This window comes from Grampus griseus (genome assembly GCF_964374135.1).
Source record: "Grampus griseus genome assembly, chromosome: 4".
NCBI lineage: Eukaryota > Metazoa > Chordata > Mammalia > Artiodactyla > Delphinidae > Grampus > Grampus griseus.
In genome coordinates this window covers 516,611-660,789 of record NC_138997.1, presented here as the reverse complement: position 1 = coordinate 660,789, position 144,179 = coordinate 516,611, and the positions used below count along the sequence as shown (strand labels likewise).

Genomic DNA, 144,179 nt, shown 5'->3' with positions numbered 1-144,179 from the left:
CTCCCCCTCCAGAGGCTTCCCAGCACTAAACACCCTCTGACGCTGTCCTAGGTCCAGCAGCAGTGGCGTGAAGCCAGCGATGAGGTGTTGTGAAAGCTTGTCACGACAGCGCTCCCCAAGCTCCAGGGCCCCCCTCTTACTCATTTGCTGTGTTTTGAGTCACCGCACACCGGACGCTGATGCTCTGTACATGTTATGGGCAGCAGTGGGTAGAGCGTGTGCCCGTGCTCGCATAAGCCCCGCTCTCCGAAAGGGAGGGTTCGGTCCCGAAAACTGTACGGGTGTGTGGCATTTGCCAAGTGAATGGCAGCGAGAGAAGTGGATGGAAGGATGCTTGTGAGCACAACGCAGGACCACTGCCCTGCCTGAGCCTCAAAGGCTTGGCCACCCAGAGCCAGAGCCGTGGAAGGAGAGCGGTTTACACGCCTGTACCCTCGGGAGAAGGAGAGCCAGACTTTATCATCAGATCACCGGAGGTCCCGGGAAACGGAACACAGGAAACACAGGAGCCAAAGACAAAGAAAGACATTGAGTTTAAGTACCTAGGGTGTCCTTATAAAACACCTAAAGCGTTCATTTAAGATTTTCATAACTCAAAGAATACCCACACGATGAAGGTGTGGCCCAGGCTAATCTTATGTTGACACATGGTAATAAGTTCTGTTTGATTTCTGACACAACCCCGTGACAGAGATAACTTTGGGCGTGCATTTTCTTTTAGATGCAAGTGAAGCTGGTGAGAGATTCAGAATACCCGTTTAAAGCCCAGAACGGTCTGTGCCGTTACTTTTCTGACTCACATTCTGGATTTTCAATCAAAGGTTATTCTGCCTATGACTTCCGGTAAGTGTCTCCCTCTGTTGTGGTTCCCTCTGTATCTCTTAATTTATTATCTATTGATTATTTGGAATGAATAAGCATCACTGCCTACTCTTGTCTTACAATGGCCTTTTTACTGAAAATTGGTAATCAACGTGGAGGTCTATGTACGTTGTTTCTTAAATACGATCTGCTTGCTCCCACGTCATTACAAATAGAAACAACACACTTAAATTAACACGTGTCAATCCAGTTTCAAGTGTAATCGACACTCACCACCTCTTACCAAGTGCAAGTGCCACGCTTCCCTTTAGCGTATTTCAGTCCTACTCATGGATCAATGCAAGATTGCTCGGTGTAGACTCCAGCTAACGTCAAGCCGTCTACTTACCAAGAAGCATTTTTGAACGCACTCTGTGTTCCTTGCGTTTCTCAAGTGATCAGCTGTAAGAAAAACATGAAGTGCGGTTTTCATGTGAGAGGCAAGAAGGCAGAGCACGTGAAGAGCAGGTGACGTAGCACATCTGTAGGCGCGATGGGGAGGCCGGAGAAGAGGACTTGTGTTGGGACTGGAAGGGTACAGTGACTTTGGACAGATTCAGGAGAAAATAATCATTTAAAAATTCTTTAAAAACTCAGAGCCGGCTAGAGAACCATTATGACCATTTGATTTCGTGCAAAACAGGTGCTTAGGGATGAGGAGAGCCACGCAGCTCCTGGCTTCATTTTTTAAAAATATGAAGGGAGCTTGTCACAGTGTTTCGAAACAGAGAAAACAGAAGGATTAAAATCAGTTCAGCGAAGGTGACAGATTGCCCTACTACTTAGTAAATATAAAAGGATCTCTGGGTGCACGTGGAGTCTCCCCATGGGATCTCAAAGAAATCACGGGCGAATCTGGATCCTTGAGCAAAATGGAACCCTACGACGCCAGCATCCTTGCGTCCGAGGACGGCCAACCGTCCCCGGCTCCCGTCTGCGGGAGGGGCTCTCACCAGGCGGCCTCAGGGCCCGAGGGAGGATGCACAGAACCCACGATAAACGGGCAGGGTCGCTGAGCACATCGGCCCCCACCTCCCTTGAGGGTGAAGCTCACGCACTTTCTAAACAAGCAAGTGCGTCTCTAAGCTGTCAGCTCCTGGAGAGTCTAAGGGAAGTGTCTGCACATGAAGGAACTGCATCTTCAACGTGTCATTAGAAAGGACTCAGGGCATCCCTTGTCACGAGTAGCAGACTGAAAAAGTTAGGAAGAAACAAAAGAATAATAGGCACTAGTCTGAGTCAGAGAGAGAGGGAGAGGGAGAGAATGCAAAGGTGACTGCTTGGGGTCCGAAGCAGAATTCCTCCAGCCCTTGGATTAGAAGGCAGAGGACCTTGTGAAATCCCTCACGTTACAGCGAACGGTTAACTCTGAGAACACAGCGCCAAGCTCACTGCGTTAGACTCTGCAAGAAGAGCTTCCTTTGATTTATCCATTTATTCAAGTATTTACTGAACCCTGTTTTAGGTTCTGGGGATTTGGCAGTGAACAAAACAGACAAAAATCCTGTCCTCAGGACTATATTTTAGTGATAGAGACAAGAAATAAATGAAAGAAATAAACATATGCCTGGTCTGTTAGATGAAATAGCTTTAAAGAGAACAAAGCAGCCGTGGGGTGAAGAGGAGACACGGGAGGGGTGCACAGTCTCGGGACGGGAGCCCAGGGAGAGGGTCCCTGAGGAGGTGGCCTTTGAGTGAAGACGTAACCCTGCAGATACCTGGGGAAACAGTGCTCCCAGCAGAAGGAACTGTACATGCAAAGGCCCTGAGGCAGACAAGGGTCTGGCATAGTTAAAGAGCAGTAAGGACGCCAGTGTGACCGCCACGGAGAGAAGAGCAAGATGGGCAAGTGATGAGGTGACAGGTCGTCAGTGATAACCTGAGCAGTGTTACGAGAATGGCCTTAGACCTGGTGGAGACTAAAGCCCCACAGGGTATACGGAGGGATGTTTCTGAGTTTGTACAGAAGAGCATCACAGGGGACTCCGGGATTTTTGCCCTGAAAGACTGAAAGGATGGAGTTGCCATGAATAGACCTGGGAGAGTCTACGACAGAACAGAGAACATCAGATTTGTAGGAAGTGACCCCAGGAAGCGCCGGGAGGGGACTAGGGCATGAGACAGAGTGGGGAGAGCCGTGTGTCCTTGGGACGCAAATTAGGTCTGAGGGTAACTCGGCCCTCAGTCTTACTGGGGGCCTCTGGGATGCAGGGCAGGATGTGTGTGTCAGGGACGATGTCCCGCCGCAGTTGGCGCACATCACCTCCCAGGATTCAGTAGCTGAGGGCTCAGCGGAGGTAGCAGTGGGACATGGGCTTGCTTTCCAGGATCTTGAGGGGAGAAGGGCTTCAGGCAAGAGCTGCAGGGTCTCCTAGTGGGACCCTGGCTTCCTGGCCACACCGCAGGGTGTGGGAAGGTCCCCAGGCATCTGCTGTGACCCGGCGCTGGGCAAGCCCCTGCCCTGGAATGTTACCGCTTCCATAGGAGGACCTGAGCCGCAGGGCCCGGTTAGGGCTCATGTCAGGCCAACTCTGAAGCTCATGCTTTTTCCCCGACCTCTATTTGTACAGTCATGCTCTCTTAGTTTTTGAGTAGTCTCAGAAACATCAGCCCAGGGCACAGCTACCAGCCAAACACTTCATAAAATCTTGTGGTGACTCTAAAAAGATCTAAAAGAAAAAACCACACTGAGTCATAAAAGCAAAATGATCGTTCGTACTCAGGCTGCGTTCTGCATTTTTGCTCATCACACCTCAGGAGAAGCATCTCAGGAGTCAAACTAGGATATGAGCATCACTATTTAAATAAACGGAAGGGACAAACATCACATGATATCACTTAGATGTGGGTTCTAATAAAGCATACAAAGGAACTTATTTACAAAACAGGAACACTCACAGACACAGAAAACAAATTTATGGTTACCAGGGGACAGGTGGCAGGGGGATAAATTAGGAGTTTGGGATTAACATGCACACAATACTGTATATAAAATGGATAACCAACAAGGACCTACTGTAGAGCACAGGGAACTCTACTCAGTATTCTGTAATAACCTAAAAGGGAAAAGAATCTGAAAAAGAGTGGATACTTGTATAGGTATAACTGAACCACTTTGCTGTACACCTGAAACTAACACAACGTGTATCAACTACGCTCCAATATAAAATAAAAAATTTTTTTAATAAAATTAAATATTTATGGGTGAAACAAACAAAAAGGGAAAGAACCTACTACATATAACAAGAGACTGAAACACTAGGAAGCAGTATACCACACTGAATTCTAGGGAGGTTGAGGTGCAAACCTACACACTCACCCAGGGTCTGCAACAGGTAAGACTCGCCTTAATCACCAAATCTGGATGACAGTAAAGATTAGGAGAATTCTCTGAAGACTGCGAGATTTGTATCTTACTGATGTGTAAAATTGTTAGTAAGCTCATGCAACAAGGTTTGATAATTTGATAGTCGTTCCATATTGGGCTAAAAATGGAAATAAAGATACTGTTCGGAGCATATTTTCACTTGTTTCCAGCCCACACTGCTCTGAAAGACAAGTGACCGCAGTTCTGGGGCTAAATGGAGCCTTTCCCTGCTGGTCTAGACCGTGGCGTGCACGCCTATTTCCTATTTTCCAACAGCTGTGAAACCTCCCTCGTCCTGCCTCAAGCAGAGATGATAACTAAATCGTTTCCATCAGCCCACAGCGCTCATTGCCCTCCACGTTCTGGACAGCTTCTGTCCCCCCCGCCCTTCTCCTTTCCTCACACCGTCCCTGTAAGGTGTCGTTGATGTCCTGTATTTACTGTATAGCTTTTGTTACCTTTAAAAGGTGGCGGGACTCCCCTGGCGGTCCAGTGGTTAGGACTCCGCTTCCACTGCAGGGGGCACGGGTTCAATCCCTGGTCCAGGAAGATCCCGTGGGCCGCACGGTGCAGCAAAATAAATAAATAAATAAAATGGAAAAAATAAAAGGTGGAGGCGGACTTCCCTGGTGGCGCAGTGGTTGAGAGTCCGCCTGCCAATGCAGGGGACACGGGTTCGTGCCCTGGTCTGGGAGGATCCCACATGCCGCGGAGCGGCTGGGCCCGTGAGCCATGGCCGCTGAGCCTGCGCGTCCGGGGCCTGGTGTCCCACAGCCCTCCTGGACGGCCAGTCTTCCAGACTTCTTTTAGCCTCCATCGATTAGGGCTTGATAATTGCAACCAAACCTACTCCTACCCATATACAGATTAAATAGATCACTTTTATAAAGTATTTGTACCTGAAAAACTAAACTTCTTAACCAAACATCTCCTCTTTTGGTAGTGACCAAGAAGACGAAATGGCAAAAGCACTGTTTACCTTGGGCCCTCTGATAGTGGTAGTAGATGCCGTGAGCTGGCAAGATTACCTGGGAGGCATCATACAGCATCATTGCTCTAGCGGAGAAGCAAATCACGCCGTTCTGGTAACCGGCTTTGATAAAACAGGTGAGTGCTGGTGAGATGCGACCAATTGCTTTGCAGCTTGAACTCCAGCTTGACAAGTGATTGCCATCCTTTAAGACGCTGAAACCTGGTCCTATTACGTCTAAGTCCTCATGAGCTTTACAACTTTTCACTAAACTTCCAGGTATACATGCCCTGCGGGTCCCACTGTCAATCTGGTAGATGCCTCGTTGAAATGACACTAAATTCCTGATCTAAATAATGGGCATTCTCCATCTGGAATGTTTAGGGTAACTGCTGGGAAAGAGAAGTACTTATAGTTATCTAAGGATCCTTTTTTTTCTTTCTTTTCCTTTTTCTAAGTCTCTGGAAAAGGATGTGTGTTTTCATTTTCTGCAGAAACTGCATTAAGTGAAATGAATTCAAACACATTTTCCATTGATGGGCGTGTGACACTAGTACTGATCAAGTTTACTTGGCTGGTTTGTTAGCAGTTCATTACATTTTTTATCTTTTTCTTAGAACCACTGTACTTTTCAATAACTGAACTTTAAATAAACATTCTTTCACCACAAATATGTTCTCCAGGGTTTGTTTCATGTTTTTTAGGAAGTACCCCGTACTGGATCGTGAGGAACTCCTGGGGAACTTCCTGGGGCATAGACGGCTGTGTCCACATAAAAATGGGAGGAAACATTTGTGGTGAGTCGTGAGTTGATATTCAAAACTCCAGGCTAAATGTCAAGGGAGAGACTGTGAATAGATTAAAATTATAGCCCATACAGTCCATAGTGTGCGTCCAGGATACTTAGATCACTTTTACAGTAAGAATTGTCATCCTTTAACTAATTGATAAAAATACAACAGTGTTTTTTAAAAAAGACACTACTGTACACATTCATGTTTTTAAAAGGAAGAGGGACTGTAGTAAAAACCAGTGTAATGAGCAAAACATTGTAAGACATGGTGAAAATTTACCAAAGTTAACTACTTCCAAAACCAGAAAAAACTCCACTTAGGAGGCTGAGCTTTTCCAGAAATGTCTCCAATTCCAAATTTACTTTTTATAATTGTATTACTTTCCATTATTTTATGTATTATAATACCTTCTCTAGGATCATCAAGAATCACTTTTTCTTTGTATCAAAATGGGTGAAAATCTGAATATTAGGGTTGTTTCTGATTTAATATGCCCCTTGTCACTTAGAAAATTCTAGCAAAAAATTCTACTCACTGGAATTGAGAGGCTTAAAAGAATGCCAAACATGCCCTTTTGTTGAATAACACTTTTTATTAATTAACAACAAACCAAATTAAGATAGCTATTTAAGTATGTTAAACGTATTCTAAAATCCATATTCAAATTCTGTTCTAAAATTTTTGATCTAGAAAATCAGCATATTTTCTGAATCAAGTTGGACCCAAACTATGCTGTGTGTACAACTTTTTAAAAATTGTAGAACACCCCAGGTTGTGATATTTATGATAAAAGAGAGTTATGGATGGGCTTCCCTGGTGGCACAGTGGTTGAGAGTCCGCCTGCCGATGCAGGGCACACGGGTTCGTGCCCCGGTCCGGGAGGATCCCACATGCCGCGGAGCGGCTGGGCCCGTGAGCCATGGCCGCTGAGCCTGCGCGTCCGGAGCCTGTGCTCCGCAACGGGAGAGGCCACAACAGTGAGAGGCCTGTGTACCGAAAAAAAAAAAGAGAGAGTTATGGAAAAGTTTGAGAGCTTATATTTTGATTCAGTCTAGCGACGACAGCTCAGTCGTTCCACAGAGCCGCATCCGTGTACTTTAGTAAATGGCCTGTTCAATCACCCCAGTAAACAATTTTTCATAAATTATTTATTAACGAGAGTCAGCCTCACAGAAGCTTTTCATCCAGAGCGCGAGCACCCCGCCAGGCCTCTGCGTTCAGCTTCACTGGGGCTCTGCAGATATAGGGCCGCTGCCACTCCTGGAAGCCCTGCTGCCCCCACAGTTCATCCCCAGCTGCGGAGTGAGGGGCCTGCATCTGGGCCGAGGGGCGGCTGCTTTCACAGCGCTGGCAGGGTTGCTGCCAGGACGTGATCCGGATGCTGGTTCAGCATCACTGCATCCCCACCTCTTCCCAGCCCCCAGCTACAAAGGGTGAGTCAGGATCATCTTTGCCCTGTACCCGTTTCCCAGTTTGTCTCCAAGGCCTGCCTGGTTCGTCATTATACAGGAATCCAGATCCTTTCTGAAAGGGAGTATTTCCTAAAAGTTACATCCCTGGGATGGTCACATTACTCTCACGACCAGCTGCGGAAGGCGGGTAGCATTCCGTGGCCCCAAGAGATTTCAAAGGCGCAGCTAATCACAGAGGAATCCAGTCTTCAAATAGGATGTTTGATCACTTCCGCCACGACATTCTGATCTGCGTCCGCAGAGCACGCTGGTGATTTATTGAAATGTTGTTGAAGTTCAAGTCTTAGAATTTAAATTTTCAAATTGTGTTTAAAATAATCCTATAAATTTTCGTATTGCCTCTAAGCAATATGTATGAGTGCCATACAGATTTCAGATACATTCACCTGTTTAGTTCATAAATCGTTTGGGGATTTTTAACAGTTTCTTGAAATAAAAATATTAGGTATCTCTTCTAATATCCGCGTGTGAGGTTGCCGTGTCGCTATGGACAGGTAGCTATCACCAGTGAGTGATTTTCTTAGTAGATATTAACTCTTTCCGAACCCAAATGAAAATTGTTTTAATTTGCTATTTAAAAGGCATATAAGGAGGAAATAGAGTAGTACTGATCGTTTCCTTTTTCTCAGGTATCGCAGAATCTGTTTCTGCTGTATTCGTGTGATACGTTCGCCAGATCAAGAGACAGATACAAAACCGAAGGCTCGTGATGAGATGTGATACTTCATTCTTGGCATTTTCATCTTTAGGCTTTTGCAACTACCCACAAAAGACAGGCTCTAGGGCCTGGTCCTGCTGAAACTATTGATAAGTTGTAGAATATTCTCTTCTTAGAGAGAGATGGACAAGGTCAGAAGGAAGAAAACCAGCACCATGGCCTGGGAGGAAGTCTGTGGGACAGTTTCCTACTGGGAGGACGGTCAGATTAGGAGGTATTTTAGGTCTCTTCACTCTGAAAAGGCTATTGTCTGGTTTGTTTGATCATTGTTTCTGTTTGCTGTTTCTTTAATTTTTTTTATTTTTTTTTTTCCGTTTCTTTATTTTTAATGACGTATTTCCAATCGGATTAAAGAGGTGATAAGAATCCCTTTTCCTTTATGGGATAAAATCACCAGCCCAAGCTGTCCTGCGTACAGGAATAGCCAGCCTAGAACTAGGTGTGCCCCTGCCAGTTGTATTCCCAGCCCTCCAGGATGGAATTTCAAAGGAATGTTGAAGGGCCAGTTGCTCTTCCCCAGCACATGGTGCCGACCCGTGACCTGCACAGATCACATAGAAAGAAGCAAAGAGACAAAGTTACTTTTTAAGGCAGACAGTTAGCCTGATTGAAACTAAATGACCAATATGGCAACCAAGTGATAGGAAAATCTCAAGTAGCCTTGCCTGGAAGACAAATTATTTGGGGGTTTCACGGCCCGGAGGGTTCCAGTACGTTTTATTTCCTCCTTTGTTCTTGCGGATTGAGGAGCGGTGTGTCTTCTCACATTTTCTCACTCTTTCCCTCACTCTTGGCCGTGAAACTTCTAAATCCTCCTGGTGGTGCGGCTTCCCTGGCGAAAGAAGTCTCGTTGTTTACTTTCCGTTTCAATTTAGGGCCGTTTATTTGGCTCCAGTTGTCTCTAAGCCTTGATCAGCATCAGGACCTCACCTGTCTGTCCGCCCATCATTTGGACGCACCACCTCTTTCAAAGTTCAAGCTCATTAATCTGGGGTATCAGCCAAAATGTGTTTCCCAGCCTCTGTTGTCCCAGTTTTCTGCTTATTTTTCCCAGACTCCATCCTAACTACTTTTTCGTGCGTCCCTTTGGCTTTCCACGTGGTCCCTGGTCCTCGAGGTCCAACTCCTCTTTCGCAGGGTCATTATTCTTGGTCGTGTAAGAACCTCAGACCATGAAAGCTGCTCTTCTGATTGAATACAAGTACAATCGTACTGTGTGAGTTAAATGACAAAGTTGTATCAAGTACTACGTATGTAAGTATCTCCTCTCTCAAATTCTCGGTTGCGGTCCAGTGTAGACTATCTTAAAAGCGTAATTGTAGAGGTGGCAATAACCACTGAAAAAAATTGAGACATCCCATTTTTCCTCTCACGGTTGGCCTTTATTTATCACTCTCCTTATTAGAAGAAAATCAAAAACAAGACACTATTTCTTTTCCCTACACCAACAAGAAGCAATTTCAAAAGAGTATGTGTTGACTCAGGTTTAGAAATGACAAGTTGATATTCTGTTTGACTAATATTCTAAATACCCAGCTATGCCACAAAGGACTTGTGTCTTGATTGTTCCAGTTCACGTTCATGTACTAATTCCTGTAACGTGTGAACGCTTTTCTGATACTCTTTTACAAAGATCAATATCCTTCTGAATTACAAAGTGATGAATACCTCTCGGCTCTTCTGGATTTTGATAACATTTTTAATAAAATGACCTGTATCTGACTCTGGGTTAAGAAGACTCTGTCCATGTGTATGGCTTACATTTTGTGAACACAGTGTTAATGCGGTTCACATTCACACAAGAGTTTTCTCAGCTCCAAACCCATATGTTTAATTTTTGGTTTTCTCCATAGACATCTTAACTTCCATGTCTACAAACTATCTCCTTCCCCCCGTCAAAACAACAAAACAAAACAACAGAACGAAAAACCTAAAAAACAACAACAAACGCCCACACCTCCTGGAGTCTCTGTTTCGGGTGACAGCATTAGTATCATGTAATAACCCAATCAGTAAAATTGAGGGAAATCTTAGATGTTCCATCAGGTCAGCCACACCTGAGGACCAGCACCTAATCACCCACCTGCTCTCCATTTCCTTCCTCCATCCTTCACTCGCTGCATGTTCTTTAGCATCTCTGACCCCCACTGCTCAGGAGTCGACCCACCAGACCCCTTGTCCCTCAGTCTGGGGCTTCTCGAGTACAGCCCCCAGACCAGGAGCCACCCGAGGACTTGGAAACTGTTTCGTCAGCCCCCCGGGTGTTTGTGATGGACGGATTGATGATGCATCTGCTCTGTGTCCCCGGGGTTTACATTTCTAAAAGACACCATTTTCATGTTATCCCTCTGGTTTAGCCCATTCAGGGGCTCCCGGTGCCTAAAAGATAACATATCAACTTTTCTAAATGAGCTTTTCCCAAAGAGGCCCCTTCCTGCCTTCTCAGCCTCACCATCTGCTGTTCCACGTGGGCGTGTGCTGTGCTCCCGCGCTGACCAGCTGCTGAACGTTCGCCCGTGAGGCCGAGAGGAGAGCAATGAAATCTTCACATAATAATTAGGAGTCATAATGAAAATAACCAAGATGTTCCTGGATGTGATTTCACTGGGATCTCAGAGTAAATACTAAATTAGCCCTACAGGGATTCATGATTCATTTAAGAATTATTGAAAGTGGGTCGTAGGCACTAGAAGCAAGTTTAAATGGGGCAAGGGTACTAACTGGCATTATGAGTGGTTTCGACATTTACATAAGAATTAGTGATACATCATTTGAAAAAAACTACACCTATATAACCTAGTCACACCAAGAAACACAGATAAAAATAACTAAATCAGATCATTCATTTAGTCTGTTAAAAGAATGTGCCTTGACAAATAGCATTTATTCCAGGATTCCAAGGCATCTTGATGGACGGAATATCCAGTAACATATTTCTTCATTACTTCCTGAGAAAAAGCCAAGATTATAAGTATTTTATCCCAATACATAGAGAGGAAACTGGGGATTAAACTGGTGGTTTGGACCAACGTAGATAATTAATAGATGCATTTGATCTCAAACTTGCTGACTTATTTCAAAGGGAGTGTCATTGGCCTCGCTACTTGTCTCTGGATTTTTCAGCTTAACCACCATCTGGTACCATGTACCTGTCCCTGCGCGCACACACACACACACACACACACACACATACACCATGGAGGCAAAAGCAAGTATATGTAAGTAATGTAGAGACAAACTAGACAATATGATCCTTATAAGAAAATTGTAATTGAGACCAAAGAATAGCTCACTTCCATCAAGAACCTACTGCTTGCCGCAGATGAGCACCCTCGGTCAAGGTGGCTGCGCATTCCAGAGTTCTTTGATAATATTTTGTACTCCCCTCATAACAGGAATTTCACTAGGTATTGACAGACTGAGCTAGAAAAAGAAGAAAGGAACTCCTGTGTGATCTAAACTCTTGATCTAACCCATTTTATGCCAAACGAACCAGGTCATTGCTTCCTCTGTTCACCTCTCCTTTCCTCTGGAAAGAACACTCCCCACTACCTCAATTCTGCGGTGCGCTAGGGTGGGCTCTGGCTGCCAGACACGTGCCTTGGGGCTGGGGGGAGTCCAGAGGTGCAGGAAGAGGGACACAGCCTGAGGATGGAGCCGGTGCCCACAGGGCAGAGCGAGGCCAGCGCCGACAGAGAAGAAGAGGTGAGACAGAGGTCCTCCAAGGTTTGGGGAATGGCGTTCTCCAGGAGCTGGATCCATCCCAGTGCCTCCAGGCTCCCCAAGCCTCTCTCACTTCTGGGAGCTACGGGAGAAACTGCCCAATAAACCCCCTGCCGGTAAGTTTCCGATAGATTTCTGTCCTTGGTCACCAAGAGTCCTAACAAATACAATGTTTCCAAAACAGTATATGTCAAAAGACTAAAGTTTATTTACAAAACTTTTTGACTGAACACATCTTTGTACAGAATGACACATTTTATTGCATAAAATATTTGAAATAGCTGAAGTTTACAAGCTTATAAGGTATGAAACTGAGAAAATTATTACATTAAATGGTTACATTAAGGTAAACACAGGGACATTGTCTCTAATACGAAAACACTGGGTACAACGTTACAATGTAACTGAATTTCTTACTGTTGAGTCTGATATCATCACAAACATGAGGTAATAAAATTATTTTTAGGACTGAATCAGTGCTACAGTGCTATATGTGCTATATATATGTATAAACATATATTACATTAGGAGTCTGCATAGTCATGAAAATTCATAGACAATAAAGACCACAGACTGAGAAATCAATGTTCTTCATAAATTTTTGCAGATGATTTCAATCTGATTCATCACTGCTGAAGTAAGAGCTGTCACAATATTCAGCTGTATAAAGGAACTTATGGATAACTGGGTTCATCTTCGGTATCCAGTGTCGGGGAACCAGATATGTTGAGAGATTAAATAAATCTACAAACACCTTGTACCTGTCACTGGAGAAGCACATATATACAGATGTTTTAGACTTACTGACATGAAAGATTTTTAAATTTCTCAAATAATGATATTTTGCCGTAAATAATTAGTATTCATTATTATATGTTCCATGTTGTGTATATCAAAGAGTATTAGTATTAAGATTGCTTCCTTTTTATTCCACATCCAAGGTTCATGCCCATAAAACCATATTACGTGTTTCGGTGATCCGGACCAGGCTGGTCCACATTAAAACCTAGAGCTTTATTATTGTCATGCTACCTTCATAAAGATAAGGGTGTGTCCTAGTTTCTGACTTTTAAAGGACAGGATGCAAAATTATAAATTGAAAGCATACAGAATTCCTAGTTGTTCATCAGAAAATATTTCCCACCCATTAAGTTGTTGCCGGATAAGTGACATGAGTGCATTAATAAATTGAAATGCCATCTTAGATTTATAATAAATGTCTATGAGAGTGATTTTCACATTTAAAATTGCCATGTGTTTGTTAGTCAACTATTTTAACTTGCAGTTTTATAGCAGAAGAACATTTGTCTTTGAAGTCAAATTTGGGTTCAAATTTTGCTCTTTCACTTGCAACTCATGTGACCCTGGGCAAGTTGTCTAAAGCTCAGTGTTTTGGTTTCTAACTCTGTAAGGTAAAAACTACAATCCCATCCTCTAACCAGGCCTTTGTGAAGATTTAATGAGAAAATGACACACCAGGAAGGCTGTTTGTGTTCACTGTTCCCACCACCCCTGATGGCTGTGCTCGTTTCGTACAATCATTTACAGTTTCATGCTGCTTACAGAATTTACTCCCAGGAAAAGAGAAAATGTGTAATGACTGTGAAAATTCAAACCAATAACTTTTGTGACTCATTCAGCCTAGCATTTATTCCCGGGGAAACTGAAAATCTCTACAAATGATGAAAATAGAAACACTGTGTTTTATAACTTAGTCCATCAGGTAGTAAGAGTAGGGATGAAAATAGTGAATTATAAAGAATTTTGGAGTCACTTTGCTGTACAGCAGGAATTAACACAACATTGGAAATCAACTATACTGCAATAAAATTTAAAAAAAAGAATTTTGAAGACTAAATCTAATTTATTCTCAATTCTCCTTTCCCACGGGGCTCTGTAAGTTTCCCAGTTTTCAGATGTGTCTGTCTATCTGTATATCCATCTGTCTATAATACTGTGAATACTAAATAAAGTAAGAACATGAATGTCCTAGAAATCTCTCTAGCATGTTTGAAGTGCTCAGTAAATGTTGCTTTCTTTCCTTGTAAACAATGTAAAAAGGCAGCCTCTGGAGCACATGGGAGTAGTTTTTATCCTATACAAGAGAGTCATCTCAGCAAACAAGAACCTATTTTCAGCTGTGTCATTCATCTGGCCAGGAGGACTTTGGCAGAATCAATGATACCCATTTTAGTCTAGCCCAGACCTGAGCCAGAATAAGTTGAGAACGCTTCTTGGGTTACCTGGTTCCTGCCCTCCCAGGTCATGCAGACATCGGTACCCGCCCCCTCGCACCCCAGGATGCAATGATGAATTTCCAGAACTAAGGATGTTTTCAGTGACCTCCAAAGGCAGAGGAGTCCCTTAATCTAAGGATACATGGGTTGCCGGCAGTCCAGACAGGACGGAGTATAAGTGACTTTTCCTGGATAAGGCGCATCTCCGTGGGGAAAAAGGCGCTGGTGGGTCCCCGAGATGAGGAGGGATGCCCGGCTTACCTCACTGTGGAGCGCAGGTACTGGTACCCCGAGGACCCGCCGGTGCCCGCCTTGCTGCCCAGCATCCTGTGCACCACGCACACATGGTTGTCTAGACAGACACAGGCGTTAGCTCCACGTGCGCCAAGGACAAGGGGTCGGTAACGATTATCACCTCCCCTTATCCCTCAGCCGTGTGGAAGGCTCAGGTGTGAGCTGATGAGGGTGCGGGGCGGTTGCCCGGCGCCCTGCCTGGTCCAGTCTGCGCGGGGCGTCCGTCCATCCTTACGCACGCTCAGCCCTCGGACGCCGTGGGCGGAGGCCCTGCGACTTACATGAGCCCTCGCTACTCGTGTCCTCATGGGGCCCTTACTCCATGAACTTGAACTATTGAAATTATATTTTCAAGTTGTACTGACGCCAAGAGGAGTGCATTGCTATTACAAGCGAAATCTGCTTCGACCCTAAGCCAGCTTGTTTCTTCTGTTTATCAAACACAGCGTCTTCCTGGGCCCACAGAGGAGCCGTGAGCACTGGGCACTGCACCTGCCGCGCCCTGGATGGGTCGGCCCTGAGAGCCGCTGCTCGGCTGCTTTTACGACGGAGCCCCACCCCGACCCACAGCTATGGGGGAGGGGAGGGTGCCAGGGAGGGAGCAGCTCTGGGGGGTCCGGGGGGACTTACATCTCCACTTGGTCATGAGCGAGTCCATGTCCATGAGGGAGGTCAGCAGCTGGAAAGGGACCTGGAACCTGGGCTCTTCCCTGGGGCAGAAAAAGAATAATAATAATAATAGTAAATAATAGTAATAATAATAATAAAAAGTGTTCGGGCAAGTCCAGTGTGTCAGGAAGAACACACGTTCTACCATCTGTTGGGCCTGAAACAAACATCCCCTTTGCCTCTTAGGAGCTGTGACAGCTCTGATCTCTCTCCCAGGCTTAGTTTCCTCATCTCATAAAAGGGCTTAACACCACTCATGTTTCAGAATGTGTGTAAGAGTCTAGAACATTCCTCGATAGACGTGAAGTGACCCGCCAGAGTCGCACCTCACACCCCTTCTCATTAAAGGCAGACACGGACACCATCTCGGATTTTCTAGCCAATAACAGTCAGAAACTTCTTCCAGGCAAAGATGTTAAAACGTGAAAACAAAGACTGCTTGTTACAGCTCCCTCTGATATATTTGTTTCCTTTTTCATCTAATCCCCCAGCTCTCTCAGTGCATTTTCTGCCGAGGATACATAAGCCTGAATAGCATATGCTTACTAACATTTGAGGAAAACAGAAGGGTTTTTTATGCTGCCATTCTGAAAAATAGATGGGACAGGATTAAAAAATAAACCCAAGTAAGTAAGACATGCAGTAAACACAGATTTTTTAATTTTTTTTTTTTTTTTTTTTTTTGCTTTTTACTAGTGTGCTATCTATTGCTCTGACACATTTAATCTATGAAACACAAAGATGGGCCGTTCACCCACGTGGCTAGGAGGACAGGACGTGGATGCCTCAGACACTGTGGATGGTGGAGACAGACTTGAAATTGCTGAACAAGCAGAACAACAGTTTATAAGGTGTTTTCACTTCATTTTTTTCATCTTACAAAACAGGAATAACAACATCATTAAGTGACAGAACCCATCTCATGGCTGAGTTTCTGAGACAGATTAAACTTTGGGTCCCTAGGACACTTAATGTACCTACACTCTGCAGAATTTAATGAAAAGGATATCGATTAATTTGTGTGTGTTTTTATGTTTTTTTACCCACCACAGGTATAAAATTGGACTCTTACTATTTAAAATAAAGAAAAACCTCATGAAACTTCACGATTATTTTCTAAGCTTCCCCCCCGCCAAATCTAAATGATTTTTTTAAAACTATGATTGCAATGTATAAGCTTTATACTGGATTTATTATCTGTATCCACTCCTCCATTTTTACTTCTAATTCACCTCTTTTGAGAATTCCCTGGCGGTCCAGTGGTTAGGACTCAGTGCTTTCACTACCAGGGGTACAGGTTCCATCCCTGGTCGGGGAACTAAGATCCCACAAGCCGTGCGGCACAGCCAAAGAAAACCAAAAATAAATAACTAAAACAATCATGCTGTATGCCTTAATTCTCCTCTTTTAATTTGCTTTTACCTGTAAAAGTATATCATCAAGGCCCCCTGAAGTGCTTTGTATGATAGCCGTCTCTCTCCTGCAAGACACATAGCAAGTTTTAATTTAATAGGTAATTTAAGGCACTCATGTTCACTTGGCAATCATCACCTTAATTGTGTCACATGTTTTTAGAAAAGAATGTGAATGTTCGTTTAAATATTTTATCCCTTAGCTTGAATTTGGAAAACTATCATTTAAAACATTATTTTAATATTAGATTTTAAAAGACAAATTTAAATATATATATATACACACACACATATTTTAAATTCTCAAAACCTTTAAATAGGCAGGGTTAGAAATCAAGCAATAAACAGCCACATACAAAAGGACTTGACCTTTTTTCTTTTCCAAAATACTAAGTTCCTGTATCATTTATGAATACCTTATTGGAAATACTTCAAATAAATTATAGAATTATAAAATAAGGTTTATTAAATATATTTTAAGTCACTTAAAAAAAAAGAGAAACCTGGTATAGAAAATACTTAACTTCACAACAAATGAAAAATTCCTTGTGCCTATGAGTGGAAATACCAGTGTGCATTTCTTCCCCCCAAGTAAGGTTTGACTTTTTGATCTCATGGTCTTACGTTCCAGGGGAAGGATCCTCGGAATAGAAATGCCTACCTTTACTAAGGAGATGCTCATGACGTTTCTCATCAAATAAGGATAGTAACACCTCTTTCTGCTTCTGAAATTCAGCCTTTTGTTCCTCCTTTTCCTCTGACTCTTCCTTGGCCTTTGGGGAAAATATTGCATTAATATTCCCAAGAGAGAAGAGATCCTTATTTTAGAAAACTTTGCTTGTGAGAAAAAACTAGCTGGGTGCAGAAAGGGTGTACTTAGGATATGTACTATATCATCTAATACTGCAGCTTGGAAATTATGGCTTATGAGACAGGACCTTCCTCATACCACTGGTTCTATACATTTGTTTAAGTTTAAATGATTTGTTAAATCCAAATACTTTCTTCATAAATATCAAGAAAACTGGACTCAGATGGGCAAAGCTGGAGGTAACTACAAGTGGTCAATGATGGTCTAATTTTAGACAGCAATTATTTAATACAGGCAGTAAAGTAATTCCACTTAGGAAAAATTAAGAATTCCTAGTCAGAGATACTACTAATTCTACTGAAATTCTATCTTCAGTGCAGTATTCTAGAAATACAATTCCTTAGATAGTTTCCACTGTTATATATTTTTTTATTTGACATCTATTGATTTGTTTAAGGAAATTCTTATTTTCCTGCTTACAACACATGTGCTACTTACAACTCAATTACTTGGGCTGGAGCAAAAATCCGTTTCCCCAATTGTCTTCAATTCATCAGAACAACCACACCGTGTGGTAAGAATGTGTGTGCACACTATAGCCAATTGATTATTGATTTATTCAGTAAATAAGGCTAATGTGATAGAGATAAAAATCATGAGCAAAATTGAGTCCCTTGATCTCTATCTCATGGGACTGAAACACTGAAAACTTAAGTTAAATTACAACCATAGGCAGTGGTGTTATGGAACAGTGTTGTCCATAATAACTTATAGTAGCAGAGAGGTTGGGTAAGAACATCCCACGGAAGTTGTCCTTGAACGAAGACATTCAAATTGTAGGGGTCCCAGAAGAAGAAGAGAAAAAGAAAGGGACTGAGAAAATATCTGAAGAGATTACAGCTAAAAACTTCCCTAATACGCCAATCAAGTCCAGGAAGCACAGAGAGTCCCATACAGGATAAATCCAAGGAGAAATACGCCAAGACACATATTAATCAAACTATCAAAAATTAAATACAAAAAAAATATTTAAAGCAGCAGGGAAAAGCAACAAATAACATACAAGGGAATCTCCGTAATGTTAACAGCTGATCTTTCAACAGAAACTCTGCAAGCCAGAAGGGTGTGGCAGGACATCTTTAAAGTGATGAAAGGGAAAAATTTACAACAAAGATTACTCTACCCAGCAAGGATCCCTCATTCAGATTTGATGGAGAAATTAAAACCTTTATAGACAAGCAAAAGCTAAGAAATTCAGCACCACCAAACCAGCTTTACAACAAATGCTAAAGGAATTTCTCTAGGCAGGAACACAAGAGAAGGAAAAGACCTACAAAAACAAACCCAAAACCATTAAGAAAATGGTAATAGGAAAATACATATTGATAATTATCTTAAATGTAAATGGATTAAATGCTTCAACCAAAAGACATAGATTGGCTGAATGGATACAAAAACAAGACCCATATATATGCTGTCTACAAGAAACCCACTCCAGACATAGGGACACATACAGACTGAAAGTGAGGTGATGGAAAATGATATTCTATGCAAATGGAAATCAAAAGAAAGCTGGAGTAGCAATTCTCATATCATACAAAATAGACTTTAAAATAAAGACAATTACAAGAGACAAAGAAGGACACTAAGTAATGATCAAGGGATCAATCCAAGAAGAAGATAGGACAATTGTAAATATTTATGCACCCAACATAGGAGCACCTCAACACATAAGGCAAATGTTAACAGCCATAAAAGGGGAAATCAACAGTAACACAACCATAGTAGGGGACTTTAACACCCCACTTTCACCAATGGACAGATCATCCAAAATGAAAATAAATAAGGAAACACAAGCCTTAAATGACATGTTAAACAACCTGGACTTAATTGGTATTTATAGGACATTCCATCCAAAAACAACAGAATACACTCTCATCTCAAGTGCTCATGGAACATTGTCCAGGATAGATCATATCTTGGGTCACAAATCAAGCCTTGGTAAATTTAAGAAAATTGAAATCATATCAAGTATCTTTTCCGACCACAACGCTATGAGATTAGATATCAAGTACAGGAAAAAAAATACAAACACATGGAGGCTAAACAATACACTACTAAATAACCAAGAGATCACTGAGGAAATCAAAAAATACCTAGAAACAAATGACAATGAAAACACAATGACCCAAAACCTATGGGATGCAGCAAAAGCAGTTCTAATTTTGTTGTGGTCATCCATTTACAGTGCTTGGTGTCAGTTTATTTATCTCTTGTAAAAATAAAATGCAGTGTGTGTGTGTGAAAAAAAAGTAGTTCTAAGAAGCAAGGTTATAGCAATACAATCCTACCTCAAGAAACAAGAAACATCTCAAGTAAACAACCTAATCTTATCCTAAAGAAATTAGAGAAAGAAGAACAAAACAAACCCAAAGTTAGCAGAAGGAAAGAAATCATAAAGATCAGATCAGAAATAAATGAAAAAGAAATGAAGGAAATGATAGCAAAGATCAATAAAACTAAAAGCTGGCTCTTTGAGAAGATAAACAAAATTGATAAACCATTAGCCAGACTCATCAAGAAAAAAAGGGAGAAGACTCAAATCAATAGAATTAGAAATGTAAAAGGAGAAGTAACAACTGACACTGAAGAAAATACAAAGGATCATCAGAAAAGACACAAGCAAGTATATGCCAATAAAATGGACAATTTCTGGAAGAAATGGACAAATTCTTAGAAAACCACAACCTTTCGAAACTGAACCAGGAACAAATAGAAAATATAAACAGACCAATCACAAGCACTGAAATTGAAACTGTGATTAAAAATCTCCCAACAAGCAAAAGTCCAGGACCAGATGGCTTCACAGGCAAATTCTATCAAATATTTAGAGAAGAGCTAACACCTATCCCTCTCAAACTCTTCCAAAATATAGCAAAGGGAGGAACACTCCCACACTCATTCTACAAGGCCACCATCAACCTGATACCAAAACAAGACAAAGATGTCCCCAAAAAAGAAAACTACAGGTCAATATCACTGATGAACATAGATGCAAAAATCGCCAACAAAATACTAGCAAACAAATCCAACAGCACATAAAAGGATCATACACCATGACCAAGTAGGGTTTATCCCAGGAATGCAAGGATTCTTCAATATACGCAAATTAATCAATGTGATATATATTAACAAATTGAAGGAGAAAAACCATATGATCATCTCAATAGATGCAGAAAAAGCTTTTGACAAAATTCAACACCGATTTATGATAAAAACCCTCCAGAAAGCAGGCATAGAGGGAACTTACCTCCTCATAATAAAGACTATATATGAGAAACCCACAGCCAACATCATTCTCAATGGTGAAAAACTGAAACCATTTCCACTAACATCAGGAACAAGACAAGGTTGCCCACTCCCACCCCTATTATTCAACATAGTTTTGGAAGTTGTAGCCACACCAATCAGAGAAGAAAAAGGAATCCAAATTGGGAAATAAGAAGTAAAACTTCTTCACTGTTCACAGTGACATGATACTATACATAGAGAATCCTAAAGATGCTATCAGAAAACTACCAGAGCTAATCAATGTACTTGGTAAAGTAGCAGGATACAAAATTAACGCACAGAAATCTCTTGCATTCCTATACACTAATGATGAAAAATCTGAAAGAAAAATTAAGAAAATACTCCCATTTACTATTGCAACAAAAAGAATAAAATACCTAGGAATAAACCTACCTAAGGAGACAAAAGACCTGTATGCAGAAAACTATAAGACACTGATGAAGGAAATTAAAGATGATACTGACATATGGCAAGATATACCATGTTCTTGGATTGGAAGAATCAACATTGTGAAAATGACTATACTACCCAAAGCAATCTACAGATTCAATGCAATCCCTATCAAACTACAAATGGTATTTTTCACAGAACTATAACAAAAACTTTCACAATTTGGATGGAAACACACAAGACCCCAAATAGCCAAAGCAATCTTGAGAAAGAAAAATCGAGCTGGAGGAATCAGGCTCCTAGACTTCAGACTATACTACAAAGCTACAGTCTTCAAGACAGTATGATACTGGCACAAAAACAAAAATATAGATCAATGGATCAGGATAGAAATCCCAGAGATAAACCCACGTACATATGGTCACTTTATCTTTGATAAAGGAGGCAAGAATATACAATGGAGAAAAGACAGCCTCTTCAACAAGTGGTGTTGGGAAAACTGGACAGCTACCTGTAAAAGAATGATATTAGAGCACTCCCTAACACCATACACAAAAATAAACTCCAAATGGATTAGAGACCCAAATGTAAAGCCAGACACTTTAAAACTCTTCGAGGAAAACACAGGCAGAACACTCTATGACATAAATCACAGCAAGATCCTTTTTAACCCACCTCCTAGAGAAATGGAAATAAAAACAAAAATAAACAAATGAGACCTAATGAAACTTAAAAGCTTTTGCACAGCAAAGGAAACCATATACAAGACGAAAAGACAACCCTCAGAATGGGAGAAAATATTTGCAAATGAAGCAATCGGCAAAGGATTAATCTCCAAAATATACAAGCAACTCATGCAGCTCAATATCAAAAAAATAAAAAAACCAATCCAAAAATGAGCAGAAGACCTAAATAGACATTTCTCCAAAGAAGATATACAGATTGCCAACAAACACATGAAAGGATGCTCAACATCACTAATCATTAGAGAAATGTAAATCAAAACTACAGTGAGGTATCACCTCACATCAGTCAAATGGCCATCATCGAAAATCTACAAACAATAAATGCTGGAGAGGGTGTGGAGAAAAGGGGACCCTCTTGCACTATTGGTGGGAATGTAAATTGATACAACCACTATGGAGAATAGTATGGAGTTTCCTTAAAAAGCTGAAAATAGAATTACCATATGTCCCAGCAATCCCACTACTGGGCATATACCCTGAAAAAACCATAATTCAAAAAGAGTCATGTACCACAATGTTCACTGCAGCTCTATTTACAATAGCCAGGACATGGAAGCAACCTAAGTGTCCATTGACAGATGAATGGATAAAGATGTGGCACATATGTACAATGGAATATTACTCAGCCATAAAAACAAATGAAATTGAATTATTTGTAGTGAGGTGGATGCACCTAGAGTCTGTCATACAGAGTGAAGTAAGTCAGAAAGAGAAAAAGAAATACCATATGCTAACACATATACATGGACTCTATGAAAAAAATGGTTCTGAGGAACCTAGGAGCAGGACAGGGATAAAGAGGCAGACGTAGAGAATGGACTTGAGGACACAGGGAGGGGGAAGGGTAAGCTGGGACGAAATGAGAGAGTGGCACGGACATATATACACTACCAAATGTAAAATAGATAGCTAGTGGGAAGCAACTGCGTAGCACAGGGAGACCAGCTCGGTGCTTTGTGACCACCTAGAGTGGTTTGATAGGGAGGGTGGGAGGGAGACACAAAAGGGAGGGGATATGGGGACATATGTATACATATAACTGATTCACTTTGTTATACAGCAGAAACTAACACAACAATGTAAAGTAATTATCCTCCAATAAAGATGTTAAAAAAGTAAAAAGTAAAAAAGATAAAAAATAAAATAGAATTCGCCTTCCAATGCAGGGCATGTGGGTTCGATTCCTGGTCAGGGAACTAAGATCCCACATGCCGCGGGGCAACAGCCCGTGCACCACAACTACTGACTGAGCCCATGCACTTTGGAGCCCGCAAGCCACAACTAGAGAGAAGCCCGTGCACCTCAAGGAAGAGGCCCCACCCTGCAACAAAAGATCCCGCCCCAACTAAGACCTGAAGCAGCCAAATAAATATTTTTTTAAAAAGCAAGAAAAAAAGAAATTTAAAGAGTTAACTAAGCTAAACAGTTGAGGATTACTCGTGTCTTAGCAGATGCTGAAGCAGTGGGTATAAACGAGTTCACTGTTGGAAGAGGACAGAGACGGAATGCAAGGGCTCTGAGCCCTTGTGAAAAGGAGAGAGAGAAACAAGGGCCAGCACACTAGATGAAGACACAATGTTAATGCCAAAACCATGGGGGAAAATGTTCAAGAAAGTGTAAGTAGTCATTAGTAGTAAAGCCAGTAGGAAGTGAAGTAAAATGGAGATAAAAGCGGTCATTGGATTTAGGTACCTGTGACCATTTGTGAATGACGGACAGGAAGGCAGACTGAACCGGGGCGAGAATTAGATGGAGAAAAAGAAATAACCATGCTGACTGCTGTTCTAAATACTCTGCGAATATGAACCTCATGTAATGTTCACAGTAATCCTATGAGGTAGATACTCATATTTTCTATTTTGCCAGTGAAGGGAGTGAAGCAAAGAGAGGTTAGGTAGCAGGAGGGGTTCAATGGCACAGGGTCGCCAAGCAGGGACGGGGGACTTGACCCATGACTGTGGCATCAGGTCCCTGCTTTAAACACCTCGTGACACAGCCTCTCAAGGTGTAGAATTGAAACAACTCTTTCAAGAAATTTGGTCATGAAGAAAGGGTATGGGGCCCATAACGTGAGGGAAATTGAGGAATCTGCAATATATATTTTTTTAACTGAGAGAAACTTGACATTGTCTGAGAGCCAATAAGAAGAACTCAGCAGACATATCAGAGTGAAGGAAAGTTATATGGCTTAGTGTATTGGATCACTGGTCCTTTGTGAGCCCACTTCTGTCTAGAACTGGTCATAACATGATATTTTCAATATAAATGAGAAAGGTCTATTAGTCTCATCTATTCAAAGTCTTGCTTACAATCAACTTCTTCATTTAATTTTTATTGCACATCAGTAAAATTAAATCAATCATGTCATATATTCCAAGCAGATGCATTTGTAAAAGAATATGAGGAAAATGAAAGATTAATAGAAAATGGTTAAAATGAAATTCCCAGTACTTCTCCTGTAGCAAACTTATGTTTACTTATGGCTTCACAAATACCTGAATTCTTGTGAATTCTTCTTCCAGGCCTTTGACAATGTTGTTTTCAAACTTTCTCCAGAAGTTAAATCCATGTGGCTCTAAACCTGGGGTTCTTTCCAGCCATGCCTGAAATAAATATTTTTCAAGTAAATACATTGTAAAATTTAAAATATGTAAAATGCTTTGTAACAAACATTTATGAACTTGAAATAGAAAATTTTCATGGTTTTGAGAAACATACATCCTAAGTTTTTTTGTGTGTAAATATTTCTCTTTCCCTTCAATTTCTTCATTTATAAAATAGCAATATTTTATTCTCCTAATCTTAAAAGAAATCACATTAAAGATATTTACTCTTTATTAAGAAATATATTATTACAGAAATCCCAATTTTTTTCTATAAATCTATGAACATATCTATACATTCTTTTAATGAGGGCTTCTGGTTTATTCTCAAAATAGTTTATGTCTTAGGAGCTGAAGGAATCATGACATGTATAAGATATGATTTCTTCTAAACGCAGGGACATTGTACACTTAGCAACTTTGAAGTCAACTGACTGCTCAATTATTTTAAGATGCCACAGGATTTTTAATCTAGAAATAAAACCAAATCTGTGCATCTCTGTGGGTTCTCACTTAGCCTATTTTTGGTTTTGAAATTAGCTTTCTGATTCTTTCTCTATCTTTATAAGCCATTAAATAGCATTATCTATAATTTATTAACCTAAATCTACACTTACAATGCCCAGGGGATTAGTGAGCAGAGTATAATTCACTAAAATAAAAATTTAATTTGCAAAGGAAAAGACTTTGTCAAGGAACTCAAGACTATACAATCCTTATTTAATAATTTACTTATGCAAGAACAAATTAATAATTCCTCAAGGTCATTTACAGACCCACAGAGAAGTAAGATATGAAGGGAAAGAATTCTGAAGGATAGAATCTTAGTGACTTAGTTTAATTAAGAAACACAACTTGTGGAACTTCTCAATTATGGAATATTTTAAAGAAATAAAGCTCATTCAATAAATAACCACACCCAATTTAAAAATCAGCTAATCCAATGTTGCTTAGCAGGAATATTTAAAAGGATTGTTATAATAAGATAAGGAGGTTATTAAATATTAACATATCATTGATTATATAAATCTCTCTGAAGTTCTCAAGAGAGCTTTTAATATTTTAATTAGTGGAATTTACCAGCTAAAGTATTTCTATACATTCATTCTTCTCTTATTTACAATGAACGCGACCCAACTTTGATATGAATTTTAAAATCCGGGTGTCGCAGAAGCTCAAGTAACTAGGTGTGCTGAGCTAGGCGTTCCCAGTGGTCTTTGCACACACACCTCCACCAGCTGCAGGAGGGTCCTTTCCTGCTCGGACTTCAGTAGTAGCTCGTTGTCTTCTCCCCTGAAGTTATCACGGTAGTGTCTTCTGTTGTAAGGGACCCTCAAGCTCTGAAGAACCCCAATCTTGTTTTCTAACAGTCGGAACTGCAGACTCTGGAAGCCTGATGCAGGGGATAAGTACTCTCTGTGAGAACAGGTGGGGGAGGGCAGAAGAGGAGGGAGGAGATTGTTGTCATGGCCAATCGCTGCAAGGGTCTCTTCTGTTGGGAAAGGTGGTCAGTGTGACTCTCCCAGGCATCACCACACACAGACACACAACTGCCTAGCGTTGGACCCAGGACTTGGACTTCACCAAAATCAGGACAATGAGGTCCTAGCCATCTTTGTCACTGTCAGTTGATGTTTGTATAGTCTGTGAAAGGTCATATGTGTATGTATGTGTGTGTTTATCTATGTGTGTGTGTTTACATGTAAATTTATACGTACACATGCAGACACGTACATGCATGTGTGTATACTAAACTTTTCCTAAGATAAAGACAGGTGAACACTGAGCAATATTTTTCATTCAATAGAGCTAAAAGTTTCTTTATAAGTATTATTCAAGGGAATTCCCTGGCAGTCCAGCGGTTAGGGCTTGGCACTTTTACTGCGGTGGCCCAGGGACAATCTCTGGTGGGGGAAATCCCGCAAGCCATGCGGCCAAAAATATATATATTATTCCATTTCTGTTTAAAGTTCGATTCATTAATCTCACTACCTAGTATTATTATGAGCACTGGTAAGACCCTACAAGTAAAATGAATGGGATGTTGCCTAGCACAAAATAGGGCATCACAAAGTGTGAGTACTCCCACCCCACATAACTCTCACATCCTTACAAATTTTCTTCATCTAACTGGTACTAAAACTTCAAGTTGTTAAATATACTACAAAGGAATTCTACCACTTTTCATTTGATCGTCAAATATGTAGAAGACACTGTCTGTTCCATCAGTAAATGCACCTGACGCTCTTAGGAAGATTTCTTCTCAAATTTTGGTTATGAGAAAAGATTTCATAGATAGATAGATAGATATCTTCCTGGATATGTACCTCTAAAATTTATAGTTCAACTGTTCAATAGTCTGTAATAACCTAAATGGGAAAAGAACTTGAAAAAGAATAGATACGTGTATATGTATAACTGAATCATTTAGCTGTACACCTGAAACTAACACACTTGAGTATAGCTGTTAATCGACTGTACTCCAATATAAAATAAAAATTTTAAAGTATTAAAAAATAAAATTTATAGTTTAATCTATAACGTATGCTGACATGTTTCTTTATATATCACTCCTGTTTCTCTTTTATTTTTAGTTTTTAATCATTTAACTTTAGTTATGTGTATTATATCAGCCTTTTTTGCCATTTTGGTAAGTTGTCTAAAATCCTTTGGGGATAAAAATTGGGCACACATGATGAATTGAAATTCACGGATCGTGCTGTGTTCCTATGTAAGAGGAAAGGGATGAAGTATTTTCAGTAGCTGCTTAAATGCTTGTGGTGATGATTCCCGAGTGTTCCCAGTGACAAAGTGTCAGCAGGACAGGCTTCTTACGTCACACAACACAGCACACACATTCTCTCCAGCCCATCAGAATGGGAGGGTAACCCCTGCGTGTTGACAAAGCCGCGTGCACACCTGAAGTCGTTGAAGTCCAAGGCTGTCATGGTCTCCAGGACGGAAAACTGCTGGACCAAGAGCTTGAGTATCACCCCCACTCGGTGCATTCGGGTCACCACCTTCAGCATGTTCCTCTCATCCCTGACCTGGGGGTTAGGAGATGAACAGAGTCCTCAGGCGTCAGTTCCGGAAGACACTAAATAGAGTGTAAATAACGATGTGTTCCTGTCAATGCCGTCTCTACTCTAAGGAGGGACCTTGGCACTAAAATGCGCCTTAGGTCAACACTGAACTCATAGCAACTCTGATGCGTACAAGGAACGCCTGCAACCTCAAAATCATTTTTTTCTTTAAAAATAGAAAACTATATGGAAGCAAGTTTTAGGTAAATTCTGGACCACAACTCCCACCGATTCCTTAGCAAATGCCTCTGTTAGTTTTGCTTTAAGGAATAAAGTCCAGGGGAACATGGGGACCCGTGCGTGCAGGTTAAGCAGACCCCTGGGTCCGTGGGCTCCGTCCTGAGGCGGGAGTTGCCGATGAGACGGATGGGGTTTGCGTTCACAGGTACGAGAAGGGCACTGTCCGAGGATGGATGTTCTCTCCTCCCAGCCCCCTTGGCGCAGGGACTCCGAGCTGGGGGACCCAAGGCTGGGTCCTGTGTCCTCCAAGGGCGGAGGAAGGTGTGGGCAGGATGCGGGCTGGGAGGGAGGCTGCGGGAGCTTCGCGGGGCGCCCCTCTCTGCCCTCCCCCGCATCCCCTCCCACTTTCCCCTCCTCTTTCTCTCCGTCTCCTTTCCTCACCATTGCTCCTGTCTTCCCATGCAGACGTTCAGTAGAAATACAATTCTGGTACCTACTGATGAACGAATCGGCATTAGCTGTCCTGGCAATCCACCGTCGTTCGTCATAACTTTTTTTTAAGGGAAAAATATGGAGTTCTAAGCAAGGGGCTTGAAACTAAAATCGGAAAGGAACCTTGAAGCAAGGTGATGACGAGGCTGGGAAGATGTGACTAAACTCTTCTCCGCTACAAACTTTTTTCCCCCGTTAAGTTATAATTCCACCATTTGGTGTTAAACTTTTCCCATTAATAACACTTTCTACTTTCTCCAAGAAAAATATGAAAACAATATTGTGACATGGCAACTCACGTGGCCATGCTGAAAGATCTCGCGAACAGAATCCAGTTCCCAGAGGATCTGCTTAAACCAGAGTTCATAAGCTGTGAGGGGAAGATCATTGTCAGTTGGAAAGTGATGGGAGCATTTTGACCATAATTATATGAAAGACTCGGTTAACACACTGAAAGAGAAATCAAAATGGAACTTAAAATTCAGTAAAGGCCAATATAGCCCCATTTTATGCTACAAACAAATATTAGTGATAAAGTTGTAACAGCCTCCTTTTATTGAGTGCTTGAATATGCCAGGCGTGTTATCCATATGCTTTACGTTATTTTCCAAACGACTTCTCTCAACAAAATATTGTTAATGTCCTTGAGGATACAGCACATAATCTAAATCTAACTTCCCGTGTGGAAGCTGGAGGTGTGTGGAGAAGTGGAAGTGATACTAAACTTCTATAGAGTGAGACCCTAATACACATTAACCTAATGAGTATGACAACGTATTTATTTCTAGGGACTTGGACTCTATGGGGAGGACAAGCTATGAACAGGATGAAACTCTGTCATACTCATCTATTTCCCTCAGTTCCTAGCACAGTGTTTGGCGTAAGATAAATGCTGGGTGATTATTATATAAATAGATGAATTAAACAGCCAGCGTAGTCACTAAAGGAGCGTGGAAACCAATCACCTTAGTGATCGCTCGTGTCTTCTGTTTGGGCACAGGCTGTGCTTCTGTACTAATGAAGGGGATCAAATTGTACCTTTAAATTACATAGACTTTCAGAAATCTATTTTCCATATGTGGACAAAAAGAGCAAACCAAATATATTTTTGGATCAGTTTGTGAGTCACGTTTTCAGGTTTAACTTGGTGTAGCTGGTCCCATGACCCACTGACCACGTGTTCTGATGGAAGGAAAGTCTCCGCATCAGACGATAGGTGCTACCATTCGCTGTGTGCTGACTGTGTGCTCTACCTTGAGCTCAGTGCTTAGTGCACGTTACTCATGTCATCCTCACAACAACTCTGTGCATGAGAGGAAACAATCATTCTTTCCATTGTATAGGTGGGGAAATGGCGAGAATTACTGGTCAAGAAACCTGACCGAGGTTACACCATCTTTAATGGTAGAGATGGGATTCGAAACAAATTTCTGATTCCCAACGTGTGCTGCCCTGCGGTGATTCCTCCCCTGCTGATTTTGCCTTCGAGCCACTGATAAAAATGGCAACATAAAAAAACAGGAGAAGTAACACATTAGCCCCATTATTTTCCATTTTTAATTCTGTTTAACTCAAAGGAGACGATCATATTAGCCAGTCCGTGAAGAAAACACTCATTTGAGGAAAAGGCACAAAGAATTGATAGGACAAGGAAACATCTAGAAACGCAGCACCGACCCGCATGAGTCACTGGGCTCTGGTCAGCCAGATGGCAGTATTATGACACCAACAATCTTAGAGGAAATCTAAACGTTTGGGGGTCACAGACCTCTGAAAGACATGTTTGTGAAATTTTGCACAAAATTTCAAAGAGTTCAGGGACTTCCTCAACTTCCAAAGTCAAGGACTCTACGTTAAAAACCACTACCCAGAAGCAGAAGTATGGAGAGTAGGAACACACATTTTAGACAAAATTCACATTCCTGTTTAGTACCAGCTCTCCGTAGGATATGTAAAGTTACAGTAAATGTGAGGGATCTGTTTCTTGAAAATAGTCTCCTAACGTTCCAAGTGGAAAAAAAAGTGACCTCTTAGCTTGCAAATTCTTTGTGAATTCCAAGAGATAGAAAGCCCCCTTGGGTTTAGGACAGAGTCCTAACGGATCCAACAAGCACCGAGGTAGCAGAAAGAAGACTGTTATAAATCGCGGAAGGAGGTCCTATGAGAACTTTTCTGGCAGCGAAGTATTCGCGAGCATCCTAACAACGGTGATGTCTTAGTCCTACACCGTCTTACAGGTAAAAGTGTGGTATCTTTCCTCATTACTGATGGAAAATTCCTATGAATAGCTACTGTCCAAACTTGTGTGCAACTTACCTTGATGAGTTATGATGAAAAGATGCTCATCATGGATTTTATTTCCTTTTATTTCACTTTGAAGTTCCTGCGCATTCAAAACTTTTTCCAACTTTAAACAAAAAAATAGAAACACTGATTTTGTAGAAACTTCCAGTTACAAGATGAATATGTTATGTGGATCTAACGTATGGCATAGTGATTATAGTTAATGACAATGCATTACATACTAGATCTTAAGTGCTCTCACCGCAAAAAAAAGAAAGGGCTATTATGTGACATGATGCATGTTAATGCTCTGGTGGTAATCACTTTGCCATATATAAGTGTATCAAATCAACGTGCGTGCACCTTAAACTTATGCAATGTTATATGTTAATTATATCTTGATAAAGCTGGAAAAAAGATTACAAAGAAAGACTGATTTTGAAATCGCAAAACTAGATTTTTACCAACTTTAATAAATAGAATACAATACTGAAAAAAGTCCCCCAAACCCCAAATGCTCAGGAACCAATCTACTTTCTTTTAAACAATTAATGTGTCTTCATAAAGAATGAGTTGAATTCATGGGTTTTATTCTTTTCAGAAGAAAGTATATTTGGTAGGAATCTATCGTAACAAATGCTGTTACCCTCACTGAGAAATCATGTCCCTTCCATCTCTTGCCCCATCTCTTGACCCTCATATCCCTTCCATCTATAAAAGCTTCATAGCTTGCTTAGTCTACTGTGTGTCCGCTACTCTTTTATTCTCCTAAAGAGTTGATTCTAAGACCTTAACGTTGCCTGTCAGCTCATCCTGAGAAACCCACCAACAAGGGCATCAAGGGCTCTAATCACTTCACATCTTAAAAACAATCTCCAGGGACTTCCTTGGCAGTCCAGCGGTTAAGAGTCCACGCTTCCACCTCGGGGGCATGGGTTCAATCCCTGGTCGAGGAACTAAGATCCCACATGCCGCGTGGCATGGCCAAAAAAAAAAAAAAAAAAAAGATAAAAATAATCTCCAAATGCCTCTTTGTAACATCTTTCTTTCATCTAAACATACGCCTTCAACATTTCTAGTTTACGATAAAGAATTTAAAAGAGAAAATGTTCTGGCTACATTTGCAGTTATCTAGGCTGGGATTCAGTAACCAGGTCTCAGGTATACAAGTTGTGCAACGCCTGCCAGTTATCTGCGCTTTATCTCATCCCATGTGCCCTCGGCCTGGGTTCTGCTTTCTCTGCTTTCATTGTATTTCTGTCAGGCAGATGAATCTTCACATATGAGTCTCTTGACGTGTTCTAACACAACTTGAAAAAGCATACGTGTGTATGAAAAGAGATATCTTTAGGTCCAGAAAACTATTTGGCGACTGAGAAGACAAACAAACAGACAAACAGAAACCCCAACATGAAAATGTCACCTAGCACTTAGCAATGAAAGCTCCTCCTTGTGAGGACTCTGCCACTTACTTGCAGGTAGTTCCCATAGATAAGTCCCCCTTTACTGGCTCTATTCACACCCATTTGTGATTTGTCTTCTTCACTGCCTTGTACAGAGAGGTTTTTAAACGCATATCTGCAGATGAAAAAGTGAGAAGAAAAAAATAGAGCTTGAAAAAGAACTCTAACTAATAAAAGGACTGATGAGAATTCCCTTATTGCTAACTTTTCAAAGTAGATTATTAAACAAGGGAAGAAGGGTGACAGTGTTCACCCTTGCTTTTGAAATTCCGAAATTAGTGTTCATACTTGACATTCCTAAGAGCTTACCCATACTTAGGATAGAGGTAAATACTCACCCAAGGCTGCTTCCTAAACATGGGCACCCACTCATGGTGAAGACGTGCTGTCACAGGAGCCCTGAGCTTTGCCTCTGGCGGGGTGATGTCTTTGCCCCCCAGATGTTCCACAGCTGCCTTTTATGGACCCTGCCCACCCTGCCCAGCCAATCAGCCCCTCTGTGTCTCTTACCAAGGCTCTTGTTTCAGCTGGAACAGAAGCTGAACTTTGGTAAACGTTAGCGTGGATTTGTGTTTGGGACAGTTTGTTTGCTAGAAGTGTGAGTGTTCTGCCTAACAATATTGGACTTGTCAACTTCTGCTTTCACATCCACAGTAGCAAGGAGCAAATAACTCGGTAAGAGGCAAAGGGAACAACCCAAAGATTTAACTATTCTGTTCCAAGAGCACATTTTCATAGTGTTTCAGTGTATAAGAGGGTAAGCTTGTACACTGTATGAGAAAAACAAATATTTATTCTCTCAGTCTCACATTTGAATATTCTTACAACTCCTCAGCTACAAACGGACCTCGAATGTCTCTGGGGAAAGAAATTCGTTATGTAACAGACGCAGGATTCATGCTTAAACCCCGTTTCCAGCCCCTCTTCATAGCTCTTCTGGCCTGAATCTCATCTAATGATTAGCAGCAGTTAGGCTGCTGTATTGAATTGGAACTTAAATGCACATTATTAATTTACTGGTCACCTGTCACACCCTGATTACCAGGCAGTGGCAGTCATCCCACTTTGTCTGCAGACAGTTTTTATTTTTATTTCTTTTTTCCTTTTTTTTCCCCAGGATACAACATATAATGAGCTTGGTCAGGTGGACGTACATGTTTAATAAAATGGTGACGGTGACATTGCTTTGAGAACACAAAGTTAGCATTGCCGCATCCAGACTCTCACGTTGCCAAATCACGTGTTATGATGCAGTGCAGACAATTTCTAAACGATAATAACGTGCCCAGGGTTCCAAGCAATGTCTGTGAGAAAGTATTCTTTCTAGAAAACATTATTTACTGGACTAACTTCTAAACCATTGCTTTGAGGCCCCTGGAGCCAGGGCAGAAGCTCCATCCCCCTCCCTACCCGCCGCTGAGAGGCACGAAAAAACACACAGACAGACAGCTTTTCCTATTTCTCTCACCGTCTGAAGGGATGAATTTATGTCATCAGAAGTCAGAAGCTTCATTTCTAGTCTTGGCTGACTAATTTGCGATATGGGAAAATTCACTTAATGCCTGTACACATCAACTTCTTCATCCAAAGCAATGAATGTGTTAAAGTTGATTGTAATTTCGAAGGTCTTCATCCACATGAAAATTCTGATTTTATGACTATAATAAATTGTAGCATCAATGCAGTTTTACAGAAGTATAAACAGCATGAAAATGTTATAAGAGCTGGGAAATCATCTAAACCACATCCTAGATCCCTGTACTCCACTGGGGTGTTTACAGATACCTCAGGCCATTGCTTATTCCCTGGACTGGGGGTTGTCAGCAGGAAAGGTAGCAATTGTTCCTGGTGTGCTGGCCCAGAGTGTCTGGAAGCAGAAAATATTTAATAGCTCCTCCTTCTCTACGTGGTTATTCAGCTAAGTGTGTGTTTACAAAGAATACAGCTAAATAATTTATTCTACTCTCTTTAAGCTTTTCAGCTGAGAAATGATCTTCACTTACTGGTCCCCATGCTAGTGAAAGAAATAAGGAAATGATGTTGTTTTCACTATAAATTAGAAAAGTTAGATATTTTAGAAGCAAAAAAATTTTCTGTCTTTTTTTTTTTTAAACAACATTCCACTTAGATCTCCTAAGCAGTGTCAATTCAAGTGGCTTATCTGAGCAACACAAGAGCTGATTATTCAAAGATTTGAATTCAGTGCACCAGAGAAATCCTAAATTAACCTAAGAAAAGCTTGTTTCCTTCAGCCAGGACAGTAGCTACAATGACAGCGCTCAAACACATGTATTCTCATTCTTTTCTTTCTTTTTTTGGCTGTGTTGGGTCTTCGTTGCTGCGTGCGGGCATGCGGGCTTTCTCTGGTTGCAGCGAGCGGGGATTACTCTTCCTTGTGGTGCGCAGGCTTCTCATTGCGGTGGCTTCTCTTTGTTTCAGAGCACGGGCTTCAGTAGTTGTGGCACGCAGGCTCAGTAGTTGTGGCGCACGGGCTTAATTGCTCCGCAGCATGTGGGATCTTCCCGGACCAGGGCGCGAACCCATGTCCCCTGCATTGACAGGCGGATTCTTAACCACTGCACCACCAGGGAAGCCCTCATTCATTTTTGCAATAGAAAGTATTATGAGATTTAGGACTAGTTATATTCTGGTCAGCATCTTGCCAACACTTAAATGTTGCCACTTGAAAACCAATTTGTCAACCTGATGCTTACCCCATACTGAAAACGTTTTCTTCGTGATCAGGTTTAAAACTTCTATAACCAATGTAGTACTTACTGCTCCCAACATAGCTTATGTACTGGATATTTTATACAGACCTTCTAGAAATATACTTTAACGCAAAGAAATCTCACGGTAAGAACCTCAGACATTAGAGCAGGTGAAAAGAGGAGACCATATGGCTACAGGCAATGCTTTGTGGTAATCTCTTCTAAACTCTTCACGGGTCCTCAAGCACATAACTCTGTGTACCCATGGGTTACAGAGAGAAAATGCTAGAGGCAAAGCTGCCTGATGTCCATGCTTAGAAGACAAGAATCATGCCCAATCCTGGGCCGAACGAAACCCTCCGTTTAAACCATCCAACCTGTAGAAGTAAAAATACTGAAAACGTGGGAGACAAAATAACATTTTTTTCTCAGATATGTCCTAAAAGAATATTAAAGGAATATCAAAAATAACTTGACTGTCAAAATAAAAACCCATGTCTCTGGTTCTTTTCTTGGCCTAAGATTAGGGGGTAGAGAGTGAGCCCGTGAGATGGAGCGAAGGGAAGAATTAGCAAGAGCTGGTGTTGGGCGTAATTCAGAAAGTGAGGGGAATTTACTTTATTCCTTCAGCCACACAGCATTGGTTTCAAGCAAAAGGCCACCTGTAATCTGCTGAGGAGTGGTCCATTTCCTTCTTTCACATAACCCTCAAATCTTAGAACTGCCACAATCCCCACTCTACTCTCCAGCCCAACTGTTCCCATTTTTCTTACTCAACAGTTAGAGATGGTGGCAGACATGGAAACACAAAGCCAGGAGGGGACTTCTCATGGATAAATGCCCCAGCATCCTGTTTTTCAGAAGATGATTCTGAAAACACCCCACACCCTTCTGGGACCATCCAAGCGGAATCCCCACTTGTCTACAGCCTTGACCTCCATAAGGAATCCTGATTTTGGTTTTTCCTCCCTCCCTGCCTGTCTCATCACCTCACCTCCTCCTGGGACCAGTTCCCAAAGAAACTCCCTCTGCTCAAGCCCTTGCTCTGCTTTGGAGAAAACCAAAGCAATATGCAGATCTCTTATTCATCATTTAGGAACGAAATAGTTACCTTTGTTTTTCAAAATCTTTTTCCTTTCCAAGCAAAGAAAGTTCTGTAAACATAGCAGCCATTCAGCAATCCATTTTCATTCATTTACTTGGTATGGTGAATTGCCTTTTGTTGTATGAAGTAGCCTTTCTTTGTTGCTTTGTTGTTGTTGATGTTTTGTTTGATTCCCATAGATGGGCATCTCAAGAGAATTAAAACCCCTTACCTGGGTGCTTCCCTGGTGGTCTAGTGGTTAAGACTCTGCACTTCCAGTGCAGGGGGTGTGGTTTTAATCCCTGGTCAGGGAACTAAGAGCCTACATGCCCTGCGGAGTGGCCAAAAAATTAAAAATTTTTAAATTTAAAAAAAAAACTTTGCCTGGAATTTAAACTTAGTTATAAAAGTAGGAGCTTTGCAAAGTCTTTTGGTAAAACTCTGCAACAGCCATCAACACGTAATATTTGCTCAGTTGTAACTATTATGGCAGACCCCTAAGAAGCAGAAAAGAAACTCTTAGGACACGAATTTCAAGGGAAGGGGTACGCAGGTTGCGAATTATGGCTCAATTAAGGGACTATTTCTTTCCTCTGTGTGGATTTAGGATGACTAGCGTCATCAAGAAACAATGCAGAAGGCTGTAATTAAGAAAAGAGATTTGGGGGGCCTTAAGAATCACAATTTGGGAGACATAGATTCAGGTAAAACCAAAAACGTGTTCTGGGGAAGAGAAAGAGTCAGGAAGACAGAAAGCCACAAGATTGTTAAAGCTGCCTGGTGAGAGCTGTGATGGGCTCCAGCTTGAGCCAGGAAACATTTGCCTTCAAGGATCATGAGTTGTTTTAGGGCAGGGATCTGCTAAGAAGACAGACCGTCATGAGTTATTTCAGGGTAACAGTCTGAGAAGTATCTCGAGTTTCTGGCAGACATTCTGGATGTCTTCTTTGGACAGTAAGTGGTCAAAAGGTCAGATTCCATCCAGGCTAATGTGCACAGGTCACACTTCCTTACTGGCCTCCTGGCTCCATTTTGGAGAGCTCTCTTAACAATACCAACTCCATTTTTGTTTTCCCTCCTTTGATTGAGATCTTCCATTAGAAGTACTGATGGTGAACCATTTGGTTATTTGGCAACAGTATCAACTCCCTTGCTTCCGGGAAGGCTCGTTCTCAGAAAGCATGCCCCACTGAGGGGTAAAGAGGTGGCTGTGTGAGAGGTATGCCCTTTGAGAGTTTATGGCCCCATAGGAGCAGCACGAAGCCATCCAGGAAGCGAGTCTTCGAAATAGGCATGTATCTTCATCGGGAGGGGTCTTAGAGGAGTGGTTAATCATCTCAAGACCTCAAGCCACCATTATTCCTGTGGAAGGTATCATAGCACAACAGCAAAAGATACAAAGCATACACTGTTTAAAACAGCAAAGAGAGAACGAATCAGAAGCACGATTAGAATCGCTAGTTGCGATCCGGATCGCAATGAGGCCCCGAGTCCAGAGCGGAGCCAGCTGATTCTAGATGTCAGGGTCAAAGCATGTTTTGCAAGGTCTCTGATGCTGTCATCAGGTGTTTAGGTAAACTTTCTGAGTGGCTCAGATACAAAAGGTACAAAGATTGTCTATACAGACATGATGTTATGGTGATTTCTCTGAGGTTTATATCAAGTTGTCCAATTTTAGTTCCCATGACTTTGGAAAAAGGGCAGTTTTAGTTCTCAGTGATTCCAAGTTTTCAAAAAATGGGAGAGGCACTGAAAATGTTAGTTTGGAGAATTATAGCCAGATATTGGAGGAAACCAGAAGAATTCAGGATCTAGTCCAGTTTACAGATAAATAACAAAACCTCACAGACAACTGAGTACTGGAACCTAATATCCACAAAGGTGTATTACTGAAACATAATTTTTCTCTCTCAGAACACCCTCATTTCTACCAAAGAGTCAAATTAAGACTAACTTGTTTGCAAAATGTCTGGTTTCAGAAAACTTGATCTGATTATTTATATACATGTAACAACAATAACGATTGACCATACGGGCTTTTTAAAACAGGATTTGCTGGAACTTCTCATAAGAAATCTCAGATTGAAATTTTTTTTTTTTTGACCATGCCCCATGGCTTGCAGGATCTTAGTTCCCTGACCAGGGATGGAACCCAGGCCACAGCAGTGAAAGCACCAAGTCCTAACCACTGCACCACCAGGGAATCCCAGATTGAACTTTTAAAGACCTCTCAGGGCAAGGAAAGACAAGCAAAGGATGGCTATCAGACTTTGCCTGCAGTACCTACAGATATGGGTGAATTCTTCTCTTCTTGAGGTCCCCAAAATGTCTTGAGTTTTCTGCACCTTCCAGGAAGTTACCTTCCCTACTAAGCTGGTTATGCTGCTGGGAACCATGTAACCAAGGTACCAAGTGAATATTTCCAAGAGTCTTATTGGCTCTATAAAGTCAGTCTTAGTTCCTTAAAGCTCTCTGGTCACATCTGAGTCTGTTTCTCTCAAATATGACATTCCAGTCAAAGACTTGGTAATATAACACTTCCAATAGTGTCCTGTAATAAGGAGAACAGATTCTTATTGAACTTATGCAAGTAACTATGTTGAAATAAAAATAAAAATACTAAGAGTTTCCGAATTCTGGAGGAATCGGGTAGGGAGAATAAGATAAATATTTCATCTTTGTTTACAAAGGTATACTTTACCAAATTGTTGCAAGTCATAGACAGCTTGAGAGAGGAGGTTTCTTTAAACCTGGAAGAGCAAAACATAAATGAACCAGAAAGGTTTAAAAAAAAAAGTCATAAATATTGTAATCATCCCCATCAGTTCATTCAGTCCCATGGAATAAATTCTTGACCTTTATCTTTTGTTAGCAGTTATATGAAGTCATCAGTTTCTTCATTAGAGTTTCATAAATTCTTTCCCAGTTCAATGGTATGATCTGAAAGTTCATTAGAAAACTGTACTCTAGATTAAGTGTCAGAGTCCTTTACTTGTCTGAAGATGAAACATGTTTGTAAAAGCATCAATGTAAAACAATAACTGTCTAGAAATGACAAAAAACTTAAAATGACATGGTTAAAGAGCTGAGTACAATGCAATTGACAAAGGAAATTAGGTTATTTCCTTTGTGGTATACAACATTTTAAGACAATAAATAGAATTTGCTGATAACATTTACCAGAAATATCCAATTTCTAGGAACTTCACAGTTTCTGAAACACTTATATGCCTATAAAGAAGTCTTAGCCTTTCTTGCCCATGTACTTTAACATATCAAATAAACTTAATTAACGACCCTTTTTTATAAGGAGAGAGAACAAATCTTTGAGATATTTCAGGGACCCTCTGAAACATATCTCAAAGTTAGTTCTAAGTAAAAAGAACAGAATTTGATTTGGAGAAGTTTGTCAAAAATATCAAAAAATTTTAAAACACTTGTTCAAATTGGATCAGGGGTCACTGTGAAACAATGCTTAGTTATCCATTTAACCAAGATAACAATTAAAGATGCCACAGGCAAATATAGATGGTTATATAGTCGTAAAAATCTTTGTTTTTCCAGACAGATTGCATTAAAAGTAAAGAAAACCTTTGTTTACAATTTATCATTAAGACCAGAACAATAATCTAAGAAAACTCTGTCTTTTAACGGAGAGAAAATACCAAATTTTAATTTTTCACCAGCTTACTTTTGTTATTAAAACTCATTTACTAAATTAAAGTTATTCTGATTTTATCCAGATTGGCCACTCATAAAATTCCTTTCTAAAGATTCCTTTTTTGGGCTTCCCTGGTGGCGCAGTGGTTAAGAATCCACCTGCCAATGCAGGGGACACGGGTTCGAGCCCTGGTCCAGGAAGATCCCATATGCCACGGAGCAACTAAGCCCGTGCGCCACAACTACTGAGCCTGCGCTCTAGACCCCGAGAGCCAGAACTACTGAGCCCATGTGCCACAACTACTGAAGCCCGCGCGCCTAGAGCCCGGGCTCCACAGCAAGAGAAGCCACAGAAATGAGAAGCCCGTGCACCGCAACGACGAGTAGCCCCGCTCGCCGCAACTAGAGGAAGCCTGCACGCAGGCAACAATAAATAAATAAATGTAGAAAAATATATAGATTCCTTTTTTAAAAACATTTTACAACCTTCTAATTCCATTTTATTTGCCCCTTGTTTTCTTTCTCATTTACAAATAACCAGCTTTAGGACAAAATCACTTTTTTTCCCTTAACAAATGCTCTTCCATTCTTTATACCTTTTTTAAAAAGTTTCCTTTCATTCAAAGATGCTTTCCTTATAATTTTAGGAGTTTTAATTACATATATTAAGTAGAATTCTTAATACTTTGAAACCCTAAATTTTTTTTAGTAAAAATAAAGAACTAAACAATTGTGAATTGTATTAATGTTACGTGGCTTGGCATACTTATAAATACATTTTATAATTTTAAAAAGGATATGCTAATTTATAGCACAATCTTTTAATAAGGCACAAGATATACACATTTACTTATAGACCCAATAGTTTTAGTCTATCTGAAAAAGAGGTCAAAAGTAGGTAAACTTAGACTTGTTTAGCAATAAAGCTTTCAGTATTTTGACTTTTAGCAAACCTAGGTACAATAAAAGTATTATACTTAATGCTGATAGCTCTAACGACATGTCTGTATTAATTAAACCAGCCAACTTTAACAAGTTTTACACCAAATGTTAATTTAATACCAGATATTTCCCAGACCACATGAACCTGAAATTCATTTGGGCTAGTTTCTATTATATTTCTGAGAATTTATATAAGTACTTAATTTTCTTTAAGTCAATTAAATAGAACTCTTTACAAATTAATTTTGGTTATACCACCTAGAGGTAGAAAAAAATACTATATCTAAAATGTACATATCTCGACATACAAAGTGATAGACACAGACACAGACAGAGATCTCACAGTTTTCTTTTTAAAACTTTAGCCAGGGAATTCCAGTGGCGGTCCAGTGGTTAGGACTCAGTGCTTTCACTGCCGGGGCCCAGGTTCAATCCCTGGTCAGGGAACTAAGACCCAACAGGCCAAGTAGCACCACCAAAAACAAGCAAACTTTAGCCATAAATCAATTATAACACAAAAGTCACTAGTTTATAAATTACAGTTGGAATAAAGTAAATCAACTTGCTTAGATGGCTTTCATAATTTGTGGGGAAGACTTTTAAGATTTGTGTTTGTCCTTGACAAGCAATTTTAAGAAGGCGGTTTGGACAAGAGAGTTCCGTTAGTAGTTTGTGTTTAAAAAGACCCCTTTCCTCAGTCTTTTAAATAAATCTTCAGTCTTAGGATTGGTGATGATCTAAAAAAGGGTTCTTGAAGTACTGGTAGAACATTTACATTTCAAAGGCACAGGGAGAGAAATGCAAGCTCCTCCTAGGAAGACTTTTGAATAAATAGTATTTTCGCAATGATCATAATAATCATAGACAATGTCACCAGGCCATTGGATGCACTGTTGCCTTCCATGCGGGATCAATCTTAGTGTTATAAGAAATACGTTCAGAGAGAGGTGGGCAGCAGGGCGGAGAACACTGCAGTGGACATTCAGAGGAACAGGAAGAAGCAGGGGTGGGGTGGGGGGAGGAGGGAGACCTTCAGAAGCCTCAGAGGACGTTTTTCCAATTTGGAAATCCTTTGAAGTAATCGTGAGCTCGTTTCTGAGGGAAGCATTAGTGGATTCATTAGTGTGTTTGGGGCCCTCAAAATACCAATTGAAATGTGCTTCCCTATTTTGTCTTAGATCCTTTTTTCTAACTGACTGGGCACATAGACTAACAAATAAATTAGATAAACGAATAAATAAATTAGGTAAACTAATTCAGGGATTTCAAAGGAGCCACAATAGGTCAATTTAATTGTTAATCATCCCAGGTAATCACAGTCAGCAAAACAAATACTTGCAGGGCTGGGGTCCACAGTTCTCATACGAAAATCCAGCAGGAGTTCCAGAGGGATTGCTCGGCAAACTGACCCTTAGAGAGTGAACTTTCCATATTTCAACAGTAATTACTCCTCAGACCAAACAGAAAACGACATCTTGAAAACAGAAGTCAACAACAGAGGACAAAGAAATAAATTAGAACCTCTACAAGGTGAGAGCCTTGAGTAGAAGAGCACCCACCAGCAAGTCCAGGGCCACGGAGGAGACACTGGAGCGCCGCGCACTCCCGCGGGGGCTTCCCTTGGATCCGAGGTTGCACCAGAGCTGGGGCCGGAGCAGCTGCCCTGTAGCCTATTCATCGGATGCCGTGAAAAGTCGACCCCGAAACAATGCAGAGGCTGCAGTTAAGAAAAGAATTTATTTGTGGTCTTAAGAACTGTAGCTTGGAAGACACAGATTCGGGTAAAACCAAGAGTGTCCTAAGGAAGAGAAAGAGTCAGGGGATTGTAAAGACTAAAAGCCATGAGGTTGTTGAAGTTACCTGGCGAGAACAGTGATGGACTCTTGATGTGGGTCAGAAAATACTTGTCCCTGAGGAATCGTGCGTCGTTTTTGGGTAGGGGTCCAAAAACACATGGACTGTGGCGAGTTATTTTAGGGTGAGGGTCTGGAAAGTGTCTCGAGTTTCTGGCAGATGTTCTGGACGCCTTCACTAGGGCGATAAGCGATAAGTGGTCAAAGGTCAGATTCCATCCGGGCTGAGACACACTGAGGCCACATTTCCCCAGTGGCCTCCGGGCTCCATGTTGGAACTCTCTTAGCAGTACAGACACAATGATGATTTTCCTTCTACACTCGTTTCCAAGGGAAAAGGAAAAAAGAGAAACACTCGTGGGAGATGTGTTTGTGCAAGGCTGCTCTAGCCCACTGTGTGGAAATGGCTTTTGTCCACTATTGCTGGTGTTATTTGTCATGAAACTCCCACCAACATTTTAATATTCATTTTTTCCCTAGGTCAAACGTGATATTTTGCCATTTAAAATATGTCCCCAGATTATGCTTTTCATTATATAAATTAATATAATTTTTTAGATAAATGTACTATTTATACAATGAAATCATTCAAAATTGTCTACATAGTATGAGTTGTACAAAACAAATTTTATGATATAATCTTCATGTATCATATAATTTTTAAGAGTACTAAGAACACATTTTATAATCAATTGGATAAAATGGATAAAATAATGGAAAAGTTTAGGTATGCAGCCATAATATATTGTTTGAATCACATGAAATTGTTGCTTTTGTGAGTCAGAATAGTTGAACAGCAACTTCATATGGTTCATGTTATCACTATTCAGGTAATGCTTAGTACTAAACATAGAAACATTATTAAAGGGGGTTTTGAGTCAGGAAAATTTGTGAAATGCTCAAATAGACAAGTCAATTCTTTGAAAAGGAAGAGGGAAGCCCATTCTGATGCTGCCAGGTTAAACATATCTTTAAATATTCAACAAAACCTGCATCATAACGTATTAGCAGAGAACCCAAGATTTCACCCTGTTACTGATTGTGCAATTTTCAGATATTATTTCCCATCGCTTCCAACCCAAACATCTCTTAATAAATCTGGAGCCCAGTGACTAAGTTCTGCGGTTTCCTGAGTCCTTCATTCTTAGCGCGCTCGCGCGACTCCCCCACTGAACTCTTACTGGTTCTTTAAAACGGCACTTCCTCCTCTTTGCTTCCATGCTTTCCGTGATAACCCCAGTGGAGCCCTGTAGTCCCTCCCCAGTGTTCAACAAGACTCTCTACTTAAATTCTTAGACTTACTATCTTTGATTTTGAACCTAGAGTTTTCGGCCTGATTTGCTCACTAAGCTGTATTTCCTCTAGGTAAGTTCTGTGTGTTCTCTCGCTTGCGTCTTCGGCCTGCAGCATCCGCCCAGGGAAACAAGGATGCAATGAACGTTCTACCAAGGTGAGCCTCCTCGTCCCATCACCCCTTGTTCAGCAGAGACCAATCTAAACGCTTAGGTACTTAACAGAGAAGGAGCCTGTCGATAGTACTCAGAAACATGGGGACAAACATGGATAACCTTTGAAGAAAGTCAATGAGCTTTGCTTTAAACTTATGAATCTCAGGTACTGGGGATTGTATATTTATAGCAAATATTTGCATACAGGCGGGTAGGTAAGTCAACAGCGTGCTGAGCACCTGTCAATAAAAGTCGTTCCAGTGCAGTTCACTATCTTCTGTGCACTTTGAATTCTCATGAGTCCAAGATTAAATTGATCACTCCCAAATCATTGGCCAATATGTGTGAAGTGATTTGCACAAATGGATGGAGAAAACACGAAAAAGAGAAAGAGAAAATAAGTATGTAATTTTTGTAATGCCTATTACGTCCCAGACACTGCATTAGGGTTGTTTCACAGATTCATGCATTTTTGGTCCCCTGAGAACCGAGGCTGCATATGTTGGGAGATAACAGAGCCGCGTGTAAACCAGACTCTCATTCCGAAGTGCTGCCTTGTCATTCCCAGCTGGTAGACTTCAGTAATGCACTGGGAGACTATAGTTCCTGGCACAGAGTTCTTGAAACCTTGTAATTTCTCAAGTGATAAGAGTGCTGGGAGCATCTTTTGTTCCAATATTTGGCCTTTGACCCCAACTCCTGACACAGCTCCTGAAACCCTTGTCATTTGCTGGAGGACAGGAGTGTCTTTTGTTCTAAGGAGGCGTCTCTGGGTGGGGTCCTGGACAAGGGTGGGTCACTGGAAATGCTAAGCCACTGTTAGAAGCTGGGGATTTTCAAGCCCAGCCCCTTTCTCTTGTGAAGGGAGAAGGGCGGGAAATGGGGTTACAGGTCCATCACAGCTGTGTGATGAACCTTCCACGCAATCCCAAGAGTCTGGCCTCCAACAGGGGCCCGGTGGGTGCACAGGTGGTGGGAGGGTGGCACTCAGTGGGCAGCAGTGCTCTGCACCCGTCCGCACACCATGCCCTGCAGCTCTCTCCATCTGGCTGTTCATCTGTACCTTTAATAAACTGATAAACACGAGGCAGTGGTTCTCTGAGTGCTGAAAGCCATCCTAGCAAGTAATCGGACCTGAGGACGGGGTCAGGGGAGCCTCCAATTGGTAGCCAGATCGGACGGAGGCTGTGGGTGACCCGAGGAGCTACTGCTGCAGCTGGCATCTGAGTGGCAGTCAGAGGCGGTACTGTGGGGCTGGGGTACCTGACGCCGTCTCCAGGTAGAAGCCATTAGAAGCCGGTGAAATCGTAGGTGTCCCGCCTTCCTCCTTCCTCCTTTTGGGTGTGTTTTGTCCTTGCCCCCTCTCGTGACTTTTGTGGGGAGCTTTTGGTGGCCTCTGCACCGAGAGCACCTGTGCTTTGCGGCAGAGACCCCACCTGTGTGGGCTGTACCCCCAGCAGCCCTCGTCGGGGGGCAACGAGCCCGGGCCCTGGCTCCCCGTGCCCCCCACCGGCTGATCTGCTGCCCACCCTCTCCCCGCTCTCGCCCCACGTCCAAGTGGGATTTTTAAGTCTGCGTTGGCCGAACAACAGTTATCAGTAATTCCAAAGGGAAAAAAAAGAGAATCGCTTGATGGGGTGAAAAACCTCCACACATCTGGTGACCAGAAGTAAAGTGCTCCGTGTGAGAGTAAAGGAGACACAACAGGTAAAAAGCGTTTTTTCTTTTTACAGCCCTTTACTCATTCTCCTCTTTATCAAGGACCAAGTCCCATGTTTTACATCTCTGTAAACCTAGGAATATCTTTAATTGTCTTATACAGCAAAGAAATCAATTGTTATGATAATGAGTTGCTGATTTGACTTTGATTTGAACTTTTATTTGCTTAAGTGACAGAATTGCAATAACCAGAATCTGACCCGTAAGTCAGGTTTATTAGTTCTCCAGGAAGTAAGGCATTTGTGACAGGATAAATCTCACTGGTTCCAAGGTTGCTTCAAGGCTTGGATCTGTTTAAACAGCCAAATTAAAAGAGATGCGTCCAAACTTAATAGGATAAAATATCAATAGGACACCAAAGACTCATATCTCTCGTATAAAAAACAAAGTGCTTAGAATTTTCTATGTAGCATTTGTATTTCATAAGCTCCGGTATTTAAAATACAGCCTGGGTTTTAGAAGTTAAAATCGCTTAGTTCATCATCCGTCCAACCTTTTAAAACACTGACCCAAAATATAAACAGTCTTAAGTGTTAAACTATGTTATTATAAGGTTATTTAAATTTGCTCTAAAAACATTCATTCAGTCACAATATTGAGCACGTTGAGTACGTTACAAGCAGTGTTCTAGGCTCAAGGGTTCAAATGACGAGCGGCACAGAGAATATCCATCCTTTCATAAAGATAATACTCTTAGTAAGAGAAAAATGACAATAAAAATTAAGATGAATTAAGAAAAAAAGATGATGACTTTAGATCCCAATGAATAAAATAAAACAGGGTCATGAGACGGTCCAAGCAGGGCTGGGGAAGCTTGACTGACAAGGAAAGGGCCCTCGGAGAGGTGTCACCAGCGAGTCCAAGCCGTAGGAGGGAACCAGCCAGGCCCAGACCTGGGTGGACATAATATCAGAAGCTTGACTCCTGTAAAGGATTTAAACTCCAAAGCAAATGTATAAAAAGGTACCAGTAAAATTGTATATGCAGCAAATTTAAAGTCACAGATCTAACCTCATGTCTGTTGAAAGTGCGTGTGCTTGGCTCCAGTGTGACTGCTCACACTTGTTTCAAGGCAGGTCTTTCTGAGTGTTGTTTGCTGATGGTGACGGGGCCCAGTGATGCCTCCATCCTGCCAGCACTGCTGTCTGTCCCTACGATTGTGAACACCTTTCCCAGCACAGCAGAGGATAACATCGCGGCTGTGCCGGGTGTGAACAGGCAGACACCTCCGCAGCTCACCTGTATTCTCGTCTCACCTGCCCAGGACAGAAGTACGGGGTGCAGGTGATGACATGAATATAAACACAAGTGCACACATCCCCACATCACAGGTGACATGGAACCAGAGCCTTCGTCTGCCTGCATAGAAAGCACCTTCAAGGCTGGGGGCTGGGCAGACTCCTCACGAGCCCCACCTGTTGCAGTGGAACATTCTTGCCACGAGCATGTGCGCTGCAGTCAGCTGACATTCTGAAAGTAAATACAGCAAGTCCCCTACATACGAACCTTCCAGCTGTGAACTTTCAAAGATGCAAACGTGCGTTTGCACGTCCAGTCACGTAAGTTAGTTCACGTGTCTGGCGTACATTGTCACGTGCGTGCAGCCTCCACAAGGGGTTGTGCTTTTGTGTACTTTACTGTACAGGACTGTATAGGGCACAGTAATACAGTGTCTTTATTTCAAGCCCAGGATGTCTGGAAGCAAGCATAAAAACAGTGGCATACAGCCGATTGTGTTAGTTGGGTACGTAGGCTAACCTTGTTGGACTTATGGACGAATTGGACTTACGAACGCGCTCTCGGAATGGAAATCGTTCATATGTAGGGGACTTACTGTAATGCAAAACAATTGCAGTTTCCCTGTTGGTGGGAATGTAAATTGATACAGCCACTATGGAGAACAGTATGGAGGTTCCTTAAAAAACTAAAAATAGAATTACCATATGATCCAGCAATTCCACTACTGGGCATAGACCCTGAGAAAACCATAATTCAAAATGAGTCATGTACCACAATGTTCATTGCATCTCTATTTATAATAGCCAGGACATGGAAGCAACCTAAGTGTCCATCAACATATGAATGGATAAAGAAGATGTGGCACATATATACAATGGAATATTACTCAGCCATAAAAAGAAATGAAATTGAGTTATTTGTAGTGAGGTGGATGGACCTAGAGTCTGTCATACAGAGTGAGGTTAAGTCAGAAAGAGAAAAACAAATACCATATGCTAACACATACATATGGAATCTTAAAAAAAAGGTTCTGAAGAACCTAGGGGCAGGACAGGAATAAAGATGAAGATGTAGAGAATGGACTTGAGGACATGGGGAGGGGGAAGGGTAAGCTGGGACAAAGTGAGAGAGTGGCATGGACATATATACACTACCAAACGTAAAATAGATAGCTAGTGGGAAGCAGCCGCATAGCACAGGGAGATCAGCTTGGTGCTTTGTGACCACCTAGAGGCGTGGGATAGGGAGGGTGGGAGGGAGACCCAAGAGGGAGGAGATATGGGATATATGTACACGTATAACTGATTCACTTTGTTATACAGAAGAAACTAACACAACAACATAAATCAATTATACTCCAGTAAAGATGTTAAAAAGAAAAAGACTATAGGCTGCACGTGACTTTGAAGATTGAAACAGCTGTAATATCTTTCTATCTAAACATTGGAAGCGTCTGCTTTTAATTATAATTGTTGTGATTCTTCTAACAAAAAAAATAACTCGTACAAGTCATCCCTACTTGATAATGTGGGCTAATCTATAACAGTCATTGCTAACAAGTATTGAGCTCACCATGGAGCAGACACATTACCTCATTTAATTCACGGACAGCTTTATGAGAAGCCATTGTACTTGATCCGAAGGAGAATCCGAGGGACATTTTCTGGCTACACAGCCAGTCAATGGCACAGCCAGGCCATTGCAAACACTGTGCGCGTTCTACTCTGCTAGGCTGCCTTCTCTTAATAAACTTACTTTGTCTCCTAGAAGAGATTATTGTCTTGATATTTGCTCAAACTGATTGACAAAGTATAACCCACTTGATAAACCGTAATAACTGCAAGTAGGAGAACCACAAAATGTAAGAGAAAGAAATTCTATTAAAACAAACAGAAAAATAAGGGCAACTTTGCATATGATCCACTCCTGGGCATATACCTGGACAAAGCTATAATTCAAAAAAGATACGTGCACCCCCTATGTTCGTAGCAGCACTGTTCACAGTAGCCAAGACATGGAAACACCCTAAATGTCCATCAACAGAGGAATAGATAAAGAAGATGTGGTATATATATACAATGGAATACTACTCAGCCATGAAAAAGAACAAAATAATGCCATTTGCAGCCACATGGATGCAGCTAGAGATTATCATACTAAGCGAAATCAGTCAGAAAGAGAAAGACAAATACCATAGGATACCGCTTATGTGTGGAATCTAAAATATGACACAAATGAACTTATCTACGAAACAGAAACAGACTCACAGACATAGAGAACAGACTTGTGGCTGCCAAGGGGGAGGGGGGGAGGGAGGGATGGACAGGGAGTTTGGGATTAACAGATGCAGACTATTGTATATAGGATGGATAAATAACAAGTTCCTACTGTAGAGCACAGGGAACTATATTCAATATCCTGTAATCAACCGTCATGGAAAAGAAAAAAATATATCATTTATCTTGATAAAAAAGAAAAATAATGGCAACTTTAAACTTTTTTTAAACTCAAATTATCACTCAGACTTGAGCGAGTCGTGGCTTATTTTACGCAAAAGTTTTCAGTCACCTCAAGCTACAAAGGCCATTGTAAAAGAGCCATGGGCCTGCGCACCATAGCTGCTGGCCCCAGCCAGGGGCAGACCTCATGTCACAGAAGGGAAAGAACCATTGTTGTCTCCTCAACTGACGGATCAATTCAGCACATCAACAGCAGCTCTGCAAACACGCCTGCACCCACAGACTCCAGCTATCTTTATTTTTATTTTTTTAATATTTATTTATTTGGTTGCACCGGGTTTTAGTTGCTGCAGGTGGGCTCCTTAGTTGCAGCTCGCCAGCTCTTTAGTTGTGGCATGCAAACTCTGAGTTGCGGCATGCATGTGGGATCTAGTTCCCTGACCAGGGATCAAACCCCTGCATTGGGAGCGTGGACCCCCACTGCACCACCAGGGAAGTCCCCTCAGCTATCTTTAGCCACCTGCTTTGGTAAGTCGTCTGAGAAACACATTTGTCCCGGTGAAAGCTGGTTTTAGCTTGCGTGCAGTGAATGCTCAGAATTGTTACGGAAGGGGAGCAAAGAGTGTTCCTCGACCCTTTGAGGGTCCCTGGCTGTGTCTGAAAATCAAACTGCCGTATTATCAGGAGAAAAGTATACGAATGTTGTTGAACTTGTACATGTACACGGGAGCCTTCATAAGGGAACGAAGCCCTGAAAGGACCAGAGCAGGAAGCTTTTATATTTTTTAGACCAAGAAACAATAAGTTTGTGAAGAATTGGCAAGACAAAGGGGTTTGAGGTAGTAAATAGTGAAGAAGTAACTTGGGATATAAGGGCGAGTGGAGTAGGTTTTGTTTGCAGATTTCTCCAGTGACTTCTCTGGGCTGCTAAGGGTGAAAGGAGGATTTATTTCCTGCCTTTAGGCAGAAAGTGGGGAACTTTTCCTGCATTTACTGCTTCTTAATCGCCTTCACCTCCATATCACTTTTATGTCAAAGAAGCATATTTGAGGTGATATATTCTGGCGTTTCTTTCATTACTTTGGTCACTTTGGTTGTCCTTTGTATCTATTATCTAACTTGGTATCACACAAACACACACACACACACACACACACACACACACACACACACCAATCTCATTCACTTAACAATTCTTTTGAAAATCCCATGTTTTCTTCAGGAGAGAGGTTATATCAAATTAAAGGACCTCCAGGAAAGAATAGGTATTTGAATTTTTCTTTATTCAGACAAAAATGTATACATTGTAAGACAATATTGATACAAAAAGAGCACCACGTCAAAAATGAAAGTCACCAGGTTCCACCTCCCAGAAATGACTGATCATTAACTAGAGTCAAATACTCCCCGAATTTTCCCATGTCTAGAAAAACAATTATTTTAAATATTATAAACTTAGTCAAATCTTTCTTTACCTATGTTGAAAAATGTAAGTATGTGTATGTTACACAAGTTTTCAACCCCAGCAAAGACCCTCTCACCTCCTAAGAGCTGTAAGCAAACCAGTGTCTGTTGATTAACAGGTTGATTTCACTTTCCTGAAAAAACATCCCCTAAAGACATTCATCCCCAAAGAAGCCCTCTCCAACAAGGCTGCTTCTTCTCTCCACAACCCCCCAGGCCTTGTACCATGGGGCGCGATAGAAACTCTACTCCCTTTTTTTAAATTTAATTTTTATTTTATATTGGGATATCGTTGATTTACAATGTTGTGTTAGTTTCGGGGGTACAGCAAAGTGATTCAGTTATACATATATCCACTCTTTTTCAGGTTCTTTTCCCATATAGGTCATTACAGAGTATTAAATAGAGTTCCCTGTGCTGTACAGCAGGTCCGTGTTGGTTATCTATTTTAAATATAGAAGTGTGCATACGTCCATCCCAATCTCCCAGTGTATCCCCCTCAACCTTTCCCCTTTGGTAGCCACAGTTTTGTTTTCTATGTCTGTGAATCTGTTTCAGTTTCGTAAATAAGTTCATTTGTATCATTTTTTTAGGTTCTACATTTAAGTGATATCATATATTTGTCTTCCTCTGTCTGACTTACTTTGCTTCATATGACAATCTCTAGGTCCATCTATGTTGCTGCAAATGGCAGAAGTTCGCTCCTTTTTATGGCTGTGTACTCACTTCTTATTCTTGTTTTCAGACTATTCTTCTTTCTTTCTTTCTCTCCAAAAACTGTATCACTCCTCACTGTTGCTGTGATGGACAGAATCCTGCCTTGTCCTCTCGTGTGTCCAAGAGATTCTACCTACCTGCTTATTGGTTTTTTCTTCAGAGGTTCTCCTTTGTTTATTCTTGGAACTTTCAATACACGTCTAGACGGTCCTATGAGCAGCCTGGACTCTCAGTTCCGCCAGTCACTTCCGCTGTCACCACCTGCATCTGCACCACCAACGCTGTAGCCATTAAACACACATTATTGACACTTGGAATGTGCTTGGTCCAAATAGAGATGTGAGTGCAAAATATACACCAGATCTTGAAGACCAAGCGCTGAAAGCAGAATGGGGACATGTCTCCTTAATAGTTCTTATGTTGATTACAAGTCCAAGTAATATTTTTAAATTATGTTGTTACAAAAGAGCCATGATTAAAATTAATTTCACCTGTTTCTCCTGTTTTACATCTACAGGAAAATTTGAAATTACAAATGTGTCTTGTCCTAGTGCCATGCTACTGGGCTCACTTTAGAGTCATAACCATGAACCTCAGGTGGGCTCTTCACATTATTTTCATCTTCTCCTCTCTCCCCTACCCCTAGAACACAAAGGAGCAGATCCAGTATGGAGTCAGAGTTGTTCTTCCCCGTTACACAGTGACTTCCCCACTTGTCACCTTCATCGCACTGTCTCCACAGACCCTTGATTTCTCCTGCCAGGTTTTACTTCTTTTATGCCCCTAGCACACTTCCTTCTCTAACGCGCTGGGTAACTTACTCACTGATTAGGTTTACTGTCACTTGCTGCTAAACTAGCAGCTCTACAAGATTCGTCATCTCTGTGTTGCTCGTGGATGCATCCTACAGAGCTGGGAGCAGAACCTGGGCCACATCAGGTGTCCTGTCTTTGTTGAATGAAAACAGCTATCCCTGGGAATTTAACGCAAAACCCAAGCACAGTGTAAAAACACTTCTCATCGTTCTTGACGGACTGAAAGCCTTACAGAGGTTCTGGCCTTTTGCTGTGACATAGACGTCATGAGGTGTTTCTCTCCATCTTCTACATCCTTCCTGGCATTCATCTGGATGGTCACATTTGTTTTGCTCTAGAGCCACAGAAGAGTTTCATATCGTGTATAAACTCACTGTTCACTTTTGAAAACTAGGCTTTATCGTCCGGCTTAGTTGCCAGGGAACCTCACAACGTTTTTACAAGTCCTCAGTTAAAATCCGTCTGATTTCTCTTCAGTGTGTGCGGGTTTTTTAGGACTGCTAGAACAAGTTACCACAGGTGCGGTGGCTTAAAACAACAGAAACTCATTCTCTCACAGTTCTACCAAAATTCCAAGTCAAGGTGCTGCCAGGGCCAGGCTCCCGCCAAGGCTCCAGGGAGGAATTCTTCCTGCCTCTTCCAGCTTCCGGGGGCTCATGGAGACCCTTGGCTGGTGGCAGCCACACTCCAATCGCTCCCTCTGTCTTCACACAGCCTCCTCCCTGGGTGTCCCTGGGTCCCAAACCCAGATGGTTTCGTCCTGAGAGTCTTAACAGATCACATCTATCCATAAAAAGACTCTCTCTCCAAATAAGGTCACACTGATGTTCCGGGTGGACGTGCATTTTTTTTAACCCCACTGTAGTGTGTGAAATTCACAGGAGAAAAAACTAAATCGTTTCTATTATATCATGCCCGGTGATCTACACCTCGTGAATGTTCAGTTTTTAAAATTTGCCGTCTTTGAGTTCTTTTGTTTTGCTTTCTTTTTGGAAGATGCACTAAGCACACAACTTCTTTAGAATAGTTCCCAAAGGTATGAAGATTACGGGAAATCAATATTTTTGTTCTCAGTCGTTGGAAGGTAGGTACGTTTCTCCCAAATGTTCTACTGTGCAAAGAGATAAGAGATCAGAGTTGAGAAAAGAGACAGGAACATGATATTGCCAGTACAATGTTTGGATAGTTTGACGCTATCCGGGTAACCTTGACCCAAGTGACACATGATTTTGCAACCTCCTGGACCTGCAGGTTAAGCACTAGTGGAGCCCGTCCCTACCTTGACCAATTTCAGGAACAGTTGCAATGCTGGGAAGAAAGCCCCAGAGGTGCTTATACAGAGGCTGTTTCCCTGGTGGCGTTGCAGCAGCTGAGTGACAAACAAACCTCCCACAGACTGGACCAATGGCAGGTGTGGCAGAGCTGAAGTGAAACTCACCAGCAGTCCCCCCAGACTTTCATTTTCAGAAGGTTGAACACACCAGCCGGGGATGGGCTTTTTGAACACATAAATAATTAGGATATATCCGAGGTGCATTTAATATGTGATTGTTAATGATGGTGTTACGGATCTGTAACATTTTCCTGTGTGTATTACTCCTATGTGCATTACAAAACAGTTGCTTCCTATATTTAAAAATCGAAGGACGGGCATTTCATTTAATCAGTGCACAAAAATGCAAATCAGAAGAATTCTGTTTGGATAACAAGTTCAACATCTCATTAAATATCAAAAAATAGGGGCTTCCCTGGTGGCACAGTGGTTGGGAGTCCGCCTGCCGATGCACGGGGCGCGGGTTCGTGCCCGGGTCCGGGAGGATCCCACATGCCGTGGAGCGGCTGGGCCCGTGAGCCATGGACGCTGAGCCTGCGCGTCCAGAGACTGTGCTCTGTGGCGGGAGAGGCCGCAGCGGTGAGAGGCCCGCGTACCGCAAAAAAAAAAAAAATATATATATATATATATATATATATATAAATAAAAATATATATATATATATATCAAAAAATAGAATGAAGAAACAGAGAGTCTGTGACTCGATTTTGTGTTGATCCAAGAAGTTTTGTTTCTAGTATATCTGCTAGAAAAGAATAATATAAATATAGCAGAGGAAACAGAGTTATTTAGAAGGAACACCCAAAAGTTAGCATGTCTATATGTCGCCTTACCACTCTCTTTATAACCACCCAAGTAACTGAGAGCCAAAATATCATGAACTCTATCTCCTTTCTACAGCTAAGTATTTTGGTGCTTTAAATTGATTGATCTGACTACAAAACATCACAAGTTTGTGTTCTCAAATTAACAATGTTTTTCGTCTAAAATATATTTTTGAGTTACTAATTTCAATAGATAACTATTGAAAATGAGAGTAGTAAATACAGTAAATTTATTTCCATTAGTTCTTCCGGAAAAGGTGCCACTTTAAACAATTTTTTTAAAAATAGCAACTATGGAAATAGGTTTTAACGTACAGGATAATAAAGCAATTCTTTAATTTTTTAAAAATAAGGGAGATCAGAAGTTAAAGCTCTACTTTAGCGAAGAATGCCAACAAGATATAGAAAGAAAGATAGAAAGAGAATATCATAATTTTATAAACACCATAGCAATAATTAATTAAGACGAGACTCACTGATTCATACTAAAATCACTGGGTGAAAGGCTGGGGACGAGATAGGCTAATCTCCCACAGATTACTGATTAATTACAAAGGGAAAAGGTACGTTTACAAAGGGGAAATCTGACTGACACACCTTAGCCAAGAGATCAAGCTTATTGTCACCAATAGGAGGAGAGACTGAGGTCATGTGCTCTTCGATGTGATGCTTTGTGAAGGACACTCATCCCCGTGTGGTCCCAATGACCCTAAATACTAGACCTGAGCCTAATGACGAAGAAGAAACTGTACAACCCCAAACTGAGAGGCATTCTGCAAAACATCAGACATGGATTCTTCAAAATTAGCAATGCAATGAGAAGACAAAAAAAAAAAAAACCCAAAAAATAAATTAATGGATAGGGAACTGTTCCGGATTAAAAGTGAATAAACAGAAATGACAAGGAAATAAAACCTGTAATCCTTGATGGGATGTTGAATTGGGAAATAAAACATTATAAAGTTTGATTGGGGAAGAATTTAGAAATGTTCAGTATGAGATGTATACTAAAAAAGAGTGCTGTATCAAAGTGAAGTTGCCTGAATGTGATTTTTATATCTTATTTACACAGGAGGATGTCCCTTTTCTTCAGCAAGAAGAGGAAGTTTCACTTAACGAGGAAGATAAAGCAAATGTGGGAAAATGTTTAAAATTAATGAATTACAGTAAAGAGTACATAGGTATTCACTGCACAGTTTTTGCAACTTTGCTGGAAGTTTGCATTTTTGAAAATAAAAGGTTGGAAAACTTACAGTCGTTTTCTCATATCATGATGGCATGTGTGTAATGAAAGCAGTGCAAAGCTAGGGCAAACTTTTTATTCATTCAACGTATTTCCCGAGTGCTTCCTACCTACCAGATGGGTGGATCCACAGCACATACAACGGAGCAGCCAAAGAGCCCGGACCTTGTGGGATTTACACTCTTCCTCTTCGGGTCTGAGCTTTCGCCACTGTTGAATGAGCGAGGGTGGCAGTGGCTTACAGGGTTGGCCTTGGTGGCAACATAGGGTCCCTTTCTGCACGAAACGCTATCGTTTTACGTCTGTGAATTTATTTGCTTTGAATAGATAGGATAGAGTGGCTAATTTCTTCCATTTAGTATTTTATAGAAAATATTGTAATGAATACAAAAACAGTAACCCACAATGCTTACATACAGGGCATAAAGAAAATAGCAGTTCTGGTTTTTGTCTTAATACAAACCCAAAGCAAGGCAGCGTTAAAGTATTTATTAAGAACATGCTAAGCTGTGAGTTTGCTTTGTTTTTCCCTTCCAGGATTATTAAGAAAAATATCTACTTCCAATACAAGAAAAGGTATTCTTTACACTGTCTTCCTTTGCAGACCCTGTAGTCTTATCAAAGCTGTCTAAATCTAAAAGAGAAATTGCATCACTATTAATGGTTATGCATTGCCCCAAAGAGATAGTAAAATACAAGTTTTAATTCAAAGCTAAATTTAAAAGTAGTAGCTAAAGATAACTTTTATGTACCTTTAGCTGTATGCATATTCAATCGGATCAAAAATTTTATTAAAAACACATAAGATTTTTTGAAAAACACCATAAAAATGTGTCTGTGTAACTGGTGGCGGGCCAGAACATACTTCTCTAGACACTGCATAAAATTCTTTTTTTTTTTTTTATTTGCGATACGCAGGCCTCTCGTTGTGGCCTCTCCCGTTGCGGAGCACGGGCTCCAGACGCGCAGGCTCAGCGGCCATGGCTCACGGGCCCAGCCGTTCCGCGGCATGTGGGATCTTCGCGGACCGGGACACGAACCCGCGTCCCCTGCATCGGCAGGCGGACTCTCAACCACTGCGCCACCAGGATGCCCTTATTTCATCTTTTGCAGTCTTCCGTGGTAATGAGCGGTTTTCTGCTGCTGATGCTACTTGTGCAAGGGTGGTAGATAACACTAATTCAGAACCCTCTAGATTCTCCCTGGGTTTGGCTTTGTCATTCAATTCCCCATTCTTTTGTTTGTGAGCACGGTGATGGGAGAAAGCTGAGGATGGATCTTTGGCCAAAGGCATCTGCTCTGCAAACCAAGGGCATGAGCGGGGGAAGCAGGAGGAAGGAAAGCGGGAGGGTCTGTGTTTTTATTGAACTACTTAGAGAGTTAATAACAAAGAAGCAAGCAGAGGGCGTTGCGGGGGGAGGATGCTGGGCTTTGATTTCAGACAGGGGCAATGCAGGCAAACGCTGGGGTAGGGGCGGCATTTCCTCGCCAGGCAAAGAGGGAGTCCAAATTTACTACAAGTCACCACAGTAGAGGGCGGTGACGGTGAAATACTTTTTAAATGAGCGGAGACGAAGAAAAGGCAACAATGTTCATCCTAAAGTCGAAGAGGCATCGATGAGACGGTATCAGAGCCTTGCAAGCGAGAGCAACCAAAATTATCTATTTATTTTTATTTTTACTGTTCAAAACCATTCTATTAAATAGTTGGTTTACAGTGTTGTGGGAAATCATCATTTTTAAATGTCACAGAAGAGAGGAACACGTGAGCAAATAAAAATAATAGGCTTTTTAAAATTGAATTCTTTATCAAGTAAAGGGTAGGCACGACGGGAGAGACCTTGCTGGCCTTCTTTCCTTTTTGTGTTTCACTCTCTTTTTTCCCTTTGCCCTGAGGCCCTACGCGGAAGCAACTAAAGGTTGTGAGCTAGAAAGAAGAGGAAGTAAAACTGAAAGGAACGTCAAGAAAATTTCTGGTTATGCCTGAGCCTTGGTTAAATCACGGTGCAGGTGAAATATGGCTTTGTAGGGCCTCTTTCTCTCTCTCGAGTTTCCTTCCAGCGCTTTCCCCCCAGGGCACCCATGTCCCCCTGCCCAGGTGCATTATTGGCCCCCGCAGGCAGTCTGTTCCCAAACTGAAATCAGCCAAAGACTCTGCACCTAGAAGTCCAGTGAGTGACTGACAGGACACTGACATGTAACCTCCAGGAATGCTGTGGAAAGATGCTAAGAAGAAGAAAGGAAGGGCGGCTGGCAAGAGCAGTAAGGGCGATGAGGTAAGTCAGGAGCGCCTGGATTTTAACAGACTGTACCTGAAGTTGTGATTAACCCCAGGGAGAGCTCTCGAGGGGAGAAACGCATACGTCGTCGTAAGATTGACCCTCTCCCCGAAATCTTTAATTGGATGCTTGGGGAAGTCTCCCTAGGACTTTCATTTACATCTCTTGAAATTTCTTAGTTTGTTTCCATATAAGACTAGTTTCAACTTAGAGTCCTGAGTTTCCAAGAAAATACTTGTGACTCATACATGTTAATGGTTAGAGGTTATATACCTGTAAAATGTTACCGTGGCGCTCCTAAAAGGCTCTGAGATACACGCAATTCCTCAGTTCTGTCAGGAGATGGCGCCATTTATACGCAACAATGCATATTCTCCAGTTTATTATTTAATATAATAAGTTCTAATAATTTCTCAAAAGTGTTCATGTGAACCAATAATTAGCCTTTGTGCTTTACTGAATTTGAATGCTTTCAGCAATCATTTCTTCTCGAGGAAATATTCTCTGGTGCTTCATTTTATCATTTTCATTTGATTCCTATTTCTGTTTAAAACAGTTTCATCTGCGATTTAGAAAGAAACTTCAACAAGGAGAAGACGTCTTTGTCCCCACAGATTTCACTCCAGCTGCATTTGGATTCAAAGTGAGGTAAAGAGAGGTAGAATTAAAAACTAAGGAGACGATCTCCGGTGAGTCTCCTGAGATTCAATTAGCCTGGTCAATTAGAGATGATTCTAAAACCACAAGTATTCGTAGAGGTTGTCCCTCTAATTGTGAGAAAATGGTTGCCTTAATTATGTTTTTTGACTTCACTCTACAGTAGCTTCTCCCAAGTCCATAAATGCCCATAGCTGGTTCTGCCGGCGTTTATGGGGCAAAACATAGCAACACAAACATTGAAACTGCCCCACGTTTCACAGCCTCGACTGCTGTATTTTATGCAAAGGCCACAAAATGAGTGTGGTTATTGATGAAAATTGCTTAAACCTCAAGGACTCCTGCTCGCTGAAATTGGGGGTGGAGCATATTGAGAAACCAGAAGCCCAGGCTGAGCAAGGTGTAAAATCCTCAGAACAGTTACAATTTTCATCTCTAAAAGCGAGAAATTAGCAAAGGAAAAGGGGGTTATATTTTTCATTGGGGAAATTTGACCTCCAATATTCCTTGGATATACGTCATACAGCTTCTGCTACTTAGGAAAAAGTCATTCATGTGAGGAAGTCGAATATATGTAGCTTCAAAATATTCCTATATGCTGAACCTGTTTTTTGTTTTATTTTGCTTGGTTTGGTTTGGTCTGATTCCTATTTATCATGTGCCTACAATTTTTATTTCAAAACACAGCAAGACTTGTTCGATGTTCCTCAAAATGCTTCTGTAAAGATCAGTATTCAATGCAAGGGCCACTTGTAATAATTACATAAGAAATACATGGGAAAGTAAGAAGTTTCCTGCTTTGTAGGCTGCTAGGCTCTTTATTAAACCAGTTCTAATCTTCCTCACAGTAATACATCCCCTTGTTTCTTCACCATTCATCTAAAACAAGATTTTTGAAAACTCTTTTGAAACACTAGCAAAAGATAGAGAAGACTCCAGGAAAGCCAACGCAGTTGTCAAAGGGTAGATTTATATTAAACGAGCTGATTTTTGTGTGGTTTTGTTTGTTTGTTTACGGTACGCGGACCTCTCACTGTCGTGGCCTCTCCCGTTGCGGAGCACAGGCTCCGGATGCACAGGCTCAGCGGCCATGGCTCACGGGCCCAGCCGCTCCGCGGCATGTGGGATCTTCCGGGACCGGGGCACGAACCCGTGTCCCCTGCATCAGCAGGTGGACTCTCAACCACTGTGCCACCAGGGAAGCCCAAGAATTTCTTATTTCTAACAAAGATCTGGATCCAGTGACTCCATGAATTCAAGGGTAACGTCTTTGTTTTATATTGTCTCCTCTGACGTATTTATACTAAAATGTAAATGAAATATAAATACCACTTGTTAAGGGGGCAGTGATTGAACTTGTTAACCACTGTTTTAAACATTGAAAGTGAAATGATAAAATTTTGAAAAGCTCTGTCCTCCCCACTGTGAAGTAACCCTCTTGTCTGCGTATCCTGTCCTAATTTTCATTTCAGACCACACTGAGGTTAGGGGATTATGTACGATGGGAACACATAATTCCAGCTGCCCTGTTCCCCGTGAAGAAGCAGAATACCCTGCTGCCGTTTCTTATTCTGCTTTTCCGAGTCAAAAAGCTTTGAAACATCTTTCCAAGAAGTTGAATCAAAGCCAGCAATATATCAGGTAATCGTTTTAGTCTTGTAAATTATTTGTAATTAGCATACATATTTTCTTTACTTTCAAAGGCTCAGAAAATGAAATTCTGGTCACTCACAGGAAGCCACAGCTTACAGCAATGAATTGTCAGTGAAAGCTTAGAATTTGAAACATAGAAAAGATCGTGTCTTTCGATCCCTTAATTTAATTTAGTGAAAAGTAAAATGAGGTCTGTCTGAGTAATTTGCTTATGACCTTACATTTTTGGCCCAACTGGGGAATAATGCTGACTAATATCACTTAGTGTGTGAAAGCATAAAGTTCCTTACCTGTATATTATATAGTCTGAGTCTTCTAATAGCTGTGTTAGGGGGAATACAAATTAGTCTCATTTTACAGATGAGGGAACTGAAGTTACGGTGTTTCAAGTAACTGTCCTGTGAAGGTCCTTAGTGGTGCACAAAGAATTTATGCCCCAAACCTATGCCTCTGGTCTCCATATATTTTCCACAGAGACATATCACTACAGTTTTGATGAACTGAAGATTATATTAGGTCTCTTTCTGCTACATCACACTACCCATCAGAAATTACAATTCAAACTTCATAAAAAGCTCTTTATTTAAAATCAGGGAGCAAATGTAGCATTTCTCTTTGTATCTTATTTATACTTTCAAGCTGAGGGCCTGAAATAACAATATAGTACATTTGGTGTTTGTACTTATATGTATTATAATAAAGTAAATTCACTAAATAAAAGCTGATTTACTTCTGGACAGCCAAGTATCTAACGTTGAACGAATGTTTTGATTCCAGTTTTAAGCTGGTGTTTATTTTAATGAAACAAACAAAAAAAACATCCTCCCGGTATAAATGCCTAGACAATAAAGCGATCTTTCAAATCAGGAAGAAAACGTCTTTTCTTTAAGACAGGGTGGATAGGATAGCACTTCAAACGCTTGGCAGATAAAAAGATGGAAAGCTGGAAGATTTGCAGCTATATCTCTGTGAGTACTTCTGTCTCCAATCTAGATGTCTCTGTATTTCATTTTAATATGGGAAACTGATGTGCTTATAGTGTTATTCCTATTATACTTAAATGTGCCTGAGAAGAGCACTTCGTGTGACATTTGGCTGGAAAGAACCTTCTAGGTTTCTTATTTGGCCTGCAGAGAACGTAGGCGCCATTTTGGAGACATACTGGTGAACCAGAAAAGAAACCCCCTGTTATACAAGGCAACCTTAGCGAACACTGCTGCGTTTTTTCTCCTAAACCTTGTATTATTGTAAGTAGTTATGCAATCCACCTTCCTGTGTAACTGACACATAGGGACCTTGCATGCTTGTGACCAGCAGAGGCCAGTATCAGGAAGGCTAAGGCAAGGGCCTGAACAAGTACGGCTGGACGCAGGGGCGCCCAAATCCTAGACAGAGCCGGGGTTAGGATCACACATATAATTAAAAAACTGGTTCGTGCACAGGGACCAGAAATCAGAGTAGTAAATCAGAAAACGCACATACAGTTTGTCAGGAGAGCAGATACAGAATCTTAGCATCAGTAGGATTTAAAACACCCCTAATTTAATTACGAAGCCCTGTATGTTTTTTCTTGGGTACAAACCAACCCCAGACTATGACCAGCACAGAGCCCCACGTGGCAATTGCCGGACTCTGTTACGAAGGTGATAAGAAGCTTAGTCTGACTGAAGCAGGCGATGGGGAAGTGAATTGTGGCTGAAATTAGGCCAATTTCATTAGCAAAACAATATTTTCTGTTTTAATTGAACAAATTTTCAAGTAAAATGTGTATAAACTGGTTTGCTTTATGCAAAACAAATTTATTCCCCTTAATCCAGCACTCAGACTCAAGCACGTGAAAGCGTCTTTTTAGTGTTTAGTAAATGCAATAAACACTGTTTTTTCTTTGATCTTCTTAGCCTCATTAAAATCCAGATTTTATTTCATAATTGTGCCTCTCCTGACATAAACAAATATTCCTGGACTTAAGTCCTGAAAAATGTCGCCATCACCATGAGGTGTAGATTCAACGAGACCCAAATTAGTGGGCAAGTTACACACCGCAGAGAAGCTGAGTAAACCTCGGCACATTTTTGTAGGGGACGAATTTATCTTCTCGCAAAAACACAAATGGATAATGCTGGGAAATGGCTATGAGTTTTGTGCTTGGGAAATTACACAGTGTTATCAGTTTACACGCACATTAGGAGCACAGTGGAGCACAGAAAGATTGCAGTATTACTAAAATTTCTGGACTTCCAAAATAACTTTATTACTTCCTTCACTTTGGCAACTGGTTCATTATTTGCAAATATTACAATATCCCCCTGATTAGCTATTTAAACACAGTACACTCTCCTGTTACCCAGGGTTAAACCAATGGAAATTAATTAAACATATTAATGGTATATTTTGAATTAATTATATTTGGGAATACTGCTTTCTAAACAGTAAACCATAAGGAGAGTGATTTATAGCCATGCTTCTTAGATATATTCAAGACATCACATGATTCCGGGAAACATTGCTAATGGGATCTATTTTTTTTAACTTTTTATTCTATATTGGACTATATAGTTGATTTACAATGCTGTGTTAGTTCCATGTGTACAGCAAAGTGATTCAATTATACATATACATATATCTATTCTTTTTCAAATTCTTTTCCCATTTAGGTTATTACACAATAGGATATATTCTTAATGAAATTATTGTTGTGTCTGAAAATCATCAGGTTTCCAGTTTCCACCTCAGCTTATAAAACAGACAGTTAATATGTACTTATCTATTCATTCCTGGCTTTCAGTTTTGATTTGTTCCCTTATTTGTCCATTTCACAAATAGGTCATGAGTGCCTAGTGTGTGTCAGGATTCCAGGGTGCACAAAAGACAAAAGCCTGCCTTGCTGCACTCACTCCCTGTGGAGTGAAGATGGACGGTAAATCCGTGAGGGCATGTCAGTGGTGCTGAGTGCCGGAGAGGAAAGGGGCAGAAAAAGAGGCTGGAGGAGCCAGGTAGGGTCGGGGGGAGGGTTGCTCTCAGCCTGGAGGATTGTGATCAAGTAAGATCCTCCTGTGAAGGTGACAGCTGAGCAGACCCAAGCCAGTGGGTCTCAGACTTTTCAGTGTCGAGGTCCTTTTGCATTCTCATAAATCACTGAGGGGTCCAATGAGCTTTTCTTCATGTGGGTTTTAAGTAACAATATTTGCCATATTACAAAAGTAAGGTGTGAATTTTTTATTTTTTGATTCATTTAAAACAATAATGAACGTGCTATACGGTGACGTAAAGAAAAGTTTTTTTTATAAACAGTGACTATTTTCCAAAAAAAAAAAAAAATTTAGGAAGAGGAGTGGTGTTATTTTAGGATGTTGTAGGTTTCTTTGGTGTCTGGCTTAAGAGAGGAGAGCTGGACTCTCATTTTTGCATTTAGTCTGTTGGTTTATGTCATTTGGTTGGAGAACACAAAGAAAACCTTGCGTCGAACAGAAGCACTGCTCGAAAAGAGGCATATTTTAATAGCCTTTATGGGTAATTGTGATACTTTTCTTTGATTACACATCAAAACTCAACAAGAGGAGCTTCTCACGTGTTAACTGTACTACATGTCTGTGGTCGCCCCACAGGACTGGGGTCAACTCTCCACTCAACATTTGGTGAGGCTGCTGGGGTCTATGCTGCCACACGTGCATCAAGAGGGTATGAAAAATGTACTTACTGCTCACGTAATGACACTTTCTGGGAAGAGTAATGCAGGCTCCCAGGCAGAACCTCTCCTGGTTTGAGAGAACAAGGAAAGGCAGCTGGCTTTACCTGTCCTTGTGGTTTTGAGGTAGGACGTGGATGAGCGATCCCAGATGAGGGTCAGAGTCTGTGTGCTTGAACTTTCCCAGGTGCCGAAGCAGGAAGCCTTCTCATCAGCGTAACTCTCTGGGGACAAGAAAAGGGCAGGGTGACATTTGGAAGCTGTGAGCACTGAAATGTCAAAACATCTCAGTGAACTTTTCGTACTCAATTGTGTTTATACTCATTGATCTTGCACTTTGGATCTCTTTCTCATGCATGATTTGGACATGAGAAGAATTCTCTGGGCTATGCAGATTTTCCAAATATTGATCCACTTTATTATATAATGCACATTTCAATTTAATACCATTACTTATCCTGCCATAAATGTCTTTAAAAATTGAGTTGTCAAGCTCATCATAGCAGACATAAATTTTCCAAAATTCTCACTTTAGCGTAAAAGTTAAGCTTGAAATTTACTGTGGCTGCAGGTCTTATCTGTTATTTTTCTGGTGCAACAGTTCGTTTTGTTCATTATGAACAAATGTTCGTTTTGTTCATCATGAAAATGTCCCCCAAATTTCATAGTCTGAAGGACCGTAGCTTGTCAGTCGTTCCTTCAAGTGAAAACGGTGCGCCACATCGAAAGTGGCTACTGCAGCTTTCTTGAAATACAATCATAGTGAAGATGTCAAATAACACGTTAGTACTTTATGAAAATAATCTTGACTTTGTGAACCTCCCTAAAAGATAACGGGGGCCCCTAGGGGTCTGCAACCACACTTTGAAAACTGCTGACCTAAAGGCAATGTAAGAGTTGGCCTCGATACTAATGGGGAAAGGACGTTTCAGGAGGGAAAACCACACGCAGAGGAAGGTCCTAGGCCAACAGCATGCCTCGTGTGTGGGTAGAATAGCTTGGAACTGGATGTGTCAACAGGCAGAGTAGGTGATGGCCAAGGATGGCCCGGGCGTGGGTCGCTGGTGGACAGAAATCTCTCAGGGCCACAGAGGGTTTTCCTTGGCGTATTCTGGGAAGTCTCTGCGGAGTTTGGAGAAGGAGAGTGATGGATCTGCAAGTTGCATAAGTATTACGTTGGTTCTTGTGTGAAGAGCAAAGAGTGAGTATCTATTGAGATGGAGTACGCCAAAGTCAGAAGCAGAAGGACGAACCAGAAAGCGACTGGAAAAATCCAGGTGAGAGATGATGACAGCTTAGGCACAGGTGGTAGCAGTGAGTGGGTGAGAGGTTGGAATCTGGGCATATTTGAAGGTAAAACAAATATTTATTGATGAACTGGCTGTGCAGTGTTATTGCATTAAAATGGGGAAATATCAAGAGTTTGGCTTGGAATATTTGAAATACCTATTGAACAACCAAGCAGAAATACCAAGAGGTAACTCAATGTACTAATGAAGTTCAAGGTGGAATCTGAGCTGGAGATGGTGAGAGTTCACAAGTTATTTAAAAATATTGTTTAGCTACTCTGGTCACATATAACGACTTGCAGAATGTATTAAGAAAGCAGAGTCTCTGTCCTAATATATTAAGAATGTCAGGTAAGTGACCACCATTCATTAAACACCCAGTATATGCAGGGTCTGTGCCAGTTCTGTCCATACGTTGTTTAATCGCTTCTTGCCAGTCTAAAAGCCCAGCCACAGACGGAGCGCCGAGACTCGGGAAAACCGTGTGCCTTCTCCAGGACCCTGTAAGTCACACGGGACAGGACCAAGACTTGAAATAAAATTAGACACACACTCAATGTTTGTGGAAAGGAATCCATAGGGCTTGTCATTCGCCTGCCGCATAAATCTGACATCTTTCCAGCCCCTTGAGTCGCCTGCAGCAAACTCACAGGGGTGCTCGCGAGTAAAGGCCGGGGCTCATCATGTCCTAGTCACACTCAGCATCTCCTTCCCCTCAGACGTACCCCAACCCATGTCGGGGTCGAATGTCAGCGACGAAGACCTCTGCACAGAACTCCAGGCAGATTGGGCTGCAAAGAGCCTGAACAAGCCTGAATTTATTAAGTGCTGAGCACTTTACGTTCCTTCCGTCCTTGGCAAACGTAATTGCTGATTTCCTAGACCTCACCGCCCACTGGGAGGTCGTGGAGGAGACAGAAGAGGGCATCGGAGTCAGGCAGAGTGAGCGCAGTCAGGCCCTGGCAGCTGAGCCCCTGAACAGGGAGGAAACACACAAATTCCTCAGCGCTCACAAAACAGCATCGTCCTAGGCACGGCCCAGGCAAGGAGCAAAAGATTAATAACGTATCTCTTTAAGAAGGCAGTGCTACAGCAGTGAAATCCATAAAGACGAACGAAGGTGGTGGGTACAGGGGGCTGGGGGAGGGGCGAAGAGCTAGTGTTTCATGGGGACGGAGTTTCCGCTGGGGAAGATGAGAAGGTTCTGGAGACAATGGTGGCGACGGTTTTACAACAATGGCTATGTGCTTCGTGCCTCAGAACTGTACACTTACGATTGGTCCACATGGCAACTTTTATGTTATACCCATGTTACCACAAAAAAGCACAAACAATAAAGACACATAGATGTTTAGAACTTCTTAAAAAGAAGGCAGTACTGTGTTAATATATTGTCGTATAACGAAATACTGCAAAAAGAAATCGTTTGGACACTTGACGTCACAAAGGGCTTGGAAATTTGTTTCTGGAAAGTATCATTATCCAGTAATGCCACCCCAATGTCCAATTTCTGTTCTCCATTCAGCACTTAGAAATGAATTTGTACTTGTCTAGGGGGTTTTATGAATTTGCTGAGATTTAATATCCTCCAAAGTCTTCGAGTTATATTTCTGGAAATGGATTTTACGTTTGCCTTTTCTCTCTTTCTTCTGAGATAATATTAAGACATATTCATTGCTGTTGCGTTATTTATACCAAACAATATGATACCATTAACTCTTATTCATATATCAGTTACTATTAACTAATTAGCTTCAAATCATTTAAAAATTAGTAATGTTTAACTTGCTTTTCATGAAAAAACATGATTTATTCACTTTCTTTATTGGTTTTATACCAGCAGATCTCGGACGTCTGCTGGGTCTATTTTGTGGGCCAGCGTGATTACAATTCCAGAAATCACTGAGTATATATTCACCAGTTTCTACTGGATATGCATTTTGTTCTTGCTGGAGATCCCTGAAATGAGCCGGGGGCTGCTGCACCTCAGATTCATCTAGGGAACAAAACCAGCACACAGGAACGCTGATGTCCACTTAGGACAAAATCTTTTGCCGTTCTCTTCATGATACCTTCAGCTCGACTCGTGACTAACTCACTGCTTTGTGACTTTATGTTAGAGTTCTGGGGGTTCAGTAAAATCCATTGTAGATACTATCTCTTTATACATATCTTCATCTCTGTGTCTGTGTTCAAGTATATATATTAATTTATATATAAAAAAAGAAACAGGCACTGTCTTGTTTTGGGGGTTTTTTTTCCCACCGTGGAACTCCCTGCACCTAGAACAGTAGCGATTACGTAGAAAGCATTTTGGAAATATTTTTTAATGAATGAAAGTTTGAGTAATGGAAAAAGACATACTTTAGGGCTAACTCATCTAGAAACTGAGGCTTCGGATTCCCACCCCAAGAATAATGCTTGGATATTTACAGACTAACGTATGGCCAATCAAACGGGCCCCCAGTAACTGAACGATTAGGAATATCCCTCTACGGGGAAGGCAATTTTAGAAATCTGTGTTGGAGAATTTTAGAAATCTGATGGAGAATCAAAGTGGATTATCAGATGCCCACCTGAAGACCCTGTGTCGCTGCAAGTTTGTTTCTTAAAGGTTAGGGTATGGGATGCTCTCCCAGCCCAGATGGGCCTGAAGTTTAGTGACCACTGGCCTCCGGTGAGTCCTGTGCTAACCGGCAGTGCATTTCAGATAGAAAGAGATCTTTGAGTGAAAGTTTGAGAAGTAATATTAACTGAGATGTGTTATGTAAAGCGTATTTTTAAGCTCTCCACAGCAGCTATATGTCATAATAAAAGATTCACAGTTTTACTTATAAACCTAAATGTAAATGAAACTTGAGTAAACTATGATCTCAGGATAAAGGTATGTTTTCAGGGGTTAACTTAAAACTCCCCAGTGATGTCATAACTCATGAGATTGATTGGCCAGAGGAAAAAGTAAATTTAAGTTTGGAAAAGTAACATATGGAGTTGAATTCCTCCATCAAACTCTACTAAAAGGTGCAAAAAAGAATGGATTAAGGAGGGAATTGAGTCATCCCAGTGTTTAAGGACTATCAGAAAACCTGTGAGACTTGTCATCGCCGGCATGTTTCGGTGAGGAAATTCCCGCCCTTCACTGGAAGCTACAAGTCCTGATTGCCGTCGGTGTTTCAGTGGGTCTGTCTCTATGGGTCAAATATTGTAGAAATTGCTGCAGTGAGAGAGCTGGGGAGACGGGGCTGAGGATGAACTCTTGCTTCTGTGGCCTCTCCTCCAACCGCAAAGAGGAATTACCTTGAAACTCAGGGAGTTTATGGAAGTAAACTTGGCTCAGATCCAAGATAACTGAGCATTCGGCCAAGGACTGTGGGTCCTGGGAAGCACCTGCGGCTGCATTTGGGGTTGTTCATTGAGCTGCGCGGGACCCAAGCGCTGCCACACACCCTGAGAACCCCTCACGACCGGTGATGAGTAGAAGCTGGAGGAGCCGCAGGGCTGAGGGCATAGCGCCGGCTTGCACGATGGTGCACGTCCCGAGTGCACAGTGTCTGGGGCACACTGCAAACTCTTCCTGCAGTCACGAGACCTCTTCAATGCTGTGAGCATGAACTCGGTTAAAATTCAATACACCAGGGCTTCCCTGGTGGTGCAGTGGTTGAGAGTCCGCCTGCCGATGCAGGGGACACGGGTTCGTGCCCCGGTCCGGGAAGATCCCACATGCTGCGGAGTGGCTGGGCCCGTGAGCCATGGCCACTGAGCCTGCACGTCCGGAGCCTGTGCTCCGCAACGGCAGAGGCCACAACAGTGAGAAGCCTGCGCACCGCGATGAAGAGTGGCCCCTGCTCGCCGCAACTAGAGAAAGCCCGCGCACAGAAACGAAGACCCAACACAGCCAAAGAGAAAGAAAGAAAGAAACCTCTAAGTTTAAAAAAAAAAAAATTCAATACATCTTGAGCCTCCCTCCCACCCTCCCTATCCCACCCCTCCAGGAGGTCACAAAGCACCGAGCTGATCTCCCTGCGCTATGCGGCTGCTTCCCACTAGCTGTTTTACATTTAGCGGTGCGTATATGAGGAGATATGGGGATATATGTATATCTATAGCTGATTCACTTTGTTATAAAGCAGAAACTAACACGCCATTGTAAAGCAATTATACTCCAATAAAGATGTTTTCAAAAAAATCAATACAAAATGGAAACCAAGCTTGAGGATTCCCAGAGCAGACAAAACCACTGAAGCCACTGAGAAGCTCCCGGTTCTCGAGCTGTTTTGTGCCCACTAAACTCTTACTAAGTACTGTTTATTGAGCTGGTGGTTTTAATTTTGCTGTTTCTGGATTGTTGACAATGCTCGGTTCCTGCAGAGCGTGTGTTCCACCTCTAATCACAAAATCCTGTCCTTTCTCCTTGGACATGTTCTCTCCTTTCTCATTTTCTCTCATGCTCCGTGGCCACTGCCTTAAGACAGGCTTTCATTCCTGAAACTGGACAATAAATAGTCTCCCAGAATTCAACACCTCCTCTCAACAATGTAGTACATGAGAATGTGTCTTAGGTATTATGTTTCTCTTTTCGTGGCATTCTCTCATCCCAAATGATTTTAGAGTTTCCAATTTCCCATCGCCCCTTGCAAGCTGTCCATCTTACGTAGTCAGCATCGTTTTTGACTTCCTTCTGGTCACACTAATCCAGGGCAGCTCTTTCTCTGTCCCACAAAGTCACCAGGATGATTTGTTCCTCGGTAAATGTCCTCATCTTCTCCTCTTTTTCAGCAATATCCTTCCTTTTCATGGAAGTTCTGAAATCTTCCGCACTCTTCAAGGTTCTGCCTTCTCTGTTTACGTTCTCCCAGATTCTTCAATCTCTACTTAGTTCCTTTTTGTCTAAATACTGTATGACATTTAATCAGCACTCATTTTCAAATTACTTAAAGGTTATAATAAATCGGTAGTTAAATAAGACAATTGAACACTTTATATAGAAATTAACATAGAAAATGAGATATATGCAATTGACACTTTTATGATTATTAAATATAATGAAAAATTTAAGAAAATAATAAAATAAACAGCCACAAGCCTACCATTCATATGTAACATTATAGTTTGCCCTATCCCCCTCAGATTTTACATGGATTGAGTCAGTGCTATATATGTCAGTCTAAAACCTAGTCTTTTTATTTTACATGTTTACTGTGTATTCATGTTAACACATGAAGATCTAGTTTATTTGTTGCACAAAATTACATCAATACATATACCATGACTTATTTACTGACTTTTCCCCAACTAATTCCTATTTACATAATTTCAGTATTTTACTATAGCAAAGATCTTGCAATGGAACAGTACATTTCCTTTTGGTTATGTTATTAGAAGCGAAATTGCTGGGAGTTTCTGGAACGTGCTTTTCCACCTTGACTGTCTACTGCCATGTCAGTCTCTGACTTTGCTGTCTTAGTTCACACAGACTGTGTTTCCCATCAGATTATAATGTGAGCCTTTGAAGTGTCTTTTTTGTCCAACCTGATGCGTATGCATCTTATTTTTGCTGTAAATATTCAGTAGACATTAAGAGGCAGGATGGAAGTTGAGATTCTCTAGAGAACAAGAAATTACCGAAAAGTAAGGAGCTACTGCAGCAGAACCATGACCAGGATCTGTGTAGCTCTGATTGGATTCAGAGGATGGTAACCTGCTAGGGAGACTGTGATGCCCAGAGGGTCAGTGGGATGGGCAGAGGGTCCTACCTAAACTCTGTCCCCTTTAACACGAGGGAGTAAGTATTGCACGGCTCTTAGGCTAACATCAGTACAGGCATCGGCCAAATTGTCGGGTTGTTTTGGCGAGTTGTAAGGCGAGTGATCCGGGTGAGTGTGGTAGTTACTGGAAGAAAAACTCTTCTGACTGAGAATTTATCCCCGAAAGTTGCCGGGCAGTGTATTCTGTTCTGATAATTCCTTTGCGAGTAGTCATCACCCGAGATTTATTGCAATTTTCCTTGTCATGAAGAAAAAAAATGAGAAACGATGTTTAGAAAAAGGAACAGTTACTTTATTTCATTTATTTATTTTAAGCTCCATAATACATTTTATTTTATTTTTATCTTTTAATGAGCATTTTTATGGTGAATATTTTTTCTTTTCTTTATTTTTTTAAAAATTTTCATTGAAATGTAGTTGATTTACCATGTTGTTAGTTTCAGGTGTATGGCAAAATGATTCAGTTATACATATAAATTTTTTTTTTCTTTTTTTATATTCACTTCCATTATTACAAGATATTGAGTATAGTTCCCTGTGCTACACGGTAGGTCCTTGCGGGTAAGAACAGTTATTTTAAATCATTCAGAAAACAAATAAGTCCATTTGTTCAGCAAGAAATGAATGGCTGACTTTGGAAAAAATGTATCTAATGTAGGGACTCTGTTACTTATGTTGTTAAATCATCTCATTACTAAACTTCTGAAAGCCTATTGGAGCATCACTCTTCATCTGAAGGCAAAATGAATGTTGGCATGTGAGTAATTACTTTTAGATTTAAGGTGATAGAAAATTTTCTTCTAGGGCTTAGCAGGAATAAAAATGATCTCATTGGAATGCCTATATCCAAAATCAGAATGAAGAATGGGGAGTGGCAGGAATACAAGTCATACGAAAAGGGATTTAGATCTACAAATCCAATTTAAAATCAATTGACACAGATTTTTCCAGAGTTAGGGGTTCTGAGAAAATAAGAAAGAAGATGAATTACTGCAAAAGCTGCTCAACAATTTCTACATGTTGGTCAGTTATCATCCACACAATAATATGTGGCAGCTTTTATGCAAATCCATTATTCCACGTTCTTAACATCTGCAATAAGTAAATACCTGTGGAAAGAGGAAGGAGTAGCTCAGATGACTCAAATATCAATTTTCAATGACATTCAACTTTTCATATGGTAACAACCACAGTATGTCACCAATTAAGTGTGACTCCTGTCAGTGACCATTCGGATGTTCTGAATAAATTAGTGCATCTTTCTAAAGCGCTGGCAAATTTCTATCTCTATTAAGAGCAAATCAAAATCTCCTTGGAGCTGTTCCCATATCCTCTTGAGGCCAAAGAGGAGCTTTCTTACAATAAACAGCCCTATATTATTTTTGTTTTGAGCAGGAGGGAGAGAGGGGGAGAGAGAGAGCGAGACAATGAGTGAGAGTGAGAGCCAGAGAGAGAGAGTGAGAGAGAATGAGGGGAAGGAAGGAAAGGAAAGGAGGTACCTACCCCTACGACATGGGAAGTGCATGAGTCTCATCTCATGCATGATTCTTTTAAAGATGTCTACAGCACTCTTTTTTTTTTTTTTGCGGTACACGGGCCTCTCACTGTTGTGGCCTCTCCCGTTGTGGAGCACAGGCTCCGGACGCACAGGCTCAGCGGCCATGGCTCACGGGCCCAGCCACTCCGCGGCATGTGGGATCTTCCCGGACCGGGACACGAACCCATGTCCCCTGTATCGGCAGGCAGACTCTCAACCACTGCGCCACCAGGGAAGCCCTACAGCACTCATTTTTAAACATGATTTAGGGAAGCAAAGGACACACAGTTTTGCTGCACTGAGGGATGCATGGTCTTATGAGCATGATGCAGGTAACTGTAAAAGAATTCAGTCTCTGATCTGGGCATTCCGGAGACAAAAAAACTCCACATAAAATACTTCTGCTACACAGATATACGACTCTCTACACGGTCAGAGATTGTCATAATGTCTACAAGACAAGGAAGAGAAATCCACCAGGATATTATGCTCAACCAAAACTAACATTACAAAAGGAAATGAAAATTAGGGGGGAAATACTGTGCATGTTAACAGAACACTAATATCTCTATTACATAGTGTGTTCCAAAGCGTCCATAAAAACAAACATCCCACCCATAAAGAGGTCAAAGAATGCAAATATGCCATACACACAGGAAGAGTGAGATGAGAATGGCCAGGAAATAATGCATATACTAAAACTCATTAAATAATTACAGAAATACAAGAAAATAATGAGATAGAAATCAGGGCTTGAAAGATTTAATGAATATAAAAATACTAACAGTACTCTGTCGTGTTGACAGGAAAATGAACACCATCCTAAAGCACTTACTGTCTGTCTGAAGGGTAATTTAGAAATACATTAAGAAGCATTAATTATTATCAAAAAATTGCTCTTCTTGAGTGTATCCTCTGAAAATAATAAGAAAAAAGCACAAAAATTTATGAGACTCATTGCAGCATTATTTGTAATGGTTAAAAAGTGGAAATAAACAATATTAAAATTTTGTTAAATTGAATTAATGACTTTTTTTTAATGACACGGGAAAATTCTGAAAGACTTAAACGGTGTATACAATATTCAAATTTTGTGAAAGAATATAGGAAATTGTATTACACAAAGGCTTAATGAGGAGGCAAACTTGAGTACCTGTCAAAGCATACAGAATATGGAGGACAGAAAACAGGGACTTGACATCTGGGAATGTAAGAAGACTCCCGAACGAATATACGGTGTGCTAGACACAGCGTCATGTAATCTTTAATACAACAAAATATATAAATATGAAAGGGGAATATACTATAAATACATTTATAGTGTTGTTCCCTGAACATATTTTGAGAAAAATGAAATTTTCTATTATGCTAAGTAGACTGTAACACAGCGAGTTATTTTTAAGTACTCCAACTACTTTTTACAGTGAAGCGAAACTCCTAGCCAAAAATATGGTATAAGTTAGCTCCAGGTACCTATTAATTAGTTTGATTTCATTTTAGATCTATTATTCAGACTCTCCAGATTTTTCTCTTTTATCCCCAAGTAGCTGATTCATTCGTAATTATTTCTATTGGAATTACTCCATAAGGAAGAGTTGTCCTATCTCCCTCTTTTATTTATTTTTTTTCAGTCACTGATTTAAATCAGCATGGATTCAGACAGGTTTTTTTTTAAATACTTTGGTTACAATCCAATATTATCATTATTTATTTTATTGCTCAAATAAGATTGATGATAAGAAACATTGAAGAAGTCAGGTCCCTCCTTTTCTTGGAAACTGATATAACACCAGAAGAATGAATAAAGATTTTATATTTCACTGTCACAGAGATATCTGTTTTTAGTCATCAACATTAGAACAAATAGAAGAATGGAAATGGATTACATCCAGGTACAACAGAAGATGGGAAATAAAGGAAATGTCTTGTATATTTCTGAGAGACCTTGTTTGAAGCCTTAGAAAGGAAAGTCAAAAACGTTCCCTTGGTCAGCAGCCCTCATAGATAAATAGAAAATGCTAGTGATGGGGGCAGGTGCAGGACGGTGAGGTCGCCACCCTCTGGAGGACTTCCTCTACATCCAGGGAGCCAGCAGTCTGCACTCTGAGCAAGTCCCTTCGTGGAAGGACTCGGCCAATGATGCTCTCTTCCTACTCCCCCTCCAGCCCAGCAGAGCCCCCTCTTGAATTAGTCGGTCTCACAGCCTGAAAACTCTAAGGCCAATCTGGTCTTCAGGCACAATGGGGCCAGTTACTAACAGGACATCTCTCCTGGTGCACACCATATGGGTTCTCTTGTTGTATCCTGTGATTGCTGCCTTGTGTCCCTCTCTAGACCTGCATTGGTCCCTTGCCTGTGCCTCAGGCCTCCAAATCCTGTTCTTAGTGTTAGTCATCAGATGTGGGACCAAAACCACCTGTCATACCTCCTTCACGCTCTTTGTCCACCTGTCCAACTAGAACTTTATTACCTGACCGACAATCTTCTAACGTCTGGACACACACTGGAAGTTCATCACTTGCCGCTGCTCTGCTCACCTGTACCCTGAGAGACCTCAGAGAACACTGGTTGGAAGCACGGGCTCTGTACCTGGTTACCGTGTATAATTACTGGTTCTTCACTCACTCTTGTCTGACCTTAGGTGAGGAACCCAAACTTTATGTGCCCCAGTTTCCTTCTAAGTAAAATGGAGGTGATAATAAGGATATTTACTCAATGGCTTGCTACAAGGATTCAACACACACAAAATGTTCCAAACAATGTTGGGGACAAGGGCATTCTGTAGTGACTGTAGTATTGCCCCCTGATTGCCACCTGGTGATGTAGGGACAGCAGGGGATCTGATCACCCCTTAGCTTGTTCTTGTCTTCGAAGTTCAATTAGTAGTTTCAATACAGAAAACACTTAAAGAAATGCACATTTTTAAAAGGAGTGTGTAACTTTTATTATAGCGTTAACACTATTTTTACAAGAACTCTTTTTAAAAGGGATTTACCTGTTAAGGAATACAAAGAGCTGTATTTAAAGAGTTATGAATCGCAAAAATACATATATCAGGAGCAACTTTTTGGTAAGATCACATAGAAGAGCTTGTGGTCAGTGTGGTAGGGACATTTGCTTCCACTAAAGTCTGAAGAGTCCCTAAAGTTTTGGGACATTTTGTTGAGCACAAGCAAAGTAAAAACTGTTCATGTATATACATGTGCAAAACTTCTAGCAGCTGGCTTTTGCATAATTAATTTTTAGTTAATACCTGGGTAATATTCCTGTCAAATGCAAAAATAGCAGGTTGGGTCGACAGGGAAAGAACAATCTTTAACAGGAATACAAATGAACAGGAGAATGGAGTGTGGGTAGTACCTGAGTGATGAACTAAATCTTTATAAAGAGTCTTAGCTTTGTCAAAAGATAATAGTGTTTCATAATTGCTTCTTATGCAAAAACATTGCAAAAGAATCATCACGTGAAAATGGAAGGTCCTTTATCATCTGAAAACGCTAAGTTGCTAAATGTCAGCAACTTATAAAAAGGTCCAATTTCTTTTTCCTTATTTTTCTAAAAATCTCTCAGATAGAACTCATTTTTCTTTATTACAGTTCTTATCACCGTTTCTACTGTGTCATAGTACATAGAGTGTTTACGTTCAAAAGAAATGCTCTATTCAAAACTGCATATTATAAATGAAAAAGTATGAGCATGCATATACTTTTTTCTTTACTTAATGACCACTTTCAACTATCCATCTACTCTTCTTGTTTTGTTTTTATAAATAACAAGGTATGACTCAGTATACTGACAAGGAGCAAACGATCAAGTATCTAAAGGGACTATTTGCTTTTCATAGAAGATCTGAGCACATGCATCTGAGCACATGTCTGCTTCTATGAGTTCGCCCTTCTTAGATTCCACACATAAGCGAGATGATGCAGTATTTCTCTTTCTGTGTCTGGCTTGATCTCACTTAACATAATGTCCTCAAGGTTCGTCCATGTTGCTGCAAACGGCAGGATTTCCTTCTCTTTAAAAACTGGACAATATTCTACTGTATATGGACCGCATTTTCTTTATCCATGTCCCACTGATGGATATTTAAGTGGTTTCCATTTCTGGCTACAGATTTCTTTTTTCAACAGGAAATATTTTGCAAGTTAATACAAAACGGGCAATACATTTTATTGGTAATAATTTTTTTTAAAAAAACTATATGTACCACTCACTGACACTTCCTGTCCTTAATTTTTAAGAGGTTATCTTCTACTCAGAAAGATTACTGCTTGAAATAGAGGTACATTTTCTCCCCTTATTTTTAGAGAATCAAAAGCCCAGCTCTTTACTAAAGAATTTGGACTTAACATAATTAGGGAAATATTATAGGGCCAGTTTTTAATGCTTTAATACTTGTATACACTAATATGACCTAGTCATTCTGATTTTAGCTTGGAGTCAAAAGTCTTCAGCAGGTGTTTGCCAGAGAGTTGTTTATTTCTTAGAAATTAGCTTTAAAATCACCCAGTTGATCTGCTCATTGGTACTTGACTTAAAAAGAGTTAAGACTGGATTGTCTTTCTAAGAATTCCCCAGAGGGCCAGGCCAAAGTCACAGCATCCCTGCCCTGAAATTTTCACCACAGAAATGTTGGAATTTTGGAGCAAGAATTAACTGTAGACATCATCTTGTCCAGCTCCTTTCACAGATTAGGAATCTAAGATGCCAAGACCACAGGGTTGGCCTTGCCAGAACTGGACTCAGGTTCTTGACTCTCCGGACAGCGGTTTTTGCTTTTGTTTGGTTTTTTACATCTACCCTATACTATTTCCTCTCTCCAATATGGTAGAAGCAAGAGAGAATCATTTAAATGCATTTTTTAATGCAAAATAAGGGGTTTTCCAATTTTCTCCTTGTCAATAAACAATATTTGTATTTGATAGATTTTAACATGAGTTACATGCAACTTAGCTTGCCTATAATGATTCTGGACGAAATTATAGCTTCCAGTACAAATGGCCTGTTTGACACTTTTACACACCTTTCTACAGAATCAGCAGGAAAAATGTGGGTGAAATTTCTGAACATGATGCATAGGAGTAGATTTCCTGCTACACAAACGGTCATAATGGCGTAAAAATAATTACTTTCATGACGTTCCTTTGACCGTAGCGGACAGTGGGAGGGATGAATTCCAGATTGCACGCAGGGAGCGGCCTTTGGTCCGGAGCCGAGACACGCCAGCGGCGCTTCCTACGAGAGCCCCTTGTCCTTCCCCTCCCCCCTCCGCCCGCCCCCACTTCGATTCTGCACGGCCCCCTCTGCTGCCCCCTAGCGGTCCTAAGAGCCGGCAGCGAGGCTGCAAAGAGAAACCTACTTAATGGTGAGCAGAGACGTGACTCTTTTCTTCCCCTGTAAGAATCTGCACCCATTTACAGTGTGGGGTGTTTTCCCCACCTCAGAGCAACTCTCAGGACTCCGGCCGGGTGTCCTACAATGCAGCTCAGTCTTGACACCATCTACGCCAAGATCGCCTCCGATTCCTCAAGTTCAGGGCTCAGCCCTATAATACGCACCCACTTGGAGACCAAAGCAAGGCCAGGTTGTCACCCGCGCTTGCGACCAACCGGCTGCAGACCCAAGGTTCCCTGCTAGAGAGAAACACAAACCGAGGGACCCATTTTACTTACTAGCTGCCTTGTAATTACAAGAGGCTGTGACTCAGAACAGCCAGATGGGAGACACGCAGAGCTGCAGGCCCACCGCTGCCTCGCCCCGTGTCCACCAACCCGGAAGCTCTCCGACCTCTGGGCTTTTCTGGAGGCGTCATCACACAGGCCCGCTTGACGAGATCACTGGCTGCTGGCAAGCATTTAACCTCCAGGCCCTCTCCCTTCCCAGGAGACGCGGGGCCGGGTGGGACTAAAAGTTCCCACCCTCTGAACTCCAGGTCGGTTCACCTGGCAACAAGCTCCCCCCAACCCAGCGCAGGCCCCGAGTCACGTCACTAACATGATGAAAGACACCTTTGTCATTTTCATCACTTAGGAAATTCCTGGAGTTGTAGGAGCTCCGAGCCAGAAGGGGACGGGGGCTAAGACCAAACGTATACACCTCTTATCACAAACCACAGTGTCACACCTTCCATGATGAAGAGACAGAACATGTCATCTGGTGACTCAATCAAGATTTCAGTAAAATGAGATAACGAACTGGTTCTGAAATATATTTGTGCGTGGGTATAAATTGCTATTCCTCTGTAGAAGTTTAAAAACATGGACATATTACCCTCAAATCAAGCTGAGAAACTCTTACCTGTCCATAACATTTGGTTCTATTGGTGCTGCCCAGAAGGGCTGAACAGATGGGACCCAGAGGCACTGAGAGTAGGCTTCTCCAAGGGACGCATTAATTTACCTTCAGACAAAACCATCACAAAACCCAGCTGGTCTCCCGCCTTCTTCCCACCCCACTTCCGTCCTCTCGTTTCTCACGCTCTGAGTATTCTTTCTGTGTCTTGAACATATTTCATCACTATGAATATCAGACGGTTTGGCTATTTGTACGTGTCTTTCACCCCTAAAATGCCGGGAGCTCGTCAGTGTCACTTCACACGTATCTGTGCAAATATCCTCCCCACCGCTGCCAAGGTTGGTCTTGCCGCTGTCATTGGAGAAAAATACCATCTGGGAATAGGCCTGATGAAGAGGGACCATTCAGCTTTATCCTAACAGCAGGGAATCAAAATGAAAGCCTGTAACAGGCAAACTGACAAGATGTATTCCAAAAACGGCACTAATCAATCAAATGACCGACAAGACTATTCATTTCATTTTCATTGAATTAAAAACTGTCTAGAGACAAGTGGAAAAAATAATTTATTGCAGGATCTCTTACACATGAACACAGAACATTTTACACAAATATCAATGTGCTGATAGGAAATGCTAAATTTAAAGACAAACATTTTTACACAAAAGTAATTGTACTATATTTTATAAAGATAGATGTTAATAAATTATCAGAGATATTGAAGGACGACAGGCTAACGAGTCCAACAGGAATGCGTTCTATGTTGGAATTAAAGTAAGTTTTCTGAACACGATGCCCTGGATATAGTCACATTCTTGTAAGCTACGATAAAGGAGCTAATTTCTGGGAATAAAGGGCCAGCAGGGGCTCTGACGAACAGGAACACCCCAGCCATGCTTCCAGCTTTTTCCTTGGATGTGGTCAGAGCCCCTAACGTTTACCCCAAACTAACGCAATAGCTCATTGTGAAACAGTGCCGCTTTAATAGCTGCACGGGAGTAGTGAGACTTATAATTACACAAGGGGCACAATGCAAACGACAGCATTTTAGAGGAATTGTAATTGCCACGTGATCTGAGTGAACAACCCAATAGTTTAATAACAGAAATGTGCATTCTCTATTTCTGAAGGAAAGTGAGCATAATTCAAACCAGTGAGTATTTTCTTAGCATGATATATTAATTCTTATTTGGGGAGTCTCAAAATAAATTGCATTTTTTCCCTAAAATTCTGAATTCACTCCTTTAGAAAATGATTTCTATAATGATATACACCAACATGACAAAACTTTTTTATATGTTATAGTCATTAAAATATACATATACATATATAGAGAGCACTGAACAGATATGGAAAACCATGGGGTGTGTGTGTGTGTGTATATATATATATATATATATATAGAGAGAGAGAGAGAGAGAGAGAGAGAGAGGGAGAGGGAGAGACAGAGAGACAGAGAGACAGAGAGACAGAGAGACAGAGAGACATGGCCAAATACTGTTCTGTTTCATTTGATTAAATTCAACAAATATTTATTGGGTGTCTACTCTTGCAAGTCACCATGTTAGGTGATGCTTGGAGTAGATTTTAAGCCACGTGACGCTCACATCACCCACACGAAGCCAAACTTCAGATAATATACTAAACCTTGAAAATACTCACAAGCAGAGCTCAAGCTGAATAATGAACAAGGAAAGAGAGAACCAGGAGAAAGGCTTGGGGAAATGGAAAAGGACCAAGGGAATGACTGCTCCCAGGCTTGGCAGGAGTTAGGGGAAGACTGGACCTCACCCCGTCCTCTTCACCTCAAGGTCCAAGATTCAGTTGTCATCCTGCTTTGTTTCCTTTACAAAGTGGAAAAAATAGGGTATTAATTTTCAGTGATAATAAAGCTTGTAGGACTCCCAAAAGATCTTCTTTCTCTTTTTAAGTAAAATTTGATCTGCATTCATATCTACAGTTTTTCTAAGTCATTCCCAGCATCACGCTGGATGAGACAGAAGCACCCAAGTCAAATGAGCAATGCTGGCGGGAAGCTAATTTATCAGAACATCGGGAAGCAAGCTAGCACCAGAGGTGAAAACAGTGAAGAGAAGATGAAGATAAGTATTTCAGAACTTGGCATTCCATTCCTTTTAGGACTTCTACTCTAAACGTATTTATAACGAATGTGTACATCCAGGAAAAGACATATAGTCAAGGAGTCTCCCCCCCTCTAAAGAACCAGCGCATCAGCGGGGAACAAAGCATCAGACTTGTTTCTGATGCAACCCACTGGGAGGGGGGAAAGCTGGCAGGACCTCGGTGTCACGAGCCACCCTGGGTCACAGGACCACCGAGCGAACCCCAGAGTTCTGAGGCCCCCCAGCACCTGGGTTCAGGCTGGAGTACACCCAGGGCACGAGCAGGCACCTATAGCCTCCCTGCGGAATCATTTAGATTCCGGAAAAGTATAGATCACTCTTCTCTCCAGGAAAGACACACGAGGGACCAGGATGTCCAAAAATGCCCAAACATCCCCCGAGGCGACAGCGTGGCCCTTACAAGGAGCTGGAGCGTCATGGTTAGGAAACCTCCCGCGAAGGCGGCCCTGTCTTGGCCCTGATGGCGCCCTCACGACAGCTGAGGGCGCTGGGGAGGGCCCGGGGGCGCCCCTCACCGCCCACTCCCCAGCTGGGTCTGAGCCAGATTGCGGAGGAACAACCAAATCCAGGTCTCCTCCGTCTACTGCTTTGGTTTTAATCTCATGAGAGGACAAAACCAGCAACCATAAAGTCTCCGCTAAGAAGTCTGTATAGTTCTTACCGGCTCACTAATGGTTCAGTATTTCTGCTGCTCTACTGAAGAGTTCGCGTAAGCAAGAATTCTTTGCAAATGAAACGTGTTTTCAGTGATTATGATTTAGCTCCCATGTTTATAGTCTGTCTTAAAAAAGGAATTACACTCTGATGAGTCATACCTCTGTTCCCGTAATTTTTCTGGATAGAAACCAAACTTGCATTGGCTCTTTTTTGCCCTTCATGGACACTGGGCCTCTGTGCTCCAAATGGAATTGTGGGTCTGAATTTTCTGGTGTCATGAGACATCTAAAGGGGACAGGGAACAGGGAGAGAAACGTGGAGCATGGCTGCACAGAGAAAGTGACACACATCAAAGCTATTTAAAGGTACCTTGAGGTTTTAGTAACAATGATCATAGCAGAAACTCCTAAGATGGTGAAGCATCACTTAAATTGGAAATAATGACACCATCTTCTCAAATAAATAATAAATAATCCTAAGAGCAGAGGTGGTAAATGTTAAAGGCAATAAAAGCACCCAGGGAATTAAAACACATGCAAAGAGACATTTTTCAAATCAGTAAACACCTAGATGCGTCTCTTACCTGTATGTATATTCAGACACATTTATTTTTCCTTTTTGTCCAGTGGTTTCTGTTCGGCTTGTGAGGTTGACAGTATTTCCAAAAAGACAATAGCGAGGCATCCTCTGTCCTATGACACCGGTGACTACCTCCCCTGTGTGAACCCCTATTGTTATCTGCAGAAATCAAAGCTCTGCCTTAATAAAGTCAATATTATGAATTATTGCTTCCTCTATATTAAAGAATAATGCAGAGTCATCATATAAAAATCATAAGAATTCTCTAGAACTCCAAGCATATTACAGACAAAAACCCTCACAGAAATCTTTCAAGAGAAACATTCTTTTTGTCAAGTTTGAAGCTTTCAAAGATGTGAATCTGGCAACTTACATGAGACACAGGAAAGAGATTTTAAAAAATAAACCAGAAGGGACAGGGGTTTTTATCTCATCCTCATGACTTTCAGCACATGCAATAAAGAAGATTTCAAACAGGTGGACAGGTTTCCCATTTCTATGGAAGAATGTAATACAATGGGTTCAATACAATATGAGTCTTTGTTTATACAGATGGCCAAAAGGCACAAGAAAAGATGCTCAACATCGCTAATTACTAGAGAAATGCAACTCAAGATTGCAACGAGGTATCACCTCACACCAGTCAGAACAGCCATCATTAAAAAGTCTACAAATAACAAATGCCGGAGAGGGTGTGAAGAGAAGGGAACCCTCCAACACTGGCGGTGGGAATGTAAACGGGTGCAGCCACCATGGAGAACAGTATGGAGGTTCCTTAAAAAAACTAAAAGTAGAGCTGCCATAGGACCCAGCAATCCCACTCTTGGGCATATACCTGGAGAAAACTATAATTTGAAAAGATACACGCACCCCAGTGTTCACTGCAGCACTATTCACAATAGCCAAGACATGGAAGCAACCTAAATGTCCACTGAAGGATGGATAAAGAAGATATGGTGCACATATACAATGGAATATTACTCAGCCATAAAAAAGAATGAAATAATGCTATCTGCAGCAACATGGATGAACCCAGACATTATCATACTCAGTGAAGGAAGTCAGACAAAGACAGATATCATGTGATATCACCTATATGTGGAATCTAAAATATGACACAGACGAACATATCTACGAAACACAAACAGATTCACAGACATAGAGAACAGATATATGGTTACCAAAGGGAAAAGGGAGAGGGAGGATAAATCAGGAGGAGTTTGGGATTAACATACACACACAACTCTATATAAAATAAATAACCAACAAGGATCTATAGTATAGCACAGGGAACTATATTCAATATCCTGTATTACCATAATGGAAAAGAACATGAAAAAGAATACACGTTATATATGTGAAACTGAACCACTTTTCTGTACAGTAGAAACACAACATTGTAAATTATACTTCAATTAAAAAAACATTAAAAATCTTAGTCTTTGTTGTCAAGATGTTATTCCTTGTACATAATTAATGATTAGCTGGCCAAGAATATAAATCAGTTGTCCAAAAGGTCTATTACTACCATTATAATATCTGTTTTATCTACTAACCTGAACAGATTCACCATCTACCTGCACCTGGCCGGCAATTTCCATCATGTCCAAAGCCAGGTGGCAAATGGAACGTGCATGGTGGATGCAGGGCTCTGGTAACCCACTCACCGTCATGTACTTATCACCGACCGTTTCCACCTAGCAGGGCACAGATTGGTCAGTACAAACATGACTGTTTCACTTGCTACCCTTACACAGAACATGTTCTTCCAATTGCTATCAATAACTTTCAACTTTCCTCCCCTGAATCTCTTAAAATTCTGATACCTTCAACTCCAACAAGAAGAAACGTCATTATTTGAATGTACACATCTGGCACTTGGAGTCTGATTACAGGCATTATTTTTCCTCTAGTTAAGTCCCAGTTTCTCAGCTCAGATATGCTTACTACCCAGTAGAACAATTTACTACCCTATTTCCCCTTAAAACACTGATGGTTGGATGGGCCAAAGCTCCACTGCCCCCAGTTCAGTGATTTATCCTGGTCATTAACCACTGATTTTTATGATGTGCTCACCAAGTGTTACACTGTTCCTCAGAAAAAGACTATAAAATAAATAGTCCCTGTGACACTTCTATGACTCCAGATGCCTGGGTGTGGTTTAGTTCACATTCTTGCCTTTACGAAGCAATATTCCACTGACTGCATTTTTCCAATATTATATTTGTTACTAACTGAAACCAAGGGCAGAAATGCCTTATAAACATTTCCCTTCAAGCTGATGTTATCTAGAAGCAGGTCTGAGTCCCCTTCTTATGCTCCATGGCTTCTTTACTGTGCAAATCACTTTTACCTTTCAGTAAAAATGTTGCTTACAGACCAACGACACGAATGCCATGTTTATATTACGTGTGATAAACCACCTGCACTGATTTAACATTTTATTTTAACTAGGGAATCGTCTGTTCCATTCATTTGGGTTACAAGGAAGAGAATGTTTTAGAACGAGAGGTATTATTTATGAAAATGGTAAATAACGAAGGCATGAGAGCTGCCCGTACCAAGCCTGCAGGGCTACAGTCAGGGAATGGCACTGCATTAGGACAGGACCTGGACTTGCCTTATAAACAAATGGATTTTTCCGGGAATCCGTCAGAGTGTCGAATCTGGTATAGAGGTCGTTGAGGAGGTTGACAATCTTCATGGCCCCTTCCCCAGACGCATGCTTGCTGCAGAAGGCGTTGAAGCCCACGATGCCGCTGAAGAGGATGGTCACGTTGTCGTACCTCTTCGCGGGCACCGGACGCTTGTGCCTCAGCTCGTTGGCCACGGACGGAGGAAGGACAGAGTACAGCAACCTGTCCAGAGGGGTGAGGACAAAGCCACAGTGAGAGATGCTGAGAGCAGCTTCAGTGCCTCTCCGGCCCGCTTCGTAGACTTCAATGCCATGTGCACTGTGCAGGCTTGGGTTCTGACAGGACACCCGCTATTAGCCATCTTTGTAAGTCAAGTCGAGAAAATATAAATAATTGGTTTGTTTTAATCCCACAGAACATCCCCAAATCCAAACCAGTTCAAAGCAAATCAAAATAAGCCAAACGAAACAGAGGACTGACACCGGGAAGTCGAAGTTGTCTTGCGTGGTCTTGTGTGTCGACGCTCCTGCTGGGATGTTCACAGGATGAAAGAAGCCATTCAAGCACTTAGCACTGTTTGGATCCCACAAAACCAGGGATACGTTCACCTCTCAGGGATAAGCCATCTGCCTCAACGTTTGTCATCTGACGTGAAAAGCAGATTTCCCCAACAAGGACCTACTGTACAGCTCAGGGAACTCTACTCAATATCCTGTAAAAACCTTTAACAGAAAAGAATCTGAAAACGAATATGTGTATATGTATATATAACTGATGCACTTTGCTGTGCACCTGAAACTAACACAACATTATAAATCAACTATACTTCAATGAAAGAAAGAAAGGAAGGAAGGAAGAAAGAAAGGGCAGATTTTTCTGTTTCATTCCTGCCTCACTCCTTCATGGAAGAAACGGATAAAGCAGGTAGAAATTGGTCTAGACAAGAAAAGATCCTATTTCCGTCGACAATCCTGAGACCACGCTGACGGGACCAGGGGCCCTGGGGAGCAGGGAGAGTGGTGAGCACACGGGAGGGGTGAGAGCTGAGCAGAGAAGCGGAAGCAGGCAGACCTGCGGTTCCTTGACGTGACGGCGCACAGGAGTAGCCACCACCTCCGAGCCTCTTCCTCCCCTAAGCCAGACGGCACCGGTGCCAAGGTTAAGGTGCAGAATGGTGCTGAGGTCTCAGTTTTTCGCTACCTTTAGTGGAATTTATTCAGTGTTTCACTTTTCACTTTCAAACAGAGAACATTTTATACAACATTTTAAAGCTGTATTTGAATATTAAATGTGACCAGTACAACTACTTCATTTCAACAAAAATTCATAGTAAATGTTTATAATTAAATCACCTTGAAAACCAAACACCAACGAAGATGGAAACCTTGGTGGTTTTCTAATATAACAGCCGAGCAGGGTCCGAGTAACTCAGACTTACAAATCCAGGTGACTGTGAGCCTTGGTGCTAAGTGCTATCTTACAAGCTCCATAAAATGTGTTATTTTTCATGGTGGAAGCTGTACCACAGACTGATAAATATACATTTTGAGTGGTTTCTCGAGCAGTAGGAGGAATCTGACTGGCCCACCTCATCCCACGTACTTTTGGAAATTTGCCAAATACCGGAACGCTTAAGGGGTTCCCTTCAGGGCTGTGAGGAAAGTAAAGTGGTGTCGAAGAAACTAGTTTTCAGCTTCATTATACAAAGTAAGAGAAGGGCAGGGAGAAGCTAGGGATGAAGACAGACGTTTACGTGGATTCTCTATCCATCTAAGCTGCCAATAAACAGTTAATTGATGTGTTTACCTGTGGGCACAGCATCCAGCCACAGGCAACACACACACATCAATGCAAGAAAAGGACAGGAAGTGGTGCTGTTACCAACCCTATGGTGTCAAGTAGAGTGACACAGTTCCTACACGAAGGAAGATGAGGTCAATTCTCCAAGACAGCTTCCTATTATGCAAACGTTAAAAATGAACACGCAAGACCACCGGAAAAATTCTCTTATGAAAGTCAGTGATTTCATGCTTTTAATTGATTTTAATTAATATACTCAAGCAAGGCCAAGCAGTATGCACAATGTGTATCTGTTTAAATGAATTACTTGAAAACGAAATATTACCTTAAATGTTACTTGCCCAGTAGTTCATAATTTAATCCACCATTCCTAGAAAAATAAGTTTTGTGTTTTGATACCTTTGTTCATGTATCAAATTACAGATGCAATTGCTGTCATCACAGATGACACTACAGTCTGTCAGACTCACACCTGCTGAACCCAAAAATAATTTGGAGTCCAAGAACAGAACGCTTTTAAAATATAATGGCCAAATCTAAGTTCAGTGTTCTGTGTCCCCCAGCACCTGGGCAGCCCTGGCACCTAGAGGTACACCTCTTGTGTGAAGAACTGGATGAACGGGTAGTTGGACTTGAAATATGCACTTGAATTATTCTTCTAATGATTTCCAGAGACATGCTTTAGCGTATATTCTTCCAGCTTGGCTTGTAAAATCACTATTAGGACTGACTGATTTCTGCGTGCATAACTTCTATTGAAGTGATGTGTTAGAGTTTACCTAGGACTCCAGACCTACGGCAGGTCCCACGCCTCGGAGTCCTGTTATAGGGAAGAACCTCTGTGTTCTATTACAAGCTAATCACTAACGGGGTGTTGCTTATCAGATTAAATTGTACACGATGGCCCATCTCTGGGAACCCTGCTCCCCAGGTCACGAGCCTTAAGCTAAATACCTTTGTTTAGCTCCTAGGAAACAGTCTAACCAGGTTCACCAGGGAGCGGCCGCAGGAACGAAGACATTCACACCTCCCAGCCCCAGACGCTGCCCGGAACCAGGAAGTGCTTAGCTTTAGCCCCGCCCCTTTGGCGGGCCCCACCCACCTTTGGCTTTAGCCCCTCCCCTTTGGCTGGTCCCACCCCCTTCGGCTGGTCCTGCCCCTTTTAGTACAAAAGGAGTCCGAATTCTAACTCAGGCCAGATGGTCGTTTGGGACACGAGCCCGCCATCTTCTGGGTCTGCCGTCTTTCCGATTACGATCGCTGTTCCTTGCCCCAGCAACTTGTGTCTGGATTTACGGGCCTGCTGCGCAGCGAGCAGCCTGACGGTCAGTCTTAACTACGGCAGGGCCACCGGCTACCACGCAGGCCAGCCCCGCCAGCCCTGCCCGCCCTCTTTAAGCACAGGGCACGTGCTTACGTGTCTGTCTTCTTCTTTTCATCTTCCAGGGCACGCAGTGTGAGCTGCAGCCTGTCCGTGAGAATCTCCAGCTCCTGGGTCAGCTTGTACTCCTCTCGGAACTGCTCCCCCAGCAGCACGAGGTCCCGCGTGGCATCGTGCAGGGGGATGTCGCTCAGGTACAGCCCTCGCCGGGTCAGGTCGTCCAGGTTCATGACACTGTCACAGGGAGAAGGAGGCACTGTCAGTCCCCAGGGTCCCCACGGTAACACTGCCCTGGCTCCTGTCCAGGAGTCTAATCCCGCCGCCTGCCATTCAGCAGGTCAGGCGGAAGAAGATTTGGAGAAAAGCGAGAGGAATGTGCTTCATTCTTCTCAATATTTAAACATCTGTCAAAAGAGCAGTGAACCTGACATGCAGTGACCTGACATGCAGTGAACCTGACATGCAGTGAACCTGACATACAGTTTTGCCAAATGGCACTAAGGCCATCAGCCTAAATTAAAAGATAATGCGAAAAATTGCCCTACGAAACCCGCTCGGGTTTTTAACACAAGCCTGTTCCTTATTATTGCCACAGTTTTCCCTCATTATGAAGAGATGAAGAAAAAGTTATCTTTCCTCTCTTTAACAAGGATAACAGTGTTTCTTCTGAGAAGCTAGTTCATTGTTGCCTTAGGGGTTCTATGACGTAACTAGGCATCTTCTCTTTCACAGACAATGATGAAAGGTTTACAGCCTGATTTATGACCCATCTTCAACATGACTTTTCTGTACTCATGACTTTCTAACATGCACTTTCTATTCTGCTCTTACTTCTGGCTCTAATTTCTTCTACTACTCTTATTTTCTTTGACAAATTTTCTCATTTATTTGAAACAGTATTTGCTCTTGCTGAATTCGATGCATCTTCGTAACTTAAGTCATTCTTAGAACAACGTGATATTTATTGATTCGGTGAAGATCTACCAGTAAAAAGTTGACTTTTAAAAAAATTTAGTATTTGGTTAAAATGTCTGAAGGTTACATTCTTGGTTTGAATTCTTTAAATGCAAAGTAATTATTTCTAGTTGTGCATAATAATAATTTCTCTAAAATGACATAACTGTGTTGTGACTTTACTAAAGAAATTGGGATTAATAAAATGTTTCCCTGCAATATATTCTCAGCAGAAATGTCCATACATCAAAGCAAAAATTAGCATGCTAATAAAGAAAAATAAAATGATCAGTTTACTATTGACACACACCCTTCAGGAAAGAGGCCAGCTCATCCAGCAAATGGTCTACAAGACCTGCCAGTGAGCAGAGAAAAAATGACTATAACTGTGAAATGAAAACGAAGGGTTAAAATGCTCATACTGAGTGAGAAAACTTAATCAAAGTATGTCTCGTTCTCAAAACATATTTATTATTATTTTAATGAGCTAGTATTTTTTTTCCTGTTTTTTTCTTAACATCTTTATGGGAATATAATTGTTTTACAATGGTGTGTTAGTTTCTGCTGTATAACAAAGTGAATCAGTTATATGTATACTTATATCCCCATATACCCTCCCTCTTACATCCCCCTCCCACCCGCCCTATCCCACCCCTCTAGGTGGTCACAAAGCACAGAGCTGATCTCCCTGTGCTATGTGGCTGCTTCCCACTAGCTATCTATTTTACGTTTGGTAGTGTATATATGTCCATGCCACTCTCTAACTTCGTTCCAGCTTACCTTCCCCCTCCCTGTGTCCTCAAGTCCATTCTCTACGTCTGCGTCTTTATTCCTGTCCTGCCCCTAGGTTCTTCAGAACCATTTGGTTTTTTTTGGTTTTTTTAGATTCCACATATATGTGTTTTCATACGGTATTTTGTTTTTCTCTTTCTGACTTACTTCACTCTGTATGACAGACTCTAGGTCCATCCACCTCACTACAAATAACTCAATTTCATTTCTTTTTATGGCTGAGTAATATTCCATTGTATATACGTGCCACATCTTCTTTATCCATTTGTTTGCTGATGGACATTTAAGTTGCTTCCATGTCCTGGCTATTGTAAATAGAGCTGCAATGAACATTGTTGTACATGACTCTTGGAATTATGGTTTTCTCAGGGTATATGCCCAGCAGTGGGATTGCTGGGTCATATGGTAGTTCTATTTTTAGTTTTTTAAGGAACCTCAATACTGTTCTCCATAGCGGCTGTATCAATTTACACTCCCACTAACAGTGCAGGAGGGTTCCCTTTTCTCCACACCCTCTCCAGCATTTGTTTGTAGATTTTTTGATGATGGCCATTCTGACTGGTGTGAGGTGATACCTCATTGTGGTTTTGATTTGCATTTCTCTAATGGTTAGTGATGTTGAGCATCCTTTCATGTGTTTGTTGGCAATCTGTATTATCTTCTTTGGAGAAATGTCTATTCAGGTCTCTGCCCATTTTTGGATTGGGTTGTTTGTTTTTTTGATATTGAGCTGCATGAGCTGCTTGTAAATTTCAGAGGTTAATCCCTTGTCAGTTGCTTCATTTGCAAATATTTTCTACCATTCTGAGGGTTGTCTTTTAGTCTTGTTTATGGTTTCCTTTTCTGTGCAAATGCTTTTAAGTTTCATTAGGTCCCATTTGTTTATTTTTGTCTCCATTTCCATTTCTCTAGGATCAAAAAGGATCTTGCTGTGATTTATGTCATAGAGTGTTCTGCATATGTTTTCCTCTCAGAGTTTTATACTGTCTGGTCCTACATTTAGGTCTGTAATCCATTTGGAGTTTACTTTTGTGTATGGTGGTCCGGATTCTTCTAATTTCATTCTTTTACATGTAGCTGTCCAGGTTTCCCAGCACCACTTATTGAATAGGCTGTTTTCTCTCCACTGTATACTCCTGCCTCCTTTATCAATGATAAGGTGACCATATGTGCGTGGGTTTATCTCTGGGCTTTCTGTCTTGTTCCATTGATCTATATTTCTGTTTTTGTGCCAGTAACTTTTTCCTCTTGGGGTTATTTATTTTGTAAGTAAAACTGCTTTCAGTTGATGTCATTTCGTGTGAGTACTGGTTTCTCTATACACATGAGCAGGTCCCATATGACAACGGGTGAGTGTGTCACTATGTAGCCAATTTCTACATATGGTGATTAACAAGTAGACTCTAAATTTCCTGCTTCTATTTCCAAAGAAACCTTTCTCTCCATGAGTAGAAACTGTCCCTATTGAGAAGCTGTCATTCTACCGATGCTCAACTTGGAAAGCGGCCGAAGGAAGAACACTTATTTATAGCAGTTGAAGATATATAGTTAGATCAATGGAGTTTATTAATAAAAAATATAAAGATTTTATATTCCCTAATTTTGTCTCTTTTATTTTCGTAATATATATTCTCAGGGGAAAAACCCATCATTAGTCTTATAGAGTCTTTAATACCATATTAATAATTTCCAAGGAAGGTGTTACAAAATTCATTTGATTTTTCAGAAATTTTAAGACAATATCTTTAAATGAAAAGTGATCAATTGGACTTTAAACTAAATTTTTAATCAACAGCCCACCAAAACATCCTTTCTTGAGTGTTACAAGATAATGTGCATACATTTTGCCTGCACAAAGTTATAAATACACAAACTATCACCTAACAACAAGTTCTCTAGTTATCTGTGTCTACTGCTCTCAAGTAAATTTATATATGTGTTTCTTATTCTAAATCCCCATGCATCTTTTAGTAGAATGCTTGTCACGCTGGGAAAATACCAACCTACAGTTTTACTTCCCTCTAATGTTTATTATATCTATTTTTTTAAATTAATTAATTAATTTATTTGTTTTTGGCTGCGTTGGGTCTTTGTTGCTGTGCACTGGCTTTCTCTAGTTGTGGCAAGCAGGGGCTGCTCTTCGTTGCAGTGTGCGGGCTTCTCATTGTGGTGGCTTCTCTTGTTGTGGAGCATGGGCTCTAGGCGCATGGGCTTCAGTAGTTGTGGCACGTGGGCTCAGTAGCTGTGGCTCGCAGGCTCTAGAGCGCAGGCTCAGCAGTAGTGGCTCACGCGCTTAGCTGCTCTGCGGCATGTGGGATCTTCCCGGACCAGGGCTTGAACCCATGTCCCCTGCATTGGCAGGCAGATTCTTAACCACTGCGCCACCTGGGAAGTCCCTATGTTTATTATAAAAAACGTTATTTACATAAATGTCAACTTAAAACTATATTTTGAATAGTATATCTCAGTTAAAGTAGTGAAACAGTTTTAATATAAAATAGCTTACATCCAGAAATCATTAGAAAAGTAACTTCTTGGTGCCAAATATAACCATGTATTTCTGCCATCGCATTACATGCTTTATAGGTTTGCTTATGGACATATGATGTGTCTTTGGAAGGTACAAAGCTACAGAGTTAGCTACCTTCAGATTAGGTATCCCCGGATCTAATGGCATAAACACTCAGCAAATTGACTAAGATATGGCAAACAAAACAGAAGACATGACTCCTTCTGAGTTTATTGCAAATTTTCAATGAAGTTATCCTTGTTATAGAGAGGCGTATAAGAAGAGTTGTGAAGTCTAAGCATACTTTGTAGAAACAATTGAATAAAAAGATATTGGACTCCTTCATTAGCGCCAGATGGGTACTTCTATCTATTATAATTCACCTCGAAGTGATTACCTTGGTGAGCACAGGAAAAGTATGCTGTCTGCTTCAGGTAAGTAGATCATCTGGCCCTTGAGCCGTAAGCAGCTGATCTCAGTGCCCGTCAGTTCATCCTCACACTCTGATTTCTCTACATCCAACAACCCTTCCTGGAAAAGGCAAGACACAACCGTCCACTCATGCCTTTGTCTCTACCTAACGACTCAGCCGAGGAGGACACAGAGACCCTCATTCCCACCAAGCCGTAAGGGAGAACATCGGCCCAGGTAGAACAGGAGAGGCGTTTCACCAGAGTCCGCCAGGTAACAAGCAGACAGCCTTACATCACTGCAGAAAAGCCAACTGGCCGCTTCCTTTGAACCCAGAAAGACAGTAGCTGTGCTACTTTCACATCTTTATGGAAAGCTGCAGTGAGTCTTATTTCTGATTTTCCACCAGGGCCACAGCACGTAATCCCAGGCTCTAGCAAAGGCCAGACTCAGTGTCCCCATGCCCACCCCTACATGCACAGAGCAGCTGGAAGCAGCTGGTTCCAAATACAGGAAGCAGGTGCGGGGAAGACCTTTGTAGGTGGAGGGTGGAAGGGAGGGTGAGCTTTGTCCTCTGGAACACTGGCTACATCAGCCCCAAGAACAGAAACTACGAGATCTGGGTACCACCAACTATCAACTGAATGAAAATGTTATCACGTGTATTTCCCCACAAAAATGCCCTGAAGAATAACAGACAATTTAGGGAACAACAAACCAGCGGCTTTGGGTGAAGTTTAAAAAATCTTTATTAGTTCCCCAGATTTCTAAAATAGGAGTCTGTAGCTGTATATTGAGTAAAAGGTGTTGGTTTCATCGTGTGCACCCGGGCAGCCTGGGCGAGGCCTTCTCCAAACTCTCACGCGTTTATTCTAACCAGAGGAGAGGGTCCCACTTCCCTACAGGCAAACCCCAAATCAGCACCGTTGCCTTTGAAATAGGACTCCCTTCGGGCTCTGGCGTTTCTCTCTCTACACCTTCTGCATCTCACAGAATGTTTTTGCAGCTAATTATCCCTGTGGAACACTTCTAATCTGTAACAGACCTTACTTCCTCACACTTACTGAAATAATATCTCAATTACCTTGCTTCTCAGTACGAAGACCGTATTGATGTGTGAGAGGATCCCATGGAAACTGATGTCAATATGAGGACGGACCAGGGAGAAGACAGACAGGAGGCTGCAGGTCCCAGGCTGGAGCTAAAATGCAGATGAAAACAAAAGGATACTTAGTCAACAATTCTTATGATCTGATAGTAGTTATTAGATCAGACCAGCTCAACAGCACTTAAACACAGAAAATCGTAATTATTTCGTAGGAAAGTGACCTCAACTGTGGACTCACAGCATCATCTAAGCAGCTTGGCAACTAAATGAACATCCAGTAGTTGCCTGAACATGAAACCTAATATGGAATCAGGGGACTAATATTCAAATATAAGCTAATCTAAACAAGAGAAGAATTTTTGAAGAACAAAGAATGGAACTTAGCTTTTAAATTGTAGCATGAGGTGTTAGATGTCCATGGCCTAAAATGAAATTTAAATAGCAAAACCACCCACAACACTCATAGTTTATCGGGAGACGGCTAATTACCAATAAAAGGGAAAGTGGGTGACTGCTTACACTAAGTGATGTTCATCCACCCTCTAGCCTCACAGTATAACAAGGGGAGAGCAGGCCAAGAGGGACGTGACACAGTCAAGGTCATCAATGGAGGAGAGGCAGAGGCAGCATAACAGCCCAGTCCACACATGGTTCTGCCTCCAGATTTACGGGTTCATGCCAGATCCCATGGGAGTTCATCCTGAAAGAGTCCTTAATTACAAGCAAAAAGTATCTCTAGACACATGTCATGTGCAATTCCAAAAGTCAGAAACGGAGAGAAAAGAAAAAGTAGGAAGAGAGGACTTGACAACAGGTCTGAATAAGAAGATAATATAATAACAATAATAATAATACAAGTCAAACGTACATTCCTGGCATCACCCAACTGCTGTCCTTTGATGCTTTTTCTACTAAACCCCATGGTAATCTCTATCGCTTTCCTCTTTGGTGTATTTTAAATTCCTTCCTTTTCCCTGCAAATGTCAGTGGTTGATTTTGAAAGTTATTTTCAGACAGTAGATATTCAGTGACTATTTGCTCCATGTTGAATAAATTAAGTGAAAACTGATTGTTACTGGAAAGTTACTCACTTCCTCATTAAAACGAGTACACTATTCCCACAGAATTCTCCCACTGCCCTTGTGATTAAAACAGAAAAAAATAAGTAGCTGTCCTAGGCAAAGCTGCAGTATGCTGAAACACACTTAGTGTGCAGTTACGGAACTTCTGTGACGTACCGTGTGCTCCACGTTACCTGATACATAAGCAAAGGGTTAAAGGTATGAATGGTCACTTGTAACGATAGTGTCTTTGTGGCCTTCTGTCTCAGCCCCCAAGGGAGTGTGATGTACTCTTACCTGGGGAAGGACTCTGTAGATGGCATTGCCACACTGAGTGACCACGAGATCCCGGTTGAATATGATGTGAAAGGGAAAAGCTTTGCAGAAGGTATATGGGCTGATGCGTGATTCCTGGGTACCATTTTCTTCAAATCTGTCAAGATCTTCATAAAAATCCTCTTCTTTTGACTCTTTTTCTTCAATCAAAAATTGAGTATGATCACATTCTTCGTTTCTTTGCTGAATAACCTGGATGCCAAAAGGGGAAATGGTGTTAATTGTCTGCATTTAGTTACAATACCTAAATACCTAAGAAACTGGTGATGAGAACTTCCCTTAGCAGGTTAATTTTAAAAATTCAATATATGCAAACACTATACACGCCTAACATAGAAAACTATTGCTGGACGTTGATTTATGAAACCTGAAGACTGACTAAGTAAATTCACAGAAAGATAGCAAATCTGGTACGAGTCCCCTAGTGGTCCATGCAGCCTCTTTGGTAGAATTTGGGGGAAGCACCCCCTTGTCCTGGTGGGCTCAGCACCCCTCAGCCAGGCACACGTACAGTAGACGCCCTACACATCATACAGAGTGGTATGTTTAATATGATCAAAAATGACACGCACAAACAGGGAAATGAAACGACAGAAATACGTATTTAATATGCCATGTCATTTTTTTATCCATCAATCGGCAAGTATATAAAAATTACAGTACCACATGAGGTAGGATACAGAAGAAGAGTCATTTCACATGCCACTAATGGGGGTATTTTGACTAATCTTTCTGAAGAATAGATCGACAAAATGCATAAAATCCCCCCTCCCCAAATTACCTTTTTTGATTTAATTCCAAATCTAGGACTTTATTCTATGGGAGTAATCATGATCATGAGCGAAGCTCTCTAAAGAATAACTACATTTCCAAATATTATTCACAGGCAAATAAATGATTAAGCTTTAAAAAAGATTTTTCCTTTCGAGTTTAAGAAACTTCAACCAACACATCCTCTTATAAAGGGAAAAAACCATATCTCAAATTGCGGCCAGATCAAAATGGGAAATAGCTGAATGAATATTTCTTCAGCTGCAGCTAAATGAAGGCAAAACATTGCTCTTTTTCACTTTTTTCCTTAGTTCACTGCAGCCAACTCTGACACTTAAGAACAAATCTCAATTAATATGGACGCTATTGTATATGTTTTCCCAAATGTAGTTTCACGGTGAAATCAGGATATTACTACTAAAACTGTCACACTAATCTACTACACTGCTGAAAGATTAGTATTCTTATTTATGATTGGAAAATTCTGCCCCATGAAGATAATTTCCCTAAAGTCTCATAAAGAAAACAAAACAATCTTAAAATTTTGATGTTCTGCTGTGTTTCCATTTCAGCTAGAAGAACTGAATTATATGCAACCTAAATTTACTAATGAATTCCTCAATTATACCCTTTTGCCTTGGTTAAATCAGCGAAATGAACAGCTTTTCTGATCATGTTTTTAACCTCTCCTTCGTGTATCACCTTCATGACATGGTCTAATATTCCTGAAGTAGTTAAATTGTCTGGTAGCTCTGGACCTATTAAACTTAGGGATTCAACATAAGAATACCTCAGGAAATTAAAACAGTGCCTTTGAAAAACATTAAACACACCAAATATAATTACCAAATGCAAATATTTCAGACATCTATATTGGAATACTTGAATAAATGAAGGTCACAAGACAACCCACATTGTATAAGTGGGAGGTATAAAGTGAACCCCATAATTATACAGAGCGCTACTGCTGTCAACCTCCCATACCAAAGGCTCTAATAACCGTGGCAACTGCAGTTTCCAAGGGTGTCCAGTTTATGCTGCTTTCCTGAGGTTTCTATGCCCTTACTTCTTGCTCAGCTTGGCTACGTAACGAACAAACCAAGAGCAGACCCAGTGTTTACAACCCCCATGATACAGGCTCATGTGCTAAAAGTGAAGTGTTAGTTCGGTGTCAGGATCCAGAGCTGGAAATGAAAGGCGTACACAATTTTAATTGAATTCCAGTGAGATTCCTAATCACAGGTGCATTTCAATCCTTGACCCAAGTTTTTAAATGTCTCTGGATTTGATAATGCTACATTATCCATACTCCCACTTTCTAGTTGTAGAGAAACTAAGGATGCACCTGGGGATCACGTAAAAAATGACACCAACTCTTGAAAGTAAAAACACCCGTGAAATCTCATGTGACATTACTAGATTAAATATACGGCATACTTTTCTAAATTAATCAATTTAAATGTTACAATTTCTATTTGTGTAATACTGTACTTAAAGTGTGGGCTTCCCACACATGTTAGAATGTAACTATAGATCTAAGAAAGCACTGCCTATTAGATTTTCCATAAAGAAAGCAAACCGAAATAGGGTACCCTCGGCCCACTTTTCTCAAACCTAGGGCCACTGAAAAATGTCTCTTGGGGCTGAGCACACAAAACACAGCTCCCTGGGAGCGACTCTCTGGATTAGAAATAAGGAAAAATGATAGCTCCCTTTATTGCACAGCTATTGTATCAGTACCTTGAAATTATCACTCAAAACTGACAGGGGGAATTAGCAACAGCAACACATTTTTTAAAGTCTGAGACCAGCTTCTTTTACCAAGTGATCTAATTTAAAAAAAAAAAAAAAAAAAAAAAAGCAAAGGTTTTAGCCCACAAAAATGAAATATTCAAACCACATTTCAGGGACAGACCAAAAAGTCCACACACACACACAAAAACCCAGTAAAATAATACTTCATCTCGTATTACTTTAGAATGTGTCCATGTTACAGGGGTTTTTTTTGTATTCTGAAGGCCACAGCTCAGCCAGACAAAGGTCCTCCTGCTTCCCAGCTAGTGTGAGCTCACAGGAACTGCAAATTAAATTTCCCGTTGCCTTGAGCAATATATATAATTAGAAAGAAAAATCTGTTCCCACAAGGAAAAACTACCCTGTGTGTGCATTCCAAGCCAAATATAGAAGACTGCCAGTGTTACGGCTGGTACTACCTCTGCTGAGCGCCAGTAGCAGCGCTGACCAGGGGCATGTTCAGAGCACCTTTCTAACACCCCGCATGTCACCTGTGCCCAGAAGAGCCCCAGGTACTGACCATTACCTTCATGTCTATTTCAGTGTCGTGGATCTGCTGAGCTACCGTCTTAATGATCCCGATGACAATGTCCTGCAGGCCTTCTCTCTCTGAGTAGTAGTGCAGGATGAGCCCTTTGCCCTTCTCTGCATCGGTGCACCTAAAGGAAGGTGCTCGCATGCCCGGGTAGATGGTAGCAAGGTGGTCGTGCAGGGCATCGAGGTTCTGCAAGGAAGGGGACAGAGTGATGAGTAAGTCCTGCTCCCATGTGGCAGCTGCCCTCGGGAGAGAAGGCTGAGGAAGCAGACTCAGGTCTGAGCTCAGGCGCCCACGGGCCATGCGAACATGCACAGGGCACAGCCTTCCCTGCTGCATCCAGACGTCGGTAAGGCAGGAACCACAGAGAACTTGAAACTAAGGTGATGAAATTAAGAAGAACATCTGTGTGAATGGATAAAGAAGATGTGGTACACACACACACACACACACACACACACACACATAATGGAATACTACTCAGAAATAAAAAAAGCATGAAATAATGCCATTTGCAGCAACATGGATGGACCTAGAGATGATCATACAAAATGAAGTACATCAAAGACAAATACCATATGACATCACTTATATGTGGAATTTAAAATATGACACAAAAGAACATATCTACGAAAGAGAAACAGGCTTACAGACATAAAGAACAGACTTGTGGTTGCCAAGGCGGGGCAGGGGGGAATGCACTGGGAGCTCGGGGTCAGCAGATGGAAACTACTGTGTATAGGACAGATAAACAACAAGGTCCTACTGTAGAGCACAGGGAACTGTGTTCAATATCCTGTGATAAACCATAGTGGAAAAGAATATGAGGACTTCCCTGGTGGCGCAGTGGTTAAGAATCCGCCTGCCACTGCAGGGGACACGGGTTGGAGCCCTGGTCCAGGAAGATCCCACATGCCACAGAGCAACTAGGCCCGTGTGCCACAACTACTGAAGCCTGCGTGCCTAGAGCCCGTGCTCTGCAACAAGAGAAGCCACCGCAATGAGAAGCCCGTGCACTGCAACGAAGAGCAGCCCCCGCTCGCCGCAACTAGAGAAAGCCCGCGTGCAGCAACGAAGACCCAACGCAGCCAAAAATAAATAAAATTTAAATAAATAAATAAATAATAAACCTTTGCATTAAAAAAAAGAATATGAAAAAGAATGTGTATATATGAGATAACTGAATCACTTTGCTGTACAGCAGAAATTAAGACGGCACTGTAAATCAACTATATTTCCATAAATTAAAAAAAAAAACATCTGTGACTGCTAACAGTGGAAATATTTTAAAGAAGGTAAACAAACAAGGGGGTGTAAAACGGATACCTGAAGCAGAAAAAAGAAACACAGTTATGAGCTAAGACAAAGGTATGCATACTTACAAGAGTTTGGGGCAGTTGTATATTTATGTTATGATAACCAGCATGGAATGCCCAAAGTGATCACATATTACACTTTGTTTCCACTACAATCCTAAAACTTGACTATTAATTCAAAAACTACATCAGAGTTATAAGCATATGAAAATATAAGCATACTCTTTGTGAAATAATATTTTAGTAATTAAAATTATTTTGGAAATTATATCAGTATAATTTCTTCATGTTCATTTATAGTCTCCAAGCAAGGTACAGCCTCATAGCTAACCTGTGAAACTGAACCTTTTGGAACTGAAGTCTTGGAAAACTAATAAATTTGCAAATAAATATTTTCTGTTCTGATAGCCTTGTGATTAATTTCTTTTTGATTAATTTAGAATGTACAAAATTCCCCACTTTCTTGTATTACTCTCTAATATTAAAAAAAAATTTTTGTTTAAAGATCACCAGAAGAAATGGTACAAACTATACTACTGACTGGGTGCAACATGGCTTTCCAACACTTAATTCATAATGCGTGTTGTGTGTGTGTGTGTTGCACAAATATAGTAGCGCACACACATAGCATAGCATGGTACAGGAGTTAAGAGCAAGGTGGCTAGAAGGAATAAAGACGGAGACGTAGAGAACGTACTTGAAGACACGGCGGGTATGGGGAAGCTTGGACCAAGTGAGAGAGTGTCGTGGACATATATACACTACCAAATGTAAACTAGATAGCTAGTGGGAAGCAGCCTTACAGCACAGGGAGATCAGCTCGGTGCTTTGTGACCACCTAGAGGGGTGGGATAGGGAGGGTGGGAGGAAGGGAGACGCAAGAGGGAGGAGATATGGGGATATATGTATACGTATAGCTAATTCACTTTGTTATACAGCAGAAACTAACACACCATTGTAAAGCAGTTATACTCCAATAAAGATGTTTTAAAAAAAACCCAAATATAAAATTAATCACTTATTATAAAAAAAAATCAAGCTGACTTTGGGAATTTGCTGGTGGTCCAGTGGTTAGGACTCTGTGCTTTCACTGCTGAGGGCCCAGGTTAGATCCCTGGTTGGGGAACTAAGATCCCGCAAGCTGAATGGTGTGGCCAAAAAAAAAAGAAAAATGAAAAAAAATTCAACTATTTAAAAAATAACTTAAAAATAATCAAGCAAACTTGGATTTAAATCATGACACTGTCATTTCATGATAATGTAGCCAACCTACCCGACCTTTCTAAGGCTTGATTTCTTCTGATAAAATGGAAATAACTGAGGTGATGTATACAAAGCATGAGCCCACCCCAGATGCAGCAGGCAAAATAACGGTGTCCCCGAGATTCCAGACCTCGGCCCTGTGAACATGCTACCTCACGCGGCAAGAGGGATTTTGCAAATGGCGCTAAGCTTACGGACCTTGCTTGGGAAGATTACGGTTGGGCCCCAGCCTAATCCCATGAGCGACTGAGTCCTTAGGTGCCAAGACCCTTTCCTGGTTGCAGGGAGGGACGTGGGAACTGAGGAGGAAACAGGGTCTGAGGAACAGGACACCGCACGCAGGGCCTGGCGAGAGCCTGGGGCCTTACAAGCCCCACCACCACCGCCCCCCTATGGCCGGTAAGGAAACTGGTCCACAGCCCTACGTCTGGCCCCGGGGGCTGAATTCTGCCTACACCCGAACGAGCGAGGAAATCTTCCCCATCCCCCATCCCCGTCCGCAGCCCTGCTGGCCCCCTGACCATGGTCCAGGGAGACCCCTATGGCCTCCCAACCTACGCAAATGCAGGATAATAATGTGTGTTGTTTTAAGCACTTATGGTTGTGGGCATTTGTCATGGTAGCAGTAAAACAGCTAATTCACCAAATAGGAACCTGTCAATAACTGGTGATTATTACTGAAGAGAATGGGAAAAGCAAAACGATCTCAGGATGCCCTGAGCCTCGAGGAGCACATCTGAAAAGGAGGTGTGGAAAGGGGCCAAAACGGAAGGACGGTTCTCGTTCCAGATGTCTCAGAGAGGCCAGTTTAGGGAAACAAGGATCCAGTAAGACGTCAGTTAGGACGCGGCGCGAGTATGGCAGGAGGTGGCGCCCTGAGGGCACGTGCGGCCCTGCGTCGCCAAACACTCATCCGTGCGCTGTGGGTGCAGCGTATAAAAGCATGTGCACTGCGCATGCGTCACGCAGGTTGTGCGCTGCAGCCAGGGGCAGGGGGCAGGGCCGGCCCAGATCTGCACCACACGGACCCGGACTGTAAGCGGTTCATGGTTTAGCTCACAAACCAATGTGCAGAGTGGCTTTGGGTGCCTACAAGGGTTAGGGTTAGACTAAAGGACGGGGTCCAAAGACGCAGAGTGCAGGTAAGAGCTGAGGTCACAAAGGCTGACGTTCTGATTGGGATACATGGCTCAAGTCCCCTCAACTGGTGAAGCGGCTTCTTTTTGAAATGCCTTCAGGCCTAGGGCTAAAATTTGGTTTTCTGCCCCCCAGTTCCACCTGTTATAATCAAGTCAGGCCAGTTCTTAACTCAAATACCAAGTGGTCCTGATTGCTCCACAGGCTGCCGTTGCCAGGTAAGAGGAACCCAACACGGCAGATGCTAAGGGCGGACAGTTTACAGAAACCTCGAGCAGCTGAAGGCCTGAGACGACCTCACTTGCTAAGTAACACGGAGGGTTTTCCTATGACGAGGTCTTCCCACGGGAACCCTTTCCTGGGAAGGGAGACATGAAGACTGCCCCTCATAACCCTGCCAGACCCCTTACACGTCTGCTGATGCTGCAAAAACGCTGTCACAGAAAAGCTGGTGAGAAAAAAGATCATCAAGAGAGTTCTGTATGTGTTTCCCGCAAAGTCAAAATTCAGCCTGTTGCTGCTAAATTAAATTTCTGTCCTTGTTCCTAAAATAATTTCCTAATGTAGTCAGGCCCGGGTACTGTGTTGCGGCTCATTTTCATGAAAAAATTTAAAAATGAGTCAAACAGTAACTTGAAATATGTAGGGTTTTTTTTTTCAATTTCTTTTCTATAAAATGTTCGCATACAGTACATCTCAAGTCCATATGCCTAGATTACTTTCACACTCACCTGTTTTCATCTTGTGTCATATTATATGAGCACATTTCTGTACGCAGATAAGCAGATGGCAGGAGGCGGTACCCGATGGTACCATTCACCTTCTCTGCATCACTGATGCTAAAGAAAGCGAGAGATGGGCCAGGAGTCACACAGGGACATGCACTGCTCCCTAAATGTGGGGACATTTTAATTTAAATAATTCAATCAAGTAATGCCATTTTAATTTAATATCTGCCTTAAAGGTATTGTTAATACTAAAGTATTAATAATAAAATGTTGCTTAAATTTATCAATTCAAAGCAAGTGGGAAATCAAGACACATGAGGTCATGTCAATCTTTTAATAAGTCTCTGTGGTAACCAACTCTCCAGGGATTGACTGTTTTGTTGAGTTTGCTATTAATTAGACAACTAAAGTGCTTTCCTGGAGCATAAAAGATTTAACACCACTTAATGTAATATTGATTTTCTTTAGGTAGTATCTAACCATAAAAAGTACTCCTGGGATTTCTTTAGTTACAGCTTCCCTTACTGGGTCTTACTCTCTCAAAATTGAAGTGATTACCACTGCCTATTATGAGAAATGGAATTCATGATTATATATTAAATTATTTTCAACTGAGTACATCTGTACTGCTAAAAATGTACTTTCTTCACAGACTTCACAGATAATTGTTTGCAGGAACCTCAAAGGCCACAACAAAGATACTCAAAATAGCCAAGAGAAAAACCTTGTCTGTCTACATTTTATAACACCATCTATACAAAGGTAATTATTCGTCCACATGGTTGTAGCAATATATTTTGGAAAACAAGAGTTTCAATTAAAACTGGTTTTGTTTTATTTCTAAATATACCCATGGAGGTGGCTATACAAAGAAAAGAGCTGAATGGCTAGTTACAAAGAAGTACACAAATAAGAGAAAGAAAAAAATATAAACGCATGTATTTCTGCACAAGTAGATTCCCAGGAAACAGTAAAGCAAACCTCAAATACGCTTTCACGTCATTCTCCTTAGCTTTATGACACTAGGAAACAGGAAAGGAACAGAGAGCAGGTTCATTCATCTATCTTGCCTCAAGATGCCAAAAGGCTGGTCTGAGGTTTCCATTTCATTTCTCTGAATGTCCTGGTATCACTTTACTGCTTTTTCTACAAGCAAGATGAATGTACTGTTTCTCAGGAATTCTGCTACTTATAAGTCCTCCAGCCTTTATCATTTACAGAAGAAAAAACTAGTGCTGGCGTCCTGGGATTTAGTACACCCCACAGATTTAGGACCAAAAGAGACTTTATTAATCCTTTGAGAAATATTACTTTGAAGTTCCATATTTTTAAAGATCTTGGAATGCTTCAAAATAAATGCAAAATTTCTCTTTGTACTATGCATGGCACAAATAAGCTTATACATACTTACAGAGGCAAAGTTTTCCGGGAATTAACGACCTCATTCCCGTTTCCAGGGCATCTAATTAAAAATTCCTAAATGATGCACATAAATGGGTGTAGTAAGACCCTGCCTTGAAAGTGTTGAGAGAGAGAGAGAGAGATTTTTCAGCATTCAAGAACGCTTATTCTAGGGAGGTCCCCGGCGGCCTGGTGGTTAGGATTCCAGGCTTTCACTGCCGTGGCCTGGGTTCAGTCCGTGGTCGGGGAGCTGAGACCCCGCAAACACACAGCCAGAGTAGCATGGCCAAAAAAATCAATTAACTAATTAAAAGAAAAAAAGAACCCTTATTCTAGGGGATGGGGAGAAGGGAGCTGTCTCTGTTACTTGACAGCATTACTGCAGTCAAGAGCTGGAAAGAATCTTAAAACTCAGTCACTGCAAACCTCCCTGTTTTTAAGGAAAGAGGATGAGGGACAGCATTTCCTTTCTTTCTATTCCTCACACTTCTGAAAAGCAAGACCAACATCAATACTTACTTGTGAGAGTCGTGCACTTTGAAAAGCATTTTAAGTTTCAGAAGCAAGATGTTATGTTAGAATCTGAATGTGAAAAACGGAAACGAGCAAGACGCAGATGAAGCGGAAAAGTCACCCCTACATACCGGGAAGCAGCAGGTCCGGAAGTGGAAGAGTCACCCCTACATACTGGGAAGCAGCAGGTCCAGGCGTGAGTAGCAGAAAAGTCACCCCTACACACCGGGAAGCAGCAGGTCCGGGCGTGAGTAGCACGAGCTCACAGCAAGTAAGGGGCAACGTTTAATGATACTTTTGTGCCTTTTCTACTTAAAGCTGCTCCTTGAGAAACAGCCTTCCAACCGAAAAGCTACAGGGAATCTTTTTTAAAAGAAATAATGTAAGGCCTTATTTAAAAAGAAATTGTACCAGAGTCACTAAAAATATTTAAATGGTGATATTTTTAAAACTACTTATAGTTATCATTACCATCCTCTCAAGAGAAAATTTAATTTTTTTAAAAAAAGGCAAAGAGTCATAGAATTACCTGTGTAAGCTATTTCACTTATTATAATACTGCCTTTAAATTCATGTTTAAAAAAATCTCGTTCATATACAACTTCTGACAATCGATATCTTGTAAAATTGTGAAAATATATACGAGTTATTCAAAGAAAAAGTTCTTACAATTCTAAAATATTATCTTCCTTCAAGAGTTCTAGCATGTCGACTTTAAAATTGCAGATGCCAACTAAGGGATGTCACTCCTCACCTGGTTCTACAAGAATTTAGTCATTGAGCCCCTGCAGTTGCTGACCTTCAATACACCCAGGAAAGAATTCAGAGTGAAGATCAGGGATGAAAAAAATGTTAGCACAGGCCCTCAGGTAGTTAGGAAATTCTGATGAGCCTGGATTCTTGCATCTTCCGCCAGCCAGAAAAGCACTAAAGCCATTAACTAAGATCCCTGCTCCTGGTGGCCAGCAGACACCTGGTACCGAGACATGCGCCTGACTGCACATACCCCTTCACCAACACCACATACACACTGACCTGCCCCTTCCATCTGTGCCACGGTTTCTCAGAGTCACCCGAGAGGCTGTGTCCCTGGCTACAGTCCTCAGCAAGACACCGAATCAACTCATGGCTCTCACATTGTGCGTTTTTTTTTTTCAGGTAGACACAGGTTATAGAAATTGGTGTTTGGGATTTTGAGAAAAGCTCTTCTTGAAATTCAAAAGTTAAAAATAAAATGAATGGTGCATTTTTTTCTAAGAAACATTATAAATAATTTAGGGAAATATTAGAATTTCACAGCTGTTCAGGAAAAATCCCATTTCCCGAAATAACACTTTGCACAAACATTGAAGACTTTCCGATCAGCCATCAACCCCAGATTGCTCCTGGCGGGCTGGCCAAATTACAGTGTAGTCTTTTAGAAGCCAAACCCTGGAGCCGACACAGATTGAAGAAGATCCCGTTGCAGGCTGAACAAAGGCCCTGGCAGAAGACTCTGAGGTCTATGAACTGGGAAAGTAAGTGAAAACGCCACCAAACCCAAAGTAGTGGAAGAAGCCAGTGTTTCCAGTGACCGATGACAGAATATTTGTTTGCTTATTCCACTGAGATTCCTATGCATGTTTAAGCAGGCTCATAATTTAAATCCTGACTGGTCTCTAAGATTGCACATTGCTCCTTTATTTTTCAATAGTCAGCTTTCCACGCTCATTTAGGTTTCATTTTACCTCTGTAAAATTATTGGGGAAGTAAAAAATATATAACATAATAAATAACAAGACACCACTGGAAATGAATCAGTAGCCCTGCTGTGGACTGACTTGGGTTCCAGACCCAGAGGTCGTATACCATCTTATCTCTTCAAACATGGACAACTCAAAGCTCTACTCATCCATCCGTAAATACAGGTACACATGTACACACACACACTAACACAGACACAAAACATAAAAGGAAAAACAACACACAGAGTGCTTTCCCAATTATCCACCGCTGCATATCAAAGCACCCCAAACTTACTGGCTTAACACGCTAATATTATTTCTCATGGTTTTGTGGGCTGTCTGGACTCAGGTGGGAAGTCCACTCGGGTTGGAGTGAGACAGGCTGGGACGGACTCATCGTAACAGCTGAGAGCGCAGCCAGCAGCGCTGTCCGAGGGCCTGCACAGGCCCCTCCTGTGGCTTGGGCGTCTCGTGTCACGGGCTGGGTTCCTACAGGGAACCTCCCAAGAGCAAATGCTCCCAGATACTCAGATGGGAACTTTAAGAGTTCTTATGAACTAGCCTAGGAAGTATCAGAATGTTACTTCTGCCATATTCTACTGGCCAAATCATCACTAAAGCCAACCCAGATCCAGGGGAAGGGGACTCCACCCTTTCATGGGGGAGAGGCACAGCCACACTGCAGCAGAGCGTGTGAGATGGGAGACATCAGTGTGGCTAGCTGGGGAAAAGACAATCTGCAGTAATGCAACAGGGCATCCGAAAGTAAAGGGGAGCGTGACTTAGGCCGGGAATACCATCAGACTGGACATTCCTTACCAGCTGTATGTTTTATGGGGCTTTCAAGTCCCATCTGTTCTCTGCATTCTTTTAATCAATACACTAGAAGCTTCAGATAGAAATTTACTACAGCAGCAGCATGAAACCACACTTTATTCCTAAATTAAGAATAAGAAAGCGGCAGAATAGGGAAAAAATTCTTGCTGAAATATAGTCTTACCTTTAAGACAATAAATCCAGATAAAATGTGTAAAATCCAAAAATCTAAATCAAAATGTCTTCCTATTCTTGTTTATCTCTTTTTTTTCTTCTCTACTTATTATTTTATTTTATTTTATTGGCCACACCACATGTGGGATCTTAGTTCCCTGACCAGGGATCGAACCCCCTGTACCCCCGGCATTGGGAGCACAGAGTCTTAACCACTAGACCGCCAGGGAAGTCCCTTGTTTAACTCTTTTTGATAAATCATGTTTTCGGTTGCTAAATCAGCAAAAGGATAATAATTAATTGCAAGGACTATCTACTTTTATCAATAGTCGACAAACTGATGGTTTCATAGGACATTTAACAAAAATCAATTCCAAATTGTGTGATGTCTTTGGAAGAATAATGTTTCTAAAAAGTTTCCTCTAAAACCTGTATTTTATTACATTATCCATTTAAGATGTGTAGCTCTTTTCATGAAAGTCTTGAGGTAGACTAAAAATAGGCATGATGTAAAAATTCTTAAAATGACTTTGAAAATGCAAGGGAGAGTGTGTAAGCAGAGCCGGGAATTTGCTATTGGCAGCAAAGCCTTTCAAAGGAGAACTGTCCATTATTCAAGCTGGTAAATTGTTGAATTGTTTAAGTTCACTAATCAAAGGAAATGACAAAATCCATGAGAGAAACAAACATTTTTCCGGAACTAAACTACAGATACTATCTATACAGCGTCTCCTTGAGTATAAAATGTGCATAAAGGAACAGAGGTATTATCTGGACAATACAGCCTGGGCCAAATAAAAAGTATACACATAGAACTCAGAATTAACTAATGCTACCATTTGAAGACTCTTTATTGATTGCCTGTTATATGCTGTGCCTGGTACTCAGAAAATTAAAAATTATTTCAAGAAAAGCAAAAATATGTATATTTAATAGGGAGTCGCTGTTAATAATGTATCCCACTGAGAGGCCGGGAGAGACACCCCCCAAGGAAGCCCTCCTCAGAAGGATGGGAGTGGATGAAGGAACCCAGCCTGACGCATGGCCAGTGGTCTCCCGTGGTACAGTCTCAGTAGCTATTTTCTTGTTGCCTGAGAGCCTCAGATGGAAATATTAGAACAACATTTTAAAAGAAATTTTAAAACATTTTCTTTTAAAATTTCTTTTAAAACAACATTTTAAAGGAAAACATTTTAAAAGTTTCAACAGATACAAGTAATGTCACTTGTATGTTAATGAATACACAGTAATATGCCACGCCCGCATGAAGAAGAAATTGGTCTAGAGTGTGTCTATTCGTCTATATTTCAATCTACAATCAATCTCTAAACAAAGTTATATAGCCTCACTCAAAATGGGTTATTATTATTCTTAATAAAAAATTAATCTTGAGCTATTGGGGTATTCGCTTCCTATTTTTGTATAAACATCAAATATTCATTTTAAAAAATGTTCTTTCAGTCCCAGATAAAGTCTGTGATGATACCATCATTAAGAGACTATACACGACCTCTGGCCTCATGGCATTTACATTCCAGCCCCAAACAGGAAATGATCTACGGTGCGAGACCTCCTATGGGTGAGGAAATAGATGTACTGTGAAAACATGAGAAATGTCAGTTCCCTGATTCAAACAGGGTAGAGCCAGGAGAGAGGAGGGGAGCCTTCCTGGAAGAAGTAATTTGACCAGCAGGATGACGAGGACAGGTCCAGCTGAAAAGGACCAGGAACAGTGTTGCAGACAAAGGGAAGAGCAGGTGCAAAAGCTCAGAGGACAGAGAGAGCAAGTTTAAAAAAAAAAAAAAACCGTTCTGGACGAAGTCCTGTTTGGCTGGGCTGGGGGGAGCTTAAGAGGAGAGATAGACGGGGATGTGAGTAGTTTCAATTATTTTAATTGCTTTTTACATTTCCAATGAGCAATTGGGAATCACTGAAGGGTTTAAGCAAGTAACTGATGGGAGGAGATTTATGTGCATTTCAGAAAAGTCACTAGTTATAGAATGGAGAGGAGATGGAGGGGTCACATGCAGAGAGATGCGGAAATCGATCCGTCACTGTATATAATGGTAGACTGTCCCAACGGAAGGGTAGGGAAATGAAGAAAAGTGGTAGGATTCTGAAAATTCAGTACTTACGACGTAGAGTCTAAGGATTTAGTGACTGTGTAAAGTCAGGTGGTGAAGGACAAAAATAATCTTTTAACTATCCTTAGAATAAAGCCCAGTTTATCTAACTCTTTAAAGTCTACCGTGAAGAATGTTTTATTATTTTATGTAATGAAGAACGTCAATTTTTAAATGCAAGCTAGGATCTTAAAACAATTTAAGAAAATCAGTTGCTTTATTTCATAGTCAGTTTTACAGAAAAACGGTCCATCTAATTTGTTTGTAATTAGCCTACTCATAACACAAATATCTACTTTTAAGAAAAGCAGTATGTTAATGTAGCCAATTTGCCATTAAGATATTAATTTCAAAACCAGGAAAAAAAACAATTCAATCAAAAATAGACAATACTGATGAAAACTTTACAGTATTCTAACTTTCCAGTTTCCTCACTGTTCACACTGGCACTGAAAGAAAAAAATAAAATAAAGTCGTGTGTAATTTAAAGGTATATTAACTAAAACTGCCTATTGACTTTGAGGAAAACAGACTCAGGACTATTTAAAATAATGCTGCCCAGGGAAAATAAAAGGCACTAACAGCCATTAAGGCAAGTCACAAATATTAGTCTTCAGGTCATGTTAAAATTTCTAGTGGCCATGTTTAAAAAAGGAAAAAGAGCCGCGTGAAATAAACGTCAATGATACATTTTCATATAACTCAGCACTTCCAAACTTTTACCATTTCACCATGTAATCAACATAAACTAGGTACGAGCTATTTGCATTCTTTTCGAAGCCTGGTGTGTTTTACCCAGAGCACGTTTCACAGGCTGAGCGTTCACGTGGAGACCACCCTGCCGGGCAGGGCAGCTCTAGAACAGGAGAAACCTCCGGAGCTGCCCATCCTCTGCTGTCCCACTACACACCTAGCAGTCGGTCACAGTGAGTAAAGGGTAAAAAAAAAAAAAGAAAGTAAACCGTTTGTGGACACAGATGTGGCCACTGACAATGTTAAAATTAAGGGAGAGGAACTGCAACTGAAACTTAGCTGAGGTGACAGCAGTCAACAGAAGTATTAAAAATGGAAATGTATTCAAAACCCCCAAATCCCAAACTACTTGTACATCTCAAACTTTAATCCATGTGAAGTAATCCATTTAGATACGACCTGTTAAAGGTTAATTTAAGTATCTCCTGGCAGCTACTTCGTTTGGAAGTGGCAGCTTTTTCGGACACCAGTAGTTTCGTAAATCCATGGCAGGGACCACAAGCCAGTTTCCATCTTGATTTAAGGCTGTTTTTAGTTTGTAAGAAAAATGTCACTATGTAAACCACCACCATTTTGATTAAACACTACAGTCCTTATTTTGGCTGTTAAATCAGTAATGCAGCCGGATCGCAAGCAGTTTACATTCCCCCCAAACTGGGCTCCGGTTCAGCTAGTACTGCATTGACATCATTTTCCAGCAAGACCTGGCTGCTTTCAGCGGCCAGTTTAGAAACATCCTTTACAAACAACTACATAACATTCAATGTTAACACATTTCAAGAAGAGGGTCTCACAAGTGCCTGTGCTTAAAATAGGACAGTCAATCCCAAAATAGTCTCCCACCTAATGTGTCATTTGCTAGTATAATACAAAAATAATAATAATAAGGTAATTTTAACAAGAAGACAAAGGCCTTTGACGTCATTATTTACCTTTGACCGCACCTGAGACTGACTTTGGACGATTTCCTATTTTCCTCTCCAGAGTAGATTGACTAATATGTAACCGGCAGCAATGATTCTCAAACTTGTTTTGGTGGCAGGCACTTTCTCCGAAACAGCGAGCTTCAGGTAGAACATCACAGATACTGATACACTCTTTAATTACGCTATGCAAACTCGGAGTGACTTGCAAGTAGAAAGTAAGCCCACGTTATATACATAAAACCACAGCTACTAGCACAAAGAACTATTTTTAAAAAGGCAGCTGCAAAGATCACAACATGTTGAGTCTTTCAGAGACCACTGCTTTACAACTTGAGTATTCAGCATCAGTACCAAAAATTAAAGGAAAAATGCTAAAATGTATTCAAGACCATCCAATAATTATTATTTTACGTGAATTAGGAAAAATGTCACTATGATTCCATTTCAGCAGTTAGACACTCATCCAGCTGGCTGAATAAAAGGATTCTAGAGACTACACTGGAAAATCAAAACCTCAGAACTTTTAGCACCAGGACCTCAAACTGCTCACCTGCAGAAATTCTCTGACATTAGATCCCAGCACACGCAGGATTGTGTCATAACCAGATTCTTGACAAAAGACGAAAAACATCTTCCCAAACATTTGGAGGATTTCTCCAGCATTGAGATCTAGTTTATAGATTTGAGAGGCAACAGAAAGAAAATATATTAGAGATGGAAAATTGTTAGTGGGAGGAATGAAGACAAGTGCATAATAAAAAATGTTAAATATCCTCAATTTCTGTGCAGAGTGAACAGATCACAGGAAAAACATCTGGCCAGGAAAATACAATGAAATCTGAGAAGACAGCGTATTGACGTGTTAACAGGGTAAGTCTGTACTTACAGCAAAGCAGTTTCTCAGCTTGCATGACAAAATTTTGAGCTTTTTTAAACTTATACTTAAGGTATAACCTACTTTTTCCAAAAAAATACAGAAGGATCTTGAAAATCATCAAGAATGCACATGATAATATCGTGGTGCAAAATTATTTTTCTTTATATAAATATCCATATTTAATAACTCGGTTGCATACAGTATGTACCCTAAGACCCTGTGTTTTTCTTAATATTCAATTATTAATATTTCCTAAAATTTAAAATTTTTTCTTAATATCAATTTTAATCACTATTTTATCCAACACAGATATGCAACAATTTATTTCACCAATGCCTGCTTGTTCAAAATGTAGGCTTTTCCAATTTTTGATAATGTAAGTAACTCTGAAATGAAAACACCCATAAATCTTAATGTTAACAAATCTAATCATTTCTTTAAGAAAAATTTCTAAAGGATTTGAACATTTTTTAAAAGATTTTGACTGATGACGCAAAATTATCCTCGGAAAAAACTCTTATCTTACCAACAGATTTTAAACGTGCACCATTTCCTCTTTAACTCTACCCTTGACTACACTAGATATTTTTTTTAATTGCCAAATTTGTATAAAAATTATTTCACATTTGTGTCAATTCTGATTACCAATAAGGCAAGATATTTTTCTTCTTATTATTAACCATTCACCATACTTTTTTTTTGGTAATTCTTGTATCCTGCAAAAGGTAGCACTTGCTCTTCTAGCTGTATTTGACAAAGCCAAAAACCATCCATCTAGTCTATCCGACCTGTAGCCTAGCTGTAAATTAAGTGCCACGAGGATGCGAGATACTACTCTGAGAACAACATTTTTCCCATGAAGTTTTTTTTTTTTTTTTTTCTCGGAAATAAAAGCTCATTTAATAATCTGTCCATGAAGTTTTTTTTTTTTTGGACTTTGCCTTCCTTGCATGAGTTTTGCCTGATGCAGACCTCAGTTTCTTGTTTCTTTTACCAATACCCAACAAAACCTGTGATTACAACAGAGATTTGGAGATAATATTTTCTTTATTCTACACTTTTGAAATTACTGTGCTGTTGACATGGCAACATTAAATTATTATCATGTTATTAACTTATTACATTAAGTATCAATACTTTTTTTCCTTCCTCAACACATGGCTTTTTGTGGGGAGGGGCAGAGAGCTCCTCTCTTCTCTAAAGAGTCTGTAAAAAGAGCAGTGGGACTCAGTGTGGCCTGAGGCTAACATCACACGTGACTGGGCCCCAGTGGGGCTGGGCAGCACGCGTCCTGCGCAGCTCACACCGCGACCTTGGGCCACGCATGCCTTTGGACGTCTACGGTGGCGAGTCACATTTAACTTACTGAGGACTTTGCTTGCGGCAGCAACCAGATCATATGTTTTAGAATCTTCGTATATTATTCGGACAAGAAACTGCCCTTCTTCATCTAACTGTGCCTCTCTTCTAGAAAACAAAAAGAAGACAGACAAATAAAAGAACAGCTACAATGATCATACAAGAAATGGCTGCATATCTGGAACAGAATTTACTTTTGGCAAATTTGGTTAAATCAGTGACAGGTACCTAAAAGTCTAGTGATTGCAAAGATCTTACTTCACATCCCCCCTCCCCAAATTAAAAATGATATATTTAAGTATGTTTTAACAAGATTAACATTTGTATAGTACTCTAATGCCCAATACCGTGCCTGATATTAAATATGATCACGAAATAACTTTTGGTGAAATTAATAGGCAGCAAATATGTGTTGAGTCCCTCTATGTGCCAGGCACAGTTAGAGGCACTAGGGATACAGCCTTTAGTAGGAGAGAGTACCAACCTCTTGGAACAAATGTATTCTAGGAGGGGAGACAGAAGGGCATAAAACTAAGATAGAACTAAGATATACATACATACACACACACACACACACACACACACACACACACACACACACACACACACACACACACACACACACACACTAATGGCAAGTAGTTTGGAGAAAAGTAAAACCGGGCAAGGGGGTAAGGGACTCAAGTACGACAGCCGGAAGCATCACTGAGAAGCTGGCAATGGAGTCAAGTGCGAAGCATGCCTGCAGGGAGCCCTGAGCAGCCTGGGAGCCCCGGACGGGGGAAGAGTAGGTGAGAGCGCTGGCAGGGGCAGCCCAGGGCCTTGGAGGAGGAGCAGAAGCTTCAGTGAGGGGACGGATCCTAGGGCTGCACTGAGCATGGATGGAAGGCATATAGGGCGGAGCAAGGTCACAGCAAGGTGACAGCAAGGTCAGAGCAAGGACAAAGAGAGGACACAGCAAGGTCACAGCAAGGACAGAGCAACATCAGAGCAAGGACAAAGAGAGGACACAGCAAAGGCATAGCAAGGACAGAGCAAGGTCAGAGCAATGCCACAGCAAGGACAGAGCAAGGTCACAGCAAGGACAAAGCAAGGTCACAGCAAGGACAAAGAGAGGACACAGCAAGGACAGAGCAATGTCACAGCAAGGTCAGAGCAAAGACAGAAAGGTCATAGGAAGGACAGAGCAAGGCCACAGCAAGGAGACCAGGTTAGAGGCCACCGGGACATTCAGGCAAGAAAGGCCCGTGACCTGAGTTGGGGTGAAAGCAGTGGAGGGAGGGAAGTGGCCCAGATCCTGGTATACAAGAAGGTTCCACGTGGCTCGCCGATGAAACGGACGCAGGACGTGAGAGAAGGGAAGGACACAAGGATGACACTGAGGTTTTGGCCGGAGCAGCCAGAAGGATGCTGCCACCAGAGGCTGAACTGGGACAGACGGCTGGCTGTGGACCAAGGGGTAAGGCCCGGAGCTCTGTATTAAACACGTGAAGTTTGAGGTGCCCGGTGGACAGGTAGCATCGTCCACCACATCCTCAGCGTGTTAAGTGCAGTAACTCAAAATACACGCAGGATTAGTGACAGGAAATCACAGTTGTCAGTTAAATAGTGGTCATGGTTATATATTCATTTTGATGGGATTTAGCTTTTCTTAAACTAGTGTCTAAACGGGAGGAGAAATCCACGCTCAAAACACTGCCTGCCCTGGAAGAGCGCAGCCGAGGTCCCAGACACCCCGTCCACATGAGATGCACAAAAACGGGCGGCTCGGGGAGAACGTAACTGGGTGATGTTTCACCACATCGTGGGGCGGGGGGGTGCTCCTCCGCACCGCCTGGCAGCCTCCTGCCTTCTGCCCCTCGGAAGTGGGGCTGCCACAGTGGCCGCCCGTGGCTGTGACACCAGTGTCTGCTCCAAATGGCAGCACAGCTTGGGTCCAGGGAGGATGGACATTTCTTCAAACACCCTGTGTTCTTCAGAGCAGTCCAATTATTTGCCTGCGGTTACGCGTAACAGTGCACGTGGGGGGAAGAGCATGATTTTGGTGGGCACGAAGACGTGAATTTCAGAGCCCAGGATTTCCTAGTCGAATGAACTTGGACAAATCACATAAAGCATGTGAGCATTAAAACCCCTCTCTCTCGGGGGAAAGAAGGATTGGGAGTTTGGGGTTGCAGATGTAAACTATTATATACAGAATGAATAAACAACAAGGTCCTGCTGTAGAGCACAGGGAACTATATTCAGTATCCTGTGATAAACCGTAATGGAAAAGAATAGGAAAAAGAATGTATATATGTGTAGAACTGAATCTCTTTGCTGTACAGCAGAAATTCACATTGTAAATCAACTATATATACTTCAATAAAATTGTTTTCTAAAACCCTCTCTTCTACAATGGGAGAAATAATATACCCCACCTTCCACAGCTGTAGTGAGATGAAGAGGGCAAAAGTGTGTTCTACGCCGCTGAAGCATTTTACGTATGTAACCGATATGTATAACTGATGACCGCAGTGCTTGCCATGCCTAAACTCAAAGAGCTACACACAAGCTGTGAAACTCTCCCCTTGGCCGAACATACGCTGCTGTTAAGTGAAAGGAACACATCTTCAAAACTGCAAGTCTTTTTAATACCAAAAGTCAGTGAAATATTCCCAAATCATGAAAATAGAATGTAAAAACACTTACTTATCTTTTGATAAATGCTATTGTGTAACTTACACATTCTAATTTCTAACTGTATAAAAATATAAAGTATATGAAATGAAAAACTTAAAACAATCCTCCACTATCCTGAGACAACCACCGCTGGTATATTCAGGTTGCTTATGCTTGAAAATAATTGCGTATATAACACACACCAGATCATAATGCTTTAAAACCTCCTTTAGTGACTTAACTGTTTGACGGACATCTTTTCATGTCAATAAATGTACCTTTCTGTACCTTGACTACATAAAATTGCATTGGTTAGGCACACTGAAGTTTTAGTAGATATTAAATTCCTTTTATTTTTTCACAAGTCCAAACAAAATGTTGTGATGAATACCTTTGTAGCATTATTTATATTTTTATGTAAAAATTCTAGATTTAGAGTTAAATTAAATTCTAATATATACTAGAATAAATTCCTAGGAAAGAAATTACTGATTTGTAGGATACGGAGAGTCTAATTTTTCTCATTTTGTCACTAACATTTTATTATGAAACAGCATTGGTCTACAGATTGGAATTCTGAAGCCTCTGATTTAGGGCCTTCTAATAAAATATAAATAAATTTTAATTAAATATATAATAGAGGACAAATTAACTCATGCTCTCACTATGCCCTATTCTTTTTCTTCCAACTGAGATAAATCAAATGACATAAGTTTTTGTAATGAACTCAGTTTCTCAGAAACAGTCATCAATTCATAACCGTTAAACAGAATACAAAGTTCTTTTGCACAAAATAGAGAAATGGCCATTTCCCTAGAAATCCCCTAACCATGAGTCAATGCATTCCCTCTTTTCTTTCTCTTGCTTTAATAAAATAAGTGCCCGTATCTTTTAAGCTTCACTTCCTGGAATAATCGGCCCAACATGCTCCCAGGAGGGAGGCTGAGATATAAATTAAACAGCAGTACATGAAAGGAAATAATCGTCTTCTCAAAAATCTCACACTGAATTCCAATAAATTATTCAAAATGATTAGAATTCCTTATTTACATTTGTCTTAGAAATCTTTGGGAACTCTGGGTCGCCCTTTGGGTCCTTCTCCCCCTGGGGGACGAGTCTTGCCACAAATAACTGAACACTATTATGCTCCAAGCCCTTTCTGAGCACTTTTAATAGATGAACGAACGAGACAGATGAAGATCCCTGCCTTCAAAGAGCTTTACATTTCAGCAGATGGAAACAAACAACGAGCATGCATCATTATATTCCTGTATTATCATATTTATATATTATGTTTACATGATATATATGCACATTTTGTAATTTATTACGAGGTGATAAATGCTACAAAAGAAAGGAGATCAGGATAAACGGGGGAGGGGAGGGCAGCGGAGGAGGGGCAGTATGCAAGGTTAAGCAGTGACCACAAGAGGCTTCCTGAAGCTACCTCTCAGCGAAGGGTTCAGAGGCAACACTTTTACCTCTGGGACCTCGTCTCTCTGGACCCAGCGCACGTCGTTCTGCAGCCCATTCTTCAGACTCTTCCCTTTTCGGGGTAAAAGCTAACTGGAGATACTGCAAACACTTACCGACGACTGGTCTGCTCCATTACACTGAACAGGAGAATTTACAGAGCCAAAGCAGTCATACCCCCAAAATTAATTTCTGGCAATACGGCCATTGAAGCCAGTAGACATTCTGAGTGAGTGTCTCTCAATTCCCAACACTGCTTTTCTTCTAACTTGGAGGTAAACTTAGGTTCGTTCAGACTCTTTGTTGTCAAATGTTTCGGCCTCCAGAGAGCACAGTCATGATAACAATAATCTCTCAGTTGTACCTGTTCTTTGAGGGAAGAAAATGTTTTTTCACCAGCTACCTGAAATCACAGAGGGTGACCAACAAATGAAAGGAAGGTTGGGAAGTAAGCTACTATTCGGATTACATAAACACCGTACATAATTCAGGTAACATCCCCTTATACTTCTCTATCCCTCATTTTGTCATCCCATAACTTTCAAGTTTTTTTTTCCTCCTTAAAAGCAAAGTAAAGGATGACTCAAATATACACATACAACATTTCTAACAATATCTGATTTATTTTCTTGATATGTAGAGTTCCTTTCGTGCTTAAATTATCCAAATTCAGCCATGCACACTGACCGAATTTTCCAGACTCATTCATTATTCAGAGTATATTTTTGGGGCAGCAATTTTGTTTAGAATGTTGCGTTACACAAGACAATTATATAATTCCCCGTTATTTAAATTACATGCGGTTTACATGTGAGGAAAACACAGGCTTCTCTGAGAAACATGATTGAAAATTTTCCCCAAAATGAAACACTTTGGACATGTTTTTTTTTTTCCCCCAATAATTTTTAGCTGACAAAAAAGACCATATCAAGCCATAGGCAAACTGGATTAAAATGTATTCAACGCTGTTCATCTATCAAATGGCCACCGATGAAACACTATCATCAAATATCTTGCTGTGTGTGTGATTACACTCTGTTGTTTCCCATTATGACCGTAACGACCCCCCGGATAAACCCAGACGACTACAGTCTCCCACTGTTTCCAAACAGTGTGACTGACCGTAGTCTGTGTTATCTTTCCCTGTACACTTAACAACCGTGTTTGGTGGTTAAGCATTAGATCTTTCCACTTGGCACATCACTCCCTGAAAGAGGTCAGCAGACAATAATAAATATTTAGAGAAGGTTTAGTTTTAAGTTTGCCTAGGTGAGGTGGGGTGAGGTAAAACGGCGCTTTCCTTGACCACCAAGTAAACCCAGATGGAAAGAAGCTCAAGTGCTTTCAACCCAGGTCACAGTCTCGCCTTGCACACGCCGGAGAGGAAGGACCCCACACGCACCGCCCCGAGGATGGGCGCGCGCGCCTCTCACAGGCAGAACCGCGCCACCTGGGGCCGTGCTGGTGGCAGACGAACCTAGGGAGAAGGCCTCCCACATTCGATGTTCCGAACGTCTAACTGACAGTAGTCAGTAGCTGAAGACGACGAAGGCGGGAGGACGAGGAAACGGCGAGTGGAAGAAGCGGGGACAGCGCGGGGAGAGGTTTCCACTCAGCATCCGAGCAGTTAAGCTAAAGTTGCACTGAGTGTGCCGCTTAGCGGACAGGATCTCTTGCCTCAGACAGCCAAACCCAAACGGGCGCCACCTCTCCCAAGAGCTTTAAAAATAAAGCTCTAACCTGCACCTGGAAACAAAACCAGAAATAACTCTTCTATATATGTGTAGCCCTACGAAGTATTTGAAAATTGAGTCTGTATACGTGAAAAAAATGTTCCCAGTAGCAGTTCATTTCCTACTTACTTTTAGAGGTGGCTATTCGTTGGAATTTAAACTGATCATTTATTTACACAAATTACCTTTCCCCAAAAGGGTCGCAGCTATTTTTATTATGGTGGGGGTTTTATGGTTTTGTTTTTTTAATCACTGGTGCCTAACCCAGATACCTGGATTAGAGCATGCACTCTGTGAATGTGTGCATGTTTGAAAAGAAGTGAATGAATGAATTAAATACATTTCCCTCCACGTGTTTCCAAACTCCCTACCAAAAATCAAACAATCACACGTTACCGGCAGAAGTTCAGAGTTTGTTTTCAAACTTGGGAATTTTTTTACTTAAAGTTGTCAGAAATATCCAGGCAGCATTTCTCACAACTCCATACCTACGGAGATATTCCTTATCTTCAAACTGTGAATGTACAAAACTGAATTCATATTCTGACACTGAGCTCCTGCTATTATTATACACCTTTCAAGGAAGTTTAGGATACTACAGAGACTGCTGGCTAGTAGGTAAAGAAGCTTCCCAGCGAGGTATGAAAACGGGAATTCTTAGATGGGACAGGCTGAACGCGGGAGTTTCAAAATAAGGTCTGGTCTCAGGCAGAAAAGATCAACACATGTCAAACGATCAACCTGACCAACGACAGCTCCCAGGGGTGCAGATCCTATAAAAACCATTATCCCAGCACATGCTGTATTAAAGACAGTACGCAGATATCGTCGTGACGATAAATCCTAGGACGGTCCATTTTAGTGAGAGGTAAGGACGTTCAAGGCTGGGTTGTGTCCATCTGGTATTAAAATTAAAACCTCCCACCACAAAACAAGGCAATTACGATGTATGACACCTGAAAATTAAAATTCTACATCCTTTACTTGGAGCGGCTGTGAAGCATTAACTACCTCTCCATTTTCAACAGCACAATCGCCAGTTCCCAAAGTCTGCATCCCCAAAGGAGAGACTAGTTTAGGGGGTTTGGAGGAGAGAGGCCTCCTGCTTGGACCCCCTTCCAGTTGGTGAAGGTCAGTCCTCTCAAGCCAGTGTCTTCACTCATCCAAGCCCTATAAACGGTGACAGTCACGTTCTCACAAGTGACACGGATTTAGACAAAGTACCACTCTGGATACATCATGGTATTTTTTTTCTGGCTGTGTCCAGCTTGCCGTGAGACAGCCTCCTAAGTAAACTGCCCCAGCTCTGGAAACACAATCACAAACATCTCAAAGGAGCTCTCGGCAGCAGCTTCATCACACCAATGACTCCCTCAGCCCTGTGAGTCCCTGACCCTGAGCACAGCGGCCCAGAGCGCTTCCAAAACTACATAAACTGCTCAGAATTTCTGAGGCTCTGATTTTCTTTAGTAGAGGTCCTGTTCCTGAATAACACCGCCTGTAAAAACATGCCACAAGCACCTGGCAAGCACGTGAAAACAAAAACAAAGATGGTAGTAGTAACACACATATATGTTGCCCGTTTCCATGCTAAACTGTCTTTGGAAAATCGGAAAGGAGAAGCTCCTTAAGTCCTTGTTTCGGGAAAAGCACATAATATGATCATTACAAGCCTATCTGGGTCCAAATCTCTGCTCTGATGATTGACAAATGAGTGGCCTGAGGCAGGCGTTTAAAGTCTTGAAGACTCAGTTCCCTTATTTATGAAATAAGAATAATGAACAAATCTATCTTCTATGGTGGATGTGAGGATTAGGTGAGTTAACAAATACAAAGCTTTTAGGACCACTACTGCGGAACATATGGTAAGTGTCCAACATGTATGAGCTGTTACATTCAACACTGAAGGTCCTGGTGAGCATTCTCATCTGGTTTTTAAATTTAATTTCAGCATCACAAACGTCTACTTACAGTCTATGATACTGACTTTAAACAGCACCTTTGAGACACTTGCTAAAGGATTCAATCTTGCCCTGAATCCAACCCAATAGTGTCTTGGGGTTTATGAAATTGGTAATCCAACAGCAGTGTTCTTAATCCTTTTATTATATCCATGTGTGAACGCTGACCCTCCCAAAAAGAGACGTTATAATTTACTGCTACATCTTCTGCCTTTGTTAATATCAGAAATGCCCATCTCAACGGAGCTTATATTTTATTAAATAGTAGTTGAAGATGTCACCATTCTGACATAATAAATCCTGGTTACAGAAAAAAAATATTGAGTGTGATGAATATACACGTGCTCTATTCTCTGTAAATTAAAAAATGAAAGATAATTCATATATATATATTATAGATAGATACAGAGAGAAAGAAGGCTTCTGCTAGTTATAGATGCTAGACTTTAGTGAGATAAGACAGCTGTTCATCACATAATACTACAAATAAGTAATTATAAACTTGTGCATGTTCTATGAAGGAAAAGTACAGCTGTGGAGGTGAAAGAGGTCTTCCCTTAAGAAGTAAGATTTGTCTTGCCATCTAAAAGCTGGGAAGTATTTCCATTTGCAGGACAGAGTGAGGCATGCGGAGAGGGACCCTACTGAGCACAGGTGTCCTCCCTCCTGGACGGGAAAGGCCAGCCTGGCTGAGGAACTGACCCCCGGCCCATGAGGGTGCTGAGAGTAAGCGGGTCGTGTGGACTGAAAGGTCCCACGTTTGGGTGATCTGAAGACTGACCACAAAGACTTTCAATAGAGGAACAAATCATTCTGCAATTTACAAGTACATCTAATCCATACATCATACACCTTACACAATGTTATGGGCCAATTACATCTCAATAAAGCTGGAAAAAAAATTGAGGTAGAAAGGCCTTTCTTATTTCAAATGGGTATTGTGGCACTCATGTGAAATTAAAGAGGAAAGGACTTTGGAAATTTTAAACAGCTTTTATAATAAAAAGTACTGTTAATATTTTAAGACCTACTCAAGCAAGAATATAGGAAGGTATAGAAATTGAATTATATTGCCTCAGGAATAGGAAAATCTGATTAAAACATGGCGAAATGTGGTCCACTATTTGGTTTTAATTTGTTTTGACAAAATGATTAAGAGCATATGGAAGCAACCTAAGTGTCCATTAACAGAGGAATGGATAAAGAAGATACGGTAGATATACACAATGGAATATTACTCAGCCACGAAAAAGGACGGAATAATGCCATTTGCAACAACATGGATGGACCTGGCGGGTATTACGCTTAGTGAAATAATGCACTACAGAAAATGAAAGACAAATACTGTATGTTACCACTTATATATGGGATCTAAAAAATGAAACAAACTAATTACTGATTTTTTAAAAGAGCATATGCTGCATCTTCAAATAACAGCACACTTAGAGGGACGTGGCATGTGGATTCAACGGATTACTCTTATGTAGGCGGAGCTGGGGAAGGGACGAGCTGAAAAACTGGATCTAGAGTGAAAATCGTTAACAGCTACCATTTATTAAACAGTTACTTATCGAGAACTGTGTTGAGCGCTTCACAGGCATCATTCAACATATGACAGCCCTATATAGTAGTTATTATCTGTTTCCTTATAGAGTTGAGTCTTGGAAAGTTTAGGCAACTGGGAAAGTCGCATAACCAGCTTACAGCCACGCATTTGCTTATATGAACTATAATGATTAATTCGTGATTAGCAAATTCAAGTAGATGCATTCGTTTCAAAACTGGAAGATCAGAACATGCTATCCAACAGCCGAATGCTTCCATGTTTGAGTTACAGGCAGAAAAATCAAGATATAATAAGATTAGAAATATCCTGATATCTCTAGACTCGATCTGAAAGCAAGGATTATGTCAAACATTTTCCCATCCTCACCGCCCGAACACTAGACTGTGCTCCTTAAAACTAAGCTTAACTAGAGAATGGAAGCAGGTTTGAGTCACTGAATGAAAAAGTCCGCTGCCCTGCTATAGATAAATCTCCCAACACATACCAAACACGTCTGCGTTCTTTCCACAGGGAAGTAATCATCTTCCTGGCGGCCTTCTAAAGGAACACACTCCAATATTTATCAACTAACAGTGTCATTACTCCACTTGCAAATCACATACCAAGATTCTGGACCCAGTAATTTGATGCAAAGCGAGCGCAGCCAGGGCCGACGGCAGGGTGACAGAGACGGTCATCAAATCCAGTATTTAGGTGCTTTTCTAATACGTATATCCTGACTTGATGTTCTTCCTGAAATGGTGACTGATATTTCTCATCCCTTAGGACCCACGGCTCCCAGAAAGGGCCATGTCTAAACTGAAGGGACGCCAACAAAACAAGATCTGAGGTAGATCCAGAGGTCTCTTTGACTTCTTTTACATGTATTTATGGTCTAGATCAGAGGTGCAAACTACAGTCTCTGGGTCAAATCTCAACCAACACTGGTTTCTGCTCTTTGGGGATCTAAGAGTGGCTTTTCCATTTTTTAAGTGGTTACCCTTCAATGGTTACACAGGTACGCATAATATCATCAATATTGACTCGTGGCCTGAAGCACCTAAAACATTTACTATTCTGCCCTTTAAGGGAAAGTTTGCTGATCCTCAGTCTTGACCATTTTTCATTTTCTTACAAAGAGGAATTTAAAACTGTTGTGAAATGGTTATATTGTTGGTAACAGTGTAAGTGGGTACGGAGTTTACAATGAAGCATTTCTGGCTCTAACCCACTTAGGATTTTCTGTCTGGAATCTGTTACTCAGGATTTTACTTGTCCTTAAATGTTTGGCATATACTTTCTGAAGAAGGATGGATGGCCACTTCCTCCTAAACCAAAACAGTATTCTATGAAATTTTATAAACGTCAATTTAGACAGTTTCTCACAGAGCAAAACGGAAGCTAGAGGACACTGGAATTTACTGAGACAAAAACGTTTTCTTTCATATATTCAGTTTCCATAAAAAGGTAAACCTGAAAGTATCTTGGACCAGTGACTGCAGCAACCCTCCCTGGAGCAGATGGTGAGGTCAGAGGAGGACTCAGCATCTCCAGGGAGCATTTTAAACTTAAACCCTGCCAACCTCTCCTGTCCTGCCCTCCGGCAGTGAGAATCTCTAAATACTCCTCCAGGGAGCACACGGTGATCCCTCAGGGGTCCTGACAGTGAGCTGTTCTGAGGTCCTCCATGCAGGGAGCTCAGCAAGGTTCTCTCATCCAGATACTACAGCATATCCAAGACGAGATGGGCTCCCCCAAGAGGGATGCTGAGACAAAAGAGAACCCAACTTAACACCTGGATTGCCAACACTAGTATAACCAATGGCATTTCTCTTGCAGGGGCACACGATCCTTGAGGTCATTTTGTAGGAAAAAGATCCATGATTTGCTTCACTTTACCAGAAAAAAAAGATGTTTTGTATGATTTAAATTATTAGCACTTAAACAGATGAAGGATACTGCTTGATGCTACTTAAAAATAAATTCATGAGTTAGACGATATTGATGTTTAATTCAAAATTAATACATTTTTTAAAGGAAAATGAAACAACATTCTTAGCGCGATTTGGTAGAGTTAAGCTCTCACATCGAGGGGATTTGTAAATTTTTAGATATTTTTTTACCTTCTCTGTGGAAAATACAGCCAACATAAACAAATCACTCGATACTTTAATTTTTAAATTTCCGACACATTTCCCTATGAGGTATTATTTTTCATTTCTGTATTTGACAGTGATTGAAACTGATAATGGGTAAGACACACGTTCTAAATCCAATAAACATACATACGACTGTTTCACCACAATAGCCATCCTGTGCTCTCAAAATTCTAAACATATTCATTGCCATCGCACATCCACCGGGAAATGTGGGGACTTCTAGCTTACGGATGAGACATTACCACGTGGGAGATATATATGGTGCTTTCATACCTTCACAGAGAAAGCGGCTTAAAAACAATCCTACACTGAGATTACGTCTGTTTAACATCTTCTCTTGATGCCTGCTTTCTCTATAACCCTGTCTACGAAGAAACATAAAAATTATGACGGTATTAATAAGGTGGATAGAAAGTTCAAATCCCAAAGTAAGCTTTAGTGCCTAGATTCTCATTTGATTGAACCACATAACTCTCAAATCCCCACTTCTCTTTATAATAAGTAGATGTGCTCCGTGGGCAACATAAGTGGCTTATGGAACCTGAAACAATGCTCAAGGGTACAGACCCGAGGGGAGGAAAAGTTGCATTCTACTGCTTAATATTTAATCCTGGGCATTTCCTCGGAAACAGATCTGTAGAAGAAATCACTATCGCGGAACTGCATGATAGAGCCTGCTGGCATTCACTGCCACTAGCTGTAATACATTTAGGAGCATACAGCATAAAGCATCACCTACTTGACGTAACAGAAAGAAATCCGCGAGCACAGGCAATGAGAGTGAATAACAGTAAGGTGTTCTCTGCCCACAGAGGAAAACACCCTCTCTCCCTCTGGTTGCCTGTGGCAGTCGCACTGCTGTCCCAGGATGCAAATCCAGATAGTACTGGGTGTCGGTGTGGCGACTTGGCTGCGGTCATCCATACACGTTACACGCAAATTTCACCAGAGTGAGAGGGAGAAAAGGAGAGAGCGCTGCTGGACTGCAACGCTCAGGGGTCCACAGGGACGATGCCCCGGTCGCTGCAGCAGGTCTAAACTCCCAGTGGCTGCGGTATTTCCGCGCACGTGCAGAGCACTGGGCTCACAGCTCTGGACAGAAACTAGGGTGCCCTCCTACCGCTGACAGCCTTCACCACAGCAGAAACCAGACGTAAAAGACGGGGGGGGGGGGGTACGGGAGAGGCGGGGGGCGGGAGAGGTGTCCCTTCGTTTCAGGGGGAAAAACGCGCTCGGCTCACAGCTGCTCAGAAGGGAGTGTCCGCAGCCCGGAAAAGCGTCCCTGCCGCGCGTGCCTGCGAGGTGTGCAAAGGGCCCGCGAGCCGGTCTCGGTCCGCTTGCGAGGCCCCGCCATCCCCGGGGCCTCTCCACTTGGGAGCCGCCGGGGCGCGGACAGCGCGTTCCCACGCCCGCCGGGGCGGAGGCCGCGCGACCCCGGGCTCCTTCCCGCCCGCCCCTCCCGGCCGGCTCCGAGCGTGGGAGCGCGGCGGCCCCGGGCAGGAAGCGGGGCGGCGGGCACGCACTTACTTGATGTCCTCCCACACCTCCGGACCGTAGTTGCGGATCACCAGCAGCTCCAAAGCGTGATTCACGAACCCGTACTGCGGGGCCAAGGAGAGCCGAGCGTCAGGGACCCGCTGCGGGGCAAGGCGCCGCGCCCGCTACCCCGCCCCCAGCTTCTGCCTCCTCCGCCGATGCTCGGCCGGGGGCCGCGGGAGCGGGGGAAGGGCGGCCCCGGCGCCGGCCGCGCGCAGAGCCCTTCGGTCACCGTGCTCCCCACCCCCAGGCCGCCGAGAAGTGCTGGGCCTCCGGAGGGGGCGCGAGCCCGCCCCCTCCCCGGCCGCCGGCCGCCTGAGACGGGCGCCCCCCGCCTCGGCCGCGCGCCCCCTGCCCGAGCTCGGGAGGCCGCGCGCACCCTGCCCGAGCTCGGGAGGCCGCGCGCGGTGTGGACTCCGGGAAGCCGGGCACCGGTCGCCCCCGCCGCGACCCCGGCCGTTCCGGTCTGCCGGCTCCGGACGCCGGCGAGCCGCCAGGCTGCCCCGGGCCCCCGCGCGTCCGCGGCGCTCGGCCGGTCCCCTCGGCGGCCAGGCCCCACCGGCCGGCGGGACGCGCGGGCCCGGGCGCCGAGAGCACTCACCATGATGTCCGCGCCCGCTCGGCCGAGCGACCCAAGCGGCGGCGCCCGGCGCGCCCCGACGCCGCCCCCGCAGCGCCCGCGCGCCGAGCCCCCGGCTGCCACCGCCCCCCGCCTCCCGACCAATCCGCGGCCGCGCAGCGCAGGGAATTCGGTGGCTGCGGTGCCGCCCCTCCCGCTGACGAGCTTTCGTTTGAGGCCGCGGCAGGGACGGCGGAGCAGCCGCAGCAGCTCCGCGCACCAATTCTGGGGCGGGGAGATGCAGCTGCTGCGTCCTCCCACCAAACGTGTTCTTATGCAGAGGTCTGCCCCGGGGGGGAGCACCTACTAATAAGGAGGGGTGTGTGCGTGTGTGTGCAGACTAAGGAGGGTGTGCGTGTGTGTGTGCGTGTGTGTGTGCGCAGACTGAGGGTGGGCGTGTGCAGACTAAGGGTGTGCGTGTGTGTGTGTGTGTCTATCTTGCAACGCACACGCCTTGAAAGGAATACGCCCTCGTGGCCAGCATCCTCCTGTTTAGTGTAGTGCTGCAGATAAACGTTTCCTCTGTGGCTTGTGCCCTCAACATCGTTTATAGCAAACTGAAAGCTAGTAAGACTGCGCTCATCACGTTTCACTTTTCGTCAATGTGACTAGTTGAGAGAGCTAAAATTGTCAGTAACATAGTTTGGATGAGCGTCGTGTCAACCAGATCTGCCCGTTACTCAACTGCCCTGCCAGGTCCAGGGGGCGCTGGACTCCATCCGGGTGGGACACCTGACCCAGCACCACAGCCAGGAGCCACGACTCCAGGGAGTCCGCAGCTGGCCACAATTTGGCCTCTGTTGCACATTCTCCGAGGGAACTGCTGAACTGGAAAAGGCCGGGTACCAAACGAGCAGACTTTTAATTAATCTACTTCCGGTCTCCGTTCTACCAGGCACTTAGGTTAGTTACTGCCCCGAGCTCCACCGCGGAGAGAAGATGACCGAGCAGGAACTGTCTGCTGGTTAACACTCTGTGCCCGAGATGCATGGACACGGTTGACCAGTGTTAGGTCAAGAGTGAGGAAGGAAAGACAAGCCGTGCTTCCAGGCACCAGTCTCACTGGAGCCAAGAAGCCAGGATGAGATTCTATGAGGAGAATAGAGAAAAATGTCAAAGCAATAAAAATTGTACTGACGTCTGTACCCAGAGACGGATGTTGAAACGTAATTGACACAGAAATGCTATATAGCAGACAAATAAGACAACAACCTATAAAAGTACTAATTTCTATCACTAATGGTGGATTTTTTAAATAAGTTAGAGACTTTCATACCTTATATAATTATTAAAATATTAAACTGTTATTTAATATTAACTACAAATTTTTAACCATTAAAATAGCCCATTACTCTATGCAATCATAAAAAAGCTAGCTACATATTGATAAGAAAGATGCATTGTTGAATAAACACGTGGCACATGTATGTAATCACCTTCAATTTTTTAATATATAAAATCATTGTATAGAGTAAGGTGCTATTTGGATAATAAGAGCACACACATTGCTATAAACATAACCTTCTGGGAAGATGCCTAGGAAAGCTTTGAGATGACTATTGTCTGTAATTAGAACCAGTGGCTGGAGGAACCAAGATTTTTACTTTTTGTATCATGACCTTCTGTACCTTTTTATTTTTTTCTATGCAGATATAATATTTTATTTAAAAAAATTTTTGGAGTATAGTTGATTTACAGTGTTCTGTTAGTTTCAGGTGTACAGCAAAGGGAATCAGTTATACGTATACATATATCCACTCTTTTTTAGATTCTTTTCCCATACAGGCCATTACAGGGTATTGAGTAGAGTTCCCTGTGCTATACAGTAGGTTCTTGTTAGTTATCTGTTTTATATATAGTAGTGTGTATATGTCAATCCTAATCTCCCAACTTATCCTTCCCCTTCCCTTACCCCCGGTACCCATAAGTTTATTTTCTACATCTGTAACTCTCTTTCCGTTTCGTAGATAAGTTCATTTGTACCCATTTTCTATATTCCACATATAAGCGATATCATGTGATATTTGTCTTTCTCTGTCTGACTTACTTCACTCAGTATGATAATCTCTAGGTCCATCCATGTTGCTGCAAATGGCATTATTTCGTTCTTTTTTATGGCTGGGTAATGTTCCACTGTATATATGTACCACATCTTCTTTATCCATTCCTCTGCTGATGGACATTTAGGTTGCTTCCATGTCCTGGCTATGGTCAATAATGCTGCAGTGAACATTGGGGTGCATGTGTCTTTTTGAATTATGAGATAAGACAGTCTCTTCAATAGTGGTGCTGGGAAAACTGGACAGCTAATGTAAAAGAATGAAATTAGAACACTCCCTAACACCACAAAAATAAACCCAAAATGAATTAGCGACCTAAATGTAAGGCTAGATACCTTAAAACTGTTGAGGAAAACATAGGCAGAACACTCTCTGACATAAATTGCAGCAACATCTTTTTTGATCCACCTCCTAGAGTGAAGAAAATTAAAACAAAAATAAACAAATGAGACCCAATTAAACTTAAAAACCTTTTGCAGAGCAAAAGAAACCATAAACAAAACGAAAAGACAACCCTCAGAATTGGAGAAAATATTTGCAAACATAGCAACCGACAAGGGATTAATCTCCAAAATATACAAACAGCTCATGCAGCTCAATACCAGAAAAACAAACAGCCCCATCAAAAAATGGGTGGAAGATCTAAATAGACATTTCTCCAAAGAAGACATACAGATGGACAACAGGCCCGTGAAAAGATGCTCAACATCACTAATTATTAGAGAAATGCAAATCAAAACTACAATGAGGTATCACCTCACACCAGTCAGAATAGCCATCATCAAAGTATGCAGATGTAATATTTTTGTAACGTGTTAAAAAGCCCTGTTGTTATATCTCAACCTGTCTTCCTCTGAACAACAGTTGTGTTGTGTCTCAGTCCAGAGCATGCTGCAGTGTCCTGCACCTTAGACTCTGCAAGTAAAAGGGAGAGCACATTGCTCTGTTGTGGTGGAAAATGAGGAAAGTTCACCCGGAGAAAGATGGGAGAGGAAGTGAGCGATGAGCATCCCTGCCAACTGTTTTCCCTCTCTGAAGTTCACACTTCCGCCCACATGGACCTTTTTGTCCAACAGCCATTTGCATTTGTCAGTATATTATACTGTCTGCTTTTCTAATTATCTCATAGTCACCTGAGTGTAAAGGAAACTTTGCCGATGTTCCTTTGGCCCACGGGTACTACAGAGGATGTGACATTCAGGGAGAGAAGGGAACCTGCCAGCCATGAGAGCCCCAAAGCGGGTCGCTAGGCTTCTGCCAGCGCCCTATCCACTGTCGCCACTGCTGCCATGGGAGCGGAGCAACCGGGTCACAAGTAGATTGTGCTGTGTTCTCGGAAACAATCTGTTACCGGGCTCCCTTCTGGACGGCCAAACTGAGGAGAACCAGCTACAGAGGAAAAGGAGGTGCTTGGGGAACAGCTTAGCCTGCCCCCCCCCCCCGCCCCGGAGTTAATGCAAACTACTTGAAGATCAGTCTAATGCATGAAAAATAAATAAGTAAAAAGGCAATATGTGGCTTTCCAAAATGTCAGCTGAAATGACTCACATTTTCAGCTGATAAAAATAAATGCGTTGGGTAAGTTAAATATTAAGAGTATTGTAAGCATTGTTCTCAAGGCTTTTCCAGTGATGGGAAGATAACGAACCTTAGGTTGGGGATAAAGAGGAAACCTTCGGGGGCTGTTTTCGGGTCTGTGCGTTGTTTTTCAATGCTTTGGTGTTTTTCCAGATTTTTTCCTACCAGGGAATTAGGGCTTCTATTTTTGGATCATGTCGTAGAGCATCGTGTGCTTTAATTTCAACAATTCCTTATACAATGTTTTGCTTGATATTCACATGCTTCTTTCATCTGGATGGCTCAGAGCCCGACTATTTTTTTTTTCCTCCATAAAGCTTCTGCTGCTTAGTGCTGGATAAGCACAGAGTAATCACCCCTCCTGTGATTTTCACTAATAACAGCCACTTCAATACTTCCAGCAGAGAATTCAGAATGCTTATGAGCAACGAGGAAAGTAAGTTCCGGATGGCATGTTATGTGATGGGGTTCTGGACCAACGGAAGAAAGGAGATTCAATAATTCAGATTCCTAAAGAGGTGGCATTCAGATTGCCTTTTAATTTGCAAATCAACTGTAAGTTTAGTCACATGAAAAGGGTATTATTGAATATTAAAAGAAGCACTTTCTGAAGTTACTCTTCTGTACCAAATTCCTTTCGATGTTTATAGTGCCATCAGAATTTATAAACAAACAAAAAAATGCAGTCACACACATATACATATATATGTTCACGTATATGTATATATATACGTGAATATATATATACACATAAAATGCTCGAACTCTGTAAATAAATGGAAAGAGATTTAAAGAGAATTTAAAATGATGCTTCGTATTGATGTTGTAATAATTAGAAGCTTAAAGGTAAGTCAACTCATCACCTGTATTTATACTGAAATATACGTAATTAAATAAAATATATTTTATTTCTGAGAAAAGCTTATGAAAACCAGATTCAGCTCTCATATGCTTCTGCAGTCAAATTGATTAAAATAAAAGCTCACTGAGCTTACCTTGGCCACAGTCCATACTTACAGAGTTTTTTAAATAGAAATAGATCTACCACGGACATGTCAAAGATGCATCTACTTTGAGCTCGGAAACTTATTTTAAAGGCCATTTGGTAAAAACCTTCTTTCTCTATATCAGGAAAGCTCTATGCACTTTGCTTTGTCAGGGAACAATGAAAATTTTAAATGTCAGCCATTTATTTAAGAAGTAATAATGAGCAAAGTAATGAATTATTGTCCTCAGAAGCCCTGGAGGATTTTAAGATTCCCACGAAGCCAGGGCTAAATATACTTTCCTCTTTTCTCATCCACTAGTGGTTGGAATCTAGCACTTAAGCTCCATGTGTCTTTTTCAAAGCGGTCCACAGCATTAAGAAGCCTCTAGATACCGCGTTAAACTTTCTAGTCTGTGTTCAGTTACAACTGAGCATTACTGATACAAAAGGAAATAGGGGAGAATGAGAGCCACAAATTCAACTGTTTGAATACCTTACTGTTTATCTTTTCTTAATTGAAAAAGAAAAGAACAAGGTCAGCTCTGGGGACAAAATATAGTGTAGTAGTTAATTGCACAGATTCTTTAGTCAGACTGCTCGTTTCCCACCACTTAGTAGAGGACTGACACTGAACAAGTCACTTTATTTTTTGAACCATCGTCTTCTCTCTTATCAAATGGGGAAAATAACAGATCAATACACTCCAGTGTTGAGAAGATTAAAAATATTACCAGCCTCACAGGTTTATTGTGAACAGCAAATGGCTTAATGCAAGTGTGATGCCTGAGCAGTGAAAGGCAGGTCTGAAGTGCTCAGAAACTGTGCTGACAGTGCTTTTGACATTGGCTGTTGCTAATATTGCTGTTTCTAGAATCAACCACTACTGTGGCGAAGCTCATAGTGTCCACCTTATAGAGGTGTGATGTGTCCACTGGCACCAGATGCGCAGTGAAAAGAGCTGACACCTGGCGGTTTGAGCATCTGGATCAGCACTGCTGGTTTCCTGCTTGGCGAGTTAGCCGGGGTCTGCAATCCTCCCTTTTATAACCATGACCAAAGTGCCTGGCCCACTTTCCTCGGCTAAGGTGCCAGGGGGATCAAAGGAGACCTGTGTGAAAGCTTCTCACAAACTGTAAAGAGCTGCCCACTCTGTCCCTTACTGACTGGAGTTCGTAAGTGAGTGGGCCAAGGACTCAGGTCGGAAGCAGTGGGTGACAAGGGACAATCTGACGATCTCTCGGCTGCGTCTACCTTTCATCTCCTGAATTCTGTCCTTTTCTCTTGTGTTAAAAATTAAATCCAAACCTAACTAAAAGGTACAATATTATTATGAATTTTCTAACAAACAACAGTTAAAAATAGTGAAGAGGAAGCAAATTATCCATTAATCCATTCATATAGAGCACGAGCTTTTTTTCCGGAAGGGGTGCTTTATTAGCAACGTAAAAAAATTGAAAATTATCCTCTGCTGATGTGATAAAAACCTTCCTCAATTTCACTGACATTTGAAGCAAAATAACTGTGTTGAATGTACCCATTAGTATGTTTATCAAACATATGTATTTATTACAATGGCATTTAGAATGTATTTTGCAGGATCATCCTTCACATGACAAAGAACATGAAACCTAAAAATGGGCAGAAGACCTAAATAGACATTTCTCCAAGAAGATATACAGATAACCAACAAACATATGAAAGGATGCTCAACATCACTAATGATTAGAGAAATGCAAATCAAAACTACAATGAGGTATCACCTCACACCAGTCAGAATGGCCATCATCAAAAAATCTAGAAACAATAAATGCTGGAGAGGGTGTGGAGAAAAGGGAACACTCTCGCACTGTTGGTGGGAATGTAAATTGATACAGCCGCTATGGAGAATAATATGGAGGTTCCTTAAAAAACTAAAAATAGAACTACCATATGACCCAGCAATCCCACTACTGGGCACATACCCTGAGAAAACCATAATTCAAAAAGAGTCATGTACCACAATGTTCATTGCAGCTCTATTTACAATAGCCAGGACATGGAAGCAACCTAAGTGTCCATTGACAGACAAATGGATAAAGAAGATGTGGCACATATATACAATGGAGTATTACTCAGCCATAAAAAGAAACGAAATTGAGTTATTTATAGTGAGGTGGATGGACCTAGAGTCTGTCATGCAGAGTGAAGTAAGTCAGAAAGAGAAAAACAAATACCATATGTTAACCCGTATACATGGAATCTAAGAAAAAAAAGAAAATGGTTCTGATGAACCTAGGGGCGGTTCAGGAATAAAGACACAGACATAAAGAATGGACTTGAGGACACGGGGAGGGGGAAGGGTAAGCTGGGACGAAGTGAGAGAGTGGCATGGACATCTCTACATTACCAAACGTAAAATAGATAGCTAGTGGGAAGCAGCCGCATAGCACAGGGAGATCAGCTCGGTGCTTTGTGACCACCTAGAGGGGTGGGATAGGTTGGGTGGGAGGGAGACACAAGAGGGAGGGGATATGGGGATATATGTATACATATAGCTGATTCACTTTGTTATACAGCAGAAACTAACACAGCATTGTAAAGCAATTATACTCCAATACAGATGTTAAAAAAAAAAAGAGTGTTGATATGGAGAGAGTACTCAGGATTTTCTGAGCAGGTCCAGTGTCATCACAAAAGTCCATGTAATAGAGAGTCGGGGGTGTCAAAGCCAGGGAGGATGTGCTGGTAGAAGCAGAGGTCAGAGGTGTGGATGGCAGTGGAAGGTCTCCCGCTTGTTCCACATGTCCTGTCACTATGTGCATCTGTCTCTTTTCCCCTGTTGGCTGTGCTGTGATTCAGAAGTACATCTCAGTGATGTACCTTGTATATGATGTAGGACACCCACCCTGGAATGGACAGCCACAGCCTTCTCTGAAAGAAGGATGTTTCCCCAGGATTAACTGTCATGGAATTTGGTCTCTCCATCAGTCAGAGTTCTGTATTGCAAGCAACAGAATCTTTGGCTGACTTAAATGTAAAAGAAATTTAGGAATAATGAGAATCATGAGGAAGACTATGAAAATAGTGGGGAAAACGTAAATTATGTGTAATTCTACTCGTTTCCTCCTTGAAAGGTGACCCAAAAGAGTCAGTTGTGTTGCATGTATTACATAAGTATGTGGATTGGGGGGGGTGACTTTTTTACAAGGATATAGCGTTATTTAATAGTTTTTGGTTTGGGGAGTTCTTTGTGCTGGTAGGTGCATTACAGGGTCTAAAGTATTTTCCTGCCTGTCTTTTCACCATCAAAATCCTTGGTCTGTTTCCAAACACTGTTTTTTTTTTATTATTATTATCACATTTGAACATCAGGAATATGTAAAGGGAGATGGCTCATCCCGAGAAACAGCCAGCAGTGAAGCTCGAAGGCTGGGAAAAGAGAAGGTCAGCAGCAGATGAAAGTCTTCATCTTGGGGGCAGAGAAAAAACCCACAGGAAATGAGTCACGTTTCAGGGATGAGCTTGGGAATACAAACCAAAAACTGATTTATCACGGATTGCGCTGAAGATACTGATTGTACAATTGAGAACAAATGCAGGAAGAAACCCCTGTGGACCCATTGGTTGGCATTTCTAGATCCTGGTTCTACTGTTTCATCTTTGGTCTGTGGCTTAGTGACCACCCCGTGGCACAGGTTCTTACTGACTGTCATTTTGTCTTCCTGATGGTGTGTGGTCCAGCATGGACGGTCTATCTCTTCTGCTCTAGACTCAGGGTACTGGACCAGGCGGACATCCCTCTAACCTACTGAGCCGGGGAGAGAAGCCCAGAAAGCTTGAGGTCCCTCCACCTCCGTGACTGTGGCTATGACCCAGGAAGCAGGGAACTGCGGGTTGCAGTGCTTACATAGCAAAATCCACGTGGCTGGAGAGGTATTTGCGGTTAGCAGACCCTGCCATCGGTGGGTAAACACTGGCAGAGTTACCCAGCCCTTTGAGGAGGGCTGCAGGGGTCTCCTGGAATTGAAGACTCTGATTAAAGAGATCTCTTGAGGCATTTGGCTGAAATGCAGATTCTGGGGCCCCGACTCTGCCATTCTAATTGACGGGTCTGTGGTTGTTCGTGCAAATCTGCAACTTTACCAAGCACCCCCTTCCTCCAGTGATTCTAAAGCAGGTGGTCCACATTTAGAGGTCCTCTGTCCGGTCCCCAGGGTACGTCTCATGCTCAGTTCTCCTGGCTTCTCTCCCTTGATGCCAAGGTTGGAAAACGAACGGCAGGAACTCCCCCTGGAAAACTACAAAAGGTTCTCAAGCAGGGTGTATCGGCGACCAGAAAGTTCTGTGCAGACAACATCCAGCCCTGGCAGCAATAAGCTTCCGTTAGCATAGCAGTCGCTTGGCAGGCCCCTGCTCTTCGTGTGACACTCATCCTGGGAAGACACTTCCCTCAGCGTGCAGCGTCCACGGCCTCCTGACGCGGGAGCGGGGGGCATCCAACTCCCTCCGCGGAGGAACGGGTGGGTTTTGCCACGTTGCGATTCTCTCTCTGTCACCTACTCTGCGGGTGTCACCGCTCCTGGCAGCACTGACGACAGGCCTGGTCCGGCCCACATCACTCATCTCCTGGTTCTCTGGAAACTTCCAGTACCGTGTAGCACTTCTTCCTGGCGCCCCTTCCAGGGAGGCTGGCCACGCCCTAGGGTTCCAGCCAACGGAGGGGCATGTTCGCCTCCAGCCCTGGACATAACCCTCCACAGGGGCTTGCCCGTTTTCTTTCCCATCTGCCGACGGGGTGGGTGTCTGTGCCCGGGGGGACACTGCTTCGTCGGTCAAGCCCTGAATGGCTGGTTATGTGAGAACTAAACGGCTGCTGTGGGCGCCAGCCCTCGGGGGTCTGTTTGAGGATCTGCCTGTCTTAATGAACACGGCACCGGCTGGCAGCCTTGCCAAGGGAGGATTGCTTACTCTAGGGATGCTGCTGTTCTCTGTACCGCACACAGCCTCCCCGGGGGCAGGAAGCTGAAGAAAGGGTTTCCCCCAGGCTTTGTCCGTCCAGACTCGGGTGGGCCTGTGCCTGCCCTGACGTTAGGGATCCAGGTTGCAGTCAGGACGGCTACTCTTTCCGTAAGCAGGAAGCACAGGTGTGAGCTGGGACTTTGGTCTCAGTCAGAGTCGTCAGGCAGAGGGCTTGGGATGTGTCACGGCAGTCGAGCAGTGGACCCTCTGAGGACTGAACCCAGGGCTGTTAAATCCTGTACTATGGCCAGTTCCAGGATGCAAACCGACCACCACTGCGGCATCTGCAAAAGAGACACACACAGCTGTCTCCTGCCAGTACTAGGGCAGAACTGTGTTAAAGCGAACCTCACGGTACAGAACCTGTATTCTCGACAACACACACAGTTCTCAAGACCATGAATCACATTTAGTCATGCCAAGGGGAGGAGTTTAAGGCAACCCTAATATGAACTATGGGAGTCGACAGAGGAGGGCTGTTGACATGGTGAACAGTCCTTTTTATCATAATTCTCACAGAGCGGGTTTTGCTCTACTAGGGAGGTATGCACAGACCATGGCTCTAAAGCCCACGGGGCTGCAGGGGATGGAATCTGATGGGGCAGTGTGGGCAGGTCTGTTACCCAGTCCAAGCTCCTACGTTCACCGCTGGACAGGCCAACAAATCGAGAGCCGAACTGTTGGCACGAGGAAAAACGCTGTTACTGGGAGGGCCAGCAGACAGAGCAGATGGTGGGTTCGTCCCAAAGAACCATCTTCCCCACGTTAGCATTCAGGCTTGTTTTACACTAAAAGGGGAGGGGGTGTGGCTAGTTGTTGCAAACTTCCTGGTGTCCGAATCCTTTGTTCTTGCAGCTGTTATGCTCTGCTCTGCAATTTTTTATCTCTATTTGAATGTAAAGTGTTACCTTTAAAGGTCAAAGCCTTGAGAAGAGGCTACCTCGTATATTTCAGGCTGTAGGCAACATTCTTAACTTGTAGCAAAAGCAAAGGAATACACAGGTTACAGTAAAAGAAGCCGCTCCAAGGTGGGGTCTGTTCTTCCCTAGCACAAGTTTCAGACGACAGGGAGTGTTGGAGACTGCAGTGGGCTGCCGAAGCCTTACCAGCCCAAACGCGGCAGCAGCGATTCAGGGACAGATATTCCTTGATAGGACAGTGATGCCAAAGGTACTGAGATTCCCGAGTGAGATCTGTGATCGAGGCTTCTGTGCAAAATGGTCTCATTTAAAAATGTTGGCACCCTATCCTAAACACATCCCACTTGCAAGCCAGCAAGCTAGCCTAACGCTGTTTCAAGGATCCTGGCAGAAGACACGACACTCCTAGAATGGTGGTAAGCACTGTATTCCTCACTGCCATGGCAGTAGCCAGAGAGGTCAGTTTCCCAAGTCCCAGTTCCCACAGGGAGACACAAAGAAGGCCAGAGGACAGCTGTGCGTGCAGCGGGCTTTCTTCCAGGATAGCAGCCCTGGGCTTAGGGAGTTGAATCCTATATACTGGATGGTAAGCATCCCTCCCGCTGCTCTAGAGGGAGATACTGTCTCCATTTCCAAGGTACTTGGCTATACACACACCCTTGGGAAGACAGTGTGGACCAAAGGCAGTCAGAGCCTCTGGTCGTGAGATGTGCACACGTATGAGGGGCCCGTGGAGAGCTGTCTCGCGATGAAATCTGCCCCTCGTTCTACACCATCGTGGCATCTGGGGAAGTCTACCAATACAGCACTTGGATCAATCTGACTAAAAGATCTGCACCTAGATTTGTTCAATTTGCCTCATACAGCCTTTAAGTCCAGGTACTGTCAACAGGAGTCCAAGCAGCTATTAGACCACCCTGCAGGGCTGACCCTAGGCACGCCCTGCCCCCCGATGCTCTGGCCGGCGGAACAAGTCCCAGCGACCGCCAGGCCTGTCTTCCAAAGCCTGCGCTCTCCAGCCGGTCCAGCTAGTGATGGCTCAGACTCCACACTGACCGCAAGGGGAAAGTCCAGGGCAGTGTTAGCCATCATTCCTGAGGACCCTGACCGCTGAGCTGAGCCTGAGTGGAACGCCTCCAGGACCTGGGTGGTGTCTCTGACGTCAGCTAAGACCAGCCGTCTCATCACAGGGGTAACAACCTGCAGTAGATGCATAGAGAATGCATCAGTTGCCCTCCCTGAGTAGCCAAGAGTGGCCTCACTCTGGAGAGATCCAGGGCCTCACGTCCAGGCCTCTTCATCAGTTCCTGGTGGTGCACCGACCACTTGAAGATTTGGTGTTTCTTCCTAATTCCTCCCTGCCCGGCAAGCTGGGGGGCGTGAGGGTTCCTGGTTTAGCTGTCTTTTCTGATGGAGGCCCTGCCCGAGGGCAGCAGGCCCTGCGTGCGTGCCCTACAGACCCACACCAGCAGCTGAAGACAGCCATTTGGCCCCGGAAAAGTCCAAGCAGCAGCTACAGGAGTGGGTGGGGAAGACAGACAGGTGTGTAGGCGCTGCAGAGCTGGAGCTACGCCCTGCTGCGCCGATAGAACGCGTCAGGTTAAGGGGAACGGGAGTTAAATCGTGTTCAGAGTTGTCTGGCAGGAAACGGCAGCCCCAGCAATCAATACAATTCAATGCATTTAAAACAGTTTGGGTAGCCACCCTGGGGCCTTTTCCTTTGTGAGAAAGGCTCCAGGGTTGACGATGGATGGTAAAGACCATGAATACCCTTCGCTCTGCGGCATCTGCCGTACCTCCTGGGGTCAAGGTGCTCCCCCCACAGGGGCCACTGACCACCATGGCTGCTCCTCGACCACCCACCGTGAATCTGTGGTCCTATTTCAGTAGCCATAACTTCAGCCTTTCCCCAGTTCTCCCAGACCACTCACCTGGAATAATCAGGTACAGGAAACACAAGGGCATTTTTTATAAAACCTAGAGACATGGGTTCTATTCCCCGCTCGTGCCCGGGTGAGCCACTGTACGGGGACTCGACGGGAGGAAGCTCAGTCAGGAGCCCTTCACCCCTATGATCTGGGGCCGGGTCACTCCCGCAAGGGAACCCAGGCGGATGAACCAGAATTAAGTCTGAATTTTCTAGGTCTTCTTGTATCTGGGCTGCCAACCCAGAGGCTGTATAGCTGTGCTGGCCTGGTTTCTGCTGGGAGACAGAGGGAAGCATGTTGTGTGGAAAAGCTCAGAGGAAAATCCAAAATTTTCAGATGACGTCTCTTTTTCCCATTATCCTTTTTTATTGGAGTGTAGTTGATTTACAATGCTGTGTTAGTTTCAAGTGTACAAAGTGATTCAGTTACACACACATACATATATATACACATTCTTTTTCAGACTCTTTTCCCTTATAGGTTATTACAAAATATGGAGTATAGTTCCCTGTGCTCTACAGTAGGTCCCTGTTGGTTGTCTATTTTATATATAGTAGCGTGTATATGTTAATCTCAAACTCCCAAGTTTGGTAAGTTTGTTTTCTATGTCTGTGGGTCTGTTTCTGTTTTGTAAGTAAGTTCATTTATATCTTTTTTTTAGATTCCGCATATAAGTGATAGCATATGATATTTGTCTTTGTCTGGCTTACTTCACTTAGTGTGATAACCTCTAGGTCCATCCATGTTGCTGCAAATGGCATTATTTCGTTCTTTTTCATGGCTGAGTAATATTCCATTGTATATATGTACCACATCTTCTTTATCCATTCCTCTGCTGATGGACACTTAGGTTGCTTCCATGTCTTGGCTATTGTGAATAGTGCTGCAGTGAACACTGGGGTGCATGTAACTTTTCGAATTATGGTTTTCTCCAGATATATGCCCAGGAGTGGGATTGCTGGATCATATAGTAGCTCTACAGTTAGTTATCCTTATCATTTTCACTACCCAGGAAGCAGCCGAGGGGAGATGATTCCTTTCTTGAGACAACTGCACTTAGTAATCATGCTTCCTTATCAAAGTGTGTAAACCAGGAGGAGGTGATGGGGGTGGAGCCAAAAGAAATTTTAGTCGATTTCTGAGAAGCCTGTTCCCGTGATCAGCAGTCCCAGGCGCTGGTGGGTGTAGGAAACAAGGAAGGCCAGCTGAAGAACTTACCTGTTAGCACATAGCTGAGTGGATTTTGCAACAAAAATACACCATTGTTAGACTGTAAATGTTCCCCAAACCTGAAGACGATATTCAGTTTACTTTCAAGGGCTATAATAATGTGACATCAGTGAGTCGATCTGCCTGGAACTTAAGCACTGTGACCTGAAAAGTGTCAACACTGATGGTGCAGCCCGGTGGCTTCACGTGGGGTCGAAGTGTGACGTGGTCTGTCTGCAGGAGGTGGGGAGGGCGGGTGCTCCAAGCCATTTGGCCACTCTCACCAGGAGACAAGTGGGGCCACTTTCGGCGGGAATCACAAGCCTAGCGGCAGGGGTAATCTCTGACTCCGAACCATATTGGCGCCTGGCCTGCGATGGCAACTGTGTTACGTTTGGTACAATGACGGATCCAGGCGGTGATGGCGGGAATGTGCGTGCAGCCTCACTCAGCCCCGGGAGTCCGGGCGGCATCCTCGAAGAACAGGCCCTTGTCAGAGGCACCTACACGCGGTGCAAATAGCGTCAGAAACTGTGACTTGTTTCCACCGTCAAGACCCCAAATACGGGAGCCTTTAGTCTGCTGGTGTGTAGTTTTTGAAGGAGCTAGAGTATTAGCAGTAACCCAAAGATAAGTGAAAATACAGCAAGACCCTGGGTTTCAGCTCAGCTGAACCATCAGTGAACCAGGCCCAGACGTGTTGGAAACCCCTGTGAACCGAGGGCTCGGTTGAACCAGTAGCTTTGCTGTTAAGTGGCCGAGGGCGTGTAAAGCTGCCCCCAAGGTGACAGTTGCCACTTTTTCCTGTGAAGCTGAGAGGCCGAGGGGCCAGGCTAGTTGTGTTCCTGAACAAGCCATTTCCACTTCCCAGGGGAGGCTGTGGGCCCTTCCCACCCTGTTACTTGTTGAGACTGAGTCAAGCTGCCCCAGTGGAAGCGGAGGCTGGAGAGCCCCACGGCCCTCCGGGTCAGGCGTTCGGCTTTAACAGAAGACCCACAGCAGCAGACCAGTAAGGTGGGCAGTAGGGGCTGCAGGTTGCTGTCGGGGGTGACAGGTCTGACCCTCAAGGAGGACTCTCGCGGCGAAGGCTGACTCTCTGTCAGGGCTCTAATCACCAGAGTTATCAGACCAGAGACCTGCAGCTGCTGAGTCGTGGTGTGCACGTCGCATCAGGCGAAGCCCCTCGGGCGCTGAGGCCCAAGGAAGCAGGGGGCGGACAGGTCAACTCCAGATGGACATTCGGACAGGCGTGTAACCACAGCACAGTGAATGAGCCTAAAAGGCCCCCCACGGGGCGCATGTGCGTCCCTTTCCACTGTGATTCTTGCCTAAACCCCGTTAATGTAATTCACATGCCCGTCGCACCGGGGAACCAGCTGGGTGGGCGACTTGTAAACAGCACAGTCGTAAAACCTCAATTCCCTTCACTCTCCCTTCCCCACCCCGCAATATTCAGACCCCTGACTCCACACACACACACACACACACCAGGGGCAGGGAGACCCGGGCCTCACCCCTAACCGGCTCTCTCCTGAAAGAGGCGTGAGTAGGAAGGGCCAGGGAATGCAGAGGGGGAGGGCCGCTCCAGCCCGCTGAGCAAGGAGCCTTCGCTTGCAGTTTGCAGCCAGCTCGTGGCTCCACAGAGAGCCTCTGAAGTCTTGGGTCCGGCACCCTGGAGCACGAGGCCGGGTGCTCGTGACTGACACCGTCCACCTTGGCCTGGGGACCCTGCTCTCAGCAGCCCAGCAACGCTGAATCCAGCCTGGGCCGTGGGGCTCACTCATTCCAGCTGATGAGGGGCTGACTTGCATAGCAGTGACTTCTTTTTAAGGGGATCATTTTAATCTGGGGCACGAGTTGCCCTATTACTAAGAAAATATCCTTAAATTCTTGCCCAGCTGATGTGCAAGGTCTACCAGGGCCATGGGTCTGACCTCAGTCATTTGTCTTTGTCAGCCTGTCTAGTCACTTGAATCAGCAGCGTAAATCCAATTCAGGGCATGAAAGGTCCAGACACTGCCTACCTGACTTTGCTAGGGTTGCCAGAACAGCGTATCCAGGTGCTGCAACTGCAGGAATTTACTGTCTCCCAACCCAGGAGACTAGAAGTCCAGGATCAAGGTGTCGGCAGGGTTGGCTCCTTCCGAGGGCTATGAGAAATACCTGTCCTGGGCCTCTCACATAACTTCTGGTTGGTTCCGGCAATAACTGATATTCTGTGACCCGTGGAAACCTCAGCTAGATGTATGCCTTCAGCGTCACGTGGGTTCTCCCTGGGTGGCTCTGCGTCCAAATGTCCCCTTTTTCTAAGGACACCCGTCATATTGGATTAGGGGTCCAGTCTATATGCTCTGGGTGACCTCATCGCAACTAATTACGCCTGCTATGACCCTATTCCCAAATAGGGAATGACACCATCTACCTCCACATACGGATTCTGGGGGGACACGGTTCAACCCACAGCAATGCCTTATCTGTGGTTTCCACAGGAGTTTGTGTGTCTCCGGGCAATCCCCCCCAAAGAACCAAGCTCCCTTATGGCAGCCAGGACTACGGAAAAAGTCCAAGACCTCTGACTGTCATCTCTGCAAAGATCTAAGGTTGGCATGAAAGTCTGCAGAAAGAGCTCAGCCTCAGACTCCCTTGTTGCCATCCTTTCCCCACAAGCACGATGCATCCGCAGGTGAACTAGCCAACGTTTCCGTTTCACCTGGTTTCTGCCCACAGGGCATGTGGATTGTCTTCCTTTTCACTGAGTGTAAATGTCCCTCTCCATTACTGTTGTCTGAAGACGGCTGGAACCTTGCTCTAGTCCAGGACTGTTCTTTGTACTGGTTATGACGATGACATACATCTAAGGCTGGCAACCTGACTGGGGAGAAAGGCTCTCATCCAGAGGGTGTCAGCAACAACACAGCCACTGTTGAGACAGCTGAATTTGCACCTCCCGCCCGGTGCGTGACATGAAACTCCACCCCCAGTCCTTCCTCACTCGCAGACAATAAAACAGACGACCACTTACTACCCTGTGGAACGTGAAACTTGGTCACCATCTTTGCTACCGAATCCCATGGACTCTTCCTTCAAATCCTGTCGGTTGGCCCACAAGAGCCTCGTCCATCCTCTTCTATGGAGCCGTGTCTCCATCAGCATCCCATCCTTGCTTCCAAACCGTCAAGAACTAGAAGAGTGAGATTTTACTCTACCTGTGAGGTAACAGGTTGAACTGCTGTAGTGTCGCGAATTCTGGCGGAAGACGCGAGATCCCTGGGTCAGAGGCAGAAGACTTCACCACTCAAAACGACGTCCAGAGACACACGGAGAACCAGCCTCATCTTGCACTGGCTTCCTGGGCCCTCACTTCCGGAGGACAATGTGATCTCTGCACACACAGTGGGCTGCATTATAGGACAGAAGCCCTGAGCTTAGGAATGCAAATCTTGCGTAACGGGCAGGAAATATGGCTGCGCTTTTGCTCTGCGGGAGGGCATTATCTCACTTGCTAAGGCTGCCTGCTGTACAGACGTTCTTGAAAAGACCGTGTAAAGCAAAGGCAGCCAGTCCTCCTGCTTCTCTACAAAATGCAAGGCAGTGATGGAAAAACGTCTCCTAGCAACCTGCGGCCAAAGCAAATGGACCC

General features: G+C 42.3%; 3 protein-coding genes across 3 annotated transcripts in view; 1 reads left to right on the top strand and 2 right to left on the bottom strand.

The window, feature by feature from the left end:
* CTSO (cathepsin O) overlaps window positions 1-8,527 on the top strand; it is a gene marked incomplete at its 5' end in the record, with an annotated part of 19,828 nt that extends 11,301 nt beyond the window's left edge. Inside the window, 4 exons of the mRNA XM_082653084.1 lie at window positions 722-843; window positions 5,172-5,335; window positions 5,903-5,995; window positions 8,094-8,527. Coding sequence (XP_082509210.1) covers window positions 722-843; window positions 5,172-5,335; window positions 5,903-5,995; window positions 8,094-8,128 — 414 coding nt within the window. The 3' untranslated portion in view covers window positions 8,129-8,527. The remainder of the gene's footprint in view (window positions 1-721; window positions 844-5,171; window positions 5,336-5,902; window positions 5,996-8,093) is intronic.
* A 3,614-nt stretch (window positions 8,528-12,141) lies between these two features.
* On the bottom strand, window positions 12,142-32,370 carry TDO2 (tryptophan 2,3-dioxygenase). The gene is made up of 12 exons (XM_082653083.1): window positions 32,258-32,370; window positions 31,929-32,034; window positions 30,490-30,580; window positions 28,473-28,543; window positions 27,338-27,465; window positions 25,648-25,834; window positions 24,311-24,418; window positions 17,179-17,290; window positions 16,528-16,585; window positions 15,067-15,146; window positions 14,404-14,494; window positions 12,142-12,672 (listed from the first exon to the last, which is right to left on the bottom strand). Exons 1-12 carry the CDS (start codon window positions 32,290-32,292, stop codon window positions 12,519-12,521), a joined length of 1,221 nt encoding a protein of 406 aa, XP_082509209.1. The 5' UTR covers window positions 32,293-32,370; the 3' UTR covers window positions 12,142-12,518.
* A 46,770-nt stretch (window positions 32,371-79,140) lies between these two features.
* Window positions 79,141-126,883, bottom strand: GUCY1B1 (guanylate cyclase 1 soluble subunit beta 1). The gene is made up of 14 exons (XM_082653124.1): window positions 126,841-126,883; window positions 126,231-126,304; window positions 113,178-113,278; window positions 111,485-111,603; window positions 98,052-98,249; window positions 94,922-95,152; window positions 93,540-93,656; window positions 92,442-92,575; window positions 87,826-88,023; window positions 84,593-84,830; window positions 83,529-83,669; window positions 81,977-82,131; window positions 81,552-81,678; window positions 79,141-80,436 (listed from the first exon to the last, which is right to left on the bottom strand). Exons 1-14 carry the CDS (start codon window positions 126,841-126,843, stop codon window positions 80,413-80,415), a joined length of 1,860 nt encoding a protein of 619 aa, XP_082509250.1. The 5' UTR covers window positions 126,844-126,883; the 3' UTR covers window positions 79,141-80,412.
* Between the last annotated feature and the right edge of the window lie 17,296 nt (window positions 126,884-144,179).

Bases quoted from the DNA above. Each gene is read 5' to 3' on its own strand.
- TDO2 (XM_082653083.1), bottom strand. From the start codon at position 32,292: ATGAGTGGGTGCCCATGTTTAGGAAGCAGCCTTGG. The intron at 30,581-31,928 runs GTAAGTGGCAGA...TTTTGTTTAAAG, and splicing joins TCTATGGGAACTACCTGCAA to TTGGAAAAAGTTTTGAATGC. The intron at 15,147-16,527 runs GTAAAAGCAAAT...TTTCTGCCCCAG, and splicing joins TTGATGATATACTTTTACAG to GGAAGAGCCCAGGTTCCAGG.
- GUCY1B1 (XM_082653124.1), bottom strand. The intron at 111,604-113,177 runs GTAAGTTAAATG...TCTATAAACTAG, and splicing joins TGCCGCAAGCAAAGTCCTCA to ATCTCAATGCTGGAGAAATC. The intron at 88,024-92,441 runs GTAATCACTTCG...TCCCTGTGACAG, and splicing joins CTTTTCCTGTGCTCACCAAG to TGTCATGAACCTGGACGACC.